The sequence below is a fragment of the Garra rufa genome, chromosome 8, assembly GCF_049309525.1.
Source record: "Garra rufa chromosome 8, GarRuf1.0, whole genome shotgun sequence".
NCBI lineage: Eukaryota > Metazoa > Chordata > Actinopteri > Cypriniformes > Cyprinidae > Garra > Garra rufa.
In genome coordinates this window covers 18,295,181-18,418,491 of record NC_133368.1, presented here as the reverse complement: position 1 = coordinate 18,418,491, position 123,311 = coordinate 18,295,181, and the positions used below count along the sequence as shown (strand labels likewise).

At 43.4% G+C, this 123,311-nt stretch overlaps 1 protein-coding gene across 1 annotated transcript; it reads right to left on the bottom strand.

The window, feature by feature from the left end:
• Positions 1-9,134: 9,134 nt before the first annotated feature.
• On the bottom strand, positions 9,135-116,600 carry galnt13 (polypeptide N-acetylgalactosaminyltransferase 13). Its single transcript, XM_073845698.1, has 13 exons — positions 116,172-116,600; positions 108,712-108,956; positions 68,953-69,121; positions 47,884-48,050; positions 47,403-47,610; positions 44,884-45,054; positions 33,753-33,870; positions 33,369-33,549; positions 20,954-21,093; positions 13,540-13,638; positions 12,834-12,968; positions 10,937-10,966; positions 9,135-9,320 (listed from the first exon to the last, which is right to left on the bottom strand). Exons 2-13 carry the CDS (start codon positions 108,851-108,853, stop codon positions 9,135-9,137), a joined length of 1,746 nt encoding a protein of 581 aa, XP_073701799.1. The 5' UTR covers positions 108,854-108,956; positions 116,172-116,600.
• Between the last annotated feature and the right edge of the window lie 6,711 nt (positions 116,601-123,311).

Below are 123,311 nucleotides of genomic sequence, written 5' to 3'. Positions count from 1 at the left end.
GAAGGGAAGGGTCCAGTACTGCCAGTGGCCACTGGAGGTAGAGAAGGCAGTTTTAGGTTTAGCTGATTCAGTAAGAGGTATAGCCAATAGCCCTTGGTGAGGTCGAGGGTGCTGATATACTGGGCCCTTCCCAGGCGGTCTAAAAGCTTGTTGACCCGAGGCATGGGGTACCCATCGAACTCGGAGACTTCGTTCAGGTGGCGGAAGTCATTACAGAAGCGGAGGGTGCCATCCGGCTTTGGGACCATTACGATGGGGCTGGACCACGGACTCCGGGATGGTTCTATTACCCCCAACTTCAGCATCTGTTGAATTTCCTCCTCAATAGCCTGCCGACGAGCTTCCGGGACTCGGTAGGGCCATTGCCTGACGATCACTCCTGGGGGCGTTTTGATGTCATGTTGTACCACATTGGTCTGCCCGGGCTGAGAAGAGAAAACATCCTGGAACTGACTGACCAGGTGCTGCAGCTCCGCCTTCTGGGCAGCCGAGAGATGGGGGTTGACGTCTACAACCACGGGATCGACGAGACTAAGGGTAGCCACTTGGTCCCGGGTCCCCACCCACTTCTTCAAGAGGTTGATGTGATACAGTTGCTCCGCCTGCCGTCGACCGGGCTGCCTCAACCGGTAGGTGATGGGCCCGATCTTCTCCACAACCGTGTAGGGCCCCTGCCAGGAGGCCAGGAACTTGCAGGCGGAGCTGGGGACCAGGACCATGACGCGGTCTCCAGGCTGGAACTCCCGTGGTTGGGCTGCCCGGTTGTAGTGGCGTTGCTGCGCTTGCTGGGCCTTTCTCAGGTGTTCCCGGACTAACGGCATCACTCGGTCGACCCGTTCCCTCATCTGTCGTACGTGTTCGACGATGGTACGATGAGGAGCAGGCTGCTGCTCCCAAGCTTCCTTGGCGACGTCCAGGAGGCCACTTGGTTGTCGGCCGAAAAGGAGCTCAAAGGGGGTGAAGCCAGTTGAGGCCTGGGGGACCTCGCGGATTCCAAAGAGCACGTAGGGTAGCATGAGATCCCAATCCCGCTTATGCTCCGCTGCGACACGTCTCAGCATTTGCTTGAGGGTTTGGTTGAATCTCTCCACGAGGCCGTCCGTTTGCGGGTGGTAAACTGTGGTCCTCAACTGCTTCACCCGCAGCAGCCTGCAGAGATCCGCCATAAGCCGGGACATGAACGGTGTTCCCTGGTCAGTCAGTATCTCCGCGGGGAGAACGACCCGGCTGGCCAACAGAAACAGCTCCTGGGCGATGGACTTGGTGGTAGGTTTCCTCAGGGGGACTGCCTCTGGGTACTGGGTGGTGTAGTCGACGATGACCAGGATGTGTTCATGGCCACAGGAAGACTTCGGCAACGGCCCCACGATGTCCATTCCAATCCGCTCGAAAGGCACCTCAATGATGGGCAGCGGAATGAGCGGGCTGGGGGGAGGGGTCCTGGGCGACGTGGCCTGGCAGGTCAGGCAGGCTTGGCAAAACCGCTTTACTTCGGCCTCCAGGCCCGGCCAATGAAATCGGTCGCGGATGCGCTGGGTGGTGTTGGCTGCCCCGAGGTGACCTGCCATGGGATGGGAGTGCGCCAGCTCCAGGATGGTTTCGGTCTTTCCTCGTGGTACCACCAATAATTTATTCTCCTCCCCCCTCTGCTGAGCAACACAGTACAGCAGGCCATTCTCAACGACAAAGTGCGGGAGAGAATGGGGCCGTGGGAGGACGTCCTTCCCGTCGACAGCTCGCACTTGGGCCCAACAGTGCTTGAGACGGTCGTCCTCCTGCTGTTCCTTGGCGAAAAAGCCCCCTCCAGCAGCCTGTTGGTACACATCATAGAATAAGTTAGTATTTTGGGAGGGGGACTGCCCATCTCTCCCACTGTCGGAGACGAGCAGGGCTGGGTGGCGACGGGGTCCACGAGGCCGCCTCCGTCTTCGACGGTTCCCCTTTTGGCTGACAGGCTGAGTAGCGGGGGTGAGCAGTCGGTCGAAGCCGGGCCAATCCCTCCCAAGCAGGTAAGTCTTCTGGCCACTTCGGGGTTCGCACAGCCGGGACTGAATGAGGGTGACCGCACTGCCTGAGTCCAGCAGGGCCAGGAACCGTTTCCCCTCCACCGTTACATCTGCTTCGGGGGCTGAACGGTGGTTCAGCGCTAGGCATGGTCTCATCACGCAGCGGGGGAACCGTCGGCCTGCTGACTGGCCGCTGGGTGCCTTCGAGCGGGCGTCGCTCCTGGACCACCCTCCGGGGGAACGGCGACACTCAGTCCCCTGCCTCGCGGTGGTGGACAGCATCCATCAGCTCGATCACCTCCACGAGTTCCAGGGTGGTGGTGGGGTTTCTCATCCCGACGGCTTGCCGGTGGGCGCGGGGGAGAGCGCAGAGGAGGCGATCGACCACCACTCGTTCCGCTACCTGAGCTGCAGTGGGGTTTCCTTCCAGCAACCAGTGTTCTGCGATGTGGCTGAGCTCAGCGGCTTGGGCACGGGCTGGCACCCGGGGCTTGAATTTCCACTCGTGGAATTGCTGGGCAGCGCAGATGGGTGAGAGGCCGAGCCTCGCTAGGTTCTCCCGCTTGACTTCGGTGTAGTCTTCAGCTACGGCCAGGGGAAGCAAAAAATAAGCCCGTTGGGCTTCTCCCATGATGAGGGGTGCCAGCGCGCGTGCCCATTCATCTTCAGGCCAGGCTTCGCGTCGTGCAGTATTTTCAAATACCTGGAGAAAGGCTTCCACATCATCATCTGCAGTCATTTTTGGCAGTAGGCGGGTGGCTTGGGCGCGGGCGTCAGGTAGCAGAACGCGCTGGGCGGCGGAGACACGGATGGCGGTGATTTCTTTCTCCGTCTGGCCCATGCGAGTGGCGAGGTGTTCCACAATTTGCTGCTGGCGGATGCTGACTTCAGCGAGGCACTGCAGAACTTCCTCCATGGCGGGGACGAGCGCGCCGCATTCCAAATCCTGAGGTGCACAAACAACAGAAAAAAAAATTAGGGGCTGGGCGGTGAACTTGCCGGTGGTTCTTCACAAATCTGCCCGCATTCTCCACCACTGTGACGGGGTGAAGAACCACTCGACAAGGCAGGCTTTAGTGAAACAAGGCCCCGGAGGGTGGATTTATTTACAATAAAATAATGTGAGTGAAAGACGGTGAGCCGGTGAGTAGTGCTTGGCGCGGTCGGTGCTTCCAGTGCTCAAATGCTCGATCCAGGTGAGAAGTGGGTGTCCAATTCGTGCTCCAAAAGTGTGGGCTGATCGGTCACTCGCTGCTTTCTGTCGGAGAACAAGAGAGAAAAGTTAGACCAATGCTGCTGTCACACCTGGCCAGCAGAGGGAGCTCTTACCCACACTGACTGTTGCTGCTCCCTCTGCTGCCTCTATGGTAACTTCCTGTTTGTCTGCCATAAAGGCCAGCTCAGCACACTCTCTAACTGCGAAGTATTGATTTGCATTTGTGGACTTTACTGAGCGTTTTCCCTGTTTTATTTTCCTGTTTTCCTAGTCATAGTCTTAGTCAGTTGATTCCTAGTCTTAGTCATAGTTTACCTGGTTTCATTGTTTGTTTCATTTTCACGTTTGGACTGCTCTTTGGATTTTGACCCTTTGCCTGTGTTCTATTGGATTACTCTCTGGATTATCTCTGCTGTTGTTGTTCGCTGGTGATTGACCCTGTCTGTTTTCACCTCGTCTATTAAAGCCTTGCATTTGGATCCCCACTCTCATCGTCCCATTTGTAACAGCTGCACTCGGCTAGAGACCAGAGTCTCTCTGTCTGCTTCAGCGTATGCTGCTTAAATGTGCTGGGACTGATGAGGTGCAGCTGTGACCAATCAGCTGGCGGCGAGTGCGTGCAGGTGCACGTGGTTGGTTGCCAGGGCGATGCTGATTCCTCCGTGGAAGCTCGTCACAATATATATATATATATATATATATATATATATTATTCAATCTATCCCCTCCTTATATCATACTTCTTAAATTTTACTATTAAGATGTGAATACAATGAGTAAACAGTTGCTGTATTCAAAAAGCAATTTAATTTGTATTTATTAAAAAAACAACAAAACTTAATTACAAAAACTCAATTATAACATAATAGCTGGAATATTTTACCCCATTGGAAGGACTCAGATTTAGTTTAGGTCCCTTACCTAATATACCTAACAACCGGAAGCAACAACAACAAACTCTAATAAATAGTGTGATAAAAGAAATGTTGCAAGTCTGTATCATGATCTTGTATTTCTATTTATCAATCCACAGTGAGGGATTTTTTTTTTGATCCCCTGCTGATTTTGTAAGTTTGCCCACTGACAAAGAAATGATCAGTCTATAATTGTAATGGTAGGTTTGTTTTAACAGTGAGAGACAGAATAACAACAACAAAAACGCATTTTAAAAAAGTTATAAATTGATCTGCATTTTAATGAGTGAAATAAGTATTTAATCCCCCATTAATCAGCAAGATTTTTGGCTCCCAGGTGTCTTTTATACAGGTCACTCTCTTAAAAGGAGTGCTCCTAATCTCAGCTTGTTACCTGTATAAAAGACACCTGTCCACAGAAGCAATCAATCAGTCAGATTCCAAACTCTCCACCATGGCCAAGACCGATAGAGCTCTCCAAGGATGTTAGAGATAAAACTGTAGACCTACACAAGGCTGGAATGAGCTACAAGGTAATTTCCAAGCAGCTTGGTGAGAACACATTATGCAATGAAGGACTGAAATCCTGCAGCGCCTGCGATCCCCCTGATCAAGAAAGCACATGTACAGGCCTGTCTGAAGTTTGCCAGTGCACATCTGAATGATTCAGAGGAGAACTGGGTGAAAGTGTTGTGGTTAGATGAGACCAAAATCAAGCTCTTTGACATCAAATCAACTCGCTGTGTTTGGAGGAGGAGGAATGCTGCCTATGACCCCAAGAACACCATCCCCACCGTCAAACATGGAGATGGAAGCATTATGCTTTGGGGGTGTTTTTCTGCTAAGGAGACAGGACAACTGCACCGCATCAAAGGGACGATGTACCGTCAAATCTTGGGTGAGAACCTCCTTCCCTCAGTCAGGGCATTGAAAATGGGTTGTGGATTGGTATTCCAGCATGACAATGAACCAAAACACGGCCAAGGCAACAAAGGAGTGGCTCAAGAAGAAGCACATTAAACTCCTGGAGTGGCCTAGCTAGTCTCCAGACCTTAGAAATAGAAGACCATAGAAAATCTGTGGAGGGAGCTGAAGGTTCAAGTTGCCAAACATCAGTCATTGTCAGTGGGCAAACATACTAAATCAGCAGGGGATCGAATAATTGTTTTCCCTCACTGTAAGAGTATGCTTGAACAATTGTAACTTGAATGTGGCTTCAGGGTCATCTGCTTCCAGCTATTTTGCCTGTACTAAAACATTCTATATGCTGCTTGATATTGCTGCTATAATAAACTGGTGTTTGTTATTATACTATTTTATTTATTATCATAATCATTCACACATTGGTGAAATAAGCAAAATAAGATGGATAGTGACAGTCTAGTGAACTGGACAAATGTTTGGATATGTATTAATGCTGTATGTTTGAGAGTAACACAATATGCTTGGTCACAGTATGGTGGAGAAATGGATGGAGGTGAGGAAAATAATAAGCACTAAGCTATTACATTAGATATGTTTTTGCTACGCTGGCTGTCAAAGGCTATGTGGTTCTCAGTGACCAATGTAGTATCAGTGTTTGGGGGCTTACAGAGATCTCTGGATGAGACACTTTTATCTGTGTGCATCTGAGCAGCAGCGGACACAGAAAGCATCGCCCTAATGACAGCATCAGCTGTGAGCTCCTCACTAAAGTCAATAACACTCATTCAAACTCATTGCTATTTTACCTAGAACATAAAACATACAGCACACTTTTATAATACAGGGATGTTTAAAGAAGAGTTCAATTAAATACTTAAGATGATTACATACACAACAAATAACCATTTAAAAAGTCTAATTTAAAATGTTTTAAGTTATTTGAAATGTAGTCTGTATATTAGTTTCATTTTTGGAAAAGAAAAAAAGCAGTTTTTGTCACTGTCAATAAAAGTGGTGTAAAAATCTTAATTACTCTTTCTAAAAAAATTTCAAACATTTACTAAACGTTAAATGTTTTCATGAGCGTGTATCAGTGCAACATGTGAACTTACATTGCCATCAGCTATTTATTTATTAATTTATCTATTCATTTTTTAAATTAGTTTTTACTTTTTAAGTTTCATTATTTGAAAAAATCTTTATCATTTCATAATGGCTATATAACACGTGTACATATATAAAACAATAAAGTTGATAAAAAAAAAATTAAAATCTAAAATATAACATAAATAATCTAAAACAAAAAATATTACTGCAACAAATATGAACATTGAAAATATGTGCATCATAAAAGAGGTGTTTCCATGATAATTCAATACTATTCCATTTAAATGCTGTATATAGTGTGTGATGTGTGTCTACAGTATCTCACAAAAGTGAGTAAACCCCCTTACATTTAAGCAACCATTTTAGTATATCTTCTCAAGGGACTTCTATCTTCTCAGGTCTGCAGACATACTTGGCCACCCCATCACCTTCAGCTTCCTCAGCAAGGCAGTTGTCATCTTGGTGGTGTGTTTGGGATTGTTATCATGTTGGAAAACTGCTGTTCGGCCTAGTTTCTGGAGGAAAGGCATCATGTTCTGCTTCAGAATGTACAGTACATAATGGAATCCATGTTTCCCTCAATGAACTGCAGCTCCCCAGTACCAGCAGCACTCATGCAGCCCCAGACCATGATGCTACCACCACCATGCTTGACTGTAGGCAAGACACAATTTTCTTGGTACTCCTCACCAGGGCATTGCCACACATGCTGGACACCATCTGAGCCAAACAAGTTTATCTTATAGTCTCATCAGACCACAGGACATGGTTCCAGTAATTCATGCTCTTGGACAGGTTGTCTTCAGCAAACTGTTTGCAGGCTTTCTTGTGAGCCATCTACAGAAAAGGCTTCCTTCTGGGACGATGCCCATGCAAACCAACTTGTTACAGTGTGCAGTGTATGGTCTGAGCACTGACAAGCAGTTTCAGGGTGTTACTGAACCATTAATAGCCTTTGTGTTGCTCTTTGTGGAGAGTTATTTTCAGAGGACAATAAATCTATACTGCTATACAAGCTGCACATTGACTGCTCTAAAATACATCCAAGTTTCATTTCTATAGTATTTTCCTGTAATAAGATATACTAAAATGGTTGCTGAAATGTGAGGGGTGTACTCACTTTTTTTCTGAGATACTACAGTATGTATGTGTAAAAGCATATGTACTGCCATTATTCATTTACTAATGGTTGATGAAACGGAGAAAAAAAAACTATCAGTATAAAACTCATATAAAGACACAAGCATATGCTGGGGGGGAAAAAATGCAGATTAAAAATGCTGGAGTGGCCATTCAAATTCAGGGTTTAGACAATAAAACCCCCTCATTCTGTTTGTGCTGAGCGCAGCTGCCATGTGAGCGTGAGAGTGTGTTAATGCAAAGGGTCCGTCTCTGCAAGCCCGGGCCATGAAAGAAACCTTCACAATGAGATCACTTCAAAAGAGCTTGTAAACAAAGACTGGCCCATTTCAATCCACCACGAACAGATAATTAAGCTTAAATAAAACAGCCTTCTCTGATCTGATGCTAAATAATAGCCGGAATAGGTGGCCATGCCGACTGCCAGTAAATTTTCATTTCAGCATAAAATATTTATGTAATAAAAACACATTTAAAATTAAATTAAATTTGACACAAAGGTGCTCTGAAGGTCCTTGAAATAGCGGTATACATCCAGCAGCTCCTGTGATGTGTGTTATTGCATTTGTGTGTCTTTGAGTTGCTGTCCCCTCCCATTTCTCTCAAAAGGTCAGCAATAATTGCTCCTAAACGCATGGAAACCTGCCTTGAATGTAGACTCACAGCAACAGCCTGAGCTCCATAAACCAATTTCACATCAAAAGGCCTCAAATTCAATAAATACTATAACCACAAAACTATTTCACAATTTAGGATTAAATGTGTGTGTGGTTCATTCTCAGGAAGCCATTTGTGTTCTGTGTGTCTTCTTATGACTTGCAATTTTATTTTTAAATAAAATTATTCACCATTATATTTTCATTATACAGAAATGGAATAAAGAACATATAACTCTGTCCAGTTTTATTTTGTCATCATATTTATTCATCTTTAAAATATGTTTATTTCATCTATATTAACATTTTAGCTTTACTAAACTAACCCTAATTATGCCTAAATTCATTGACATTGTTTTACTGAAATGTATTAAATCATGCTTTTTCTAAATGAATGTGCATGGTACAAATCACACAAATATGCATTGTAAATATGCAAAACATTTTAAATGCAACAGTACTGGCAACATGCAGTAAAAGAGAAGTGCTTTCTTTCTGTTCTAATGTGTGATTTATTACAAAGCACACTGAAACTAGGTAATGAATCAATAATTTATTATGATATCTTTTCAAATTACAAGTATATAAATTCAGTGACAAGGTTAAAATAATGTAATGTGCTATTTATTTACCTATTTAAAATACCATTTCATTATTATTTATTATTATTATTATTATTTTTTTTTTTTACAGTGTATTGCTGAAATAATTTAACAATACTGTGCTGATGTAGGATTTGTACATTCTTTAAACTCACGTATAATGTGTATTTAATTGAATATCTGTTGGGACACATCTCCTTATTGTGGTTCCCAAATGTCTAGAGGAAAAAGGTTTAGCAGTATCCTTTTCAAATGAATTGATACATCATTTCCTGAGAATGTCCCATGTCCAGTCCATGGCACCATTACCATATCCAAAGCTCAAAAACATCAAAGAGAAACTAAAATAAAAGTGACACTAAGCCCAGAATCATGTGAAAAATGCTCTTTCAGATACACTTAATAGTTCCCTCAGCAATTATATGCATGTGGGGGAAAGGATGCTATACATTACAACAGCTCTAATAACTATTAGTTGCCTATCTACACTCTAATCACCTCTACAGGTTGATTTTGGATTGGGAAACTGGTGCTTTCAAAACTGACCTGCCATCAACAGGAAGTTGTAGCTACAGAAAGTAATCAGTTGGGCTGTAGTAGAGCTTCTTAAAAACCTCTTGCCGGGTGAAGTTTCGAAGGATCCAGGCCTGAAGAGGGCTATCATCACAGTACTCCACCGTTGGGCCATATGTTCCATCCTCCAGCCGACTGATGGTCAGACACGACTGGGTGATGATGTGCAGGAAGGTGTGTTTCTGATGGTTCCCATGAAAACATGATGACAACAAACCAGGTATGGGTTTTTTATGATGATGAGGTCAAAATGTGGCCTGGTCTTTTACATTTTAAACCATTGTTTTAATAGAAGTACATATACACAACATGGGTCAAAAAGGACTTGAAAGGTCAACAAATTAGAGTTAATATATATTTAAACTATAATTCATTTTTTATTTAATTGCTGCAATTAACATGCAATTAACTGTCGAAAAGGGAAATAAAAAAGACTGAGACCACAAATGAAAAAAATTCTCTATTGTAATACATACAAAAATCATTCAAAATTAATAAAATCATATTATGTCTTTTACTTTAATGACAGCAGTTGGGCTGACAAGGACAAGACCTGATGATCATGGTTAACTTGTTTATTTCCATGTTTAAATTTAGCTTTTGAATCTCCAATTTTTAATGTGGTCTCAGACTCTGGGATCCAACTGTACATCAATATATACACACAGGGGTTCTAAACAAGGGCACAAACTAATGGGGGTCATGGGAAAAGGTCAGATGTTGAAATGTAAATGTAGGGCTTGAATGTCAGGAAATAATCATGGGTGTGTACAGTAGTTTGTGTTCACTGCTGTCTCATAATGACAGAAAAAAAACTGTAATGGGCTGACTTAGGTGGAGCAATGCTGCATTGAAGTCTCTTTTCCTACTAAAATAGCTATTTAATTGGAAACAGTGCCAGAAACTGAGCAAATGGCTCAATCTCAGTAAACCCAAATCTTCAATTTTCACATGCAGTGTGTAAACCTTGAGAGCTATTTTTTTTAAAACAAAAAACAAATACCTGTCTAACTGGTTGCCAGGTATTGAGTTGCTTATGGATTAATGGAAAAAAAGAATCACAATTTAATGACGGGAAACTCTAGGATGTGAAATTATGTCAGTATCATCTTTCTTCATATTTTGATTAAGTCCTACAGCACAAGTCTCCTAGTGGTGGATTAAATACAATGCCCGGCTATACAGACAACTGAGAGGTAAAAAGCAAACATTGGATTCATGTTTGTGTCCAACATCAAAACCAAAGCCACATAGGGGACGGAGATCTATTTTTAGACAGCTTCTGATTTCTTGAGCTCTTTGTGATTCAACACTAAGGTCCCTTACGGCTCAAGTGTGATGTCCTCATTTAAATCTAATGGCTCATTTATTTAGAAATATAAGCACCAGAATCGACCCGGCTGACAAAGAAGTGTAATCTGTTATATTAACAGAAACATCGATAGCACTAAAGATCTTTAAAGCTTCTTTATTCAGCTATGGTGTGTATGTGATATGTGTTTCTTGATATCTTGAGAATGCTGTAATGAATCTCTGATATTGATTATGTTATAGTCACCGAAAATCAATGCCTGCGGAGGCTTGTGGAAATCTAAGAGGAGATATTATAGGACTGTATAGTAAACAGATATATCCCTCCTTGACATATCTCTACAAGCACAGGCCTACAAATATGTCTGTGTATGAATTTTTTGCAACTGTGTTTCTAAACCACTCACAATGTGACTCAATTACAGTGGGAGTCTAGCTCACAAACACCACTACCAGAATATTCAAAAAACAGTTATGATAATCTTACCTTAAAGTCATACTCCCATTTGCCAACATACTAAGATATGTACAGAAAGAATAGTTAATCAATTTCCAAAGCCAGTAAGTGCACAGCATCTCAAATACACAGTTCTACACCAAGGATTGTGATCAATATCCAGAGAAGGAAGAAATATGAGATATTCCAAAAATAAAGAAGCACATAAGGTGGATAATAATGTGATACACAGCACCATCTGGTGGAAGAGCAGAGATCTTTAACTAGCTGCAGGTCTGACGTGATATGGTTGTGGGCAGCAGAGAAAATCACGCTAAATCTGTAGGAATGAGAAAATGCTTTCTTTGTATAAATACAAAAAATTAATATAAATATCTATTTACATAAATATTTGACCAACGGTATTTAAAGAAGTGTATATGCAAAAGTAATAATGACATTTAAGACCTAAAGTCCACTTGTCAAATGGACTTTTAATTTTTGACTTTTATTCAAAAAAAATTTGTATGTTCAGTTTCCCCCTGTAACAACCTGAGGTTAAACATCTTTGTTGCGCTCAAGCCAACCGCTTTTTACTAGTCCTGGGCTTCAACCCAGGGCATGCCCCAACCATTAATAAAAGAGAAATATAAATAACAAATTTTATAAATAAAAAAGTTATTTTTATTATTTAATAAAATAATATTATTCAGTTGTATTATTATTATCCAAGTAGAGTTACGTATTATACTAAAATCAGTGTAGTAGTAGTAGTATACATTTATGTGCATTTCAATATTTCTTGGAAATAAAGGTGTAATAGTAGTAAAATTTGAATGCACAGCTAGTTTTGTATTTATATAACAACTAGCTGTGGGACTTGATTTGACTAATAAGCAATGTTGGGAAGGTTACTTTGGAAATGTAATAGGTTACAGATTACAAGTTACTTGATTTAAAATGTAATAAGTAGTGTAACTTTTCAATTACTTTATAAAAGTAATGTAACTTATTACTTTTAATTACTTTTTGATTACTTTTCTAAATTTCGAATATTTTCAACTGTTATTCATTTTGAAACATTTAAACCAGGCAGAGTTAATCTTACAGTAGCACTCAACTTTGATTATTGTCAGACTTTCGAAATCCTTCATCACTTGAATTAAGTAAGGGATAATATACATCTTTATTTTGTGGTAACAACTGGCTACATTATCAACAACATTATCCCACTTATTACACAACTGCTTCATAGATTATTTAGATGTTTAGGTCAAAATTATTAGACACGAAACACTGATCTGAGTTGAAATATTTGAACGCAAAGCTTCCATGAAGAAATCAGTTGTTGGCAAACGGCAAGTTCAAAATAGACATTTTAGGTATAGAGTGCAGTCTTACCCGTTTTCTTACACAACATTTCACCACATAAATAATTAAGGAAGTAGTACTAGTTTGTTAGTTATTTTATAATCCATTACAGTGTACAAAAAGTGTATGAATCAATGCAATTTATGAAAGAAGTCAATTAAATCTGTAAGTGGGGGTGAGTGTGTGTGAAAAAATTCAGATGTAACCCCCTTTGTAATCGCTGGCATTTTTCAGAAGTAACTGTAATTTAATTACACATGTTTTCTCAGTAACTGTAACTAATTACAATTACATTTATTTTGTAATTAAATTACGTAATTCCGTTACATGTAACTAGTTACTTCCCAACACTGCTAATAAGTTGTGACAAGACTTAAAATGATTTATGGTAGTTGGTTATTAATAGTTATAAATAGGTTAATAAGTCTTTTGCAATACTGTGTGTTTATAAAATCAGCCAAGTGTTCATCTGTTTCTGTGTTGGTTTATTTTGTGTAATTTGATGTCTATGATCCAGTGACTGAGAGTGCAAGGGTGATGTGGTTGGTGTGTGTAGTATTTTCTGTGTGAAATGTACCTCTGCATCATATTCAAACATCTGGTTTCCTTTCATGTGGTGGCACTTTAGCATAACAACAGGTCCATTAAGCCGCGATGCATCCAGGCACAGATCATCAGTTCGGATCTCTTTGTCCGCCGTATATGAGAACACCTATAAACAGGATAATCAGCTGAAAATTAATTATGTTAACAATTATAAAATTCCTTACTTTATTTACATTTACATCTACAATTACTTACATATATAATCAACATATCAACACTAGTGTTAGACAACCTTTCAGTTCAGCAACAAGGAGTAAAGGATTAGTAAATTAGGCTATCAAGGTTAAAACAAAGATAAAAAGCACCTTAGAAGTATCATAACTTAAGTCATTATTCACTAAATAATCCTAACATCTTCTCTAGCTGTCCTGTCACAAAAAATCATTTTTAGCCATATCTTTTCACAAATCAATTAATCCACACACGCAGTTTCAAAGAATCAATCACAGGTCACACTGATCTACTGTAGTTCTTCAGGCAGTGTAATTGCATGAAAAAAGAGAAACCAGTACATTATTCTAAATGTATCCTTTTGTTTGCAACAGAAAGCAAGAAAGCTACTTTACAGGTTTGGAAGGATATGATTAATTTTGAAATAATTTCCATTATTGGTTGAACTGTTTAGATTACATTTATTTTTTCTGTACATCAAGCCTTTAATTTTAAAACTTTCTTACCTGGTTGCCGCCCATTCCATGACAGTTGAAGAAGCCAACCTTTTCATTCTCTTTACGGCCCATGTTATCCACACACTGATTTGTCTCAACATTTCTGATCTAATAACATAAAAAGGAGAAAGTCTGAAGATTTCAAACAATGCAGTTTTTTTTTAGTCAAGCACTGTGTGTAAGTCGTTTTTTTACAGTTAAACATTGTCCGTGTGCTTTATGAGAAGATATAACTGGTGAAATGCTTCAAATACATTTATTGCAAACATGCCAATACTATCCTCAGTTGGTGATGTCATTGGCATGCATGCACATAAGAGATAATAAATAGATGCGAAACAGACACATGTTTAGGTTTCTTTATCTTCAGCGATCACTTTTTGTATGTGTGTGTGGTCTTGTTTTTCTATCCTGGTGGGGACTTAAATCTGAATGCACATGGACTCATTAAATTGAGGGAAACAAGCTTAAAAATCATACAAAATGTTATATATATATATATATATATATATATATATATATATATATATATATATATGTGTGTGTGTGTGTGTGTGTGTGTGTGTGTATGTGTGTACCTGTTATTCATCACGTTGTGGGGACCAAATGTCCCCACAAGGATAGGAATACCAGTAGATTTTGACCTTGTGGGGACATTTCTTAGGTCCCCATGAGGAAACAGGCTTATAAATCATGCACAATGAGTTTTTTTTGATGAAGTAAAAGTGTGCACAATCTCCTGTGAGGGCTAGGTTTAGGTGTAGGGTAGGTGTAGGGCCATAGAAAATACGGTTTGTACAGTATGAAAACCATTACGCCTATAGAATGTCCCCATAAAACATGTAAACCCAACATGTGTGTGTGTGTGTGTGTGTGTGTGTGTGTGTGTGTGTGTGTGTGTGTGTGTGTGTGTGTGTGTGTGTGTGTAAAATTCCCTTCAGGAATTTGAGCTGTGTCGGAATGCTTTGGGAACTCCTTTTGCGTGACCACAGTGCTTCAGAGAAAGCCCCCACGCTCCGAGGAGGTAGATGTGATGAGTGTCGATACTGAGGAGACTGTGGACTCACCACCACAGTCCCTTGCATATGAGTAGCTGTAGCCAAGTTAAATATAGACTGACCAGTCGAGAAGCAGGACACTCATCCCAAAAGCAAACTGGACGAGCGCTTCCTGTGTGTTAGACTGCAACTTTCATGCAAGGGCCTTTAATTTTTTTCAGATTGTGGGATAAACCATACTTGTCCCGACTCTACAGCCCTGTGGTGGTAAATTACTCTTACATTGTGGGGTTGAATGAGAAAAGATATGGGACAACGCTCTCCCTGTCTTCAGCATCATCCCCGAAGGCCCTGAAGCTTCCCACCAGCCCAGTATGACTGACTTGCAGCCTGGTTGGGAAGCTTATATGTGACCCTGGACCACAAAACCAGTCTTAAGTCGCTGGGGTATATTTGTAGCAATAGCCAAAAATACACTGTATGGGTCAAAATTATTGATTTTTCTTTTATGTCAAAAATCATTAGGAAATTAAGTAAAGATCATGTTCCATGAAGATATTTTGTAAAATTCCTACTGTAAACCTATCAAAATGTAATTTTTTATTAGTAATATGCATTGTTAAGAACTTAATTTGGACAACTTTAAAGGTGATTTTCTCAGTATTTTGATTTTTTTGCACCCTCAGATTCCAGATTTTCAAATATATGTATCTCGGCCAAATATTGTCCTATCCTAACAAACTATATATCAATAGAAAGCTTATATATTGAGATTCCATGTGATGTATACATCTCAGTTTTGTAAAATTTAACCTTATGACTGGTTTTGTGGTCCAGGGTCACATATGGCGGCAGGTCAGGCTGGTGCATGTCTGCACACTATGGTGGTGCTGCAAGCTTAACAGGCTGACCTGCTGAAGGATCTGGAGAAAAAGGAGAAAGGGGAATCTGATGCAGTTGTGGAAATGTGTTGGGCCAGAGATTTGTCCCTCCGGGCCACCAAGAAAATGGCCAGAGCCATCGGCCGTTCAATGGCAGCCCTGGAGGCCATGGAGTGGCATCTGTGGTTGAATCTGTCCAAGCTACAAGACAAGGACAGATTCTTCCTGCTGGATGCCCCGGTATCGCCTTCTGGCCTCTTCAGCACTGCAGTCAACGCTATCATCCAGAGGTTTCAGGAGGCAAGGAAGCAGGCGACGGCATTCCAGCACTTCCTCCCTCGACGCCAAGTCCTCAAAGGCTGCTGAGTGGGAGCAGCCCCAGCCGCCAAGCTCCACATACCGCCAAGCTCAAAAGCAGACCCACACCCCCCGTGGAAGGAAAAGCAGGGGTTGGGGCGACACTCTCGGCTGAGGTCTTCTGGTGAGAAGGCAGATCTGCGGACCGTCATTCTCACTAAGAAGGCCTCGGGCCAAGCAGTCCTAGCACCATGAGCGTCAGGGCCCTGAGGGCAGACCCCCTGAGGAAGAGAGGTACACCTCAGTATACGGTGCCCAATTCTCCTTAGTGCCCTCAGGGAGCTACCCCTCTGCCGTTCCCTGCTGGTCATCCACTTCAGGGCGCCAAAGTGACTCCTCTAGCCTCCTCTAGTGTGTGTGTGCATAGCTGAAAGCAGTTTTATTCAAGAAAAAAAGATACTGAAAGTGAAAATGAAAGGTAAAACAACTAAACAATTAATCAAGTTGAGTGTATCTGCAAAAATGTGTGCCTCTTTGTTCACAGCACATCTCTAAAAAGGACCAGAGGACTGGAGTGTTTGGGGGAAGAGCACACTGCCCTCTTGTTCGAGGGCGGCAAGTGTAACACTACGATTAACTTCCTATCTGTGTGCTTCTCATTAAAAACGTACTTTCTTTTACGAAGAGTCACTATGCCCTCATTAAGTTTGAACGTTGATCTGGCTAAGGCTCGAAAGGGTGGGTCCTTCCCTTTGTGTCGTGTTCTCACCAGATGAGAATGAGACCTGATGAGGTCGTCTCACCTACTTCTGAAGCATGCCACGGCGTTTCTTCGGATTGCACAGATGAAGCAGGATCTCTTGCTCCTGCTTCTGATAAAACATATGAGGAGTTGCTGGAGGTGCTGACTCGTGTAGTGGCCAGATTAAAGTTATACTGGTCACAGGAGCAAGATACCCCCAAACACTCCAGATGACAGGAGTGTCCCCTTCTTTGGTGACCAACATGATGTTCATGGAGTAAGCCATATTTATCCTGTGCTTTTGTACTCTTAGCGTTATACAGAATCCTACCATCTGCTAATGCTGAGGAGGCTAGCAACACTTTGCCTGCCAGCAGGGGCTGAATGTAGGGGCCTTCGTCCAGAGATTTTGGGCAATGTTGAGGGGCCTTAATTACCAGGACCCAGTTTTAAAGGATGTCTTCAATCTCTGCCTGGATGACCCCTTGCCACAGTGGGAGATGGAGCTGCTTGGGAGTTTGGATTTCTGGAACTTCTCCAGATACCTGCATCTTTGCAAAGAGGGGAAGGTAACAAACCATTACCAGAACCTGTCTGCAGGGACCATTCTACCTCCCTCTTCCTTGTAAAGACCAAGATCCTCTTCTGACTCCTACCCAGAAGAGAGGGGCAAGAAGGAAGTGGGCAGCCCAGACCACTGTATCTGCCTCTGAGTAAAGTCCAAGTAAAGTCATTGTCTAGTCATTCCTAAGCCAGTCAACCCAGAGTTTGTCAAGTCTGCTCCAGTTCTTCCAAGACCAGTCAAGTCAATTGTAAGTGCTCCCGAATCAGTCAAGTCAGTTTCAACCATCCATGAGTCAGCATGCAGCAACCACTCTGCCCAACCTCCCTCAAGTCAAGAACAAGATCCTCTTCTGACTCCTACTCAAAAGCGAAGGGCAAGAAGGAGGAGGGCTCTTTGGTCTGCTGCATGCATTTCTGACTATGACACTTTCCTAGTCACCCCTGAGCCTGCTGGGATCGCTCATATTTCCCCTGAGCCAGTCAAATGCTGTAATTCACAGGCATTCAAGTTAAATCCAGTTGTTTCTGAGTCTGTTGGATCAACCTCAGCTTTCCCAGAGATAGCAAAGGGTGCTACTAACATTTCTGTGCCAGTCCAGTCCTTCTTGAGCCAGTCAAGCCTGCTCCACCCCTTCTAGAGCCAGTCAAGCTCACTCCAGTCATTTTCAAGATGGCCAAGTTAGCAGCTATTAGCAGTTAGCAGTTCCAAGTTAGACAATTCTAAGTCTGAGTCAACATCTGTCATCCCTGAATCAGTCCTGTTCACTTGTGTTACCTAGGAGCCAGTTGTGTCAACCACTGTCATCTCTCAGTCAATGAAGTCTGCACAGGCACTTTTGAGTCTGCCAGGTCAATTCCAGTCACCACTAAGATGACTGAGATCACTGCAATTCAGAGTTGGCTGAGTTAGCTGCAGATACCACAGAGGCAGTCAAGCACATAGTATCTACCCGTCAGAAGCTGAAGAAAGGGGCTTGTGCTGTGCAGTCTAATGTCCTTTCTGTTGTGCCCACTAAAACCATGTCAATAAGTTGTGTCATACCCACAGAACAAGTACACATCTGTCATGTGTTCCCCACAGAGGGCATTCCTGCCTGTCATTTTATGTCCACAGAGCCTCTTCCTAAACTGGCTGCTTCTCTCGTCATGGTCAGTTCGTTAATACCTGTCACACTCATTTTGCGCTCGGGTCCTCTCTCATAGATAAACCCTGACGTCTATGCTTACAGGGAAAGTTGTTTAGGCAGCGGGTCAGACTGGTGCTGGTTCTGCAGGCATACCAGGCTGATCTGCTAAAAGATCTAGTGTTTTTACAACTTTGCTGGGCCACAGATCTGTCTCTATGAGCGACTAAGCAGACAGCTTGCTCTATCGGCTCTTCTATGGCTGCTACTGTCGGCATAGAGAGGCACACGTGGCATTAAGGACAGGGTGTTCCTCCTTGATGCCCCGGTGGTCCAGTTCCAGTAGGCAAACAGGCACGTGGAAGCTTTCAACAAGTGTCAGGGCTTCAACAGTCCTGACCTGACCCAGCTCCTCTTGAGAAGCCCAAAAGGAGAGTGTGGCAAGTCATGCGCCCCCTCATAAAGATTGGGGAACAGTCTTGTCGCACTCAATAGCCAAAGAGGAAGCTGGACTTAAGAATGGTCATGACGACTAAAAAGAAGTCCTGTAGTGCCTTCCTGACCATGGATGTGTCCCATAGGGCATACTTGTTTGTCGATTAACACATCAATTGCCTCAGAATGATGCCAAGGCATACTGCGTTTATGCCACCGAAACAGGTAAGCACAGCAGGTTCTGCTTTGGGCACAGGACAAGTTCCTGTCCTTCAGGGCGATTTACATTCTGGGGCATTTGAATGTGGAAGCAGGCCTAATATCTCTCCATCTCGCGCCATGGGTGATTCAGATCAGGAGAGTTCTCTTATCTCTGGCACAGGGGACAATATTTTTAATCCCCGGCCCAATCCCCTTCATGTTTCAAGGGAAATTACTAAATCATGCTGGGCTTCCAGCTGATGTACTACAGACTATCCCTCCCTCTTCTAGAAGAAGTTATTCCCTCAGATGGCGAAAGTTGATAGTTGGTGTATGACACACCATAGAGACCCAGTTCACTGCCAAGTTGTTTCAGTGCTGGAGGTCCTGTAAGGAAAACTGTCCTCTGGTACATTTCCTGGTAATCTCAGGGTCTATGTGGACACCAGTTCAGCTTGCCACACTCTGATTGATGGGGTCTTTGTAAGAAAACACCCTCTTTTCATTTGCTATGGGGGCCGCAACTGGGGTATGGGAATTGCCATTAGGTGAACAATGTTGCTGCCATAGCCTACAAGGCGCGTGGTCAAGCTTTGCCTCCAGGAGTTAAGGCCCATTCAACCAGTGTGCAATGCAGCAGGCTGGTCCTCCCCACAGATGTTCAGATTCTATAGTTTGGATGTCCATGCTATTCTGGGCACTCATGTCTGAGTTAACATCCCAAAGTCATGTCTGAGACCTCTTCAGTATTTGTGTGCACACACTACACAACCTTGAGGGGTCCTGATACTTTCCAGTGCAGCGGTGTTGGTATTCTTATTCCCATCAGTGTCAATGAATTGCAGCACTGAGTGTAGCTTTTGACAGGGAACATCTCAGGTTACTTGACTGTAACCCTGTTCCCTTAAAAAGTGGGAACGAAAGGCTGCTCCTTATTGCTGTGACACCCCTGTCATTATGTCTGTCTTGGTTTCTCCCATATACCCATATTTGGTCTTCCTGTCATTATTGTTATTCCCTGCACCTGTCTTTGTAATTAGCACTTCTTTATTGGGGTTTAGACTAGAAGGGATACAGCTCTGGCTACTGGGCATGCGCACATCAAACGTTATTTTTATCACACTGTACAACAATAGTACTGTTTTTGTATTATAGTAAGGGCTAAGTTTAGGGTTGGGGTAGGTGTAGACATTAATAAAACACAATCTAATGGGTAGAAAATTTAATTTCATTGTAAGGTTAGCTAGTGTGTACCTGGTATTCATCACGTTGTGGGGACCAAATGTCCCCACAAGGATAGGAATACCAGTAGATTTTGACCTTGTGGGGACATTTCTCAGGTCCCCATGAGGACACAGGCTTATAAATCATGCACAATGAGTTTTTTGATGAAGTAAAAGTGTGCACAATCTCCTGTGAGGGCTAGGTTTAGGTGTAGGGTAGGTGTAGGGCGATAGAAAGTACGGTTTGTACAGTATAAAAACCTTTACGCCTATGGAATGTCCCCATAAAACATGTAAACCCAACGTGTGTGTGTGTGTGTGTGTGTGTGTGTGTGTGTGTGTGTGTGTGTGTGTGTGTGTGTGTGTGTGTGTGTGTGTGTGTGTGTGTGTGTGTGTGTGTGTGTGTGTGTGTGTGTGTGTGTGTGTGTGTGTGTTTCTGCCTTGCCTGTTTGTGGATTACCCTTGTGGATTATATTAAAGAACTTTGCATTGAATTCTACTTCATGTTGCACCCTTCCTACGCACAGTGACAATTGTAGACATGTCTTGATGTTTTTTCAGACAAAGGTACAACCTGAATGTGTGTCCATTTCATGTCTATTTATAATGACATCACCGACCAAGGTTATTTAAGCCAGATTTATGGTGTGTTGGACACACATGCTTCACAACCGGTTGAACAAAGAATGTTTTTATCAGCGTTAATAAAACACAGCATCTCGTTCCTGCTTTTTCAGGGAACAGAGTTACAGTCAAGTAACCCGAGACAAGCTGCTACAAGAACACAACAAGAACAACATTGGATGGGCAGGAAGTGAAATAGTTTTGTATTGCAGAGGTCTTGGCATAACTGCACATTTAGTGTGCAAAATGACAAACCAAATGCTGAAATTGAAACAATTTATTAACAACTCTTTTAATGACCATATCAAACAAGAAAACAACTAAAGTCTCTTACCTCCCCAAGTGAGTAGTATCTGCGTGGAATCTGAGAGTCAGGGTAGATGTTCTCCAGGTACCATGAGAAGGGTTTACACTTCAGAGATTCCCTCAAAGTCTTCCGAGCAGAAACATCCCCATAATCCACACGAACCACACCTGGAGAAACATGCATGATCAACGTCCAGAGCATTTATCATATACTGGCTTTTCAAATAAGGGAAATGTGAATGCATAACCCTCATTTGTAAGTCACTTGGGATAAAAGCATATGTTAAATGAATAAATGTAAATAACCCAGCTACAAACATGACCCGAGGGAAAAAATGATGAAATAGAAGAGGACATATGTAGAGATAATGACTTCACAGAAACCACTGGAAGATCTTGATCCATATCCAACCTGAAGTAAACAAGTTTAAATCACTTTTCAGCAATGACTGTAAAAATGAACCACTGCCAATTCGAACACATATTGGATACAGATTGATATGTTTATACAGATAACAAGATTAATACAGCATTAAAGTCTAATCATGGATGCAGTGACACAAAACTGAACACCAGAACACCAGAACAGAGATTCCAAGACGAATATATATACATACATACACTTTAGTGCTGAAATAGCTGATCACTGTCAAATGTGTTTAAGCATCTATATTAAAATTACATACAATTATTAATGCTATTGTCATATATATATATATATATATATATATATATATATATATATATACACACACACACACTAATTGTAAAATCTCAAGTGTCTCAATTTGAAAGCACGGTTTCTTTCACTACAGACACTAGAGGGAGCTTTAACATCACTTTTCTCTAGTAAATGCTCAATTTATATAAACTGTTCTGTTCGCTCACACTAAAATTCCACCTATCCATTCTCCACCGCTCATCCTTTTTAAGGTTGAAAGGATACCAGAGCCCAGTGTCACCAAAAGCTCACAGTAAATTTATTTATTTATTGACACATACAAATCCATCAGCAACCACATTTGAATTCTCTGTTTTTTATTTCAATTCATATTAAACAAACATTTTTTGACATGATATAGACGGGTGGTCACTTCTATGTGACTCTGCAGAGGGGTATGATACATCTGCACGACACACACACACACAGAGCTGACGTCCCAGAGGCCTAGGCGATCAGAGCACACACTGACAGCTCAAGGGTCAGGCGTTTGTGTCTTTCTGCTGAGTGTTGACTTTCTGCATTTTTTCCTCAGTCTAGCGTTTTCTTACTTTACTGTATGTCCGCCTTGATATTTTCTGCTGTGTTTTGTGACCTCTTCTCTCTCTCTGTCTCTCTGTCTCTCTGTCTCTCTTTGTCTGTGGTGCAGATGATAAATGATCTTGTGTGTTTCAGTAGACGCCTTGGGGCAGAGCTGCTCTCAGATGTGCTCACTGGGTCTAAGTTATGTGGTACTGTGTCCTCTGTTATATCTATCCCCTTTGAGCTCAGTCCACATTTACAAGAATAGTTCATGCAAAATTTGTACAATCATTCACTTACTCTTGTTGTTCTCACAAACACATATACCTTTCTTTCTAGCTAAATTAATGTTCCTGCTGCTTGAAACTTCAAAAAGGACATAAAACAAAAAACAAAGAACTTCAAAAATCATAAATGTAGTCCACATTAAAGGAAATTTACAAACTAAAATGCATGTTATTAATCACAGAAAATCTTTGTTGTAGCTCTCAAATCTTATCACATTTTGTTTGGTTTGAAACACACATGAACTAAACTTGTACACCCTGCAAACTGTTTAATGAGATTTGAAATTTATTTAGAGAGAGAGAGATGACTCATACTTCACTCTGTTCTTTATGCAAAGCCACCAGGTTCAGAAAACGTAACAATATCAATATTGTCCATGAATCATAAGGACTATTTCAATACTACAGTGCTGTTTTGTCCTTTCCATTAATTGACCATTTTCATGTGAATTAGAGGTCTTAATGGGTATATTTGTACAAAACACTGAGAGGTGCTTTAGATGCAGGTCAGGTCTGATAGTAGTTTTGGGTCTCTGGTAATTTTAAATATGTGCTTTAGGCCCAAGAAGGTACTCTTATTTTATTTTATTTCTTAAAAAAAAAAAAATAATAACCGTAAATGTACTGTATATTTCTTTGAACAAATCAATTTGTGAAAATCCACAGACAACATATTGACCCATATTTCAGACAAAAAGTATAGGCCACACTATCTAGCAACATGGGGAAAAAATGTAGACATAATGTTAATGTTAGACATAATTTTACATCATTTACATCTTTACATTTTTGCAATTTCTTATTTGTCATCTCCTACTCGGATTGTGTTTTTTCTTTTAAAAAAATTATAATTTTAATTAATTAAACCTTAGAGGATACTGGCGTGCGCAGCAATGATGTGCAGTCAACATAAACTGTTCAATATCCAAGCCATTCGACACAATGAGTGCAGTAATGTGCTTATTAAATTTAATATAAGTATTTTCCTGTCAGTTGAGGAGCAGAAAAACAATGTAGCATACTGTTGCAAGATAACGAATACAGAAAACCATCTAAATAAAAAAAATCAACCATAACTGTTTATTTTCTTAAATTGATGTTATGAAAAAGGATCAAAGAATGAATTTCATCTACAAATAATTTCAGTAAAATGGGTATACTTTTACATTTGTTTACATTAGTGTTTAATTTGTCATCTCTGGTTTTGTTCTGTTTTATACCTGGTTAAAAAAAGTATCTACTTGGCACTGCCATGCAGGGCGGCAGATCACATCAGCAGTGCAAAGTCACTGCTTTTTCTTTCAGATCCAGTCAGGTCGGTCTCGGGTCAGGCTTCTTTTATTAAAAATGCAATTATGCATGTTGGGTTCAGTCAAAAAGTGATGAATCAGGTCAGGTACAGATCTTAGGACTAGGAGATTTTACACAATAGATGTGTGAATATTGTTCTAAACATCTGCTTGTGTATCACATGCACTGAATACAGAAATATTTGAAGTAGCTCTCAAGCAGGTAAATTAAGACAGAACCTTGATTTGTGAGGTGGACTATTACTTAATGCTATTCTTATTATGTCCTATTATGCTTCTTTCACTTTTTTAATTTTAGTCTGTGTGTGGTGCATAAGTTTAGGCATAAAAACATCTACAAAACTACAAATCTTGAACGGCTCCTTTGGACTTTTGTTTTCCAGATGCTATGATGTCACAACGTAAATCCTTCTGGGATGCTTCAGCGAGCCGTAGGGCACCTCATATAAACGCTAGCATTGACTAAAGTGTCTGTAAACTGCTCCGGTAGCCGTGTCGGAGCCGCACCGCAGTGTGCAGAGCCACGGCTGATGTAAACACGAGCATTGACTAGAGTGATGGTCATTGGTGTCCACGTCAGAGCTGCACTGTAGACGTGCAGTGCGTGGTAACCCTGCTGAAAAAAAAAACAGCTAAAACCAGCCTAGGCTGGTTGGCTGGACTTAGCTGGTTTAAGCTGGAAGTAGCTGGTTTTAGCTGGTGATTTCCCAGCCTGAACAGCTAAGACCAGCCTGGCTGGGTTGGAAAAGTGGCCAAAGCCCCTCTAAAACCAGCCTGCTGACCAGCCATGACCAGCTAAAACCAGCCAACCAGCTTAGGCTGGTTCCCTTCCGGGAACTCAACACTGCGTCATCAACGCTTTGGGGAATGCCATTGGCGAACCCGCCTCTGAATCAGTCTGTAGCCAATAGAACGACGGGAGTGACGTCACCGGCGCGGTGACGTCAGCGACCAGGAAGTATATAAGCACGTGTGTTTCAAACCGGCTTCAGCTTTTGTCATTCAGCGAAGCGCTCTATGTTGGTCTGTCTGTCTGGTTATTCATTGCTGTTTTTTGTGCCAGTTTGCACAGCTTTTGTTTGAGCAATGTCTGCCAAAAGGGTAAAAAAGTTTGATATTTCTAAGGCGGTTCAGCAGCCACACAGAATGTGTGTTCCTCCCTGCCAGCGATTCATCGTTGGTGGGGACACACACAGGATGTGTGTGTTATGCTTGGGAGCGGAGCATGCTCAGTCAGCCCTTGAGGGGGTTGGCTGTCCGCAGTGTGAGCGTCTTCCACTGCGGGTGCTTCGTTCCCGGAGGGCTCTCTTCGAGGAGGGAGCCTTCACCAGCGTTCCTCGCGGGTCTGGCCCCGCTTCCGCCGAGACGGAGCGGCAGCTGCACTCGTGGGGTTCGCAGCTCGATCTGCTGGAGGGTATGGAGACGGGTGATCCCCTATCTCCTTCCTCACCCAGCAGATCGGTTGATCTCCTCCTGGATGCGGAAGCTCGCACTGCGGTTTCTTCCCCCCGGGAGGAGGTCTCAACACTTCTCTTATCTTCCTCCGAGGAGGTTGATGTAGAGAGTGTTGATCTCCCTCAACCGCCTGTGAAATCCCCCCAATTTGAGGAGCTCCTGGAGGTGGTAACTTTCTGCGGACACGCAAGCCACCTCCAGTGCGGAGCCTTCCGTTTTTCCCTGATCTCCACAGTGAGCTGTCGAGATCATGGGAAAAACCATTCTCGGCCCGTGTTTTCACCCCCTCCTCCGGTTACTACGGTAACGTGGGAGGCGTCGAGGAGCACGGGTACAAGATGATGCCGGCAGTTGAACAGACGCTCGCGAGCTATCTGTCTCCTGCAGCGGCATCATCTTTGAAGGCTCCGACCTTGCCCACCAAGCCACTTAAATTAACATCCAGCTTATTGGGCAAGGGGTACGCGGCAGCGGGTCAGGCTGGGTCATGTCTGCACACTATGTCTGTGTTGCAGGCATACCAAGCCGACCTGCTAAAGGATTTAGATGACGGCAGGGAGGTGAATGTGTCAGAATTGAGGCGTACAGCAGATCTTGCTCTCCGCGCCACTAAGGAGACCGCCCGTGCTATTGGGCGGTCTATGGCAGCCCTTGTGGTCGCGGAGAGGCACTTGTGGTTGTCCCTGTCCGACATGAAGGAGAAGGACAGGGCCCTCCTGCTGGACGCCCCAATTCAGCCTCCTGGCCTGTTTGGCAACTCGGTCGATGCGGTCGTCAGCAGGTACCAGGAGGCCTGCAGACAAACTGCAGCTTTCCAGCAATACCTCCCTCGCCGTGTCTTTTCCTCTGGGGCTGCTGGACGGGAGCAGCCCCAGCCGCGTACCAGCTCCTCACGCCGCGAGGCGCAGAAAGCGTGCGTTGCTACCCGCACCCCTCCTGACAGATCAAGGGGGCGGGGTAAGCAGCGCCCCAAGTCAGGGGCTTCTAAGACTAGGCCCGACCTGAGGGTCGTGCTTCAGTCGAAGAGGTCCTCGGCTAAACGGCCCTGACTGCTGTGGCTCAGGGCCGTTGAGGGCAGCCCCTCTCGGGGGAAATGGGGTTCACCACATTATATGGTGCCCATTTCTCCTCGGGGCCCTCAGGAGACCAGTCAGCTAACCCTGCCAGTGTTTCAGGGCGCGACAGTCTCTCACAAACCTCTGCTGGTGGTCCCGCCCGGCAACGTAGCGGACCCAGCAAGTTTGTCACCCCCACGGGGGTCCTCAGAGCAGTTAGTTCAGGTGTCGCCTGCCAGTCAGTTGTTACAGGCCACCGAATTAATTCCTCAAAGTTTACCAGAAACCAGCCTCGAGAGGTTGGTTCCCTTAGTACACTTTCTGGCAGCGTGGAAACTACTGCCGAATGTGTCTCCATGGGTCCTGCGTACTGTAGAAAGAGGGTATCAAATCCAGTTCGGCGCCCTGGCGCCGCCCTTCAACGGGGTGTTTCCTACTGTGGTAGGCCCCGAGCAGGTTCTGGTAATGGAACAAGAAGTAGATTCTCTTCTGAGGAAGGAGGCCATCGAGGTGGTCCCTCCTCAGCACAGAGAATCCGGGTTCTACAGCCGGTACTTCATTGTTCCCAAGAAGGATGGAGGGCTGCGGCCCATCTTAGATCTCAGACAACTGAACCGCTCGGTCAGAAAACTGAAGTTCAGTATGTTAACTGTCAAACAGGTCGTGTCTCAAATCAGGTCCGAGGACTGGTTTGTCACGATAGATCTCAAAGATGCGTACTTTCACGTCTCCATCCTTCCTCAGCACAGGAAGTTTCTCAGGTTCGGTTTCAGGGGCAAAGCTTACCAATACAGAGTTCTTCCTTTCGGCCTAGCACTCTCACCCCGAACTTTTACAAAGTGTATGGATGCTGCTCTGGCTCCTCTGCGACTCCAGGGCATCCGTATACTCAACTACATAGACGACTGGCTGATTTTAGCCAGCTCAGAACAGTTAGCGGTTCAACATCGAGATGTTGTTCTCGCTCACATGGAAGCTTTGGGGTTGAGACTCAACACCAAGAAGAGTGTGCTGTCTCCATTACAGAGAACCACTTATCTAGGTGTCGTATGGGATTCGACCACGATGCAGGCACGGTTGTCTCCTGCTCGGATCGAGTCGATCCTTACTGCAGTAAATGCGGTCAAGCTAGGCCTGTCACTCACTGTCAAACAGTTTCAAGTACTGTTAGGTCTTATGGCAGCAGCAGCCAACGTGATACCTTTTGGCCTGCTGCACATGAGGCCGCTACAGTGGTGGCTCAAGACCAAGGGTTTTTCCCCGAGGGGAAATCCTTTCCGCAAGATCAAGGTCACGCGGCGATGCCTTCGTGCCTTGAACATGTGGAAGAAACCTTGGTTTCTGTCTCAGGGCCCGGTTCTGGGAGCTCTGTGTCGCCGCGTCACGCTAGCGACAGATGCATCCCTCTCCGGGTGGGGAGCGGTCATGAGTGGCCGCTCGGCCTCCGGCCAGTGGACCAGTCAGCACCTCTCGTGGCACATAAATTGCCTGGAGATGCTGGCGGTTTTCAAGGCTCTGAGGCATTTCCTCCCAGACCTGAGAAACCGCCATGTGTTGGTCCGCACCGACAACACAGCGGTGGTTTATTATATCAACCACCAGGGAGGTGTGCGGTCACGCCCCTTATTCAAGCTGGCGTCCCATATCCTCCTGTGGTCCCAGGGGAAACTCCTCTCACTGAGTGCAGTTCACATCCCTGGGCATCTCAACGTGGGGGCAGATGTCCTGTCGAGGCAGGGGCAAGCAAGGCCCGGGGAATGGATGCTTCACCCACAGGTGGTGAAGCAGATATGGAGAGTGTTTGGCCAGGCCCAGGTGGACCTCTTTGCGACTCAAGAGACATCGCAGTGTCCCCTCTGGTACTCTCTAGTGCCTCCAGCTCCCCTTGGGCTGGACGCCATGGTACAGACGTGGCCGAGGCTCCGTCTGTACGCCTTTCCCCCGTTCACTCTGCTCCCGGGAGTTCTAGAAAGAGTACGCCGGTACGGAGTCAGTCTACTGTTAGTAGCCCCATACTGGCCGACCCGAGTATGGTTCTCGGACATCATAGCCCTCCTAGACGGCTCTCCGTGGGAGATTCTGATCAGGAGGGATCTCCTTTCTCAGGCTGGGGGCGCAATCTGCCACCCCCACCCAGAGAAGTGGAAACTATGGGTGTGGCCCCTGAGGGGACGCATCTCATAAGTGAGGGTCTCTCAACCGAGGTTGCTGAGACCATCCTTCACTCTAGAGCTCCCTCTACAAGGAAACTTTATGGCCTGAAGTGGAAACTTTTCACTTCATGGTGTAGAGAGCGACACGCTGACCCAGTTCGCTGCCCGGTTGGTACAGTGCTGGAGTTCCTGCAGTCTTGCTTCTCCACCGGGTTAGCCCACTCCACCTTGAAGGTCTACGTGGCGGCTTTATCGGCCTTCGACGCCTCTCTTGGTGGCCCGTCTCTGGGTAAGAACCCCCTGGTCATACGGTTCCTTCGCGGTGCACTCAGGTTGAGGCCTCGGGTGAACCCTAGAATCCCCACGTGGGATCTCGCTGTGGTTCTTGAAGCCCTCTGTAGGCCTCCGTTCGAGCCCTTAGAGGAGATTTCAGATCGCTTCCTTACCATTAACACGGCGCTGATGTTGGCTGTTATTTATCTGAGGAGAGTAGGAGACCTTCAGGCCCTTTCAGTGGCCCCTTCATATATTGACTTTGCGCCTGGGTTGGCCAAAGCATTCCTCTACCCTAGACCCGGGTATGTCCCGAAGGTACCGACAGCAGTACCACAGCCAGTCACCCTGCAGGCCTTTTATCCTCCTCCATTCGTGGAGAGCGACCATCGGAAGTATAATTGTATGTGTCCAGTGCGAGCACTGGACACATACGTCCACAGAGCTGCCCTGTGGCGGAAGTCAGAGCAACTATTGGTCTGTTACGGTCCCCCTAAGAGGGGGCTCCCTGCACAAAAAACCGACTATCAGTAGATGGATCGTAGATGCCATAACTACTGCCTATGAGTCCTCTGGCCTCCCATCACCGATGGGCGTCAAGGCTCACTCTACTCAAGGCATGGCAGCCTCGAAAGCTCTGATGGCAGGTGTCCCTATCCAGGACATCTGCAGTGCGGCGGGTTGGTCTACACCTTTGACCTTTGTTAGGTTCTACGAGCTAGACCTACGAGCCACTCCAGGCTCCTCTGTCCTAAGCTGACAGAAGATATACCTCGTGAGCCTGAGGGCCGAGGTAGAAGTTCCCTCTCCGCTGGGTGCCCCCCAGGCAGAGATGTAATTTTGCTCGCGTCCTGGCAGTTTCCCAGGCGGAGCCCGTGTCAGTGTCCTGGCCAGAGCTTCCAGGCACTATTTGTGTCCCTCTTGTCCGGGTGCGCCCCGACAAAGGACTATTGCCTCCTCATGTGCCCAAGGGCCGAGGTCGACTCCTTCCTCTCGGTCTGGCTGGTCACCAGACAGAGGCCTCCACCTCGTGAGCCTGAGGGCCGAGGTGCTTTACATATCCCTCTTCGCTGGGCGCGTCCCAGGCAGAGATGTAATTCCACTCGCGTCCTGGCAGTTTCCAGGCGGAGCCATCCCAGTGTCCTGGCCAGAAGTTTCCAGGCACTACTTGGGTCCCTCTTGATCCGGGTACGCCCTGACAAAGGACCACCTTTCTCCTCGTGTGCTCGAGGACCGAGGAGAACCCCCTCTCTGGCTGGTGACCAGACTGGGGTGTATGACCAAAATCTCGTGAGCCCGAGGGCCGAGGTTTATCCCTCTTCGCTGGGTACGTCCCAGGCAGAGATGTAATACCGCTTGCGTCCTGGCAGTTTCCCAGGCGAAGCAACCTGGTGTTCTGGTCCCCCCAGACACCTCTTGTCCCTCTACGTCTGGCTGGTCCCCAGACAGAGGTGGACTCTTTTCCTCGTGTGCCCGAGGGCCGAGGCGGATCAGATCCCTCTTCGCTGGGAGTTTCCCAGGCAGAGATGTGATTCCGCTCGCGTCCTGGCAGTTTCCCAGGCGGAGCTCTTCCTTCCTCGTGAGCCCGAGGGCCGAGGTATATACCATCTCCCTCTTGCTCTGGCATTATTCCGGACAGAGGTGTAATACTTCTCGCGTCCTGGCAGTTTCCCAGGCGGAGAACCATCAGTACCCCACAGGTAAGTATCTTCTGGCACTGCCCTCTCACTCTGGGCTGGTCCCCCAGACAGAGGGATATCGTCTCTCTTGTCCTGGTAACCCCAGGCAGAGAGCTCTTCCTGGCCTGATCCACCAGAAGCAACGCTTTCCTTTTCCTTTCCCAGACAAACACCACTGGGCAGGAACTTGGAATTATGGATAGTTGGTATATCGTTCCCCAAAGCGTTGATGACACAGTGTTGAGTTCCCGGAAGGGAACGTCTCGGGTTACGTATGTAACCCTGGTTCCCTGAGGGAACGAGACACTGCGTCTCTGACCATAATTCCCGCATTCCTGCCGCGCTTCCTGGAAGCTGAAGCCGGTTTGAAACGCTCGTGCTTATATACTTCCTGGTCGCTGACGTCACCGCGCCGGTGACGTCACTCCCGTCGTTCTATTGGCTACAGACTGATTCAGAGGCGGGTTCGCCAATGGCATTCCCCAAAGCGTTGATGACGCAGTGTCTCGTTCCCTCAGGGAACCAGGGTTACATACGTAACCCGAGACGTTTTAGCTGTTTTTTTTCACCATGGAAGAGATTTATTCATCATACAGTGTAGACAGTTTCACTAGCCTTATGCTGGAGCTGGTTTCAGGCATGTAAATAATTAAATAAATTAGCACAATAATGATAATATCATGTATCAGTGATCTCGCAGGCTGACGATAGGACCAACACTACTGTAGTGTATTATTTACTCACCCTCCATGCATCCTATGTGTATATAAATTCCTTCTGTCAGACAAATGCAATTGAAGTTATATTAAAAATAATCCTGGCACTCTCAAGGTTTAGGACGACATAGACTCCCTGCTGAAAAAAACAGCTAAAACCAGCCTATGCTGGTTGGGTGGTTTTAGCTGGTCAACCAGCCTGGTTTTAGCTTGCTGGTTTTAGAGGGGTTTTGGCCACGTTCCCAGCCTGGCCAGGCTGGTCAGGCTGGTCTTAGCTGGTCAGGCTGGGAGACCAGCTAAAACCAGCTACTTCCATCTTAAACCAGCTATGACCAGCCAACCAGCCTAGGCTGGTTTTAGCTGTTTTTTTCAGCAGGGCTGAATGGCATAGACAAGTGCTTCTCTCCATCAGTCCAAAACAAGTCGATCCATAATAAAAAAGTGCCTCATGTCTCCCGGGAGGGTCAGTGAAAGCCTCCTTGAGCGATCCAATGTGTCTTTGTAAGAAAAATATCCATATTTAAACATAAGAATCATTTTAATCTAGTTTCTGCAGTTGTACACAGAACTTGCTGCTTTGGGAAGGGGCGTGGCAAGACTGAAACGCCGTCTAAGCTGTTCGCCAATTTCAGCGTAGTGGGACTGCTAACCAATCACAACACATTTGTTTTTCAGAAGGCAGACCTTCATCAAACCTGGAACTAATCAAGCCATTTGTGCCAGCCTGGGGAGAAAGTTATTGTAATAATGTAAATTATGTGAAAAATAATGTAAATTATGTGAAAAATAATGTGTTTTTTGAAACACCAAGCATGAGAGCATATTCTAGTGCACCCCCAAAACAAAATAAAGACTTTTATTACCCCTTTAAACCTGTAAAAACTTTCTGTTGTGCGACAAATCTCTTCATTTAAAAAAACCTCAGTCTTTCTCTCCAGAACAGCTACAGCCCTAGACTCTAGACATACCAGACCACACTATTTATTCATCATACACACTTACACACACTTCAGTCTGCACACCACAACATAGCACCACTGGGACGTCTTTCCAGGAACAATCCCCCTCCTTTGCTCCACATTACCACAGAGTTCCTCCTGAATCTTTCCCTCTCAAGTGAACTGACAGAGGTTTCAGTAAAGGCTAATCTCATTATTGTCCTTGTACAGGATACTGAGGCTTTCTAACCCCACTATAGCACTACATTTCCCAGGTCTCCCTAGGGGCGAGATGCAGATAAGAAAAGCAGAATGTTCATGAATACGTGAGCAGCAGAGCAGAACTCTTAACACTTAACACAATACCAGGCATGAATAAAAGATGGAAAATCTCTCATCAGTGTGAAATATCTTTCCCGCTGATCGGCGCTAGCAGAACCACTTGCGGACTGTCATGAAAACGTCCATATCAGCAAATATGAGCAAGATGGATGTAAAACAGTTTTAGGGGGATGTGGCACAGTAGTGGCTGTTAAAGTTGAATGGGGATAAAATATTGATGTTTCATGGTAGAAATAGGAGGGATAAAATACTGGGAAGGTTGTGGAACAGAATTTGTGAAGGAATGGTCACACTATGTGTGTAACCAGTGTGCAAAAAATGTATGTTTTGCCACAACTTACAAATGTGACATTTAATATAAATTAAAACTATAACACATTTTCAACAAATAAGATGCAATTAGGAGTCTGAAAACATTACATTTACATTTCACTATAGTATGTTTTTTTTTAATTATATTCTTTAAGAAATAACGACTCTTTTTAAAAAGTTAAATTTTATTTTTAACAAGCATCTTTAACTTGAGCTAGTGAAAGAGAGGAAGAAAAGGTATGAGCAAAAAGGAAGACAAACAACTTCCTATTGTCTGCATAAGCCTGAAGAGAACTGGATTTGTGCAGGGATAAAGAAGCAAACGACAGATCACAGCAATGGTCCAGGAGGCCAAACGATAAGATAATTACAGTCTTTCAGAACAACCATGACCACAGATGCAAATCAACACGCTATTTATAGAAAACCCTGCATCTCTGTAAAGACAGCCATACCTCATGGTGACACTAATGAAGACCTCTGAGAACATGGTTACCGCTTTTAAGGGCCATACTCTGCATTCACTAGTTCACTAGAGTTAAAGAACTGTCTATATTTTACATTTAGTTAAAAAAGATTATCTTGAAAGTAGTCATAACCAAAATTAAAGCTCCAAAGATAATGTGATGGCCCATCTCAGTAGGTGAAGTGTTAATTGCACATTTCCTGAAAAATATTACCTGGTGAGATGATGTAGAAGAAATCTTTGAACTCATCCATCCAGACTTCAGCCAATCGTCTGTTGTTCTTGTTGATCACCTGACCGGTTCCACCAGGGAAGCTGTATGGTGTGGCCTTCCTGAACACATGTCCTACATGAGAACATGTGACTATCTCTAGAGATCCTCCACACTGCCAGATCTATTTTCACACATACAAACAAAATCAGAATCAACAAGGACCTTTTAAACTTGGCCACATACAATTACAATAAAAAGAGCATTCCAGAGTGTTTTCATGAATATAATATGGTAGAACATTAACATTATATGATATACATTGCTATTTTTTGTATTGTTTTAAAATACCACTTTTTTATAACTACTATAAAATGAAGCTCTCACCCTAAAAGACATCTCAAGATTTTCTCCTCCCCATATGTCCATGCCTGAATCATAGGTGCCGATCTCTTCAAAATACGTTCTGTCAATAGAGAACAGACCTCCTGCCATTGTGGGAGTTCTGAGGAAAAGATTCAAACAAAACCTCAGCATTAAACAATCCGACAGGGTTTGTATCAACCATCAATAGCTAGGTTAAGTGATGTGAACCACTGTAGTCTCTGTAAGTGAATCCTTTGATCAATAGCCTTCTTATAGGGGTGTAGTGATGCATCGATAAGGGTCGATATATATCAATCAAATGACTACCAATATGATGTATATATGCAATGTGTAAAAAAAAAAAAACCTACAATTTCCTTAATTTCAAGGCCACTGCTTAGTCCTATTTAAAGTTACCTAACCGGAGTAGAAGGTTTTGTTTTTTTCTATTGTGAAGCACAAAAAATAAATGAGATATTTGAAAAAGAACTCTGATCAAAATTATAGAACACTTCAAGTAACTGGTTTTAGTCTGGCACCTGATGCTAATTTCTTTAATTATATGACAAACCCTATTTAACTGGCATCATTTCTCCGATTTTCACGGAGAATGCAAGATGGTGAGTCTCAATGGGGAACACTGCAGCTAAATACTGTATGTTCACCAGTTCAGTGCTGAACAGAGTAAGAATCTGTCTCGGCATGTGTAAGAGAAGTCAAATTAAAAGTGCACTCTGAGTGACCAAGCTTCTCATCAGCTGAAAGAATCTAAAGGCTAGGCTCAACTTTGCTGAGGAGCATGTTGTGTAGAGAGAATAGAACTGGTCCAAAGTTCACTTTAATGATGAGAGCAAGTTTAATTTATTTGGGTCTGATGGAAAACGTCTCGGGTTACGTATGTAACCTTAGTTCCCTGAGGGAACGAGACGCCGCGTCATGGAACGCTATGGGGAACGCCATTGGCGGGCAGCACTCTGAATCATGTCTACAACCAATGAATGACGGGGTGACGTCACAGGCGCGGTGACGTCATCGACCAGGAAGTATAAAGCACGTGCGTTTGACGCCCGCGGCAGCTCTTTAGGAATGAAGCGAGCGCCGCAGGGTGCAGGAATTATGGTCCGAGACGCGGCTCGAGTTCCCGGAAGGGAACGTCTCGGGTTACGTATGTAACCTTAGTTCCCTGAGGGAACGAGACGCCGCGTCTCGGACCATAATGGAACGCTATGAGGAACGAGACTACCAACGCCCCCATAATTTCCAAGCACTGCGCAGTGTCTGTTCAACCAGGGTGGAAAAGAGAGAGCCCTTGTCTAGCATTCCGCAGACAAGAAGGCCCTGTAATCCTCGGCCCTCGGGCACACGAGGAATGGTAGTCTTCCTCTGTCTGGTCGCCAGCCAGAATGAGAGGTACTCCGCGGCCCTCAGGCACACGCAGAGTCTTAGTCCTTTGTCTGGGAGTTAGCCAGAACAAGAGGGACCGAATGACCACTGTCTAGCATTCCGCGGACAGATGGTGTAGGTAGTCCTTGGTCCGTAGACCCACGAGGACAGTGAACTTGACCTCAAGAGTGCTCCTCGGCCCGCAGGCACACGAGGAGAGGGTGATCCTTTGTCTGGGGGTTCAGCCAGAACAAGAGGGATCCAAGGCTCGGCCTGGAGCTACGCCAGGACGCGAGGGAATAAGCCATTGTCTAGCATTACGCGGACAAGAGGGCACTGCAATCCCCGGCCCTCGGGCACACGGGGAAGACAGTAGGGGCCTCTGCCTGGTAGCCAGCCAGTGCATGAGGCACTCCTCGGCCCTCAGGCAGATGAGGAGTCTTAGTCCTTGGTCTGGGAAAGGCCAGAAACCAGAGGGACCGAAATACACTCGGTCTGGTAGCATCCTGCGCCAGAACACGAGGAGAATTAAGCCATTGTCTAGCATTCTGCGGACAAGAGGGCTGTATAGTTCTCGGCCCTCAGGCACACGAGAACAAGTGGACCTCTGCCTGGTTCGCCAGCCAGTGCGAGAGGTACTTCTCGGCCCTCGGGCTCACGAGGAGTCTTAGTCCTTTGTCTGGGGTTCTGCCAGGACAAGAGGGACTGAGAGAGCTTTTGTCTAGTTTTCCACGGACAAAAGGTTGAAGGATGTAGATCTCTTTTTGTGGCGAAAAGTGACTTCTCTTCTTTCCACAGAAAGAATGCGCCTTGAGAAGTCTCCTCCTGGCTAGGGAGGTGGCTGACTCTCCGGACCTAGTCTCGCTAAGTCGAGAGGACAGCGGAGCCTGGAGCGGCTCTGAGGTCAAGTTCATAGTACCTGACGAATGTCAGGGGCGAGGACCAACCCGCAGCATTGCAGATGTCCTGGATAGGGACACCTGCCGTCAGAGCTCTCGAGGCAGACAGACCTCGAGTGGAGTGAGCCTTGAGTCCCAAGGGAGAAGGGAGACCAGAGGACTCATGAGCAGTAGTAATGGCATCGATGATCCATCTACTAATAGTAGGCTTTGAAGCCGGGCCCCCCCTCTTTGGGGGGCCGTAACAGACAAACAGTTGTTCTGTTCTACGCCACGTGGCAGCTCTGTGGACGTAGGCGTCTAAAGCTCTGACTGGGCACATGCAGTTAAGCTTCCTGTGATCCGGCTCCGAAAATGGAGGAGGATAAAACGCTTGTTGCATTATCAGCTGTGGCGCTAGGGAGGGGACCTTCGGGACGTACCCGACTCTAGGGTAAAGAAAGGCTTTGGCCATCCCTGGAGCAAACTCTAAATGAGAAGGGGCCACCGAAAGGGCCTGCAGGTCCCCAACTCTCTTGAGAGAGGTGAGTGCTAACAGAAGCGCTGTCTTGATAGTGAGTATGCGATCTGTAGACTCCTCTATGGGCTCGAATGGAGGCTTGCATAGAGCTTCTAGTACCACAGCCAGGTCCCACGTGGGAACCCTGGGTGTCACTCGAGGCCTCAACCTGAGTGCACCGTGGAGGAAACGGATGACCAAGGGATCTCGGCCCACTGAGAGACCACCTTGAGGGGCGTGGTAGGCACTTATAGTCACCACGTAAACCTTCAGGGTGGAGTGAGCTAGCCCTGCGGAAAGGCGAGATTGTAGAAACTCCAGGACTGTACCAACCGGGCAGTTAACTGGGTCTAAGTGGTGCTCGTGGCACCATCTCACAAACAAGTTCCACTTAAGGCCATACAGTTTCCTCGTAGAGGGAGCTCTGGATTGGAGAAGGGTCTCAACAACCTCGGTTGAGAGACCCGCTCCTATGAGTTGTGCCCCCTCAGGGGCCACACCCATAACCTCCACTTCTCTGGGTGGGGGTGGCAGATTGCGCCCCCGGCCTGAGATAGGAGGTCCCTCCTGACGGGAATCTCCCATGGAGAGCCGTCGAGGAGAGATATTAGGTCCGAAAACCACACTCGGGCCGGCCAGTACGGGGCTACTAGTAACAGCCGTACTTGAAACCGGCGGACCCTTTCCAGAACTCCCGGGAGCAGAGCGATCGGGGGAAAAGCGTACAGACGAAGCCTCGGCCACGTCTGTACCATGACATCCAGCCCCAGTGGAGCTGGAGGAACTAGAGAGTACCAGAGGGGACATTGCGATGTCTCTCGAGTCGCGAAAAGGTCCACCTGTGCCTGGCCAAACACTCTCCAGATCTGCTTCACCACCTCTGGGTGAAGCATCCATTCCCCCGGGCCTCGGCCCCTGCCTCGACAGGACGTCTGCTCCCACATTCAGATGTCCAGGAATATGGACTGCTCTCAGGGAGAGGAGTTTCTCTTGAGACCAAAGGAGTATCCGGTACGCCAGCTTGTATAAGGGGCGTGAGCGGAGTCCTCCTTGATGGTTTATGTAATAAACCACCGCTGTGCTGTCTGTACGGACCAGCACGTGACGGTTTCTTAGGTCTGGGAGAAAACTCTTCAGAGCCTGGAATACAGCCAGCATCTCTAGGCGATTTATGTGCCAGGAGAGATGGTGATCGCTCCACAGGCCTTGGGCTGAGCGGCCACTCATGACCGCCCCCCATCCGGTGAGGGAAGCATCTGTCGCTAGCGTGACACGGCGACAAGGAGCTCCCAGAACCGGACCCTGAGAGAGGAACCAGGGTTTCTTCCACATGGCCAAGGCACGTAGGCAGCGCCGCGTGACCTTGATCTTGCGGAACGGGTTTCCCCTCGGGGAGAACCCCTGGTCCTGAGCCACCACTGTAGTGGTCTCATGTGCAGCAGTCCAAAAGGTATCACGTTGGAAGCGGCCGCCATAAGACCTAACAGTACTTGAAACTGTTTGACAGTGAGTGACTGGCCTAGCTTTACCGCATTTACTGCAGTCAGTATGGAATCGATCCGGGCAGGAGACATACGTGCCTGCATCGAGATCGAATCCCACACCACGCCTAAGTAAGTGGTCCTCTGTAGTGGAGAAAGCACACTTTTCTTGGCGTTGAGTCTCAACCCCAACTCTTTCATGTGAGCGAGAACAACACCTCGATGCTGAACCGCTAACTGCTGCGAACTGGCTAGGATAAGCCAGTCGTCTATGTAGTTGAGTATGCGGATGCCCTGGAGTCGCAGTGGAGTCAGCGCAGCATCCACACACTTCGTGAAAGTTCGGGGAGAGAGAGCTAGGCCGAAAGGAAGTACTCTGTATTGGTAAGCTTCGCCCCTGAAAGCGAACCTGAGAAACTTCCTGTGTTGAAGAAGGATGGAGACGTGGAAATATGCGTCTTTTAGATCTATCGTGACAAACCAGTCCTCGGACCTGATTTGTGACACGACCTGCTTGACTGTAAGCATTCTGAACTTCAGTTTTCTGACTGAGCGGTTTAGAAGCCTGAGATCTAAGATGGGCCGAAGCCCCCCATCCTTCTTCGGAACAATGAAGTACCGGCTGTAGAACCCGGATTCCCTGTCTTGAGGAGGGACCACCTCGATGGCCTCCTTCCTCAGAAGAGTTTCTACTTCCTGTTCCATTACCAGACCCTGCTCGGGGCTTACTAAAGTTGGAAATACCCCGCTGAAAGGTGGCGGCTTGGCGCCGAATTGAATAGCATAACCTTTCTCTACAGTACGCAGGACCCACATAGAAACATTTGGCAGTAGTTTCCACGCTGCCAGAAAGTTTACTAAGGGAACCAGCCTCTCGAGACTGGTGTCTGGATTTATTCGAGGAATTTATAACTCGGAGACCTGTAACAGCGAGCTGGCAGGAAGCTCCTGAACTAGCTCCTCTGAAGACCCCCGCGGGGGCTGCAAACTCTCCAGGGCCGCTACGTTTCCGGGCGGAACAGCTAGAGGATGTTCGCGGGAGATCGCCGCGCCCTGTAACACTGGCAGGGTTAGCTGACAAATCTCCTGAGGGCCCCGAGGGGGTTTGAAACCCGCACCCTTGGGTACGGTGCAAACCCCCTCGAGAGGGGCTGCCCTCAACGACCCTGAGCCAAAACCGTCAGGGCCGTTTAGCCGAGGACTTATTGGAGGACGACCCTCAGGTCTTGCCTCTTTTTCTTGGAAGCCCCCGACTTAGAGCGTTGCTTTCCGGGTCCCCTAGGCATAGCTGGAGGAGCGCGGGCGGCAACGCTGTTTCTGCGCCTCTCTATGGGAGCTCGTGCACGGCTGAGGCTGCCCCCGTGCAGCAGCCTCAGAGGAGAACACGCGGCGAGGGAGGAATGTCCTGAACGCCGCCGCCTGCTTGCGGGCCTCCTGGTGCCTGGCGACAACGGTGTCAACCGAAGCACCAAAGAGGCCAGAAGGTTGCAGGGGGGCGTCCAGGAGCGTGACCCTGTCCTTCTCTTTGACTTCGGAAAGGGTCAGCCAGAGATGCCTCTCCGCGGCCACCAGGGCTGCCATAGACCGCCCCACAGCGCGGGCGGTCTCCTTGGTGGCGCGGAGAGCTTTAACTTTAACTTTAAGGGGCTTGGTGGGCAAGGACGGAGCCTTTAAGGACGACGCCGAGCCGGGTGAGAGATAGCCCGCAAGCGTCTGCTCAACCCGTGGCATCGTCCTGTAGCCGTACTCCTGTGCACCCCCCACATTACCATAATTTTCAGCGGGGGAGAACAGGCGGAAGGAGTACGGCTTCTCCCACGATCTCGCTAGCTCTTTATGGAGATCGGGGAAGAATGGCAGGCTCCGTCTGTGAGGTGCTGACTTGGTCCGCAGGAAGCGATCATCTAGTCGGCTTCTCTGCGGCTCATGATATTCTTCCGCGGGCCAAGAGATGTTTAATTTGGCTACCGCGTTTGTCAGCACCTCAACGAGCTCCTCATAGTGAGGCGACCGTGGTGGCGGTTGTGGCTCATCCAGGCTTTCCATCTCAACCTCCTCGGAGGAAGAGAGGAAAAACTCTGGAGCCTCCTCCCGGGGGGAAGAAACCGCAGTGCGGGCTTCCACATCCAGGAGGAGGTCGCTCGATCCACTGAGTGAGGGCGGAGATAGGGGGTCACCCGTCTCCAATCCCTCCAGCAGATCGAGCTGCGAACCCCACGAGTGCAGCCGCCGCTCCGCCTCGACGGAAGCGGGGCCAGACCCGCGGGGAACGCTGGTGAAAGCCCCCTCCGCAAAGAGGGCTTTCCGGGAGCGAAGCACCCGCACCGGAAGGCGTTCACAGTGCGGACAGCCAGCATTTTCGAGGGCTGACTGTGCGTGCTCCGCTCCCAAGCAGACCACACATAGGCTGTGTGTATCCCCACCAACAATGAAGCGTTGGCAGGGAGGGACACACTGCCTATGCGGGCGCTTAACCACCACCAAACTCTCTTTTTTATTTTGCTTAGGTTGTGATGAAGCCATTGCTCAAATAAAAGTGTACCAAACTGGGCACGAAAAACAGCAATGACTTCGAGACAGACAGACACAGAGCGCTCTCGCTGAATGACAAAAGCTGCCGCGGGCGTCAAACGCACGTGCTTTATACTTCCTGGTCGATGACGTCACCGCGCCTGTGACGTCACCCCCGTCATTCATTGGTTGTAGACATGATTCAGAGTGCTGCCCGCCAATGGCGTTCCCCATAGCGTTCTATGACGCGGCTCGAGTTCCCGGAAGGGAACATTTAGTTTGGCATCAAAATGGGGTGAGACTGAAGCCCAAAGATGTAAAGAAGTTAGTGAAAGGTGGAGAGGAAGTGTCATGGTTTGGGGGATGTGCTGAAGCCTTGTAAACCCTCTAGAATTGTCTATATTTCTGCATAAATATAAATCAAAAGATTATCAGTTTTTTCACAAAAGTTGACAAAGAGAACCAACGCAAACAAATGAGATGAAATCTTTAGGATTATCATATAATTTGAAGGTAAAATTAGAGTCCATCTGTTCAGAGGTGTTTTCAAACAGTGAGATCAGGTGTTAGTGTGTGCCCTGTTTTATTTAAAGAACAGGAATCTATCAAAGTCTGATCATATTTGTGGAAGTAAAGATCTCTGAGGACCTCAGAAAAAGAGTTGTTGCTGCTCATGACTGGAAAAGGTTACAAAACAATCTCTAAAGAGTTTGGACTCCACAAACATACAGTCAGACAGATTGTGTCCAAATGGAGGAAATTCAAGATCACTCTTACCCTCCCCTGGAGTGGTCGCTCAACAAAAAATCACTCCAAAAGCAAGCAAGCTTTCTCACATTGGCTAATGTCAATGTTCATGACTCCACCATCAGGAGAACACTAAACAGTCATAGTGTACATAGCAGAAGAAGAAAGCAGCTGCTCTCCAAAAAGAAAAAAAAAAAAAAGATAACGTGGACAAGCCAGAGGACTATTGGATAAAGGTTTAATGGATGGATAAGACTGATGAAACAATGAATTCTGAATTATATCAGCAAATTCTAAAGAAAAATGTCAAGACATCTGTCCGAGAACTGAATCAAGAGAAAGTGGCTTATGCAGTAAGACAACGACCCCAAGCACAAAAGTCGTTCTACCAAAAAAAAGGGTTAAACAAACAAAGTTATTGTTTTGGAATGGAAGAGTCAAAGTCCAGAACTTAATCAAATTGAAAAGTTGTGGAAAAACTGGAAGCAAGCAGTTCATGGGAGAAAGTGGTACTGAAGCTGAAGTGGTTCTGCACTGAGGAATGAGCTAAAATTTGTAGAGAATGTCATTAGCTCAAAGAATTTCAAATTGATCAACATGTGTGTACAAGTGTTTCTTACTTCACATGTGTTCTCCACCAGGTCTTTTTTGACCAATGAATAGGATGAAATGAGTTATTTAAAACATACATTTCAGTCAGGGAAAGTAGTTTAACTCACAGGAAATTGTGTATAATAATCATCATTAAATATACGCAATTTCCAGCTTCTGATCAGTAACAGTAATGATGATATCGACTTGTTTCTTTGTCCAGCAAATTCTTCAGTGATACCCATTACTCTGACGTTGGCTCGTCGTCACGGCAACGTGTTTTACTAATCAGAAGGGAGTTAAAACAATTGAACAAAATAGGGCTTAAGGTAGCAATATGAGATCGAAACAGTTTAAGTGACTTTTGTAATGTAAGCATTCAGCACAGAGAATCATTATATGTGAATATATGGTTGTTTATTAAACTATTCTACTTACAAACGATCGCACATAGACAAACGTACATAAAACACAAATAGACAAAGAACGCGTGAGAGAGAGAGTATGAGAGAGAAAAGAGAGTGAGAGAGAGTTTCATGGTACAGGAATGAACGGTTCTGAACAACCTGAAATCGTTTTTTATAAAACGCCTTAAACGCTATCTACGTTTGTAGAAAGAAACGGATACTTGCAAGCTCCTTTTATTGTGCATTGGCTCCGTATGTGTTCAGTTTGGAAAGTCCTTTTCCAGTTCCTTGAGAGTTCCTTGAGTTTCCAAGTAACTTAGGCCTCATCTCCTTACCGCCCCCCCCCCTCCCCCATGGATATGGGGGAGGTGGCGGCATGTCGTGTTCAGTCCAGTAGAAAAAAGAAGAGAGAGGGCGGAACTGTGTGTGGGCCCTTTAACATCTTGGCAAGTCACGCCTCTTAGGGTGGGCTTGACCAATGAGAGAGGATGAAATTCCAAGCGGGAGGTTTGGCTATAAAGTGGGCTTTTACGATCCTTTGTCTTGAGAGCAAAGTACTTTCTACTAGGGATTCATGAAACTATAATATGTTAAATGTGTATCGCCATATAATATACATCATCCTTTAGACCATCAAAATACGAATTCAGAGATACCAAACATTACCATGTGGTTACACCGCACAACACATCCATCCATATCTATAGTAACACATGCATAAAAAACATTACACAATATCAAAAGACAAGATACCCAAACCACAATAAAATAGACACTGACTTGAGGGTTGGTTTGTTCATTCCTAGGAAGGTTTGTTAAAGAATTGATGAACAAAGTAAGTTACCATTGCAGTCAATTTTAAGAGAGAGTTGGTTGGGGGAGTTGCGATTCACATACTTTGGCGTCGTAAAGTTTATCTGGTCTGGCGGAGGTGTCCTGGTCACTATAGCAACCGGGGGCCTTATGGGCCATTCTGAGACTTGCCGGAGCCTACAGTTGAGGACTGGGTAAAGGAGGGGTCTGTGATTTTTTTAATACTCTAATGCACAATTGTGTGTTTGATTGGTCCAGACCCTACAAATTCTAATAATAAACTTAGCAGTTACATGAAACATTTAGCTGCAGTTATTGCTGCAAAAGAGGGTCACACTAGATACTGAAAGCAAAGATTCACATACTTTTCCCACTCACAGATATGTAATCTTTTTGTATAGATATATATTTATATATATTTGTCTGCATAAATGTTTTTTTCTTTTTTCAGCAAAAAATAAAAATAAGATATCTCATTTTGTTGCTTATAATCTAATTTATATACTAGATGGATGTGCACATTTTAGAGAAAACTGAAAACTGACAGACTTGACTTCTGTCTTTTCTTGTCCCATTGAAGAAGCCAATGATGAGCTGTCATCAGATGACTGATGATCTCATGGATGACTAAAGGTTTTGTCGTTGTTATTTTGGTTGCATTTGTGAGTTGTGATTAAAAATATAACTGTGTAAAACACAACATATCTGGATGTTTTAAGATCCAATTTACAAGCCTTTTGTTTTTTATACTGACGAATGTTGGCTTTTGCATATCATGTTTGAAAGGCATATGAAAAGTAAAACTAGTTCAGTTTAAAACATTCTTTAATAAAAAATTATCAGGCTAATGAAAGAACTGGTTTAAAGGGGTCAAATTGTTCTCTTTAACAAAGTCTTTATTTTGTTTTAAGGGTTCTATAGAACATTCTCTTATGCTTGGTGATTCGAAAAACACATTATTTTTCACATAATTAACATTACAATAGCTTTCTGCCCAGCCTGGCACAAATGGCTCGATTAGTTCTGGGTTTGATGAAGGCCCGCTTTACGAAAAAAAAAAAAAAAAAGTGTGTTGTGATTGGTTAGCTGTCCCCCTGCGTTGAGATTGGTGAACAGCTTAGATGGCATTTCAGTCCTGTCACACCCTCTTCCCAAAGCAGCAAGTCCCCTGTACAACTGTTAGCGCAAGCTAGACTAAAGGGATTCTTACGTTTTAAATATGGATTTTTTTCTTACAAAAACACATCGGCTCGCCATAGGAGGCTTTTATTGACCCCCACTTTATTGGACTTGTTTTGGACTGATGGAGAGAAACACTTTTCTATGCCGTTCTAAAGCTTGGGAGTGCCAGGATAATTTTTAATACAACTCAGATTGCATAAGGCTAGTGAAGCTATCTACACTGTATGATGAATAAATCCGACACGGCCACCAATGACTTCACTCAATGCTTGTGTTTACATGAAGTGAAAAAGCATAATAGGACCCCTTTAAAGAGTTGACTATATCAGATGTGATATTCACATCTTGTTTAAGGATAATGTAACTGGCAATCCTGCAGTGACAACAACTAAACCATTGTGCCACCTACATCACATGCTGTCTGCTCAATTAACCAAGAAAAATCAGCCAGTATGTGAAGGATTTGAATGATGTGGAATGAAGGCTCTTTGTCTTTACTATTGTAATAAATGGTGTGTGTTTGAAGGAAACAATATAGCACAGATTTCATGGGTCATTCTCAATGCCAGTTGTGAATAATAACCAGAATACTGTACATCATTTACATCAAAAATTTAAATAAAACTCGAATTTTATTACCTAACAGGAAGGGTTCTGTCCCCCTTGCGTCGGTCCATCTCTCTCTGAGGAACTGGATACCATCTGAAGTTGAGTTTCCAGTTGAATCCCCCATAGGTCATATCTGAGCCGGCCATGTACTCGAATGTCTCATCACTGATGACATCAATGATTGGACAGACCACAGCCCTCCTAGAATGACAAACAAAAATAACCCATTCACCTTCACCCAAGTGTTGCAGTGGAAAATAGGGTATTTTGACAATAATTACTTATTTTTCTTTAAATATTAAATTACAGCCATATACAAATGATTATTACAAACAAAACATGAGAAATCTAAGAAAAAAAATGGAGGGAAACAAGAGAATAGTTAAAAACTCTCTGCCAAATAAAATACATGCTCTTTAGTTTACTTTAAGACTCACTTCAGAAGTGAATGGGAGCATGTCTAATGTAATCTATTTTTCCTATTCTATTCTATCGTTCAGGAAAGCAACAGATAATTTTTGGCCGCTTTGAACTCATTGTGACATCTCTGAATGTTGGATATAGCGCATGTCATGTCCAGGTTACATATATTTTATTTTGTCTCTTTGAATTGTAAAGATTTATACATACACATTGTCCAAAGAAAAACACAATGTGAACAAACTTGTACAATAAAAAAGTGAGGGGGTGTTTTTTTCTTACAAATGCAGAGAGCACGTCAAATGGTCACACCACCCTAAGATCCTGGATTCAGGTTAATTTAGGTTTAAACTGGAAGCTTTAGCTAGTTCAAACACTAACACCTCTTTTAACTGTATAACAGTCCAAAATGGCTGTGGATCAGGTCAACCTGTCTGGGTTTATTTTGCAATAACACCCTAGACATTATCCTTTGATACTATCCTGTATCAAAAAATACCTAGACACATTTCCAAATAGAAACAGTCCACAATATAGCTCATGCTTCCAGAATCTTAATTGGATAAACACCTCTAGCTTCAGCACCACTAGACTGATTCTGATCAATGCAAACTCAATACATGGACTGCATAATGCTATACACACCCATATGACCAACATATCCCTTACTGCTCCTTGATTCAGCTAGACGGTGGAATAAAAATCCTTAAAGGATACAGCATAAAGCACATGCTCTCACAGATAGGGTTCCTGTATCAAAGCACAGATGCACCTGAACATGAAGCTGATCGAGACTAAGAACGTGAGTGTGCTTGTAAGAGTAACAAGATATTCTTAGTAATGTAAGTCCCAATCTGTGTTCTGTACCTGAATCTGTGTGAACGTAATAAAGATCCCTTTACAAATGGAGGACACGTCACACTTACTGACGAGTAACAGGATTACACTTTGAGAAACCATGAACCAAAGCAACTGGAAAAGTATTCCAAGCAAGGTAAATAAGCAGTAGAATGTATGCTTGATTACTGGCTTTAATTTAATAGTAAATGTTTCTGTCACGTTTCAACAAAGGTCAGGGTCCAAATGCAGGGGAAGAATTATTTAATAAAACAAAACACAAACAAACAAAACCAAAAGGCCAACACGGCACAACACGACAAGATCACGGGTTCAGAAACACAGAGACAGGCATACGATACCGAAGACAGCATACAGGAAACAATGCAGCCAGGATGAGTAGTGGGAAATGAGTGTTCTTATAGACCAGATAATTGTGGACAGATGTGAGTGTAATCAGTGCTAATGACTAGACAGGAGTGTACAATTAGGGATGTGTAGTGCAGGGAAGGGAAAACAGCGACCTCAGGTGGCTGAGTGGAGCCCCACAGCCCAGATCATGACAGTTTCTGTACAATTTCAAATAAACATCTAAACATTTACCCAAACACTTTCCCAAATTTTGCTACATTAAACCACAGACAACATCACCACTGCATGTGTAAGTATCTTGGTAGTGATGCAGTTGGCTTAAAAAACCAGGATGGCTTAAAATGATTTAAAATGAAGCAAACTTTAAAATAAGATAAAAATAGCTAAAAATCCAGATGCAGGCTGACATAATATTTTTCTTGTAATCCATTCCCTCAACTACTGCCATTTTTATTGAAGAACCAGGGTTTCACAGTTTTGGTAAACTTTATAATTGAATTAAAAAAAAGTCCTATAATCCTGAATAACTGAAAAAGCCAAGTAAATAAAATAAATGATAATAAAAAGTGTAAACTCTGGAATGATGGGATTAAGTTACTTTAACAATTTAATTTTCTATAATTAGGGTAAATGCTAACTAGTGTAAATAAAATCATAATACCAGTCTTAGAATATTGTGTTTGACAATAGGGGACCTTGGATTCAAAAGGCAGAACCATTGCTCTATACAGTATATTCTTTCTGACCATGAATTTATTGTAAACATATTTTGCAGAGTACTATATTTAGTTCTTCTTATGGTAAAAACCATGAGAAAAGTAAAAGCAAAAATAACTTGTCTTGTAAACATTCACAAGTCTATAAAATGTAAAGTTTGGGGCTCAGGAATATACTGTCTACAGACAGTCAAGCACACTCACCTGTCCTCTTTGATGCGGGCCAGCAGTGGCTCTAGCCACCCTATAGTGCACTCACAGTGGGCGTCCAGGAAGGTGATGACCTGTCCTCGCGTAGCTGCCGCCCCTCTTAGCCGTGCTCGAATCAAACCAGATCGCTGTTCCATCCTCAAAATTCGAACTGGAACCTCCAGAGTCACAACATAGTCCTCTAATTTTTTCTTTAGAAAATCTGTAATCCATCAATCAGTCAATAAAAACAGGGGTCATCTACACAGATTAGATAATGGTGGCCAGCTTTATATTACACACATCTTAATGTTTCCCCACTTCACTCTCTAAAAAGGTGAATGTCATTTATGGACTAAAAACTTCAGAGAAAATATACTGCCAACATACACATAAACGATGAGACTGGAGATATTTTGACATTGCAATACTGAAGGAATTAACTTAACATGGAAATAATTAAAATGATTAGTTATTGAAATTATGTGATTAGGACCTCTCTCGCTGGCATCATCCACCAGAAGTATCTCGAGCAGCAGGTGCCTGGGCGAGCGGTTTATTGCACTGTGTACGGTTCTTAGAAGTGTACTCCAGGCTTCATTATGAAACACGATCACAATGCTGGTGTTTGGAAGGTCATCAGGGTATGTCTTCGTTTTACAGCTGAGGAACACATAAGAACAGAGTTTATATCATAAAAATTGTAAAAAAAAAAAAAAAAAAAAAAATGCCAAAACAAATGATTTTTAGACAGAGTCAAATACTTTTCATTTGTATAGCACTTTTCACAATACACAGAAGTGTTTCAAAGCAGCTTTGCAGAGAACCATGATGTTCATGTTTATAATACTGTAATATCTTCATAACATATAGTCACATTTAGTACATTAGAGCAGGACAATAATATAGATTACATTTTGCAACACTTTAAACAATCACAAGATTTTGATATTTACTTTATAAAAATATCTCTAAAGTATATTCCTATTCGTATTTACATTTTTTTAGCACCAGGGTGACTAGGAGCATGAAATTGTGCAGCCATGACTTCCTGTTCCACACGATTATAAATATGAGGAACACAAAGGCCAAATTCCCTTAATCATCCATCACAATGAGTAAAACCAAAGAACATTGTTCTGATGTGCAGAACAAGTTTGTTGACCTTCACAAAATAGAAAGTGGCTGTAAGAAAAGAGCTAAATCGTTGAACATCCCCATTTCCATCATCAGGGCGATAATTAAGAAGTTCCAATCAACTAAAGATGTTACAAGTTTACCTGGAAGACGACATGTGTCTATATCATCCTAATGCACGATAGGAGGAGAGTTTGAGTGGCCAAAGACTCTCCAAGGATCACATCTGGAGAATTGCAGAGATTAGCTGTGTCTTGGGGTCAGAAAGCCTAAAATAAAATTATCAAACAGCCCCTACATTACCACATGTTCGGGAGGGTTTCAAGAAAAATCTTCCTGGCTCATCCAAAAACAAACTCCAGCATATTCAGTTGTCAGACATGATTGGAACTTCAAACAGGACTGGCTTCTATGGTCAGATGAAACTAAAAATGAGCTTTTTGGCAGCTAACAATCCAGATGGTTTTGGTGCAGACAGAGATAAAAAGTACCCCATGCCCATGGTTTTTAATGTTGTAGGCCTAGTTTTCTGCCGGAGGACCTGGACATCTTGTTTAGATACATGGTTTCATGGATTCTAAATACCAGCAGATAAAAAAATCAAAATCTGACTGCCTCTGTTGATAATCTTATAAAGGGCCGTGGTTTGATCTTCCAGCAGGACGATGATCCAAAACAAACATCAAAATCAACACAAAAATGTGTCACTAAGCACAGAATGAAGCTTCTACCATGGCCGTCCCGTCCCGACCCTGTAGAAACTAAAGAGAAGCAGAACCAACATGAAACTAGGAAGAGAGAGATTCTGGAGAATCTAGAGATTCTGTATGAAGGAATGATCTCTGATCTCTTGTCAGGTGTTCTCAAAAAACTCATTAGACATTGTTGGAGACATTGGTGCAGAGCTGTTATCTTGGAAAAAGAATGTTGCAATAATTGGGTGCCAATAATAGTGGCCAAAGTTAACTAAAGAAAAACATTTATTTCATAATGAGTTCTATTTCCTTTCGCTCCAGACTGCCAGAGGCAGTGCTAAAGCACTAATGGAATACTCCTCGCGCTCGCGCTTGACCGAGAATAATAAAGTTGTCACCTCGTGACCAGTGACGTGCCTTGAACTATAATAACCTCTTAGCACGTCACCTCGATCTCTTTCTCATTCTCGCTTGTTGAATTGAACGTGACGATAATTTGTGCAGCTTGCTGCTGAAGAGATCTTCAGGATATATCACGAGCTGTTTCGTCTTGATTACATCACTTATACAATTGTTGGATTTACACGCATCTCGCGGTGCACAGTGTAGCGTATGGACCAATCAGACAGTTATTTGTTACATTTAACAAATCCTTAAAACCAACAAGCCAACTATAGGTTGGCGTTCTGGAAACAACCCCCGAAATGCACCAACAGGCCAAAGGGCTCAGTTGCCAGGGCGACTATCTGATAACACCAGTTTTACGATCCAAAGGTATGCAGCAACTTTAGGAAAGACCTAAAGATGAAGATTTGGCCTGTTGAAATGGACTCTTCCCTAATTCATAGAAAACCCTTCCTATGAATGAACACCCAAATCATTGTGTATAATAGTGCGGTTTATGTATATTGTCTTTTGTATTGTGTAATGTTTTTTATGCACGTGTTACTATAGATATAGATAGAAATATTATGTAGTATAACCACACGGTCATGTTTGGTATCTCTGAATTCGTATTTTGGTGATCTAAAAGATGATGCATTGTCATGACTCTGGACTGTGTTCCCTCAGCCACCTGAGGTCGCTGTTCCCCTTGCACTGCACTCCCCTGATCGTTCACATCTGTCTTGTCATTAGCACTGATTACACCCACATCTGTTCACAATCATCTGGACTATAAGAACTCTCACTTTTCACTCCTGTTTCATGGCTGCATTGTTTTTTGTTTTGTATGATTTGTGTTCCTGATTCCTGGCCTTGTTCCCTGTTTTGTTCAGTTTGTGTTTCAGTTTATGTTTAGTGTTGCCGTGTTGGTCTTTTTGTTTGTTTAGTTTGTTTTCATTTCATTAAAATCACTCACCCTGCATTTGGACCCAGACCTCCCTTATTCCCACGTGACAGAATGCAGCCATCACAGATGGGTCCAGCGGGGAGTATTTTTTTTTTCGAGGAGGCGGCTACCCCCCGTTCTGTTCCCGAGACGGGGGGGATGTCTTTTGAGGCGGCGTCGGCCGCTCGATTTGAGTTCATCTACGCCTGCCTGGCTGAGATGGACGCTCGTAGGGCCGAGACTGCACGGATACGTCCCTGCTTTGCGGTGGGGGCGGAGAGGCTCTTCCGCGGGGAGACGGCGGTGTCCGTTGTCTCCGTTCCTGACGCGCAGGTGACCACGCCCTCTGTTCCTGACGCGGCGGTGTCCGCTATCTCCGTGCCTGATGCGGCGGTGTCCGCTATCTCCGTGCCTGAGGTGGCCGTGACCGTGCTCTCTGTTCCGGACGTGGCGGTGTTGTCCGCTATCTCCGTTCCTGACGCGCAGGTGACCACGCCCTCTGTTACTGACGCGGCGGTGTCCGCTATCTCTGTGCCTGACGCGCCGGAGACCACGATCTCTGTTCCTGACGCGGCGGCGACTGCTGTCTCTGTTCCTGACGCGGAGGCGACCGCTGTTTCTGTTCCGGACGCGGCCCTGACCGCGCTTTCTGTTCCGGACGCGGCCCTGACCGCGCTTTCTGTTCCGGACGCGGCGGTGACCGCTATCTCGGCGCCTGACGCGGAGGCGACTGCGCTCTCTGTTCCTGACGCGGAGGCGACTGCGCTCTCTGTTCCTGACACGGAGGCGACTGCGCTCTCTGTTCCGGAAGCGCCTGTGGCCTCGCTCCCTGTTCCTGACGTGGCGGTGACCGTGCCCTCTGTTCCGGACGCGCCGGTGACCGCGCCCTCTGTTCCTGACGCGACCCTGACCGCGCTTTCTGTTCCTGACGCAGCGGTGACTGCGCTGCACGGGCCTGGCCCGCCATCCCTCCCCCTGATTCACCTTCCCCCGTTCCTCCTCCCTCCAAATTTTTTGTTTGAGGGAAGGTACTGTCATGACTCTGGACTGTGTTCCCTCAGCCACCTGAGGCCGCTGTTCCCCTTGCACTGCACTCCCCTGATCGTTCACATCTGTCTTGTCATTAGCACTGATTACACCCACATCTGTTCACAATCATCTGGACTATAAGAACTCTCACTTTTCACTCCTGTTTCATGGCTGCATTGTCTTTTGTTTTGTATGTATGATTTGTGTTCCTGATTCCTGGCCTTAGACCGTGTTCCCTGTTTTGTTCAGTTTGTGTTTCAGTTTATGTTTAGTGTTGCCGTGTTGGCCTTTTTGTTTGTTTAGTTTGTTTTCATTTCATTAAAATCACTCACCCTGCATTTGGACCCAGACCTCCCTTATTCCCACGTGACATGCATATTATATGTTTATACACATGTAACATATTAGAGTTTCGTGAATCCCTAGTAGATTTACATGAATTTACCCACATGCAAAATACCTTGCTCTCAAACAAAGGGTCGTAAAAGCCCACATCATTTCGAAACCTCCCGCTTGGAATTTCAGCCTCTCTCATTGGTCAAGTCCACTTTGAGAGGTGTGACTCTTCCTAGAATATAAAAGGACCCCGCAGTGTCAGACTAACAGCACTGGAGTTCATTTTCACCCAACCATGGAACTTATCATCATGAGAATGACCACGATCAGACATCTCTCTATCTTCACTCCTGGCCGTCTCTGGATACCCAGCTCTGAAGTGGGGCCTGCAGTTCCTCAGAACTGCTTACACAGGAGAGAGACCTCTCCTAACCTCAACAGAGTCAAGAACAACCTTGGAGTTTCAAGAAATTTCAACTCCGGCCATCAAATGGAACCATCCAGGACTTCTCCAGAGGCTCCACGAGACTCTCGGTCGAATGCAAGTATAGTTTCTTCCACTAAACAGAGGTTATGTGTAAGCTATCACATGCCGCACTTTGCGTTAGAAACTGATGGTTCTTTCAGATGGTCCGCTCAGCCTCACCCCCCTTTTCCTCTACTGTTCTTGCCATCCTCCTAACCTACCCTGTATGAGTGATTGTATGTTTGTTTGTTTAGATTAGTTATATGTTAGTCGTTAGTTAATAAAACTCTTGTGCACAAATGACATGAGTCTCTGATTCTGCCTTGCAAATTAATGTCCCTTTACGATTTCCGATCAAGCTACAGGCTCTAATGCATTAATACTGTAAGAATGTTATTTTTCTGTGGCCAAGAAAATATCATTGCTTGGAGTTGATATGAAATTACCCTGAATGTTCGCTAGACGAACAGATTAATTGATGGTGATTCAATTCCGCTACAGTTACTGGCGGCTGATATAAATAATGGTAATTAATAAAAATTAATTGTAATTATTTATATACATTTCCCTTTTGAGCTAAATTCGCTACAACAGCGATCGTGAGATACGGGTTACATCACGCAAGAGGCTTCAATCTGCTGGATGCCGGCAAGTTTGAATGCCTCTGTGACGATATACACTCGGAAGCCCTGGCTGCCTTGGCTGAGAGCGTATACGCGCCTGATCGCGACGTTACAGTTTTTTCTGATTGCTTAAGCACATTTTTTGTAACAATTGGCTATTTTTGCAAAAATCTACACACAAATAAGAAAATCTTTCACCCAATTATCAAAACATTGTAGTTCTCTTGCAAAAGTGAACACAGCTAGATTAACTCTTCACACCTTCGTAAAAATGGTGTTTTCGTATCAAACAGTAAACACAAGCCATCATCTACTAAGCACACAATGTGCCAACTGCACACTGATGGTATGAATACAAAACACAGCTGGCTTTTTTTGCTTTCTCTGTGTACAGATGTCAATTTGAGGTCATACTTTTGTCATAGTGTCATGTAAACATACAAGGATCCAAACTTCAAGTATTGGTGTTTATTCACACTCATCTAAACCAAGACTAAGTCAGAACACAAAATAGTGTTACTGATAGCCATACATGTGTATAATTTTGCTAGGAGTGTGTTGGAAATTTGGTAATTGAGTGTAAGCAGTGAGTTGTGTTTAAAGTTCTGCAAAGTGTGTGTTACAAAATTGCAAACTGAGTGCAAAGCAGTGTTTGTGCTTTTAGTTTTGCAAACTCAGTGAGTGGTTTTGCTATACGTATTAATAGTTTTAGAAATTGTGCTACAAGAATCACGATTAGCGCTTAAGCATTCAGAAAAAAACTGTAATCACTAACGTGTACCGGATTTATCAACTTTAGGGTGAGTATTGATTTAACATGGATACACTTCAATGTTCTACGTGCCCAAATGTAATGAATATTATGGATGGACATCACCAATGTCCTGCTTGTCTCGGTATGGATCATCTTAGAGTGCCATTGACTGACCCGTGCCCAGAATGCTCCATTATGCCACTCGCCGTGCGTCACGCTCGTCTGGCGGGTCTAGAATCGGCATCGGATAATTTGTTACTTTTATCCAATATCACCACCGTTGATCGTAAGCATAAGCAAACATCTCAAATTGAAAAGAAGGCTAAGAAAACGCCTCGGGTTTCGTATGAAACCCTAGTTCCTCTAGAGAACGAGACGCTGCGTCAATATGCTTTGGGAACGCCTCCAGCGTGACCACACTCTGAATCACGTGTGTAATCAGTACAATAGAGAAGCGCGTGTGACGTCAGGAACCAGGAAGCTATAAAGCACATGCGGTGAATGCAGCCGGCAGCTTCTGCCACCAGGAGCGCTGCAGGGATGCCGGAATTGTGGTAGGCGACGCAGCGTCTCGTTCCCTAGAGGAACTAGGGTTTCATACGAAACCCGAGGCGTTCCCCTTCGAGAACGTCGAGCTGCGTCAATACGCTTTGGGAACAATATACCCACGCCACCAGAATTCCAAAGCCCTGCTCTGTGTGGAGCAGGTGGAACGAAAAGGGCGAAAGTAGCCCGAGTGAAGCGAGCGGCCTCAGCCTACTCGTGGAAGGGCGAAAGAAGCCCAGAGTGATTGCTGTTATTAAGCAGGAGAGTGCGGCCTTAGCCGTCTCATAAGAAGGGCGAAAGTAGCCCGAATGGAACGAGCGGCCTCAGCCTACTCGTGGAAGGGCGAAAGTAGCCCAGATTAATAACTGCTGGTCAGGCAGTAAGAGAGGGGTCTCGGCCCAATAGTAGAGGGCGAAAGTAGCCCGTGGTAAGAGAGGGGGCCTCAGCCCACCAGGGTAGAAGGGCGAAAGTAGCCCAGAGTAGATAATGCCACGCAGGCAGGGACGAGCAGCCTCAGCCAGCTAGTGTAAAGGGCGAAAGTAGCCCGTGGTAAGAGAGGGGGCCTCAGCCCACCAGGGTAGAAGGGCGAAAGTAGCCCAGAGTAGATAATGCCACGCAGGCAGGGACGAGCGGCCTCAGCCAGCTTGTGTAAAGGGTGAAAGTAGCCCGTGCTAAGAGAGGGGGCCTCAGCCCACCTGGGTATAAGGGCGAAAGTAGCCCAAGAGTAGATAATGCTGCACAGGCAGAAACGAGCGGCCTCAGCCAGCTCGTTTAAAGGGCAAAAGTAGCCCGTGGTAAGAGAGGGGGCCTCAGCCCACCTGGGTATGAGGGCGAAAATAGCCCAAGAGTAGATAATGCTGCACAGGCAGGAACGAGCGGCCTCGGCCAGCTCGTGCAAAGGGCGAAAGTAGCCTGCCGAGTAGAAAGAGCGGCCTCAGCCCACTCTTGGAAAGGGCGAAAGTAGCCCGGGTAGATAACTGCTGGTTAGGCAGAATAGAGAGGGGGGCCTCAGCCCACCCGTATAGAAGGGCCAAAGTAGCCCAAGATAAAAAAAGAGGCACAAGGCGCCCAGAAACAAAGGCGTGGATCATTCCCAGCGTTTGAAGTAACCTGCAGAGGTGTCTGTCAGGAGAACTTAGAGCCTTGGGTTCCATCAGTGAGGGAATACAGAGGACTCAGAGAAAGCAAAAATGGCATCCATAATCACCGCTTATAGGCTTACCTAGAAGCTGGAAGACTTTTGTAAGGGGACCAACCTTACAAGAAACTGTCTTCCTCCACAGCAAATCTGTGGTCGTATGCATCCAGTGCTCACACTTGGACACTTATACAAATAACTTATAGTGTTCCGGTTCCTAGAGAGAGGACAGAAGGCCTGGCGTACTACGGGCTGTGGTGCTGTAAAGGGCACCTAGGGTAAGTACCCTAATATTAGGTGCAAACTGTTTGATCAATCAAGGCAAAGAAAAGTTCATGGCCTGTTCGAAACCTCCTCGGAGGCTCGACAAGGATATACAGCACCGTAGCGTGGTGAGTGCACCAAAGGCCCCAGCCTCAGCGCACCATAGAGGAAGCATGACACCGGGGGAAGTCTCCTGAGGGAGATAGTACCGAAGGGAGTATGGAAAGCAACGAAGGACGCCACGTAGCCCTTCGGCAATAAATGTGCTTTACCGGCCGTGAGGCGGGCTTGCAAGAGGTCCAGCACTGAGACTACTGGGCAGTGAACTGGGTGCTGTATGCACTTAAAGAACAAACTAGGTCCACTTCCCGGTGTACACTTTCCTCGTAGAGGGAGCTCTGAGTTGGAGGATGGTCTCAGCAACCTCGGTTGAGAGACCGAAAGCTAGGAATTGTGCCCCCTCAGGGACCAAACCCATGACTTTCAAACTCCAGATGAGGGTGCAGGATGGCACCCTCTACTTGTGAGAGGAGATCCCTCCTGACGGTAATTCCCATAGGAGGGCCGTCTAGGAGAGGCATCAGATCTAAAGGATCCGGCCAGAACGGGGCCTACTAAGAGGAGGCGGATTCCGTCCCGGCGCACTTTCTTCAGAACTCCCAGGAGCAGAGAAATCGGGGAGAGATAGGCATACAGAGAGGGTCTCGACCGTGTCTGCAGCATGGTCCCCAGTCCCAAAGGAGCTGGACGACCAACAAGACCATAGGTCCAAGAATTCCACTACACTGGGTGGAGGTCTCGAATCCCCGGGCCTCAGCCCCTGTCTCAACAGGACGACTGCTCCCATATGAGATGTCCAGGATATGAACTGCTCTCTTTCCAGAGGAGTGTGACCTGGAACCACACAAGGGTCTGGTGTGCCGCTCGTATGAGGGGCGTGACTGCAGAGCTCCTTGAGGGTAGGAGACCGCTCACTGTGATGTGGTGCGCAACAACACACAGCAGTCTATGGGGTCTGGGAGAGAGTGTTTCCAAAGAAGAAACACGGCCTAGAACTCCAGGCGATAGAAATACCAGTAAGATGGTATGTGCTCCATAGACCCAGGGCCACACAATCACTCATGATCGGGCCCCAAACAGGAGTTAAGATCTTTCCACATGTCTAGGGGGCGGGAACAGTGCCTTGAGACCCTGATCATGTGGAGCGGGTTCGCCCCTCAGGGAGAACCACTTAATCCTGTTACCTTCCTAGGGGAAGGATGACACTGGGGGAAGTCTCCTAAGGGAGATAGTACCGAAGGGGGCATGGAAAGCAACGGCGGCCGCCATGTAGCCCTTCAGCGTAAAGTGTGTGTTACCGGCCGTAAGGCGGGCTTGCAAAGATTCCAGCACTGATCCTACTGGGCAGTGAATTGGGTGCAGTTTGCACTAACGAACAAACATGTTCCGCTTCCCGGTGTATGCTTTTCCTGTTAGAGGACCACTACAGGGAACTGCTGTACAGCAGGCCAAAAATATTATGTTGGATGCCGCTGGCAACAGACCCAATAGTGTTTCACCGTAAGTGGGCTTATCGGGTCTAGGGAAATGTTTCACAAGCAGAAACGCGGCCTAGTCTCTAGGCGATGAAAATGCCAATAGGATGGCATGTGTCGCATAGACCCAGGGCCAAAACGGTCACTCATGACCGGGCCCAGAACAGGAACCAAAGTTTTTCTCCACAAGTCTAGGGGGCGGAGCAGCGCCTTGAAACCCTGACCATGTGGAGTGGGTTTGCCCCTCGGGGAGAACCCTTTGGTCCTGAGCCGACGGTGTTTCACTGCTAGCCTAATTTGACTCTCGACTGAGGTGAGGAATGACCGAACCAAGCAGGAGACAGATGTGTCTGCATTGTAGTCAGATCCCCCCTAGGCTGGCATAAGGTACACTTTTGCCCCAAAAGCGAACACTAGAAAGGCGAACTCTCTGAAAAAGAAGAGGAGCCACCTCGATGGCCACCTACTTCAAGAGAGTTTCACTTCTTCTTGCAAAACCACAACCTGCAGGGTTTTTTTTTTTTTTACGCAGGACCCACATAGACAGATTTGACAGAAGTTTCACGCTGCCAAAATGTTCTACTAAGGAGATCAGTCTCTCGAGGTTGACCTCTGATGCAATAAGAAGAGGCGAGCCCCTCCGTGCCTCTACGTAAAACGGGCGGATGTAATGAGAGAGGCTCATGAGAGACTGCTGCGCCCTGAAGCACCGCGGTGGCAGGGCTAGCAGGCCAGTCTCTGGAGGGCACCGGGGTAAATTGAACTGCCCCGGGGGGCCTGCCCACAGAAGCCCTGAATCTGTCAGGGCCTCTTCGTCGAGGACTTCTCGCCTGCGGAACGATCCTCAGGTCGACCTTAGGCTTGGGAGACCCCGACTTCTTCAGGTTCCTGGATCACAGGCTCCAGGATACTAGTCGAAGTGGTCACTCATGACCACCCCTTATGTTGTGATGGAGGCACTCGTCGTTAGCTATGCGACGACCAAGAGTCCTCAACACAGCGTCTTGGACAGGAACCATAGTTTCTTCCACATGTCTAAAGCCCGAAAGGCTCGCCGCGTGACCTTGAGCATGTGAAATAGGTTGCCCCTCGGGGAAAAACCGTTGGACCTGAGTCACCACTGGGAGAGTCTCATATACAGCAGGCCAAAGGGAATACGTTGGACGCAGCTGCCTCCAGACCCAACAGTTTACTAAGAAACTGTATAACCGTGAGTGACTGGCCTTATCTCACTCTCTCGACTGCCATGGGGACCGATTCAAATCGAGCAGGAGACAAATGTGACTGCATCGTGGTCAAATCCCACATTACACCTAGATAAGTGGTCCTCAGTAATGGAGGAAGCACACTTCCCTAGGTATTTATAGTCTTAACCCCAACTTTCCATGTAGACGAAAACAACATCTCGATGCTGAATTGCCACATGCTCAGAAAGAGCATAATAAACGTCATTATAATTATTATAATTAAGTATATGGATGCCCTGGAATCACAAAGGAGCCAGAGAAGCATCCACAAACTTATAGGAAAGTGCAGGGTGAGAATGCAATAAATGGCCAAAGCAGAGGCTGCTCCGCCCAGTAGCCTAAAATAGTTTTAATTCCTCAGAATTAAAACTATGGGAGCAGAGCTACACATTCAACTTCACACATTTAAGGGAAAAAGTTTTTGACATTGCTTTTGAATGAACACATTTGTGAATGAACATATTTATGAATGAACACATTTATGAATGAACGCAGCCGCTCCCTCAAGAACGGCTGTGAGTGCTCAGCTCCCCAGCAAGCTACGCATCAATCGCGTGAATCCCCGCCCTCTATTTTTAAAGGCGAGAGCAGGGAGAAACAAACGATCAATACATAGTCTGCTCATATGCATACAGCGTCAATCTCCTCGGAGAAAGACAGCTGTAGCAGCGCGAATTCTCACTAGAGAGAGAGAGAGCGCGCTTGGGAGCGAAGCTACGCGCTCTGAATCAAGGGACGAAGTACCGCAGTGCGGGCTTCGGAACCCCGAAACAGAACGCGCTATATTTGGGGACGTGTAACCCCCGCGAACACAGCGCCCGTCCTGCCTCGGCAAAACGGGACCGAGCCGCGGGGAAAACACTACAGGCAGTCAGCTCCCTCGAGAACTGACTCCTATGCTTCACTCCCAGACAGACAAAACAGAAATCGTGTGAATCCCTGCTCATAAAGAGACGAGGAACGGGGAACACGCTTTCTAAATTGCCTGCTTATTTTGTTTTGGACATATTCCCTCAAAAGAAAGCCGTGCAAACTGGCACGAAAAACAGGGAATACAAGACACACACAGAGCGCGACTGAAAGACAGAAGCTGCCCGCTGCATTCACCGCCTGTACTTTATAGCTTCCTGGTTCCTGACGTCACCCACCCGTAACGTCACACACGCTTCTCTATTGGACTGATTACACACGTGATTCAGAGCGTGGTCACGCTGGAGGCGTTCCCAAAGCGTATTGACGCAGCTCGACGTTCCCGAAGGGGAACTAGATCTTCTGATTTAGCACGCAAAGTCGATCAGCTGTCTTCTGCAGTTGAGTTGTTATTGCCGCTTCTGGCTAAAACTCAGCCTAAAACGGACGCACGAGAGGAAGTTCAGACTGAGTTATGTATGACATCGCCACCAACCATGCATACAGGACAGGATTTGGAAGTGATGTCAGTGGCTGCCATCAAACCATTCCAGATGTTACTGCAGGTGCTGAGGAGAATCTGCCTGCAGATCAATCACAGCATTCTGGCAGTGAGACCATATCTGAGAAGTCAGGTGGGTCATCTTCAGTTGTTGCATCCCTGGAAGGAACATTAAAAGCTATGCTTGCCCGCATCAATCTAGATCCCTCTCAACCAGCAGTGGGTTCTAATAATATTTTTCTGCATCGTGCACAGAGAACATCATTTACAATGCCTCAGTGCAATGATTTTACATCTGTATTGGTGTCTGCATTACAAAATTCAACGAAGGTTACACGTCCCGATCAGTTAGCCCGCATACTGGCTGTAATGCAAGACCAAGAGACAGTAGGACTTAGTAGCATGCCACCTATAGAATCTAGTGTGGCAGCGCTTATTGTATCTCCCGATGAGGCGCTTCGTGAGAATGTACGTTGCTCCAATGTAGAGTGTAGGCGCACTAATGAATTAGTTGTCTCGTGCATACAATGCTACAGCGAGCCTTGGCCGTGTTTCTAATTCTTTGGCACACATGCTTGTGGCTCTACACTCCTCTCTGAGAGAAACTTCATCTGACCCATTGGTGACAGACTTAACTGAGCTTACATTGCAGACTATGGGAGTTATTGCCAATCACTGTGGAACAGCCTTGGGTACTCTTGTACAAGCACGACGACAAGTTTGGTTGGCCCAGTTTGTGCGGCAGCAACCTGGGCTTTACAGATTGAATGTGACTCCCTTGCCGGCAGCGTGTGCTGCAGTGCTTTCTGCCTGCCCAGATGCTTCGCAGGGGGATCCCTCGTGACTGCGTAGGTATTCGTCTTCCACTAGTGCTTTAGCACTGCCTCTGGCGGTCTGGAGCGAAAGGAAATAGAACGCTGGTTACGAATGTAACTGTGGTTCTATGACTAAGTGGAAGACCGCCAGAGTCTCTGGTCACTCGGTATTGCGAGAATGATCTAAGAGATCGAGGTGACGTGCTAAGGGTTTATTATAGTTCAAGACACGTCACTGGTCACGAGGTGACAACTTTATTATTCGGTTCTCGCAAGGAGTATTCCATTGGTGCCCCCCCCCCCCCAGTTTCCATTGTTTTACCTCAATTACAATGGTTAGAACTTTGTGGATTTTTTTTTATGAAAGATCAAAAGGATAATTGATGCAGATTTATTTTCACATCCTCCTTATCTCATATTTACCAAGGGTGTCAATATTAGTGGAGGGCACTGTATATGGCTAAGCGTGGGTCTACTATATGTATGTGGGTGATCGATTGACATTATGGCCTCATTTTGTGCATAGTTTTCAAGGCACATTTGTCCTAATTTACAAAAATCATCAATACAATATTGAATATCTGTTGATCTCTGATACTGATACAACACCGATTTCTCTCCATTACTTTTAAATATTGATTAAACCATACAAGCATAAAATCAACTTCAGCAATTATATTCTTCTTGATTAAAGCTAGAAGCAGACAGTCTATTTAAAAAAATTCTATTCTAAAAATTCTAAAATCTATTTCCTACTATTAAGAGCCCTACAAATACTTGATATACACAGACAAGTAGACAATTTGGGGACACACACCAGCTCCTACAATAATTCCACAACCATATGATCCATTAAGTTGAAAATTGGTATCCATCTCATTTAGTGGACGTCCTAACATATATATGACTCCTCTACATTAAACAAAAATTTGGCCACGAGCACCAAATTGTAGTGGATAAAAATTGACACATTTGTGCATTGTGTGAAAATTATCATGTATACCCATTTTTGTGGAAATTATTATTTTTTTATCTGTAGCTAGCAGCTGAGTGTCACCAGGAGATCCTAAATAAAGCATGAAGCTGCACTGGAGATCGGGTGAGCTGAAAAGCAGAGAGAACGGCAGAGGGAATGAAAAGAGATAGCGGGATAAATGAGCAGCAGAGAAGGAGGTTTATAGCGCTGCCTCTCTTTGTGTGCATAGACAGGATGGGGGCAAAAGGGCACAAACTGGAGGCAGATTACAGATGACGGCATACAGCATCTATCTATGAATATCACCCAACTGAGAGCCATGGGATATTTCTGCTGTAAGCCAGGAGTGAATGGGACAAACCATTGTGCTGATGGGTTTTTACAGCAATATTACACTAATTCTGTTCCTCTGGGAGACTTTATTTAAGGAAATTTAAGGAAATGTATTTAATCTCAACCCAAATTGTATTATTCATTCATGCATTAATTTATCTAAAATATTCCTTAGTAGTGTTTGCTATGGGGAAACATCACAAATACTATTGCTCATAGCTGTGGTTAGTAATTTGAACAAACCCAAAACCCCGAAGTATTACATTTAAGTATGTAACTGTGATATATGAACATAAATGTTTCCCCAAATCCTGCAGCTTCTAGGCTACTTTTATAACTGACATTTTAAACATTTTGTTTGTCCTTCAGGTCATGTCATGCCATTAATTTTGCCTGGTGGATGATAAAATGGTAAAAATATCCAATAGATTTAAATTAAAAATTAAATATACCATGTGCCATACTGTATGTAAAGACTAGGAAATCTAGACTTGGATGTGGGCTCTTTACTATCTATAACACACAAGCAACACATAATATCAATCTTAAATAATTTGCATAATGCTATAGCAAACTTATTTCGACACGTTAGGTATAACCGCTGACATTTTCAGGAAATATAAAAATCAATTTTTTATTGTGGAGTGAACAGAAGCATTTAACTGTCACACAAACCACACATTTCCTGAAGGATGTAAAACTGCCTCAAACCATTAAGCATTAAAACAAATTAGAAGACATGGAAGGAGATGCCAGATCTTTGGTAAAATGTACAGTAAATGTTTCTTGAAAAGAGAAATATACATCAGTGAATGCAGGGAGGGAAGGAGCAGGTGATGGCCTTCAGTGTGCTGAATGGTGGCATAACTCAAACACACCAGATGAATGTGGCATGTTTTGCTCTAACAGCTCTCTGGGATTTCATTATGTAACTTGAATGTCTCTATATATTCCACAAACAAAGACCTTATTCTCTGCAATGAGACAGATAGAGGGATGAAAACTCTTCCCCAGACAGCGAGTTCTAGCGCTCCACTGCAGAAACACAAAACGCGTTCAGGAACTGCTCACAAATGATGATCTCGGCAACCCGCAACTTATTATCATTCATACAGGTACGAATGACCTCCATAGTTTAAATGAAGGTACAGCCAAGGCAATGCATGAGATGGCAGAGAAAGCCTCACAGACATTCCCCACTTCACGTGTACTGCTCTCAGCCTTGCTCCCACGGCTCGACGTCCCACCCGCTGTGATTGATAAGATCAACGAAGAGGTCCGTCACTCCTGTTCCAGTCTGCCCAATGTGCACCTAGTCCATCATAACTCTATAAGACCATGGGGTCAGGATCTTTGCAAAAACTATCAAAGATGTTGCCCTTGGACGCTTCCCAACTGCTGGCTATAAAGGTGCAAAAAGTAATGTAAGAATGCAGCCGTTCGAGCCATCTGGACCTTCATCTCACTCAAGACCACCACAAGAATTTCACAGACTACCCATGACTTCAGGATGGTCTCACAGACAGCAAGAAAGGCAGCAATACACTGAAAGCCTGTCCCAACGCCGTGGACCATCCCAGCAGACACCCAGCTATGCCCAGGTACTATCACAGCAGACACTGTCAGCAGCAGCTCAGGAACTTTCCAATAGTGATGTTGGAGAGATTAAACGTCTGCTAAGCCTTATCTGCAACAAAATGCTCAACTAAAATTTACAATGACTGATAACAACACAATAATTATTATCAATGTGATTACCTATTATTTTCGATTAATGTTTTTGTTATTACTATATTATTATTGTTATTATTTTAAGTCATTAGAATTAGTTTGACTACCTTTTTTACTTGCTCCACTATTACTATTACTTAATTTAATTTATTTATTTATCTATTTGAATGAATTTATTTTTTTTATTTTTGGTTTGTTTGCTTTTGCCTCCAGATGAACAGCAGTATTGCTTAATTGTTGATCATATCAAAATGTTAAATATTAGCTTTTGGAATATTCAGGGTTTGTGCTCCAAAACATTTGGATTAAAAAGCACAAACACAGATTTTTTAAACAGCATCACAAATGTTGACATCCTAATTCTAACAGAAACATGGTGTAGATCAGATGTGTTCACTCAGTGTCCTGCAAGTTACTCTGAAATCATAGTGCCCTCCTGGAAACTCAACTCAATACATCGTGGTAGAGATTCTGGTGGTTTAGTCATATGGATAAAAAAATACCTTGCTCCTTTTACATCACCAGTAAAGCAAGGCAAAAATCACATTTGGTTAAAATTAGATAAAAGCTTTGGAATTCTAGATAGAGACATTTTTATCTGTGGAATATATATTCCTCCATCAGATTCCCCATACTATGACGATGAAGTATTTTACATATTACAAGAAGAAATTAATCAATATCAAACTCTGGGGAAAATTTTACTATGTGGAGATTTAAATGCTCAAACTGGTTCAGAATTAGACTATATTGATAATTCAGGAGACAAACATGTGTTCACACATATACCCCAAGATCTCTTCAATACTCTACCTAGAAGAAATAACCAGGATACTGGAGTCAATAGGCATGGGAAAGAGGTAGCCCACCTTTGTCAAACTTTAGGTCTTTATATACTCAATGGTAGAATCAAAGGAGATTCCTGTGGACAATTTACCTATAGCTCAAATCTCGGGAACAGTGTTGTAGATTATGCCATATCAAATATAAGCCCCTCCCATTTCAATGCATTTATCGTCAAAGCTCAGTCACCCCTGTCTGATCACAGCCAGATAAATCTTTTCATTAAAGGCGAAAACATCAGATCAAGAGAAATTCATAAAAAGCCAATTCATCTACATAAACTTAAAAAACCGTATAGATGGACTCATAGTGCTGCTGAAACATACTTTAAAGTATTGAAGTCAAATGAAATAGTTAATTCCATAACACTGTTTAACAATTCAACATATGATAATAATTGGAAAGGAATAAATTTAGCAATTAAACATATTAATGAATTTTTTGAAAATATAGCAAAAAAGGCCAATTTAAATGAAACTACTACATATAAACACAAAAATAGAGCTAAACAAAAACCTTCTGAAAAGTGGTTTGACCATGACTGTAAAACAATGAGACAAGAGTTACGATTAATTTCAAATCAAAAACATAGAGATCCAGTCAATTTAGAATTACGCTTAAAGCACTCAGAACTTCTCAAACGATACAAAAACACACTGAGACAAAAGAAATTGGATTATTATAACAACACACTTCAGAAGATTGAAAACACAATTGATCAGGGTCAGTTCTGGAGCACTTGGAACAGTCTAAATAATACAAAGCCACAAGAACTAGCCATACAAGATGGTCAAATTTGTTAAGATTATTTTGAGAAGTTCTATTCACATCAAACTGACCCTCTGACTAATCCCAACCAGTTAAAAGTCCTTGAAAATTTGAATGCTCTTGAATCGTGTATCAAAACCAACCAAAATCCAATAGATTATCCAATAACCCAACAAGAACTTAATGGAAAACTGAAATCCCTCAAATGTAAGAAATCCTGTGGCCCTGACAACATAAAAAATGAGATGCTTAAAAACAGCTCTCCTGAATTTCAGACTGCATTACTCAAACTTTTTAATATGATTTTGAATTCAGGCATTTTCCCTGAGGTCTGGAATACAGGACTCATCTCTCCTATCTTTAAAAGTGGAGACAAAACCGATCCTAATAACTACAGAGGGATATGTGTTACCAGTAATCTGGGAAAAGTATTTTGCTCTATAATCAACTCTCGAATCTCATCTTTCTTAATGCAGCACAATGTCATCAGCAAATCTCAAATTGGCTTCCTTCCTAAACATCGAACCACTGACCATATTCACACACTACACACATTAATAAATGAACATGTACACCAAAAGAAAGATGGAAAAACATATGCATGCTTCGTAGATTTTAAGAAGGCTTTTGACTCCATTTGGCATAATGGACTGTTTTATAAAATCATTCAAAGTGGCATAGGAGGTAAAATATATGACTTAATTAAAAACATGTATAACCAAAATAAATGTGCAGTAAAAATTGGACAGCAAAGGACTGATTATTTTTCTCAACAGCGAGGAGTGAGACAGGGCTGCTGCCTCAGCCCAACTTTATTTAACATATCAATGAACTGGCAGATCTACTGGATCAATCAAACAGTCCTGGAATACAATTATTTGACACAGAAGTCAAATATTTACTATATGCAGATGACTTGCTAATTTTATCTAAAACACCTGAAGGTCTCCAGAACAACCTTGACATTTTGACTAAATTCTGCCATGATTGGACCTTAGAAGTCAACATCCAAAAAACTAAGATTATGATATTTCAGAAAAAAAACAGAAATCTAGAACATAAACATATTTACTTTAAACAACACCACACTACAACATGTTTTACAATATAGCTATCTTGGTCTAGTTTTAACTCCCACAGGAAATTTCAATGTGGCAATAAAAACATTACTTGTAAAAGCCCGCAGAGCACTGCATGCCATATGAACAAAATTATTCAAAATAAATATCCCCATCAGAATTTGGACAAAGATTTTCGATAGTGTCATACTGCCTATTGCCCTGTATGGAAGCGAGATCTGGGGCCCAGCTAGTAACTACAGCCATAAAGATTGGAACAAACACCCTTTAGAAGTTCTGCATGTGGAGTTCTGCAGAAGTATCCTTCATTTCCACAGAAACACACCTAATAACGCCTGCAGAGCTGAGCTAGGCCGTCTTCCCCTAAATCTAATCATTAAAAAAGAGTTTTAAAGTTTTGGATCCACTTAAACTCTAGTTCCGAAGATTCTCTTCATTTTAAAGCACTAAAAACACAAAAAATGTGTGCTCAAAAAAGTCATCTTTGTGTAATGGTGTCCAATCTGACTAACAAGGCACTCAATATCACCAAACTTGAGAAACATGGAGGAATAAAAGAAATTCTAAATGAAGAAAAGGAGACATACATACAACATTGGAAAGAACAGACCAAAGACCAAAGTCGTCTCCAATGTTATGTGAAACTCAACAGAGAGTACAGTCTAGCTGAGTATCTGGTCTCAGTCAGGAATATAACACACAGACATTTACTGACCAAATACAGACTGTGTGACCACCAGCTAGCCATAGACAGAGGACGGCATAAAAGACATGGTTACCTAAAGAAGAGCGAATCTGTAACGAATGTAGATCAGGAGCAGTTTAGGCAGGAACACTTTCTCCTCCACTGTGACAAATACACATCCCTAAGAGACTCACTGTACAGTCAAATACAGCAGATTATTCCTGAGTTCCAGTCACTCCATGAAAATAACAAATTAAAAATACTACTTGGTGAAGGACCTACTTCCTCTTTGGTAGCACAACATATTTACAAATGTCACCAAATAAGAAGTAAAGAGTGAACACATCTGCATTAGTAGAACCATTAATGTGTATATAAATATATATATATGAATGAATTTTTTTTTTTTTTATGGATGTATATTATATGTATTTTTGTTTTGATTTTATTCTGCTGTATACAATGCTTTGGCAATATGTACCCAAGTATGTCATGCCAATAAAGCAATATGAATTGAATTGAATTGAATTGAATTGAATTGAATTGAATTGATGAAAACTGAAGATTTTACACAATAACAATAATTAATAATAATAACAATAATGAACAGTAACTAACAGTATGTTTTAATCTTTACCACCTATTCTTGTGAAATGGTAATCTAAAAAAATCTATTAAAATACATTCACATTTTAACAAAGTCTAAATTCTATTGATGGACAGACAAACAGATGCTTTCAGTATTTTAAAGGTATGTTTTGCCATCTCACAAACTAAACTTGTGCTGTCCTTGTGCATTTGTGGTTAATATTTGTCTATAATAGTTTAGCTCAACTAAAAATAACAACCAACCAAAACCAACACAACTAACAAATTGTCAGTTCATCATCTTGCCCTTCTCCTAGAGAAATTGCTAGCTTTCAAATGTGGCTGTAAAAAACCACAAAACTTGTACCACTGCAGTGACAAATACCATATTGCATTGAGTCAGAAAATACTCTCTCTCTTTTATTAGGGATGAGATGCAAACTAAGTCACTTTCTATATGAAATAGCAGCTTGTAAAAGAATACCTTGCATTTATCATAATGTGTGGAGTTCAGGAAATACTTAGAACAGGCAGAACATTTAATGTTTGGTGTGTGTCAGTGCTACTGAAGTGCAGATTTATGGCTCTGTCTAGGAGAATTTTTAGAATTTAGGAGATTTTAAGAAAACGGCTTTTAAAAATATGTATTGTAATTGAAATCTATTGACACAAATAGATAAAGTGCTATAAAAGAAACACTTAACAGTGTCTTTTGGATGTTTTCTTTCCACTAGTCTGAAAAAACACAAAAAACAAAAAACTCAAAATCTCAAACTTGACAGGTGCATGAAAAAACAATGTTTTTGCCTGCAGTGTCTCCCCTTAAAAAATTACATTAATACTGTGAAAATGTTTCATTGTGTATAGTGTACGTCCTTGAGGCACGCTTATTTCCCATGAGGACAGGGATTCCCATGTGAAAAGTTAAGTTTCTAATTTAAAGAGAGTAATGGGGCTGATGGAAAATTTAACCATTCATTTCTAGGTAACCACACATACTATTAATCCCATAAATACAGAAAATTCAACTAGCCACAGACGTTTTGGTTATGAGGACAACAAATTATTGCTTACAAAAAAAAAAAAACTGCTATTTTTGTTTGTGTTTCTTGTCATTGTCTTTCTAATAAATGCATATTTGTGTTGTTGAGATTGCCATGGCTGCTGATTGGATCATGTGATTAGTGTCATTAATGTGATCATGGAGCACTCGTCTGAACAAAAACACACACTCACCCGTCCAGCCTGACATCTGGTAGACTCCTGTTAAGTGCAATCATGTCACTGGCCATCAGGTTGAACTGATTGATTTTAAAGAGCTCTTTCATCTTCTCCTGCTCTTCTTTGGGAATTGTCACTGCCTTCCCCATTTCACCTGGAGCCTCATGGGTGCGGGACATCACAGCTGAAACACAAAGCATGGCGACAGTCAGTGGGGAATATTTATATAAATTGCATAGCACTCTGTTCAAACCATGTGCCCATATATTTGCTCCACATGTTTTCTCTCATTTTGGTTTGTTAGAAAAAGTGTCAGCTATGACATCTACAAAAGTGTAATGTGCAATTCAATTTCAGTTGACGTTACAAACCCTTCTCCAACCACCTGTCATATAGACATCAATTGTCAGCCTTTCAGTATACATTTAAAAAAAAATCCAATTGTACAAAATTTTCATTATTTCTTGTTTAACATTAGTTTCCCTTAAAAGTTAATATTTGCAATTTACTATTATTTTTATTTTTTAATTTACATATGGAAATAAAACTGATTGCAAAAACTGTTTCATGTTGACTTAAATATAAGATAAAGGGACTACAAATTAAAATAACTATAGTATAAATAGAAATGAATATATAAATGAATATAAATAATAGTAAAGTAAATAATAATAATTACAAATTTAAATGAAGCTCAGAAAAGCACAAAAACATACACTGTCTGTACACTGATATACCTGTATGGTTTGGTTTGAATTAAACACAAAGCAGATTTTCAGCTGCAGCAAAAACCCGTCTAAACTGGCAGCAGTGTTCTGAACCATTGATCCATGTTATAGGATCTGTCAACACAGACACTTTCTGTCCTTGGAATTTGACTTAACACTGTTATCAAACAGAGACTACAAAGACAGCAAGCAAATCAACACGAACACTTTCAGGCAAAAACACAATCAACATTTTTTTTTTTTTTTTTATCATGCGTTATTTACATATAATGCATGTGAATATTAGTAAAATGGTATTTAAATATTTACTTTTTTGATCAAAGCTATGAAGGTTTTTTTTAGCATATGCAATACAATTATGAATGAAAGATGTATACAAATATGCTTTCTCCAAAAGCTTGATGTATTATATTTTATACTCACAACTGATTTTTTTTTTCTTTTTCTAAAAGATTTAAGGATAATCAAGTAAACCTAACTTGCCTCAGGTCAGTAAATGTTCATTTTGAAATATCACTAATAATATAAAAGTAATTTTTATGTTTACTTCAACGTAAAAAAAATAAAAAAAAATAAACCAAACATGAGACAGTTGGCTTTATAGGGTTAAGCCCACATCTGCTCTCTGGTACTGGTATATGATGTTTAGAAGAAAATGTAACTGATTTTGCACTTGCAAAACTTACCGCCACAATTATAAGATGGGATCTAAACAACTTTTATTATACAATATTATTAGAGACTGCTCTCCATCCCCTATATTTATCACCGTGTCCTTCTATAAACCTACAGTCTGAGCTCTCCCAGGGCTATAGATCCATCTGCGGCGGATCAGGTTAAGAGGTTTCAATTGAAACCTCTCACAGCCAATCACAGGCCATATTAATGGCTTGTTTGGTTTGATGGGTTTCTCTGTTAAGAAGTCAGGGTGAACCTGGTGGTCTGCAAAGGCAAGTTTAGGCTTGATTACCCTGCCTAATGCGTACTGACAGAGTACTGCACATGATATAGAGTGCAGCAAAACACGCCAACATATGCGGGAGTGCTGTGACTGCAGTATGACGAAGAGCAACTGATCAAGGTCTCTGAGAATAACGGCAAGAATGAAACTCTGCAACACTACTTCTTAACGTCTCTCTTCAACCTTCACAGTATTTCAAAGCAGAACACCGGGGGATTTGATATACCCTCATACACTGCTGTCTTACTTAGCTGCTTAATCCAAAAATAGCATCCATTTGGGCACAAGGACAGCTCATAATATCATGTCATTGAAATAAATCTGGAAGCATTGTCCCATTATGGACACTATTGCTCTGTTCCAAAACCTATTAAGATGCCCCTGTAAGCAGTATTTTAAGACATCAGAGTCACAATCCCAATGCAAAAGCCACATTTTAGACAAATTCCAAGACAGCAATGCTTGTAGCCTTTGTGCATTGAGTTAATTAAAAAATGTAAAAATAATAATTTAAGATATCAGAGATAGTGGAAGAAAGTTAGTTTTAAAACAATAAGTTATTAAGGTTACGGTTAAGTTAAGGCTAGAAAACACTAGATGAATGGAAATTCAGATTTTAAACACTAGTAATTTACTGGTATTTGCACCACCATTTAACACCCCAAAAACGCATTTCTTAAAGGAATAGTTCACCTGGAAAAAAACTAATTGTCATTAATTACTCACCATCATGTTGTTGCATTCATGAGAGTGTCACGATGGAATGTGCATGTGGTTGAACCACTAATGTCATATGAGGGCCTTACGGACTTGGAATGACATGGGGTCTGGGACTTTACCCATCATACATTACACGGTTTTCTGTGAAGTCTGTCAACTCAGACTGTACAAAATCTGCAAACTCACTCTGACTTTCAGCAACTAACATTCACTTGTCCACTTGTCCTCAGTAAGGCTACATCTACATTAATCCGGAGTTTTTGTTTTAAAATGCTCTCCGTCCATACTAGCGTTTCCGGGCGTTTTCCAAAAGTTTCTTGTCCACACTGAAACATGTGGAAACGTTAAATTCGCCTTACTGCGCATACGTAAAGCCTCCAAAAGATCATACAGACGGAACAGACATAATAAGTTTTAACGCAATTCTTCTGGCAGGATCATTTTATTTAAAGAAATATCTCATCATTCACTGACGCTTCAATGTTGCATCATATTTTGTCTGAAAAGCAGCTGTCATCATGTTTTGCAGGACAAAACATGATGACAGCAACTGTGAGTAAATTTTCTGCCATCATTTTAGGACTGTAATATGAAGAGTGTACAAGGTAAATCTCTTAAGCAGCAGCATGACAGTGAATAGCACATAACAGGTACAATTACTGGTATAAACATAGATATCTATTGGTACGATATGCGTCACATGACGTATTACAGTTTTTCTTGTTTGCTTTGATGCAGCCGTCAACTCAAACTCCACATTTTCAAAACACTTAACACACAGGCCTAAACAGTGGCACTCATGGTCAGAATGACACATTTTGTTTGCAAAAGGCTCTAACCGCGCCAAAACATTTAAAATATGCAACAAAAGCTAATTTTACCTTCAAACAACACAACTGGCAAACAAGTATATGAGCTCTTTCAGTCAATCATTACACAATGGACAACAAAATACAAAATACAGAACTCAGTGTGAATCAGTGCACCATTGCTTGTCATTGTAGCCTATTGCCAGTGCCATTTGTTGCCTTTCTATATAGGCTGTGTCAAATTTGCCTTTTTGCAAAGAAATGGATCCAGAATAAGAAATGCTTTGATGCATTTTTTCTTGATTCCATGACATTCAATTTTTTCAAACCGTGTCTGTAAACCGAAATACTGTAAATATTACAGAGAATACATGTAAACCAAAATACAGTAAAATCTATTAGAGTATAAGAAATTAAGAAAATAAAAATAAAATCTATTACAGTAAAGTACAAGCAATCACTGCTTCCCTGATTTCAAGCAGCCTTATGGCATTTTTTGCCACAACCATGTTTACAACGGCCGCCTCCTGCTCAGCACTACAGTTTTTCTTGATTGCTTTGACATGGTTAAAGAAACTAGGATCCACTCAGTTTTCATCATCACTATCTCAGCAGAGCAGAAGACTTGGTGTAATTGTAGGACTCCTGTCCTGTGGGTGTCGCTGTTTCGCTGTTTCCCTGCTTCCTGTTTGCCTTGCTGCAGAGTGGTCTGTGTTTGTTGCTCCCTGCAGCTTCGTTTTTCTGTTGGATTCTCTATCTTATTGTTAATTCTGCCGTTTTAAATTGATAGATTTAGCTTAACTTAATTTCTGATCTTATCCATCAAACTAATCTGACTAATTTGATCGTTCGCCTTATTCTATAATCACGAGTGCAGCACGTTAGCATTCCATTAGCCAGTTAACTTGCCACTCGCACTCCATTCAGGCTTTTAACTCTTGTTTACTATATTTAGCATTGCGTTAGCCGGTTAGCTTGTCATCTGCGTTCCATTCACGTTTTTTCTCTCGTGTTTAATACCGTTAGTACTCCTTTAGCCGGTTCCGTTCTGTTTTTTTTTTTTTTCTTCAGGAATTCAAACAACAACAGTGGTAAGTTGGAATCATTCCACAATCACGGTGAGTAATGGCTTCTTCTCCTACAATTGTTGTCTGCACTGCTTGCCACATGTATAGCTTATCTATCTCTGTCAGCAGTGAGCCTTATACATGTGATAAATGCAGGAATATAGTCAGGCTGACAGAGAAGATTTCAGAACTGGAATCACGCATTCAAACTTTAATAGAAGATAGTAAGAATGTGAGAGCCTTAGATACGGTTTTGGATGCGACTAGCTCAGAAAGCCCTGTACATTGTTCGGTTCCGGTAGTTACAGCGCCCGTGCAGCAGGGCAACTGGGTGACTGTGAGACGGCATAGTCGCGGGTCAAAACACCGCTCTTCCGTTCCGATCAGAACATCAAACAGGTTCTCCCCACTCAGTGAAGCACCCACTGAGAAACCTGATGAAAGTGCTCTAGTAATTGGCGATTCTATTGTACGGAACGTGAAAATAGAGACTCCAGCCACCATAGTCCAGTGTTTACCGGGAGCCAGAGCACCTGACATCTTGGCAAATTTAAAAGTGCTGGCTAATGCTAAACGTAAATTTAGTAAGATTGTTATTCACGTCGGCACTAATGATGTTCGACTTCGCCAGTCGGAGATCACTAAAAATAATGTTAAAGAGGTGTGTGAACTTGCAAGTACGATGTCAGACACTGTAATAAGCTCTGGTCCCCTCCCTGCTTACCGTGGTGACGAGATACACAGTAGATTGTCATCATTAAACGGCTGGATGTCAAAGTGGTGCCCACGAAATAACATAGGTTTCATAGACAATTGGACGAGTTTCTGGGGCAGACCAGACCTGTTGAAAAGAGATGGTCTTCATCCCTCCGGATGTGGAGCATCTCTCCTATCTAGAAATATGGCACATAGTCTTAGTGTTTGCACTTGACTAACTGGGGCCCAGGTCAGGAAGCAGACAGACTGGCTAAACCGACCGTCTGCTAGCCGCCTCACGTCACAGAAATCAGTTAATTCTCAGCACATAGAGACCCTTTCACCTAGATATCACACTATAGAGACTGTGTCTGTTCCCCGAGCAAGAAAATACAAAAAACGCCTGAATCAAATCAAGACTAACAATTTAATTGATGTTCAACAAATAAAAAATATATATAATACAGAGAAACAATTGATAAAGCTTGGCTTATTGAATATCAGGTCCCTTTCTACGAAAGCACTTTTTGTAAATGATATGATCACTGATCATAAGCTAGATGTGCTCTGTTTGACAGAAACCTGGCTAAAACCAGACGATTACATTATTTTAAACGAGTCCACCCCCCAAGATTACTGTTATAAACATGAACCGCGTCTAAAAGGTAAAGGGGGAGGTGTTTCTACTATTTATAGCAATATTCTCAATGTCTCTCAGAGAAAGGGCTTCAAATATAACTCGTTTGAAGTAATGGTGCTTCATATAGCATTATCCAGAGAAACAAGTGCTAATGATAAATCCGCAGTGACGTTTGTACTAGCTACTGTTTACAGGCCACCAGGGCACCATACAGACTTTATTAAAGAATTTGCTGATTTTATATCCGAGTTGGTGTTGGCCGCAGATAAAGTCTTAATAGTGGGTGATTTTAACATCCATGTTGATAATGAAAAAGATGCATTAGGAACAGCATTTATAAATATTTTGAACTCTATTGGGGTTAGACAACACGTGTCAGGTCCTACTCATTGCCGAAATCATACTCTAGATTTAATACTCACATGGAATTGATGTTAATGGTGTTGAAATTCTGCAGCAAAGCGATGATATGTCAGATCATTATCTAGTCTCTTGTATACTCCGGATAGCTAAAACTGTAAATTCAACTCCTTGCTACAAGTACGGTAGAATCATCACTTCTACTACAAAAGACTGCTTTGTAAGTAATCTTCCTGAATTATCTGAATTCCTCAGCATATCCAATAGCTCAGAAAAACTTGATGATGTAATAGAAACTATGGAATCTCTCTTTTCTAGCACTTTAGATACAGTTGCTCCAGTGCGCTTAAAAAGCTTAAGAAAAACAGTGTAACACCATGGTATAACGATCACACTCGCGCCCTAAAGAGAAAAGCACGAAAAATGGAACGCAGCTGGAGGAAAACAAAACTAGAGGTTTTTCGTACTGCTTGGCGTGAATGTAACTTATCTTATAGAAAAGCATTAAAAACTGCCAGATCGGATTACTTTTCGTCTCTCTTAGAAGAAACCAAACATAACCCTAGGTATTTGTTCAATACTGTGGTTAAATTAACAAAAAATATAGCAGAAACAGGTGCAGACATTTCCCAACAGCACAGCAGTAATGACTTTATGAAGTACTTTACCTCCAAGATAGACACTATTAGAGATAAAATTGTAACCATACAGCCGCCCGCTACAGTATCGCATCAGATAATGCGTTGTAGATCTCCTGAGGAACAATTCCACTCATTCTCTATTATAGGAGAGGAAGAATTGTATAAAATTGTTAAATCATCTAAACCTACAACATGCATGTTAGACCCTATTCCATCTAAGCTACTAAAGGAGGTACTTCCAGAAGTCATAGATCCTCTTCCGAATATTATTAATTCGTCACTATCATTAGGATATGTCCCCAAAACCTTCAAACTGGCTGTTATTAAGCCACTCATTAAAAAACCACAACTTGACCCCACTGAATTAATTAACTACAGACCAATTTCGAATCTCCCTTTTCTGTCAAAGATACTAGAAAAGGTAGAAAAGTATCCTCACAATTATGCTCCTTCTTAGAGAAAAATGGTATCTGTGAGGATTTCCAGTCAGGTTTTAGACCATATCATAGTACTGAGACTGCTCTTATTAGAGTTACAAATGACCTGCTCTTGTCAACCGATCGTGGTTGCATCTCTCTATTAGTGCTACTGGATCTTAGTGCTGCATTTGATACTATTGACCACAACATTCTTTTAAATAGACTTGAAAATTATGTAGGCATTAATGGTAGTGCACTGGCTTGGTTTGAATCGTACTTATCAGACCGTCATCAGTTTGTGGCAAGAAATGAAGAGGTATCATTTAAATCGCAAGTGCAGTATGGAGTACATCAAGGCTCAGTACTAGGGCCATTACTTTTTACACTTTACATGTTACCCTTGGGAGATATCATCAGGAAACATGGTGTTAGCTTTCATTGTTACGCTGATGATACTCAGCTCTATATTTCTTCGCAGCCTGGCAAAACATATCAATTCGAAAAACTAACAGAATGCATAGCTGATATTAAAAACTGGATGGCGAATAATTTCTTACTGTTAAATCCTGAAAAAACAGAGGTGTTGATTATTGGACCTAAAACCTCCACAAGTAATGACCTAAAACACAGTCTAATACTAGATGGCTGCTCTGTAAATTCGTCGTCATCAGTTAGGAACCTAGGCGACCTATTCGATAGAAATCTCTCCTTTGAAAGCCACATTTCTAGCATTTGAAAACCGCATTTTTCCATCTTAAAAATATATCGAAATTACGACCTATGCTATCAATGTCAAATGCTGAAACATTAATTCATGCGTTCATGACCTCAAGGGTAGATTATTGTAATGCTTTATTGGGTGGCTGTTCTGCACGCTTAATAAACAAACTCCAGCTGGTCCAAAATGCAGCAGCTAGAGTTCTTACTAGAACTAGAAAGTATGACCATATTAGCCCGGTTCTGTCAGCACTGCATTGGCTCCCTATAAAACATTGTATAGATTTTAAAATCTTGCTAATTACTTATAAAGCCCTCAATGGTTTAGCTCCTCAGTACTTGAGCGAGCTTCTATCGCATTATAGTCCCTCATGTCCGCTGCGTTCTCAAAATTCTGGCAATTTGATAATACCTAGAATATCAAAATCAACTGCCGGTGGCAGATCATTTTCTTATCTAGCGCCTAAACTCTGGAACAATCTACCTAACACTGTTCGGGAGGCAGACACACTCTGTCAGTTTAAATCTAGATTAAAGACACATCTCTTTAACCTGGCTTACACATAAAATATTAACACATTCCTATAATTCAAATCCGTTAAAGGATTGTTAGGCTGCATTAATTAGGTCAGCCGGAACCGAAAACACCTCCCATAACATCTGATGCAGTCGTTGCATCGTAAAAAGAATGGCATCTACGCTAATATTAGTCTGTTTCATTCTTATTCCGAGGTCACCGTAGCCACCAGACCCAGCCTGTATCCGGATCAGATGGTCACTGCAGTCCCCCGGATCCAGTCCGCACCCAGCTTAGATCATGGATCACCACCTGGAGATGACTTCAATAGCCATGGATGTCAACCAGATGAGCTCCAGAGACGGATCATCACTAAAGACCTCGCCAACCTAGATGGCCATCGGCGCTACACCACAGGATCCTGATGAGTTCTCTACAATCAGACATTGGTACAAACTGCTGGTTTCGTCTGGCCAGAGGAGAACTGGTCCCCCGACTGAGCCTGGTTTCTCCCAAGGTTTTTTTTCTCCATTTCTGTCACCTGTGGAGTTTTGGTTCCTTGCCGCTGTCGCCTCTGGCTTGCTTAGTTGGGGACACTTTCCAGCGATATCGTATACTATTTGAACTGAACTGACGATGATATCACTGAATTCATTGATGAACTGCCTTTAACTGAAAATTGATTGTTTACAATAATGCGTTACTTACACACTATTGTTCTGTTTAAATACTGTGCAGTTGCTTTGACACAATCTGTATTGTTAAAAGCGCTATATAAATAAAGGTGACTTGACTTGACTTGATATGTCTTGCAAATGTGTTAACCCTTTCTCATTGGATTGACACATTTTCCCCACCCTTTTGCAAAACAGTTAACACGGATGTCATTCAAGCAGTCCAAACTCCATTGTTTTAGCTATGGTAACCAAACAGAAACCATCTATTCCTAACTATTAGAAACTACCTAGATTACAGTTTTTTACAGACGCTAGGACACATTTCTCAATACTTAGGTCACTTTTGCAAAACTCTTCACACAATTTTCCTAACTGACTTTCAGTTTGGCAAAGCAGTTCATTTCACATTCAAAATGCACTACAACTACCAAAACACTTTATTCAGGTCTCAAATAAACTCATTCTTCCAGAACACTAGCAAAGGTTGACAGCCGACAAACACACTTTGTCACCCACAAAACAATGACCTAAAAAACAGTAACAACATGTAGCATTACACAGTGTTTTCTTGTGTAAAACAAGGACACATCTTTGTTTATAATTGAAATATGTATATTGTTTATAACTGCAATATATGTTACTGGAATGAATCAGACATGATGCAGAATTCGTCAATATTTTATGTCGTTTATTTATTTTTATTTTTTGCACTAAGTAATTCCAAAATACAAGAATTTGTATACACACCATCCACTGATACAGATACAATAGTAATGCTAATCTACTCACATTTTTAGATTTGAAATATGTTTCAATAAAATATTGCTGTTAAATTTTGCTGTCTTATTCAGTTTTGCATTATGTTATTGTTTTGAACATAAGTTTAACAGTTTTGAAAACAGTATGTAAGCACGTGCAAAATGTCCTGTACGTACAAAGATTTTTGGCAGTTGTTGTGTCTGAGTGAGAAAAGAATTCATGAAATTTGAGAGATGTAGTCATTGAATGCATTTTGTGCCAAAACAATGATAACTGATCCTTAGTTTAGCCCACATAGACTTAGAGTTTTGCAAAAGTGACCTAAGTATTGAGAAATGTGTCCTAGTGTCTGTAAAAAACTGTAGTATGAAATCAATAAAGCACCCGTTTGACACCCCTTCACACAAATCTTCAATTAGCAATCAGGCTGCAGGCCTTATAAAAAGGTGCCACATCTATGTTGTTCTTTGCCAGCATGGATGGAGGAGGTCTAACGCAGATGAGAGTGAGAGTAAGAGGTAGAGGGGTCCGAGGAAGATGAGTCCATGTGCGAGGTGGAGGTGTAGTTGGAAGGGCTCAAGTTTCAGATGAAATTCATGCAACTGTTACTGATCACATTATCAATCATGGCTTTTCTCTTAGAGAGGCTGGACAAAGAGTCCAACCTGTTCTAAACAGAAACACTGTTGCATCCATTGTCAGAATTTTTCGACAGGAGAACAGGTAATGTTGCTGTACAGTAGATGCAGGAATATCTTCAGTGATATACTTTATGTAACTGTTTCCTCATTCCAATAACATGTATTGTTTATAGAATCCAAGGGCTACCATTCTCTGGTGGTAGAGGGAAAATTGTTAGTGCTGAGCAGGAGGCAGCCGTTGTAAACATGGTTGTGGCAAACAATGCCATAAGGCTGTGTGAAATCAGGGAAGCAGTGATTGCTTATACTTTACGGTAATAGATTTTATTTTTTTCTTAATTTCTTTTACTCCAATAAATTTTACTGTATTTTGGTTTACATGTATTCTCTGTAATATTTACAGTACTTCAGGTTTCAGACACGGTTTGAAAAAATTGAATGTAATGGAATCAAGAAAAAATGCATCGAAGCATTTCTTATTCCGGACCCAATTCTTTGCAAAAAGGCAAATTTGACACAGCCTATATAGAAAGACAACAAATGGCACTGGCAATAGGCTACAATGACAAGCAATGGTGCGCTGATTCACACTGAGTTCTGTATTTTGCATTTTGTTGTCCATTGTGTAATGATTGACTGAAAGAGCTCATATACTTGTTTGCAAGTTGTGTTGTTTGAAGCTAAAATTTGCTTTTGTTACATATTTTAAATGTTTTGGTGCGGTTAGAGCCTTTTGCAAATAAAAATGTGTCATTTTGACCATGAGTGCCACTGTTTAGGCCTATGTGTTAAGTGTTTTGAAAATGTGGAGTCTGAGTTGACGGCTGCATCAAAGCAATCAAGAAAAACTGTAAAAAATTTTCCCTCTACCACCAGAGAATGTTAGCCTTTGGATTCTATAAAGAATACATGTAATGGGAATGAGGAAACAGTTACATAAAGTATATCACTGAAGATATTTATGTATCTACTATACAGCAACATTACCTGTTCTCCTGTCGAAAAATTCTGACAGTGGATGCAACAGTGTTGCTGTTTAGTATAGGCTGGACTCTTTGTCCAGCCTCTCTAAGAGAAAAGCCATGATTGATAATGTGATCAGTAACAGTTGCCTGAATTTCATCTGAAACTTGAGCCCTTCCAACTACACCTCTACCTCACACACGGACTCATCTTCCTCGGAGCTAATCGATGTGTCTCACTCTCATCTGTGTTAGACCTCCTCCATCCATGCTGGCAAAGAACAACACAGATGTGGCACTTTTTTTTATAAGGCCAGCAGACTGATTGCTAATTGAAGATTTGTGTGAAGGAGTGTCAAATGGGTGCTTCAGTGATTTCATACTGATCTAGGTAGTTTCTAATAGTTAGTAATAGATGGTTTCTGTTTGGTTACCATAGCTAAAACAATGGAGTTTGGACTGCTTGAATGACATCCGTGTTACCTGTTTTGCAAAAGGGTGGGGAAAATGTGTCAATCCAATGAGAAAGGGTTAACGCATTTGCAAGACGTGTCTTCTGCTCTGCTGAGATAGTGATGATGAAAACTGAGCGGATCCTAGTTTCTTTAACCATGTCAAAGCAATCAAGAAAAACTGTAGTGTGAATGGGCTCTAAAAGTCTTGGTAAAAATTGCGTAGTGTATTCCAGCCTTTAGGAGGCTGTCTTAGAAAGGAACTGCAGATGTAGGCAGCTTATTACATTTTGGAACTGTGTCTATCTGACCTTTTTAAAGAGATTCCCTGCAGTTATTCAAAAAGATGTATAAAAGAGCCTTAAAAAATTGATGTCCACCAAGAACAATTTCTTTTGTTTTATTAGAATGTAAAGCTGTGTTGCATTATCAGTTTAAAATGCAGTCTGGGAAGAGGGTGATGTATACTTAATGATGTGGCAATTAAGATGGAGAAACAAGAATTCTCCATTGCATTACTGCATTGATCCCAGTACGGTATTTATTTAGCAATACACTCCATATTGGAAGTAGCCTCTTTGCTTTCTTTAAGGTGGCTGTTTAAGTGATTCATCTACCACAGCAATTCAAAGAGAGATCAACAGAACAATTGGCTGCCTAGTAAAGCTAAAAATAACCAAAAGGCCATCATCAGAATAAAAGCCAAATTACCTTCCCTGGATAGAATATTTGAAGATCTGTCACCAGTAGATAGAATTCTGCACATGCAAGAAGTGTGGTGCTGCACAGCATGAGTGCAGATCCAAGTAGATTGAATCTATTTTTGCTACATAAAGCAAAACATTGCCAGATTCACATTCATCTATTTTTGATAAAACTAAACACACTTTTATCTCCACTTACTTGGATGTTAAACTTTGAAAGTGTCGCACAATGTGCCAAAATAATGCCACAGGCACACACTCCCAATGAACTTAGGTTGCTGTTTTTTCTTTGCAACCAACTAGAATATCCAAACAACCAGCTGAAAACACTCAAGTCATCTTAGCAGCCTCATATTTTGTAGGGATGATGGAGGCGTGTCCTTACTGATACCCAGTGATTACTGTCACAGTACGCTGTCTGGAGAAACATGCAGGAGCATGAATAATAGTCTTTTAATCACAAAACACAAAGGTATCATCCACAAGCAAGGCTTGAAAACACACACATAACAACGAGTAGACCCGACAAAACACAAATGAACAAACAGGAACTAAACACACGGGGTAACGGAGACAGGAGGGATTTGGAGCAGGAGAAGCCAGGTGGGACCCATTCCACAGCCATGATGACGACCCACGGTGGAGCCGACAGAGGGAGGAGCCATGGAGGTTGATGGCCTGACGACTCCAGGGGGCTGACCGGTGGTGGAGGAGCCCTAGGCGGAGATGGAGAGTCAATGAGTCAGGGTGACGAGGAGGATCCAGAGGAACGCAGGATGGACGACGACAGCACAAGGCGGAGCCGGAGGGACAAGGGAGCCCGGTGGAGCCAATGGACTGCCGAGCCACAGTGGAGAGGAGGGAGTTAGGAGCCATGATGGAGCCGCTGGGTCTACGGGCCGAGGTGGAGTCCTGGACTCTGAGGCTGGAAGCGGAGACGAGAGCAGCGACAGCGGAGAAAAAGGCAGGAGTGGGTGGGAGGCTGGTCAATTGTTAGCCTCATCAGGGCTGAGCTCAGGCAGGGGAGCCCACTCAGGGCTGAGCGCAGGCATGAGAGTTTCAGTCCATTTTGATGAAGGTGGGAGGAGAGGGGTAGGTCAGCTCACAAGTTTATAAGGTTCTTGACAAATAACCCCTCAGCCTCGATCAGTCCCAGATCTTCAGCCAGCTCACCCTCAGCCATGTTGCAGTGGGCAGAGCTCCACGGCAATACGTGGCTCTGTCACTCTGTGCCGCGATGGCTCATCAGTCGTGGCGAGCTCTGGCTCTCCGTCAGTGGTGGGCTCGGGCATGCACTCAGCGCAGCAAGGAGATGGTGCGCTGGACGCTGGATCCAGAGTGGGACCGGCGAGATCATCCTCAGGTCCGATAGTGAAGGGAGATCCGCCAGTACCCATGCCACAAAGGCGTCAAAACTCTCCCATAGACCATCTATGGACGACGGCGTTGTCGCCCAGGTAGCTAGTGTAGTTAGCTACCTCGAGGAAGAGTCTTGTATGGTCCTCGAGAGATCTCTCCCCCTGCTCCAGCAGGAATAGTGATTTGGGATGGGAGAGGGGTCCATGACACATAAAAAACTGTGTGAAAACGAGAAATAAAAACCCAGGGTAGACACAGGGGTCGGGTCTTCTGTCACAGTACGCTGTCTGGAGAAACCCGCAGAAGCACGAATAAATGTCAAAAGTCTTTTAATCATGAAACACAAAGGGATTATCCACAATCAAGACTTGAAAAGACACACGTAACAATGAGTAGACCAGACAAAACATAAATGAACAGACAGGAACTAAATACACAGGGTAATTACACAGGTGCATTGGATTATCAATTAAACTAAACAAAGATAGGAACCTGACCAAATAAGGCAAAACAGGAAACGAAACCGTGGCAACACAAGATGAAACAGGTCCATAGTCCTGACAACTACTGACTTTACTACTTTATTACTGTCCCCAGCAATAATTTCAAACAAACAAATAAATATACAGTGCCTATAGAAAATCATCATACCTTGTAAAAACCTTTACCCCTGGAAAATAAAATAAATTAAGTCTAACTTTTTTGAGCTGCATTTACACATTATATCCCTCATCATTAAAGTAAAAATATCATTAAAAAATCTGGATTATTAAAAATAAATTAGTGAAATGCCTGGTTTGTTAAAGTGATCAGCCCCTTAAGAGTATACCATTATAAACTTGCTCAGGTGCATGCAATCAACTTCCAGATTAAACACCAGGCTAATTGCCCCACCTGACATCAATAGTAGTGGTGTTGATTACTTATGAATAAAATGAACTGTTTCTTAAAGATTCCACTGTTAGTAGTGCATGGTACGTCAAAGAATTCACCATGGTTGGCAAGTGCTTTCAAAAGACCTCCAGGAAAGTTGTAATACGGCACAAGTTAGGAGAAAGCTACAAAAACATTTTAAAGGCTTTAGCTATCTCTTGGATTACTGTTCAGAGAAGTGGAAAGTGTATGGCACCACCATCACATTGCTTATATCAGGCCGTTCTTCTAAAGTGGATGACAGAGCCAGGAGGAGATTGATAAGAGAAGCTACTGTACCAGGAGGCCAAGGGCAACTTTAAAGGACTTACAAGGCCTTATGGCTGGGTCTGGATCTCTCAAGCTTTACACAAAGCTGACCTGTATGGCAGGGTGGCACAAAAGAAGTCTTTCTCATATGCAAAAACACATTTGGAAGAATCTAATACCTTCTGGCAAAAGGTGCTATGGTCTGATGACACCAAAATTCACCTTTATGGACTGAACTCCAAACGCTATGTTTGGCGAAAAGCAAACACAGCACACCACCCAAAACACATCATGTGAAGCATGGTGGTGGTAGCATTGAGTTGTGGGGGTGTTTCTCTTCAGCTGGGATTGGGTGATTGGTCAGGATTTAAGGGAAAATGGATGCTGCCAAATACATCCAAATTCTTGAGGAAAACATGTGTCCCTCTGCTAGACAGCTGTAGATGGGCAAGTCATTCACTTTCCAACTCGACAATGACCCTAAACATACTGCCAAAACAACAACGAAATGGCTTAAGGATAAGAAGGTGAATGTCCTTGAGTGGCCAAGTCAGAGCCCTGACTTAAATCCAATCGAAAATCTGAAGAGAGCAGTCCATTGACACACACCACAGAGACTGACTGTACTTGAGCAATTCTGCAAGGAAGAATGGGCAAACATTCCCCAATCAAGGTGTGCAAAGCTAGTACAGACATATCCAAAAAGAATGATGGCTGTAATTAAAGCAAAAGGTGGCTCTATGAAGTATTAAATCAAGGGACTGGTTACTTTCCCAACCCTGTTATTCAGAAAATTTGCAGAACTGTTGTTTTATACTGTTGTTTAAATAGGTCATACCACTGATACTACCTAACAAGTTAAAGTAAATATGCTAAAAAAAAACCTGCCCTCTTTTGAAGATGTGCATTGTTGAACTGAATGTATGAAGTAAGCTGGTAGCTGAAATATCCACAAATTTAAAGTGCATAGTTTATCTAGAACATCAAAGTTGAGTAGGGTCCTGGGAGTGTTTTCTTTGAGAATCTTCATGGGTCCAATACATGTTTAATATTAAAATGAATTGATGTACAACATCATTAAGAAGCTCCCACTCCAAACGTTCTGTCTGTAAATGATCATTATACATTATGCACTGTACATGTACTCTGATGTTGATGTGTGAGAGATTTTGACAATTGCACTGGACAGAATTAAATTCAAGTTAAATCTCTTTTAAACTGCCTTCTTGTCATCATTAGTCACCTTGGTAGCACTTTATACAGTCTTGTTCCATGGTACATGCTATGTAAATATTATAACTATTACAATACCTGGGGAATAACTAGGCACTAATCTTGAACCTAGCCCATAACCTAACTTTAACCCATGTAGTTACCTTTTATTATCCAGTAATAAGTACACTGTAAGCACAGTTTATTGATTAATTATTTATTAAAAGCCAGAGGAAGTGGAATTCAAGTGGAACCCCTCGTCACTTCCTGTTTTGCTGAGCTGCCATGTGGTTTGTGTTTTTAGCTCTCTGTGATTGTAGCTTTCTGGAGCTTGTTTTTCTTTAGAAATCTCTATCTTATTATTACTCTCTGCTGTTTAAAGTAATTATATAATAATTATAATAGCTTTACTCCCAACAGACTTGTGAAATTATCTGTCACACTAATCTGACCGCTCACTTTACCCGTTAACCGCGACTGCAGTGGGTTAGCTATTTAGCTATTTAGCTTGCCACTGGAGACTTGCATTTACATTCACGTTCTCTACTCGCGCCTACTACCGCTCTCCTTTCTCTCTCGCGAACCGTTTCGCTTTTATTCCACAACCACGATTTGCAACAAGTTAGCATTCAGTTAGCCAATTAGCTTGCGAAATCGCGATTCCTTTTACATCCTATTCACTCCGTTGTTCCTCCTCCCATCCCTCTCTTCAAGAGTTCATCAAAACAACAGTGGTAAGTTGGAACCATTCTACAAAAACGGTGAGTAATGGCTTCTTCTCTTGCTATTGTTGTCTGCACCACCTGCCACATGTATAGCTTATCTATCTCTGTCGGCAGTGAGCCTTATACATATGATAAATGCAAGGAAATAGCTAGGCTGACAAAGAAGATTTCAGAACTAGAGACACATATCCAAACTTTAATGGAGGATAGTGAGAATGTGAGGGACTTAGATACGGCTTTGGATGTGACTAGCTTAGGGAGACATGCAAATTGTTCGGTTCCGGTAGTTACAGCGCCCGTGCAGCAGGGCAACTGGGTGACTGTGAGACGGCATAGTCGCGGGTCAAAACACCGCTCTTCCGTTCCGATCAGAACATCAAACAGGTTCTCCCCACTCAGTGACGCACCCACTGAGAAACCTGATGAAAGTGCTCTAGTAATTGGCGATTCTATTGTACGGAACGTGAAAATAGAGACTCCAGCCACCATAGTCCAGTGTTTACCGGGAGCCAGAGCGCCTGACATCTTGGCAAATTTAAAAGTGCTGGCTAATGCTAAACGTAAATTCAGTAAGATTGTTATTCACGTCGGCACTAATGATGTTCGACTTCGCCATGTCAGAGATCACTAAAAATAATGTTAAAGAGGTGTGTGAACTTGCAAGTACGATGTCAGACACTGTAATATGCTCTGGTCCCCTCCCTGCTTACCGTGGTGACGAGATACACAGTAGATTGTCATCATTAAATGGCTGCATGTCAAAGTGGTGCCCGCGAAATAACATAGGTTTCATAGACAATTGGACGAGTTTCTGGGGCAGACCTGACCTGTTGAAAAGAGATGGTCTTCATCCCTCCGGATGTGGAGCATCTCTCCTATCTAGAAATATGGCACATAGTCTTAGCGTTTGCACTTGACTAACTGGGGCCCAGGTCAGGAAGCAGACAGACTGGCTAAACCAACCGTCTGCTAGCCGCCGCACGTCACAGAAATCAGTTAATTCTCAGCACATAGAGACCCTTTCACCTAGATATCACACTATAGAGACTGTGTCTGTTCCCCGAGCTAGAAAATACAATAAACGTCCAAAACAATGTAAGAGTAACAATTTAATTGATGTTCAACAAATAAAAAATGTATATAATACTGAGAAACAAATGATAAAGCTTGGCTTATTAAATATCAGGTCACTTTCTACGAAAGCACTTTTTGTAAATGATATGATCACTTATCATAAGCTAGATGTGCTCTGTTTGACAGAAACCTGGCTAAAACCAGATGAGTACATTATTTTAAATGAGGCTACCCCCCAAAATTACTGTCACAAACATGTGCCACGTGTAAAAGGTAAGGGGGAAGGTGTTTGCACATTTTATAGCAATATGTTCAGTGTTTCTCAGAGAACAGGCTTTAAGTATAACTCGTTTGAAGTAATGGTGCTCCTGTCACACCCCCGGACTTTCATGTTGGTTTCTCCCTCATTGTTGTCACCTGGATGTTGTAATCAGTCTGTCTATTTAAGGTGTGTGTTTTCCCCTGTATTCTTGTCGGTCTTTAATGTTACCACTCCGTGTTCCTGTGTCTGCCTGTTTCCCTTTGGATTTATTAAATGTACGTCTTTTATTTACGTCGTTGTTCGTGTGTTCCTGCCTGATCTGTGAGAGAAAGACCGACCAATACAGTTTATTTTCTTGGCGTGTTCACCTCCGTTTTGTTTCCCGTTCGTTTTTCCCAGTCTTTTTGTTTCCGTAGTGTTTTCCCCATGGAGTCCTTCCTCCGTCCAGAATTCATCCTCCTCCGGCTGAAGCAGGGGGATTTACCGCTCGAGGGTTACACTTTGATGTTCCAGCTCGTAGCTCATACCACCAGCTACCCGGACGACGCGCTCTGTATGTTCTATGATGCAAGCCTCAACGCATCATGCAGAGCGCCGTCGTCCGAGGACGGCCCTCGAGCGGACTTCGCCGCATTTGTGAAGTGGACACTGGCGAGAAACAAACCCTCGTTTCCCACCCGTTTTCAGGAGAACCTCGTCAGTGCCACTCCAGACCCAGAGCCCAGCCAGCCACCCCGACCTGCTGATTATGAGCCCATCGTAGACGGGAAGCCCGAGCCCGGAGCAACAGAGTTATGGAGCGCCGATGGGGTCAAAACTTCCGACTAGGTGCGAGAGCCGGCTACTACATCAGCGACGGTGGAGTGCTTCATGGAGCAAGAGAGGGCTGTAGAGAGCCCCGTCCACTGCACCACCACTGGGGGTGAGCAAGAGCACAACTCTGGGGACTTAATTGACTGTTTCACGGAAATACCCATCTGCCTGGATTTCTCACCCACCCTCCCTCTTCTGCCTAAGCCTGAATCTCCGCTGGTTCCGCCCAGCCATCCAGAGTCACCGCTGGTTCCGCCCAGCCTTCATGAATCCCCGCTGTCATCTGTCAGTCCCCTTGCTCACCCTCAGCCCACCATCTGTGCGGTGGGTTCGCCGCGGGTCTGCCAGTCTCCATCGGTGTCATGGCTGGAGGATCCCTCACCATCGCCTCCAGCCTCAGAGTCTTGGACTCTGCCTCGGCCCTCCGACCCTGCGGCTCCACCCCGGCTCTCTGCTCCCTCGTCTCCGCCGTCGCCCGACGGTCCACCAGCTCCACCGGGCTCTATCGTCCCTCCGGCTCCGCCCTGGTCAGTCGTCGCCCCACCTTCGCCTCTGGACTATACTCCTCCGGCGGTGCCTCGTCGCTCCGTCCCACCGGCTCGGTGGACCTCCTCCCTCCCGCGGGCACAGCCTCGGCCCTCTGTCGCTCCGGCTCCGCCGCGGATCTCCATCTCCACCTTGGTCGCCAGAGCCTTGGGTTCCGCCTTGGCCCTCCGGATCCGCGGTGTCACCCAAGATCTTCGGCTTTCCGTCTCCGCCTCGGGCTCTCCCACCACCTGCTCCGCCTCCGTCGGTCGGACCCATGGAGTCGTCAGCCTCTCCTCCACCATGGCTCCTCCCTCCATCGGCTCCACCGTGGGATTACATCTTGGCTGCGGCCTGGGTCCCACCTGGCTCCTCCTGCTCCAGCCCCTTCCTGTCACCTCCTTGGCTCCTCCCACCGTCATCACCTCCATGGACTATTCAGTCACCACCCTGGACTCCATCTTTTGCCCTCCTCCCGGGAGTCCGTCCTCCGCCGAAACCCCCTCCTGAGACTGTTTGCTGTTTCCCATTTGTCGGCGCGAGGACACGCCTTCCGGGAGGGGGAGGTAATGTCACACCCCCGGACTTTCATGTTGGTTTCTCCCTCATTGTTGTCACCTGGATGTTGTAATCAGTCTGTCTATTTAAGGTGTGTGTTTTCCCCTGTATTCTTGTCGGTCTTTAATGTTACCACTCCGTGTTCCTGTGTCTGCCTGTTTCCCTTTGGATTTATTAAATGTACGTCTTTTATTTACGTCGTTGTTCGTGTGTTCCTGCCTGATCTGTGACAGCTCCATATAACATTATCCAAAGAATCAAGTATTAATGATAAATCTCCTGTGACGCTTGTACTGTCATGATCTGGGCTGTGGGGTTTTCCCTCAGCCACCTGAGGTCGCTGTTCCCCTTGCACTGCACTTCCCTGATTGTTCACTCCTGTCTTGTCATTAGCACTGATTACACTCACACCTGCTCACTATTATCCGGACTATAAGAACTCTCAATTCCCACTCATCATTCTGGCTGCATTGTCTTCGTGTGTCTTCAAGTCTGTCTGTGTGTTCCTGGATCCTGTTCTTGATCGTGTTTCAGTTCTGTTTATTTTGTATTATATTCAAGTTGTGTTGTGCCGTGTTGGCCTTTTGTTTGTGTTTTGTTTGTTTATTTATATTAAAACTCCTTCCCTGCATTTGGACCCAGATCTCCCTCTATCTCACCGTGACAGAATGCAGCCAGCAAGGATGGGTCCAGCGGGGAGTTTTTTTTTCCGTTGAGGCAGCTGTGCCCGAGCGGATGACGAACATCTCCGCTCGTCTGGTGGCGATGCCAGTTCACGTTGAGGCGGCTGTGCCCGAGTGGATGGCAGTCATCTACGCTCGTTGAGCGGCGGAGGACGCTCGCTTGGCGGCGGCGTCCGCTCATTCTGCGTCCAACGCGGCGGCGTCCGCTATCTCCGTTCCTGACGCGGCAGTGACCGCTCACTCTGTGCCCGAGGCGGCAGCGTCCGCTATCTCGGCTCCCGAGGTGGCGACGTCCACTATCTCGGCTCTCGAAGCGGCGGCGACCGCTATCTCCGTTCCTGATGCGGCGGCGACCGCTATCTCTGCTCCTGACGCGGCGGCGACCGCTATCTCCGTTCCTGACGTGGCAGTGACCGCCATCTCTGTTCCCGATGCGGCGCCGACCGCTATCTCTGCTTCTGATGCGGCAGCGACCGCTATCTCTGTTCCTGATGCGTTGGCGACCGCTATCTCCGTTCCTGACGTGGCAGTGACCGCCATCTCTGTTCCCGATGCGGCGCCGACCGCTATCTCTGCTTCTGATGCGGCAGCGACCGCTATCTCTGTTCCTGATGTGGCGGCGACCGCTATCTCCGTTCCTGACGCGGCCGTTGAGGCGGCTGTGCCCGAGTGGATGGCGGCCATCTACGCTCGTTGGGCAGCGGAGGACGCTCGTCTGGCGGCGGCGACTGCTATCTCTATTCCTGACGTGGCGGTGACCGCGCTCTCTGTTCCGGACGCGGTGGTGGCCGTTTTCTCTGTTCTCTCTGGGCTGTGGGCTTTTCCCTCAGCCACCTGAGGTCGCTGTTCCCCTTGCACTGCACTTCCCTGATTGTTCACTCCTGTCTTGTCATTAGCACTGATTACACTCACACCTGCTCACTATTATCCGGACTATAAGAACTCTCAATTCCCACTCATCATTCTGGCTGCATTGTCTTCGTGTGTCTTCAAGTCTGTCTGTGTGTTCCTGGATCCTGTTCTTGATCGTGTTTCAGTTCTGTTTATTTTGTATTAAATTCAAGTTGTGTTGTGCCGTGTTGGCCTTTTGTTTGTGTTTTGTTTGTTTATTTATATTAAAACTCCTTCCCTGCATTTGGACCCAGATCTCCCCCTTCTTACCCGTGACATGTACTAGCTACTGTATACAGGCCACCAGGGCACCATACAGACTTTATCAAAGAATTTGCTGATTTTCTATCCGAATTAGTGTTGGCCGCAGATAAAGTCTTAATAGTGGGTGATTTTAACATCCATGTTGATAATGAAAAAGATGCATTGGGATCAGCATTTATAGACATTCTGAACTCAATTGGGGTTAGACAACATGTGTCAGGACCTACTCATTGCCGAAATCATACTTTAGATTTAATATTGTCACACGGAATTGATGTTAATGGCGTTGAAATTCTGAATCAAAGTGATGATATCTTAGATCATTATCTAGTCTCGTGTATACTCCAGATAACTAAAACTGTAAAACTAACTCCTCGCTATAAGTATGGCAGAACCATCACTTCTACCACAAGAGACTGCTTTGTAAGTAACCTTCCTGATTTATCTGAATTCCTCAGCATATCCGATAGCTCAGCGGTTAAGAAAGATTAAGGAAAACAGTCCGACGCCGTGGTATACTGAACACACTCGTGCACTGAAGAGAGCACGACGAAAAATGGAACGCAGCTGGAAGAAAACAAAGCTAAAGGTTTTCCGTACAGCCTGGTGTGAATGTAACATATCCTATAGAAAAGCATTAAAAACTGCTAGATCAGATTATTTTTCATCTTTCTTAGAAGAAAACGTCTCAGGTTACGTAGGTAACCCTAGTTCCCTGAGGACAGGGAACGAGACGCTGCGTCCTGGTTAGGACACTTTGGGAACTGCCTTCAGCGTGACCGGTACTGAAGCTCTTATAAAACAACGGCAATGAACTTGACATTGACCGGCGCCAGCCCATGACGTCATTAACAAGGCGCCTACTAGTATAAAAGGGCGCTTGTGAATACAGCAACCATCTTTTTGTCTGATGGAAAGTGGGGGCCCGATGCATGGCTACGAGACGCAGCGTCTCGTTCCCTGTCCTCAGGGAACTAGGGTTACCTACGTAACCTGAGACGTTCCCTTCCGGAGGGAACTCTACGCTGCGTCCTGGTTAGGACACTTTGGGAACGATATACCAACGCCGCCATGCTGAGGAGTAAGTGAACAACTGACTGATTGAGGAGTCAAGAAGGAACATCACTCCCCACTACCAGCGAGAATCGCTTGGGCCGACGTCACAGCTGGCTCGGCCACCCAAGCACGGAACTCCTAGGAGTGGAGGCCTGATACTTCTAAGCGAGAGTAGGCCTACCTACACTCACCGCTAGTGGTGAAGCTTACCCTTAAGCTTTCATACTAGGCGGGGGTTCTGGAGAGCGGAGGCTCTAAGGAGATTCTCTAATCGAGAGGAAGCCTAGCAACACTCTGTGCTTGCGGGGAACTCTGGGAGTGGAGGTCAGAGACCTAAATACACTCAACACTGGAGGTGATCCATGAGGCTCCAGGAGCCTAAGCAATAGAACCACTTAAGTGGAGTTCTCAGGAGAGTGGAGGCTTCTGCAAGAAGACTCTCTAGATGAGAGGAAGCCTAGCGACACTCGATCCTATAAGTAGTGCTGTCTGTAGTGGAGTTGGAAAAACCCAGGGGTTTTTAGAACCAACCGTAGAATGGGAACGGAGAAATACTGCGTGACCCATACCATATAGGATTTTAGAAAAGAACCCAACCTTCGGGGGGAATCTTTACCACTCATGTGGATTTCAGAAAGTGCCCAAGGACTTGCGTGTGCACTTACCACTTCACGTGGGTTTTAAGGAGTGCTCAAAGCTTCGCGTGAGTACTCACCACTATTGTGGATTTGAGGAGGTGCCCAGAGCGTAGCGAGGGAATCACCATATAATTATCACAGGCGACAGCAAAGCCTGGAGCTTCGGAGCTCTGTAAGAGTGGAGGTCTCAAACATAAACCCTTGTGTGAGGGGAGACCTGACTACACTCATGCTTGTAAGTACAGAGGCGGAGCTTCTGGAAAACGGAGGCTTCACAGAAGACTCTCTAAGGAGAGGAAACCTTGACAACGTTCAAACCACTAGCTCTTAGGAGTGGAGATCTCAGTAACCCTTCGTGAGGGGAGACCTGACTACACTCACACCTGGAGGGAAAGACTGGAAGCGGAGCTTCTGGAGAACGGGGGCCTCACCGGAGGGGAAGCCCCAACACGCTCAATCCGCCAGCTCTTTACGAGTGGAGGCCTCAACGCTCTAAGTGAGGAGAGACCTGGCTACACTCACGCCCAAACTTATTTTCCCTTTAGGGAGAGTGGAGGTTTCTGCAGGAAGACTCTCTAGATGAGAGGAAGCCTAGCGGCACTCAAACCTATAGGTAGTGCTATCTGCAGTGGAGTTGTAACCACCCAGGGGTGTTTAGAACCAACTCTAGAATGGGAACGGAGAAATACTGCGTAACCCATACCATACAGGATTTTAGAAAAGAACCCAACCTTCGGGGGGAGTCTTTACCACTCATGTGGATTTCAAAAAGTGCCCAAGGACTTGCGTGTGCACTTACCACTTCATGTGGGTTTAAAGGAGTGCTCAAAGCTTCGCGTGAGTACTCACCACTATTGTGGATTTGAGGAGGTGCCCAGAGCGTAGCGAGGGAATCACCATATCACAGGCGACAGCAAAGCCTGGTAGCGGAGCTTCGGAGCTCTGAAAGAGTGGAGGTCTCTAGCAAAAAACCTCTTGGTGAGGGGAGACCTGGCTACACTCACGCTTTGAAATACTGGAAGCGGAGCTTCTGGAGAATGGAGGCTTCCCAGAAGACTCTCTAAAAAGAGAGGACACCTGACCACATTCAATCCACTAGCTCTTTGGGAGTGGAGGTCTCAAAATAACCCTTGAGTGAGGGGAGACCTGGCTACACTCACGCCTGAATGTACTAAAAGCGGAGCTTCTGGAGGACGGAGGCTTCATAAAGGACTCTCTAAAAGAGAGGAAACCTAACAACATTCCATCCACTAGCTCTTAGGAGTGGAGGTCTCAAATAACCCTTCAGTGAGGGGAGACCTGGCTACACTCACGCCTAGAAGTACTGGAGGCGGAGCTTCTGGAGAACGGAGGCTTCACAGAAGACTCTCTAAAAAGAGAGGAAACCTGACGACATTCCATCCACTAGCTCTTAGGAGTGGAGGTCTCAAATAACCCTTCAGTGAGGGGAGACCTGACTACACTCACGCCTGGAAGGGGAAAGACTGGAAGCGGAGCTTCTGGAGAACGGGGGCCTCACCAAAAGGGGAAGCCCGACCATGCTCGATCCGCCAGCTCTTTACGAGTGGAGGTCACAACACTCTGAGTGAGGGGAGACCTGACTACACTCACGCTTGGAGGTACTAAGGGCGGAGCTTCTGAGGAACGGAGGCCTTCAGAGAGACTCTCAGAAAGAGAGGAACACCTGACAACGCTTAACCTCAGCTCTAAAGAGTGGAGATCTCACACTCAAAAATCAGTGAGGGGAGATCTAGCTACACTCACGTCTAAAAGTACCAGAGCGGAGCTTCAGGGGAACGGAGGCTTCACAGAAGCCCTCGAGTGAGAGGAAGCCTAGCAACGCTCAATCTCCTAGCTCTATAGAGTGGAGATCTCATCCAATATTTTAGTGAGGGGAGACCTAGCTACACTCAGCGCTTTAGAGAATACCAGGACTCACAGCAGGGCCTAAATGCAGAAAGCAGGGGCCCCGTAGAGTGGAGGCTTTGAAGCGAATCTTACAGAGAGAAAAAAGCCTGACAACACTCGGTCTTGGTGAGCGGTATTCTAGTAGTCTAGTAGTCTCTAGCGAGAGAGATGCTCAAAAGTGGAGGTCTCAGTGAAACCCCACTGAGGGGAGACCTGGCTACACTCAACGCTACAAGTACATGAACCCACCTCACAGGATACTGTGGAGAGGAGGCTTCAAGTCTGAACGAAAAGAGCCTTACAATACTGGGCTTTGGCAAAGAGCACAAAGCACATAGCCGGCAGTTAGCGAGGCCTAGCAGGCCTACCAGTTAAAAACCACGAGTATGTACTTGTCAGCGGAGCACTGAGGGGAGCGAAGGCTGCAACTGGATGGTTCTCAAAACAGGGGAACGCGTCTAACCATTCTAAGTCTAAACCGTGGGGGAAGACCAATGGCCCGACCTACATCATGACGCCACTAGGCGAAAGGAGGTCTTGAACAGCAGCAGCGAAGAGCGGAGGCTCAATACAGAAGAACTCTCGATCGAGAGGAAGCCTGCAACACCCTGACAACGCTCACCGTGGCAGGACAGTCTGGGAGAGGGGGTGCTAACCAACAGAACTCAGCTTGTGAGAAATCAGCCTAAACAAGAGCCTCCATGGAGGGGAATCTTGTCGGCACAACTCTCAGGGAGAGGAGGCCTGAAAATCCCTACACTTAGGGCTTCACCTTCTTAGGGGGGTTCCTAAACTGCCCTCTCTCACTAAAGAAACTTCTTTCTTTCCCTTTTGACAGGGCCCTGGGGAGCGGGGCCTACAGTGCACTGACTCACCAAGAGAGGCAGCCCATGCGCTCAACCCTGGGTTGCACCTATCTTCTAAGGGTGGGGAACCTACCCAACCTCCCGGTCTTCACACTCAGACGAGCGGAGTCTGGAGAGACTCTTACCACGGGACGGGGTAGACTGCTGCCCCAGTGGATGGGTGAACATGCGTATGCAGGTTTGCCACATTGAGCTCCAACGGCGGAGGCTCCGGGCGAGAAACACTCGGTGGTGCTTGCTTAGGGGAGCCTAACAACGCTTCTAACCCCACAGGAGTTAACAGAAGTGGAGGTCCAGACACTACCTCAGGAAGAGGGGAGACCTAACTACACTTGGCATTCGGGGACCAGGGGGCTCAGATTAAGGAGCCCAAACTAAGTCTCACCCAAGCGGAGCTGGAAGACAAACATGTACACACACATATAACACCCAGATATGTCAGTTCGTATACCGGGCCTGTCAGAATGCGTTAGTAACTTCATCATAGGCCCGGCCTCGGAGTCTAGGAGTAGGACAGGAAGGCAGGCGGCCAAGCGGGCGCAAGGGGCGAAAGGGAGGGACCTCAGGTACCCGACTCCTGCCTGCTTTGACGCCGGCGCTGGATCGTCTCCCTGAGATCCGGCTTCCTACGCCGCGCATCGCGCCTCCTCTGAGACCTGCTCCGTGGAGGTGGAGGGCCTCGAGCGGCCACACTAGCCACCTGGCCCTGTCTCCGGCCCTGGGGCCAGGGAGGGGCAGGCTGTCTATGCTGGTCGGGTGCCGGCGCGGACCGGCGAGGGATGAAGGACTTAAAAGCCGCTGAGCGCACCTTCGCCTCCCTGAACTTCTCCACCACCGTTTGTACAGACGTGCCGAAAAGTTCGGAAGGCGAAACCGGGGCATCGAGGAGAAAACGCTTCTCTTTCTCCCCGATGCCCGTCAGGTTCACCCACAGATGTCTCTCTGTGGCCACCAAAGCAGACATAGCGCGACCAACAGCGGTCGCTGTCTGTCTGGTGGCCCTCAGAGAGAGATCAGTGGTGCGGCGCAGCTCAGTCATCTCCTCCGGGGAAAGCCCCAGGCCCTGGTCCAGATCTTTTAGTAGGTCGGCCTGGTACGCCTGCAACACCGCTACAGTGTGCAGGGCGGCACCAGCCTGACCTACTGCCGCGTATGCCCTGCCGTTCAGCCGCGATGTCTCCTTGAGCGGCTTATTCGGCAGGGTTGGAGCCGTGAGTGTCGATGTCCCTCCCGAGGAAAGATACGCAGCCAGGGTATCTTCCACCGGGGGCATCGACACATACCCGTGCTCGCGCATTCCCTGGACATCAGCATAATTGACATGCTGATGTCTGGCAATGCGGGCCGAGTAAGGTTTATCCCATGCCTTCTCGACCTCAGCATGGAGGTCGGGAAGGAATGGGAGGCTCAAAGGAGGTGGCCTGACATGGCCAGGAAGATATCTCTCACCAAGCCTGCCGTGAGAGACCTCTTCCTGCGCGCGCCGCCACGGCAGATCTAACCTCGCGGCGGCGCGCCCCATGACGTCCATCAGCTCCTCATACGCGGGGCAGGAGGGCTGGATGGGCTCAAAAGACTCATCTTCGCCCATCTCAGCCTCTTCCTGCTCGCCCTGGCTAGCAGCCAACAGCACACTCGCCGCTGGATCTGAGGATGTGAGAGACAACACATCCTCATCCAGCAGCGCGCCCTCGTCTCCCGCTGACGAGCGCGAGAGAGACACGCCTCTCTGAAACTCGTCAGCGAGCTCCACCTGCGAACCCCACGATCTCAGCCGCCGGGCAGCCTCAGCTGCCGTGGGACCAGAGCCGCGTGGGGGAGGCGGATGTCCTGATCCCCTCGAGAATAAGGACAAACGAGAGCGGAGCTTTTTGATAGAAAAGCTCTCACAGTGTACGCACTCCGCCCCCTCAAGGACGGAGCGCGCGTGCTGCTCACCCAAACATATCACGCATAAATCGTGCGAATCATCCGGTGTCAGACTCCGCGGACACCGATCAGCACACTTCCTAAATTGCTTACCTCCGGACATTGCCATCAAACTCACGCTTAGAACAAGGTGATCTGAAGAACAAAAAGATGGTTGCTGTATTCACAAGCGCCCTTTTATACTAGTAGGCGCCTTGTTAATGACGTCATGGGCTGGCGCCGGTCAATGTCAAGTTCATTGCCGTTGTTTTATAAGAGCTTCAGAACCGGTCACGCTGAAGGCAGTTCCCAAAGTGTCCTAACCAGGACGCAGCGTAGAGTTCCCTCCGGAAGGGAACAAACAAAACCCTAGGTATTTATTCAACACAGTGGCTAAATTAACAAAGAATAAAGCACCAACAGGCGCTGAATTTTCCCAACAGCACAGCAGTAATGACTTCATGAACTATTTTACTACCAAGATAGATACTATTAGAGATAAAATTGTAACTATGCAGCCATCTGCTACAGTATCACATCAGATATGCTATAAATCTCCTGAGGAACAATTCCATGCATTTTCAACTATAGGAGAGGAAGAGTTGTACAAACTTATTAAATCATCTAAACCGACAACATGTATGTTAGACCCTATTCCATCTAAGCTACTAAAAGAGGTGCTTCCAGAAGTCATAGATCCTCTTCTGAATATTATTAATTCGTCACTATCGTTAGGATATGTCCCCAAAACTTTCAAACTGGCTGTTATTAAGCCTCTAATTAAAAAACCTCAACTTGATCCCAATGAATTAAACAATTACAGACCAATTTCAAATCTCCCTTTTCTGCCAAAGATACTAGAAAAGGTCGTGTCCTCATAATTGTGTTCTTTCTTGGAGAAAAATGGTATCTGTGAGGATTTCCAGTCAGGTTTTAGACCGTATCATAGTACTGAGACTGCTCTTATTAGAGTTACAAATGATCTTCTCCTGTCATCCGATCGTGGATGCATCTCTCTATTAGGACTACTGGATCTTAGTGCTGCATTTGATACTATTGACCACAATATTCTTTTACAGTTTTTTTCAGTCGCTAACAAGCATTTGTCCAAACAGTTGTCACATTTTCAAAACACAATTAGCACAGCATCGGTCATTTGTGGCCATACCATTTACACATTTCATGTCGTTTTCACCCAATATGCAGTCAGTGAACACATTTCCACAATGCTTACATTTTCTTAACAGACAAGCTATACCTCCCAATAAAATTATGGATTGTTTTTGTAGTATTTACGAATGTTAACACACAACATCCCACAATAGCAAAAACAATATTCCAAACCTTAGATACAGTATAAAAACCTCTGCTTCTGCAATGATATCAGTTCAAAAACAATATCAATATCAAAAATATATCTCAGCTGATAATAAACAAACAATTGAATAATTGACACACAGCTGATTTATGTTGGGTAAATTAGGCCAACCACAGCTGATTCCAGTCTGGCTTACACTCAGATGCAGTGGTTATTTTTTTCTATTACATTTACACTTATTCAGTAAAATGAGGACTTTGAGGAGTGATGTTTTGGAAACAGGGTTGGAGTCAATTCAGGAATGAACTCAACAATTACAATTCAAAGAAGGACTTGGAATTGGAATTAGAATTCAACAACAATTACAGGAAACAGAGTTGGAATTGAATTGGAATTACAGGAAGTGGAATTCAATTCAGAGAAATTCCAATAAATTCCATTTATTGCTGTTTCTGAGCATCTATCTGTGATTGCATTTAGAGACATACATTTTAACTTTATTTATGATGCTTTACAAATACCAAGTAATGTATGAAATAGAGTTGATCAAATGCAAGTAAATAAAATGAATGACAGTGGTGATAAGTTTCTGTATGTACTATACATTCAATATATGATTACCACATAATATGTCTCAACTCACAAAAAAATGAGTCATGTTCATTCATGTATTTCATTCACTTTTTATTGCATAGAATTATCATAATTTCCTGAAATTTGGCATGTGAAATGATCATGCTTAATCAACTAAACATACAGTACTTTGTATTTCTTTTATATGTTTGTTGTTTATGTGATTTACAATATTTAATGTATTATAAACTAGCAACTCAAGTGGAATTTTTTGGAATTTGATTTCAATTCTGTTTCCTGACATTCCAATTCCAAATCCAATTCCATTCCATTCCCCCCCCCCCCCCCCCCCCCTTTTTGGGCTTTTTGCTGTTGTTATTTTTATTTATTTATTTATTTATTTATTGTTCAGAATGCTCTTGTGTGTTTCATGGATATTTTGTTCACTGTAAGCAATACAGTGAAACTTTTTCTGTTCTATCATACCATGTTTCTACTGTAGCTCCTGTAATAAACAGAAAAAGAAACTTATTTGCTTTTTACTGGAAATGCTTTTGAATGTAAACATTACTGTACATGTGGACAGACAGTTCCCAACCAAGAAATTTAGTGTCAAAATTGTGGATTGCATGTTTTGCAAGCAAATACCTGTAAAACTGAAACATAAAAAGTCTATGCAGTTTTTGTAATGTCAACAATAGCCAGTATTTTGAAACCTGGTGTACTTTGATTGACTGCATGTACCTTGTGAAGTGAAAACAAGTGTTATTCTTTGACAGAATAATTTCATTTTGAGTCAGATTTCCAGTGTTTTGGTAAAGTTAGTGTGTGCAGAGAAAGATGTGTTCTATTTTGAAATGAAGAGTTAGTATATATTTAACAAAATTTATTTTTGAGAAGAAAATTATCCATTTGGCCAATTGTGTTTTGTAGGTGTGAGTCTGTGTTAAGAGTTTAGAAAAAGTATCTGAAGTATGGGTAAACGCTTGTTAGCGATTGAAAAAAACTGTAAATAGACTTGACAATTATTTTGGCATTAGGGGTAGTGCACTGGCTTGGTTCGAATCATACTTACCTGACCGGCATCAATTCGTAGCAGTGAATGACGAGGTATCATATCAATCACAAGTGCAGTATGGAGTACCTCAAGGCTCAGTACTAGGGCCATTACTTTTTACACTTTATATGTTACCCTTGGGAGATATCATCAAGAAACATGGTGTTAGCTTTCACTGTTATGCTGATGATACGCAGCTCTATATTTCTTCACAGCCGGCGAAACATACCAATTTGAAAAACTAACAGAATGCATAGTTGAAATAAAAAATTGGATGGCAAGAAATTTTTTACTGCTAAATTCTGATAAAACAGAGGTGTTAATTATTGGACCTAAAACCTCCACATGTAATAACCTAAAACACAGTCTAATACTCAATGACTGCTCTGTCAATTCGTTGTCATCAGTCAGGAACCTAGGTGTGCTATTCAATAGCAATCTTTCCTTCGAAAGCCACATTTCTAGCATTTGCAAAACCGCATTTTTTCATCTAAAAAATATATCGAAATTACGACCTATGCTCAGGATGTCAAATGCAGAAACGTTAATCCATGCGTTCATGACCTCAAGGATAGATTATTGTAATGCTTTATTGGGTGGTTGTTCTGCACGCTTAATAAACAAACTCCAGCTGGTCCAAAATGCAGCAGCTAGAGTTCTTACTAGAACCAGAAAGTATGAGCATATTAGCCCGGTTCTGTCAACACTGCACTGGCTCCCTATTAAACATCGTATAGATTTCAAAATCTTGCTAATTACTTATAAAGCCCTCAATGGTTTAGCTCCTCAGTACTTGAGCGAGCTCTTATCATATTATAGTCCCACACATCCGCTGCGTTCTCAAAATTCCAGCAATTTGATAGTACCTAGAATATCAAAATCAACTGCGGGCAGCAGATCTTTTTCACATTTAGCGCCCAAACTCTGGAATAATCTACCTAACACTGTTAGGATACCGTGTCAACTAGTTGAGCCCCAGAGACAGATCATCAAGAAGGAACTCCTACCCTAAACGGCCACCGGCACAAGGCCATGGGAACCAGATAAGTCCTCCCCAATTTGACTTTGTTGCAATATGGAACTCTTGCATTATTATTGACATTTTACTTTATTATTTTAATACTGTAAGGTTGCTTTGACACAACTTGTATTGTAAAAAGCGCTGTATAAATAATCTTGACTTGACTTGACTTGACATTTATAATACTAATCAAAATAATGACAGATTCACATCAGAAGATCAGAACTGTGCCAATTACATTTTATATCTAAAATATTTGCTAGCCAATAAAGTCAAACTCCATAATTAACTTGCTAATCACTAGAATTAATATGTAATAAGAAATCAGGCAAAGACATAAAGGTAATAATTAACAAGCAATTATGAATGCAAAATCATTATAGTGCACTTTGGTACATGCACTGTATATGTGCCTTGCTGAAATGTATAAATTCCCTGCTTGAAACTGAACTTTCATGTTTTGTGTTAGATCCTTAACCTTTAGATAACCACCTCTCGTCATCAGGGCTGAGCTAATCACTGGCAATAACCCCAATAAGAGAAGATCTGCAAACTGATTCGACCTTATAAAAAACGGTCTATCGTAAATAGCCGACAGACTGCAGTGCTTCTAAGCCCTGCTCTTTCAGCACTGTGGCTGCTTAGACCTCATCTGACTGTTTAATACCCTAATAGCTTTCCTACCATTATTAAATCCTGAATGCATGGATACAGATTGTATTTCAGACAGACATAGGCTTCCTGTTTGTCCACTTTATTAGAGGCAAAAAGCAGACCACAGAATCAGAATCAGAAGCCATTTGATGTACTTGTGCTCTAAAGATTTAGAGAAAGACTGTGATTATGGATGTTGGTCAACCACATCTAAATCTGAAAGCAGCTTACAGTGTGAGTTAAACCTGTTTATCAGGCAAAGCGTTGAAGTGAGGACAAGGATCTGATAGTGCTGGGATTAAACAGTAAGAAATGAGCAGCTGGTGAGCACACTTCAAGAGACAAGGGAGACAATAGCCCAGGAAACAATGACAACTCACTTTATTCTAATATATGACCTAATATAGGCTTAATTTAACATTTATATTTACATATTGTTTGACCTATTAAAGAATGATTACCCTTGTGTTGTGTAAAACATTTTTTTTTTTTTTTTGCTAAACAGAAGAAGAATATAAAGTACTCAATCAATGAAAGTGTTGTGAACCACTGTTGTTTAATACCTAACATTCTTCAAAATGTAAGGAAATTGACTTAAAAATGTATCTTTTTTCAGTTTTGAGTCAGTTTTGAGATTTTGCTTTGTTCTTTCTTTACTCTGTTCTTTTAGACTATTGGAAAAGAAAATATCTAAAATGACTATTTAAGCATTTATTATATTAAACTTCATAGATTTAAATTACAATACATATATTAAACAGCGTTTTCTGTTGTTGTTGTTTTTTTTGTATGTGAAATAGTGCATATTTAATTAGATCATGCATCATTTCCCTATTTAAATATAACATTTCACAAAACTTGCAAACTATACTAAACAATAATAGTTATAATGTACTGTTATTTACTGGGGAACTGTGGTGACATGTGTTAGATTACATTTTATACCGTTAGCCTGTCACTGTAAAATCCAATAGTTTACCTTACTTAGATATAGCTAGTTATCTTTACTCAGTTGCTATACTTACTAGGTTTTATGTTACAGCTACTTTAAGGCAAATAAAACAATTTACTTACTGCTTTGAGTAACACTTACTTAAAATATTCAAGTAGCCACAAAGGAACCAACAACATTAATATTAACATATATCAATTAACCAGTGAGAGGCAGCTGTGCACTAATATGTTGGTAACGTGCCAAATAACAAAATAACAACAGAAGAAGAAGAACAAGTTCTTATAACTTTCTTCCTATTGATGCAGCAGCAATGCATCATGAAATCAGATTTATTTGAGTGAAGAAAAATAATAAGTAGAAGCTTAAGAAGCTTTTAATTGGGTTGATACAGTCCTTTAATATTTGCGATAATATGCTCGAGTCACACACAGAATTTAACATTCAGAATGCGAATCACAACAATGGCAACAATTCAATTGTTTACTTATATTAATTGTTACAATAACCATTTTATTTGCTCTTTTTGTTGTGCTACTACTGACACAAGACAGGAAATAAAATTGGCAAATAAAAACAACAACAGTAAAACAAAGCAATTGCATAATTTATTTATGCCACAATGCACCCTGGCAGTCAGTGAGTGGCAATACTAAGTCAAGAGTAAACCTAAAGTAAAGGATCAAGTACCCCCTACAGTTCTTTTTTAGTTACTAGAACTCTTGTGTAAGTAAACTAACTAAACATTTGTCAGTACAACATACTATTCCTATTTCACTTCACTTAATTTTTTTAGTGCAATCGGTTTCCTCACTTTTTCTAAGTAAAGTCAACTTATTATATTTGACAGTGTACTTAAATCATTATTTACTGAAAACGTTGTTATAGCTCTCAAACGTTATTTGTGTTTGGCACATTCAAACTTGATGATGCACTGCAAGGTGGGCATTTGCCCTCACAGACATTAGTTGTATAAAAGAGCAATTGGAATTAATCTGCAAAACATGGCACGGGTTTAGAGGGACAGGAAGATGAGTAAATTAGACAGAATTAATCACCCAATATTTTGGGTTGAATTATTCCTTTCAAATACTGGTTATATGACTACCACTGTACTTGCAAAGTAAGCATCCAAGTACACATCTGCACAGGTGCACAACAGGTAGCAGGTAAGGTAAGGGAAAGTGGTAAGGGAAAGGGAAAGTGAGTTCAGTCCTCAGACGAGAAAGAACGACGGCGCGTAAGTGTCTACTTTAATACTATTTCGCTAGGCGGTCGTTACTTAGAGTTGCTGCTAAAAGCACTTTGTCGTTTCTGTTTAATTACTTATTCCTAAGTATTAATTTTAAGCCGCTGTTCTCTTAAGCACTCTGTAGTTTCTATTCACTTATTTGTTAATATTAAATTTGAGCTGCTTCTAAAACGCACTCTGTAGTTTCTATTTACTTATTGGTTAATATTAAATTTGAGCTGCTTCTAAAACGCACTCTGTAGTTTCTATTTACTTATTGGTTAATATTAAATTTGAACTGCTTCTAAAACGCACTTTGAGCTGCTTCTAAAACGCACTCTGTAGTTTCTATTTACTTATTGGTTAATATTAAATTTGAGCTGCTTCTAAAACGCACTCTGTAGTTTCTATTTACTTATTGGTTAATATTAAATTTGAGCTGCTTCTAAAACGCACTCTGTAGTTTCTATTTACTTATTGGTTAATATTAAATTTGAACTGCTTCTAAAACGCACTTTGAGCTGCTTCTAAAAGGCACTCTGTAGTTTCTATTTACTTATTGGTTAATATTAAATTTGAGCTGCTTCTAAAACGCACTCTGTAGTTTCTATTTACTTATTGGTTAATATTAAATTTGAACTGCTTCTAAAACGCACTTTGAGCTGCTTCTAAAAGGCACTCTGTAGTTTCTATTTACTTATTGGTTAATATTAAATTTGAGCTGCTTCTAAAACGCACTCTGTAGTTTCTATTTACTTATTGGTTAATATTAAATTTGAGCTGCTTCTAAAACGCACTCTGTAGTTTCTATTCACTTATTCGTTAATATTAATTTTGAGCTGCTTCTTAAAGTACTCTGTTGTTCTAATTAATTATTCGTTTGTTTTATTTACATCTATTCACTGTTAGAAAAGGAGTGTTCTTCTGTTATTTGTCCTGCGATTGTTTTTGCTTTAAATTCTAGTTTTTATTGCAATCATTAAAATTGATAACTGAGCGTACGGCCAAGGGAAGCTTTTGTTTTTGTCATATCGTTCCCTTCTGGAGCTATTACAAGTGCGAAGCTGTTGCTTTTTGAGTTTCGATTGAGCCATTTTGCGTGCGGGCGAGACATTTGCGGCTCACTGAGCCTAGGAGGCGTCCCTAGCTTTTATCATTGAAGCACTGTTTGGTTGTCTATTTAACTGCGTCAGAACAGCTGACGCTGAAGCGTCAGCGGAAGCGTTCAGCCTCCTCGCGTGAAGACCGACGAGAGTAAAGACTTGCGACTTTTCCTGCGCGACTTAGCCGAGCAACGACACCGACAACGCACTTAAGTACTCCTCTCCTTTATTTCACTCTTCTTTCTGTCCTCCTCTATCATGTGTTTCCAACTCATTCCGGTGGTCTCTTCACACCGCACTAATATCACACGCACACGTCGACGCAATATTTCTAACCTGCGTCCTATCGACACTTCTTCCACTGAACATTTCTCTTTCACGGTTGGACTCTGGAACTGTCAATCAGCTGTCAACAAAACTGACTTCATTTCAGCATTTTCTGTGCAATCTGGTTTGAGCATTCTAGGTTTGACTGAGACCTGGATTCGTCCAGAAGACTCTGCAACCCCAGCTGCTCTTTCTAATAACTTTTCCTTCTCTCACACCCCTCGTCACACTGGAAGGGGCGGGGGGACGGGACTTCTTATTTCTAACAACTGGAAATACTCAACCCATTCTCCTCTATGCAATTATAGTTCATTTGAATCTCATACAATCACTGTAACATCTCCTATCGAACTCCACATTGTGGTAATCTACCGCCCTCCTACTCAACTTGGCATCTTCTTAGAAGAGCTGGATGGGCTGCTGTCCTCATTTCCAGAGGATGGCAGCCCACTTCTAGTCTTTGGGGACCTCAACATTCACCTTGACAAACCCTATGCTGCTGACTTCAATTCACTTCTAGCTTCATTTGATCTACAACGTGTTATCACTACATGCACTCATAAATCTGGCAACCAACTTGATCTCATTTACATGCGAAATTGTATTTCAGACAATATTGTGGTCAAACCCCAACACATCTCTGACCACTTCTTCATTACATTTGAGCTACATCTTGCTACTTGTGCACTCCCAACCCCTCTACCTGTTACTTTTAGAAGAAACCTACGCTCTCTCTCACACTCCCATCTTTCTTCTTTAGTATCCTCCTCCCTTCCCTCTCCTACTCACTTCTCATCCCTGGACACTAATGCAGCAACTGACACCTTATGCTCCACTCTTACCTCCTGTCTAGATGCTATATGCCCTCTCTCCTCCAGGCCAGCACGATCTGCTCCGACAACCCCTTGGTTATCCGATGTTCTTCGTGAGCATCGTTCCAAACTTAGGGCAGCCGAGAGAAAATGGCACAAATCTAAGGATCCATCCGACCTCAGTATGTATCGGTCTATGCTCTCATCTTTCGCTACCCAAGTACATACAGCCAAATCTTCATACTTCCACAACAGGATCAACAATTCCCCGGACGCACGCAACCTTTTCAAAACATTTAATACACTGCTTTGTCCCCCTCCACCACCTCCCACAACTTCTATAACAGCTGATGATTTCGCCACATTTTTTACAGACAAAACTACATCGATCAATAATAAGTTCTCAGCTCCACACATACAGGAACTAAAATTGACCACAATCACGGCTGGAACCCCCCACTTCTCCTTCTGTCCTTGCTCGGAGGCAGAAGTAACCAAACTTTTCCTCTCCAGCCATCCGACGACATGTCCTTTAGATCCTATCCCCTCACACCTTCTCCAAGCAATCTCCCCTACAATCCTACCGGCGCTCACACACATCATCAACACATCTCTTCTCACAGGCACTTTTCCCACTACATTTAAGCAGGCCCGGGTAACCCCACTGCTCAAAAAACCTACACTTAACTCTTCACTCATAGACAACTACAGACCTGTCTCCCTCCTTCCATTCATAGCAAAAACACTGGAACGGGCTGTTTTCAACCAGCTATCCTTATTCCTCTCACAGAACAATCTACTGGACTCTAACCAATCAGGGTTCAGAAGCGGCCATTCAACTGAGACTGCGCTACTGTCTGTCACTGAAGCCTTGCGGAGTCCAAATCATCGGTACTCATCTTGCTGGACCTATCTGCAGCTTTTGACACTGTGAATCACCAGATCCTCCTGTCCACCCTCTCAATGCTGGGTATTACAGGGACTTCACTTCGCTGGTTCAAATCCTACCTCTCTGGTAGGTCTTTCAGAGTGGCCTGGGGAGGCAAGGTATCCAAAACTCATCAACTGGTCACTGGGGTTCCTCAGGGTTCAGTTCTTGGACCTCTCCTCTTCTCCATATACACTACATCTCTGGGCCCCATCATACAGACACATGGCTTCTCCTACCATTGCTATGCTGATGACACACAGCTCTATCTTTCTTTCAAACCAGACGATCCATCGGTAGCTGCACGGATCTCAGGTTGCCTGGCGGATATCTCTGCATGGATGAAGGAACACCATCTACAGCTCAATCTAGCAAAGACGGAACTCCTTATCTTTCCTGCCACTCCATCTCTACAGCATGACTTCTCCATCCAGTTAGGTTCATCAACAATTACCCCATCAACTTCAGCCAGAAATCTGGGTGTTATCTTTGACAACCAACTGACTTTTAAAGACCACATAGCTAAGACCGCTCGATCTTGCAGGTTTGCATTGTACAACATCAGAAAGATCAGGCCCTTCCTAACAGAGCATGCTACACAACTCCTCGTCCAGGCCCTGGTCATTTCCAGGCTGGACTTCTGCAATGCTCTTTTAGCTGGTCTTCCAGCATGTACAACCAAGCCTCTACAAATGATTCAGAATGCAGCAGCACGACTGGTCTTCAACGAGCCCAAAAAGGCCCATGTTACACCTCTCTTCATATCCCTGCACTGGCTACCGGTTACAGCACGCATCAAATTCAAGACACTGATGCTGGCATATAGGACAGCCACCGGATCATCACCTGCCTACCTCCATTCACTACTACACATCTACACTCCTTCCAGAAGACTGAGATCCTCTAGTGAAAGACGCCTCATTGTACCACCACAGAGAGGTATTAAATCACTGTCCAGAACATTCTCGTTCAATGTCCCTGCCTGGTGGAATGATCTTCCCACCCCTATCCGGAATGCAGACTCCTTAACAGCTTTCAAACGACTGCTGAAAACCCATCTTTTTCGACACTATCTGACTCAATAAAAAAAAAAAAAAAAAAAAAAAAAAAATCCTCCCTTCTAGCCTGTTTTTCCTCTCTTTCTTGATCTTCTCCTTCTAGCCTGCACTCTTCTAACAACGCCTGATATATGGTATTTTTGAACACTTCCTATGTTGATCTGCCTCCTTAGGATGAATCACTTGTTGTACTCCCAATTGTAAGTCGCTTTGGATAAAAGCGTCGGCTAAATGAATAAATGTAAATGTAAATGTAAATGTAGGTAGCAAGTCTGAAGAGTAAACACCTGCATCTCTGCAGGAAAAAAAAATAAAACTTTGTGTTCTGTTAAATGGTCAAACTCACCTCTGAGTGCAGGCAGAAGTGAGTGGTCCTTTTTGTTGTCACATTTGTTGCACTCACTAAAGTACAGGAGCAGGAAGACGTCCACTAGCACCCAGACCAGAGAGGTGGTCAGCACCACCTTACAGTACACAAAGCGTCTCATGAGCCCCTGCTAGCGTCAGGACCCCACAGATGGACAGATGAGAGGGACACAGGAGATGGGGCAGGGGGCGATGTGACAGGACAAGCGCTGAGACGTCATCCCACTGAAGGATAACAAGAAAGACATAAGTATTAGTTGGATCCTTCTTTGCGAAACTCAGATTACATAGTGCTGATACACTATTAATTCAGCCTTTAGAAAAGATTCAAACCAAAACATCAAATTGAGTTAAGACCAAGTCTGGTCAGTATAACAGGTAAGCCGGTAACACTTTACAATACGTGTGCACAAATAAGCATTAATTCATGTTTAGTTAATGCACAGATAATCACGAGTTAATGTATAATTAATGAAGAACTAAACAATTTATTAATGATTACTACATCAGCAACTAATGAACATTCTGTATGATTCGTAGATTAAGTAATCAATAAATTGTTATCAGTTAATTGTGCCATAATGTATTAATTCCATAATAACTTATTTTATTAACTAATAGTGTAAATTCATGTGTTAGTTACCACAGTGGTCAAAGCTATGTACTTCAACTTCCAGTTGTCTGCTTTAATTACTCATTAGCTAATGATTTGCAAAGATATCATTATGTTATGACTTTACTTATTGAGGCACAAAACTATTAACTAATTGTTATATAATATGTCATTGTGGTTATGATATAGAATTAGTCAGTCATGTGCCTTAATGAGTTGAAGCCATGCATTTAAACTTCCATTTGTCTGCTTTAATTAATCATTAGCTAATGATTTGCAAAGATATCATCATGTTATGACTTCACTTATTGAGGCACAGAACTATTAACTAATTGTTAAGTAATATAGTTATAGTTAATGATTAATTAAAGCAGACAACTGCAAGTTGAAATACATGGCTTGAACCCATTTTGGTAATTAATACATTAATTTACACTTTTAGTTAATAAAAGGGGTTATTAGAGAATTAATACATTATGACACATTTAACTAATAACAATTTATTGATTACTTAATCTGTGAATCATATAGAATGTTCATTAGTTGCTGATGTAGTAATCATTAATAAATTGTTTAGTTCTTCATTAATTATACATTAACTCGTGATTATCTGTGCATTAATTAAACATGAATTAATGCACATGTGTGCACACGTATTGTAAAGTGTTACCGGTAAGTCTGTCTATAAACCCTTATTCTTTGTGCAGTTTATGAATGCAATTGTTTGCAGCCCTGCAAGTTCAGTGTCACATGCTGTGTTCAGATATTTAGACTTTTTGTTATGTTGTTATGACCTCAAAACTATGTTATCATAGTGTGTGATCTGTACATTTTGAAATTTGCAACACACAGCTAGCTCAATATGTGCTGCTTTTCTGATGTAGCAAACTTGCTCGGTAGCTCACCTGGTACAGAAATGCATTTGCTATGTGAAGTGCCCGGGTTTAAGTTCAGTGAAATACTAATTATGATAAAAGAGCTTGACGACTTGTAGAAGCAAGTTATATTAGCATGGTTGTTTCAGCAAATCCATTTTTATCTCACATTTGCGATTGTTAACATTATAAGTTCGATTTAGAGGTGATATATGATATATATGAGCATAAACTTTTTAGTGCCACTCATGGGATGTTTCATTTCCAAAGTGCCAGAACATTTACAACAACTAACATTATAAAAACTTACCAGATTCACATGCATCTGTTTTAAATAAAATAGAACACACTTGCTGGATATTTCACTTTGAAAGCATCTAGCCTAGCTAATCTAATAAAAAAAAACATTCTGATTCAATAAAGTTGCACATGGATAAAACAGAATTGTCAAAATGTTGTATTCAAAAGTTATATTTGAATATTTCCTCAGGTAGCTCAGCTGTAAAGTTGCAAACCCTTGTTTAACTGCAATAGCATTTAGTTATGCTACACTACTTGAAGGAGTGGTACACTTCTAGAACAAAAATTTACAGATAATGTACTCACCCCCATGTCATCCCCATTCATGTCTTTCTTTCTTCAGTCATAAAGAAGTTATGTCTTTTGAGGAAAACATTTCAGGATTTCTCTCTATATAATGGACTTCTATGGTGCCCTTGAGTTTGAACTTTGCAGTTTCAAAGGGCTCTAAAGGATCCCAGCTGATGAAGAAGGGTCTTATCTAGCGAAACGATTATTTCCTTTAAAAAAAAATTACAATTTATATACTTTTTAATCTCAAATGCTTGTCTTGTGTAGCTCTGCGTGTACTCTGTGTATTCCGGTTCATAAAAGTTAGGGTATGTTGAAGAACTCTCATCTCATTTTCTCCTCCAACTTAAAATCGTCCTACATTGCTGTATCCCTTTTTTTTTTTTTTTTTTTTGGAAAGGGCATTTGACCTTCTTTGCATGTTCACTTTGTAAACACTATACTTCTACTTATACAGATACTTCTGCAGCGATGTAGGATGATTTTGAAGTTGGAGAAGAAAATGAGATGGGAGAATTTCGACCTACCCTAACTGTCATGAACTGGAATACACGCAGAGTTCACGCAGAACTAAACAAGATGAGCATTTGAAGTTAAAAGGTATATAAATTGTAATTTTTTTAGAAGTTAACTGTTGTTTCACACCTTCTTCCTCGGCTGGGATTATTTAGAGCCCTTTTGAATCTGCATTTAAACTACATTTTGAAAGTTCAAACTCGGGGGCACCATAGAAGTCCACTATATGGAGAGAAATTCTGAAATGTTTTCCTCAAAAAACATAATTTCTTTATGACTGAAGAAAGAAAGACATGAACATCTTGGATGACTAGAGGGTGAGTACATTATCTGTACATTTTGTGTACCATAAGTAAACTACTCCTTTAATGGAAAAAAGCTGCTCAACGGTAGAAATTAAACTTACTTGAAGACAGCTCTGCTACTATTCAAAATAAGTAATTATATTTAATTATTTTGAATTAGTTACTTTTCAACTTTAATGTCTATGCAGCAAGCGAGAGAAGTGACACAAGAAGATCACTTCTGTACGTATTGCTTCTCTTGTTCTCTTTGTTCCTCCCTCGCCCTTTTCTAGGCTCTATCCTGCAGTCTGGAAACAGTACACTCGCTCCAGACTGTCTGTCCTTTTCCTCCAGGGAATGCCTGGACAGCACACAGTGAACACAAACTCCAGAATCCATTCTATATATACTCAAAAGCACAAGCTGACAATGAACACTGGAAAGAGTAAAAGTAAAAGCTATCAGACAAACACAGACAGATGATTTCATAGCATTAAGACATTATGAATAAGAAGTAAAAGAAGAATTTGTATTTATCCCTCAGTTTGTAAATATAAACAACAACCATGTTTTCAGTACTACACTAAAACAGATGTTTACTGGACATACAGTAGATATTCCAGATGGTTTAAAATGGAAATGTGCAGCTAGTATTTTGTTAAAAATGGCTTGCATAAATTATTTAGTGTAGCAGAAAAGTCCAGTGGCTGTACTTTTGAAACAATGTGCACATGTTCACATCCTGTTCAACATCTTTCCCCATAGACTTCCAATTCAAGTCCATTACTGTACACATGACTTTTGCTTTTTCGACTGTGGTAATAGTAAGCGTGTGAACTTTTGTTGAACTGGAAATACGTATATCTTTAAAAAGGTAACACTTTACAATAAAATTATTTCTTAACATTAGTTAACTGCATTAGTTAATGTGAACTAACAACGTCTAAAACGTCTAAAAACATTTACAAATCTTAATATTAATTTCAACATTTAGTAACACATTATTAAAATCTGTCTGTTAATATTATTTAACCTGAGATAACATGAAGTAACATTTAAAAAGCTGAATGAATACTGTATCAAATGTATTGCTTGTTGTTAGTTACCCTATAAAAAAATAACACTATAAAGACTCTCTCATACCTTGTGTAAAGGGGATAAGAAATTCCCTGGCAATATAAAAACCAGCATGGCAATAAAATGCGGCTAGTACTGAAAAGAATCAGTCATCTGACTCATATAATTGAATCAAAAGACTCACAGCACAAGCAAACGGGCTGTAATCTCAGATTTGATCACAAATGTTGTTGACCATCTGCTCAGCTGTCTAGGACTGCAGTGGCACCAGGCAGAACTTCCCTTAGGAATAGTATTTCCAGTTAACCGGTCTCAACAAACTGCTGAAAAGCACCAATCATGATGCATATCAAATAGATTGCATGGTCAACTGTCCTTGGCCTGTTTAAGCACTGCTTAAGATCTGTACAAATTATAAATAAATGATGAAAGATTGTCTTTTTGAATGAAGCAAGCATGTCTTTGCTAAAAATCTCTGAGTATATTTTAATTTAAATTTAGAGACATAACGCAGATAATAAAAAAACACACAGACAGCCAAAGTCTACTTCATACTTAGGGTTAAAGATCTCAACAAACAAAGTTTGACATATAACTCATCCAGCAATGTTTGTGTTTGTACATACATGAGGAGTGTATGGTAAAATTATAAATATGGGTAAAATCCCTGTGAAAAAACAATAAGGAAAATTCCTGTACATTTTCAGCTGAACTTTTCTTATAGTGTTAGAAAACAATCGCAACTAAATGTTATCACCTGGCAAAAATTCTATAGATTTGAACCTGTGTCATCAGATTCAAAAAGTTGAAAAATATCAAATGTCAAAGGGCATCTGTGTCAGTTCTAATTTGGTGCATGCAGTATTTCCAGCAAGGTATTCATAATACAAACCTGCATATCTACAGTGCTTTTAAAAATGTAAGGTCAGTAAAATGTTTGAATGCTTTTGAAAGAAGTCTCTGCATCTGAATAAAAATACAGTAAAAATGAAAAATGTCTGAAAATACACAATTCCAGATGCAGAAACGTATGACTTGGGCCAGGAAGCAACTGCAATTTATCATCAGATACATACAGTCGTGGCCAAAAGTTTTGAGAATGACACAAATATTAGTTTTCACAAAGTTTGCTGCTAAACTGCTTTTAGATCTTTGTTTCAGTTGTTTCTGTGATGTACTGAAATATAATTACAAGCACTTCATATGTTTCAAAGGCTTTTATTGACAATTACATGACATTTATGCAAAGAGTCAGTATTTGCAGTGTTGGCCCTTCTTTTTCAGGACCTCTGCAATTCGACTGGGCATGCTCTCAATCAACTTCTGGGCCAAATCCTGACTGATAGCAACCCATTATTTCATAATCACTTATTGGAGTTTGTCAGAATTAGTGGGTTTTTGTTTTTCCACCCGCCTCTTGAGGATTGACCACAAGTTCTCAATGGGATTAAGATCTGGGGAGTTTCCAGGCCATGGACCCAAAATTTCAACGTTTTGGTCCCCGAGCCACTTAGTTATCACTTTTGCCTTATGGCACGGTGCTCCATCGTGCTGGAAAATGCATTGTTCTTCACCAAACTGTTGTTGGATTGTTGGAAGAAGTTGCTGTTGGAGGGTGTTTTGGGTACCATTCTTTATTCATGGCTGTTTTTGGGCAAAATTGTGAGTGAGCCCACTCCTTTGGATGAGAAGCAACCCCACACATGAATGGTCTCAGGATGCTTTACTGTTGGCATGACACAGGACTGATGGTAGCGCTCACCTTTTCTTGGACGCCCTGAAGCCTTCTTAACAAGAATTGAACCTCTTTCCTTGAAGTTCTTGATGGTCCTATAAATTGTTGATTTAGGTGCAATCTTAGTAGCCACAATACCCTTGCCTGTGAAGCCATTTTTATGCAATGCAATGATGGCTGCACACGTTTCTTTGCAGGTCACCATGGTTAACAATGGAACAACAATGATTTCAAGCATCACCCTCCTTTTAACATGTCAAGTCTGCCATTCTAACCCAATCAGCCTTACATAATGATCTCCAGCCTTGTCCTCGTCAACATTCTCACCTGAGTTAACAAGACGACTACTGAAATGATTTCAGCAGGTCATTTAATGACAGCAATGAAATGCAGTGGAAAGTTAATTAAGTTAAGTTAATTTTCATGGCAAAGAAGGACTATGCAATTCATCTGATCACTCTTCATAACATTCTGGAGTATATGCAAATTGCTATTATAAAAACTTAAGCAGCAACTTTTCCAATTTCCAATATTTATGTAATTCTCAAAACTTTTGGCCATGACTGTACATAGTTACATAGTTATTACCAGGCGTCCATTTAAGCAATGCCAACCAGTGTCTTAAGGCTGGATGGATGCATAAGTGCTAAAATCTATTTGTCCTGTTGTCGGATGTAGCAGTGTAGAAGGATGTAGTCCTTAACAGAGCGGGGCATCTGTTTTCTGACTCCAGTATAGACAACTTCATTGATAATGATGATGATGGTGCTCTCATCTGGTGTAGACTTGGTAAAAGTTAGTCACATTTTCTTTGAGAAGTTTAACAATTAATAATAAAAAAGTGTTGTTTAATTATTATTATTGAATTCTCTGAAATATTCAAGGCTCCTTTGCTTTTAAATGTCTGCATTGTTTGATTCCCTTTAGAGATTCAATTAACCAGTCTAAAAACTCAGTCCTTTAGCCTGGGGTGTACAGTTACCTCAAAGCTATTATCATTAGTCTCCTGAAACTCAAAACCCAAAGAAAGCATTGATTGGGTCTTAATTAAGAGGCTTTCACTTAACATTGGACCTTTACGACATCTGCTATTTACAGTTTTGAGACTGATGAGATCTTGTTCATTTGAAGCCATAATTATTTTCCATGTTTGCTAACAGTGTTTATTTTAGCTATGCAGAAATTTAAGACATTGTCTCAATGTCAATTATAAAGAATTGAAATTAGAAACAAGACAAAGAAGCAGCTCATGGCATACCCTAATGCCCCACAGTCTATATATCTATAAAATCATTTGATTTCAATTTAAGAACAGCATCTTTTGTCTGCTTAGGTGACTTCAGGCAAACCAGGCCAGTTTTTGGCACTGAGATGACTAAGAAAAAAGTCCCAATTATCCTGAATCCCAATTATCCTGAATTAATCTCTATTTTTAGCATTTCCACTCTCACCACTTCATTTACCATACCACTGTAATCTGTCACGTGCTAAAGATCAACACTATTACCTTCTCAGTCATTATACAAAAACACGAGATTCGTTAAAATGTCAGTTATTCTAAGGTGATTTGCATACGTATATTTGCAAATTGTACAAGCCCAAAGGCGCAAGTTAACCCCCAAAGATTTTTTTTTTAACTGTCTGTAGCCTGGATGTTTTTGGTTTGGGATCGTGCAGGACAGATGCTGACATGTGCACTTAATATTTAAGGAAGTGTTTTACATGTCAGGCAATGACACTTATACTTACTGAATGAAGACTGAATGACACCTTGAGTCCCTGATGACCAGCCAACAACGTGTTGCGTCTGTTTCCTCTTATTTATAATTCCAGTACGATTTCATTCGTATCTCTTCTTACGAGTATGAACACCGCAGAACGACATAGTCCCAGTAAAACATAAATGAATAAATAAATACATACAAATAACAGGCCGAATTTATTTAGCCCAAAAAATCTCGAGCTGTCCCTTTCAGCACTGTCTCTGTGACAAATGATGCTGCATGCATTCTGCCCACTGCATCACTGGCCAGATGTCATCCCTGCAACCGGATGATAATGGTGGAGCCGTGTGTCGTATGCCAGCTAGGTCTCAGGTTATGTCTTCGTATGAATAAACATTTGTCTGTTCTTTGAAATGCTTTCTTAGGATGTCGGTATCGTTCCGTTTGGGCTATTGGATTTAGGATGACTGGAGACAAGAGGCGTGTCCATCTGAAGACACCAATGCGCAAGTGCGCGGAGGACATCTGGTACATGTAGGCTATTTCTAATGACAGCTCTCTCGCTGGGAAAAAGACAATGATTGTACTTGTGATGCATAGCGTTATTATTACCAACCATTCAGAATAATAATAAGTCACATTGTGGATAATGTTGTCTTTTACTGCTACAAAACTTCTTTCAATGATTAAACGTATTAAAAAAATTGAAATATTATAATTAAAAAATATTTGGCTGTTCATTTTGTATTCAATTAGAATCTAGATCACTCAATCCATAAAATCCATTCCCATTTATTATTCACAAAAATAATACGTATAATATACATGGTGCATTTGCTGTCCAGAGTAAGTTTAGAGGCACAGCGGCGACACCTGCTGTATGCACGAGAAATGAGACACTGGTATTAAAAATAACCAATTTAACCTGTTATAAAGGTTGAACCAAGTAGGGCTCGCTGCAGCCTGCGGTGGACATCCAACCCCGCCCACATCCACGGGTGATGTCAGAAGTCACACCCATCCCCGATACACCTCCGCCCACGTCCGAGCGTGACGTTGAAAGCCACGCCCACTGAAAAATACGTGATTCCCCAATCCCTTGTACCGGGGAAACCCGGAAGTATGTCGAAGCAATTTATGGCGGGGATCTGTAGTTATTGTCCTTCATTTTACTAATACACGTTTTCTTGTTTTTGTAAAGCATGTCTAGGCTAAAATGGCACAATTTAAATCTAATATATTTAATGTGTCTAATATACGGAGCTGATTTCGTATTTTAATATATTTTAAAATGTAATTTATTTGTGTGATGCAAAGCTGAATTTTCAGCAGTCTTAAATGTTACGTGATCCTTCAGAAATCATTCTAATATGATGATTTGCTGCTCAAGAAATTTTTTAATTGTTATTATTCATAATATTATCAATATTTAAAGAAGTGCATGTTTTTCAGGATTCTTTGATGAATAGAAAGATCCAGAGATCTGCATTTATCTGAAATAAAAATGAGCTTTTGTAACATTATACACTATACCATAGAAAGAAATTATAGAAATTAATGTTTATTTAGCAATGCTTTAAATTGACATGTATGTTACAAAAGATTTAAATTTCAGATAAATGCTGTTCTTCTGATCTTTCATTTATTAGAAATATAGAAAACAGTTTCAAATAGAAAAATATACTTTATACTTTGCTATACATATATATATATATATATATATATATATATATATATAAAGTCACCTTTTAAATCACAGGAATAAATTGCATTTTATTAGAAATATAGAAAACAGTTTCAAATAGAAAACTATACTTTTAAAAAATACTTTAAAAATACTTTTAAAATTGTACTGTTTTTGCTGTACACTGGATCAAATAAATGCAAACTTGGTGAGCAGAACAGACTTCTTTAAAAAAAAAGGGAAAAAAAAGAATATTTGACTGGTAGTGTTTAACAAAAGATATGTTTCAACTATCATAAAGTCTGTACAGTTGAACGAACAGTTGAATGATCAGAAAAAAAAAAGAATATTTGACTGGTTGTGTTTAACAAAAGATATGTTTCAACTATCATAAAGTCTGTACAGTTGAACGAACAGTTGAGTGATCAGAAAAAAAAAGAATATTTGACTGGTAGTGTTTAACAAAAGATATGTTTCAACTATCATAAAGTCTGTACAGTTGAACGAACAGTTGAATGATCAGGAAAAAAAAGAATATTTGACTGGTAGTGTTCAACAAAAGATATGTTTCAACTATCATAAAGTCTGTACAGTTGAACGAACAGTTGAATGATCAGAAAAAAAAAGAATATTTGACTGGTTGTGTTTAACAAAAGATATGTTTCAACTATCATAAAGTCTGTACAGTTGAACGAACAGTTGAATGATCAGATAGACAGTTCCTGATATGCAGTACACATACATACATACACACATAGGCTACAATGAGAGATTTCTTGCTCTGATAGATTATTCACGGAACATGGCATGGACCTTCAGGCCTTGTTCATCAAGATTGTTTATTGATATGAATGTGTCCATATCCTCCAGATACTCAAAGATAAATAAAAAGACATCTCTTGCTTCATCCAATTCTCTACCCAGGTAGTCGTTGATGGCATTCTGTTGATTTTTACTGTCTATTTGGAGAAAGGCAGGCCCTTTCACCTCCCCACAGAATAACTCATGGTGACTCTTTACGACCCTGGACCACTGTCCCTTGCAAACGTCCACGTCTTGTTGGTGCTCCTGTTAAAAATAGAGAATACATACATGTTGGGGGTGTATTTGTCCACGAAAAAAGTATTAACTCATCATTTACCTCATAATTCCACATACAAATATATTTATTTATGAAAAACCACAATAATATATAGAGAAATGCTCTCACCATACCTCCATGCACCACTGCATGGCTTATGTGGTCCTCCAAGTGAATTGTATTGAGTCATTTTCTTTACTGGTGAAACTGCAGCAGGGAGGGACCCCTCAACCCACGAGAACTGCATCAGGCTCGGACTGAATGCTGTAAAACATTATGCTTGTCATTAATACAGAAGAATACAATGATAATTTGTGACATACACAGAGTTATCTAGCAAGATGTAGTGAAATGATGTAGTGAATGTTGCTCAGCTGAGTTACTGTGTATGGGTACTGTACTGTGGTCAATGATGTCATATGTACAGTATGTAAGTGTTTTCTATCTGCACATTCATTCAACATTCATGTTATGTCATAAGACTGCACTGTCTATATATCTATCTATCTATACATACATGTATGCATATATGTATTTGTGTTTGTGTACACACATGTACGTATGTACACACACACAGACACACACACAAACACACAGAGTGCACTGATTCTTCTGGTATATTTGTTGCTATCTGAGTAATACACACATGAACTGTTGTTTATGAACATGCACACATGACTCACATTCCTGAAGTTGTCAACGTTTTAAGACAGGCTAATCTTGTTTTTACTTACCGACGCGGCAAACAACAACTTTTTAGCGGTTGGCAAACAATACGAACGATCTTCTTATGGATGCTTCTTCCTGTTTCAAAATAAATTAGAATGTGACGTATTTGGACGTAGGCGTGGCTTGTGACGTTACACTTGGATGTGGGCGGAGTTGGATGTCCACCGCAGGCTGGGCTGAGGCAGACCTGGTGAGACTGCGGCAGGGTGGTCGGAGTTTGGAACGGTATGTGGCGGATTTTGTCGAGCTCTCACATCAGGTGGGTTGGCCCGATGCCTCTCTCGGTGCCGTGTTTCTGATGGGGCTGAATGATGAGACGATTCGTTGTGATTCTCCTGCCTGTAATTTCTCCCTGATCGAACTGATCAATCTCATTCTTTATTTAAATTGCTCTGATTTTGAACTTGAAGAAGTAAAGAGTATCCGGTCTCATCGTTCAGTCCCCTCTGAAACACGTCACGTCGGGTCAGCCTATCCCAAGCCGAGAATCCCCACATACCGTGCCAACGGATCGGACCACCAGCCCAGTCTCCAATCTCCAGTCATCCACCAAAGCTCCGCTGCTGTCCTCAGCCCGATGCGGCCGGCCTCCTCCCCGCACTCTAGTCTGCCAGCCGCCGCCCAGCGCTCAAGCCCGTCGGCTTCCTCTCCGCGCTCAAGCCCATCAGCTGCCAAGCCAGCGCCAGCTCACAAGATGGCCGCCACGCCAGCTCACAAGATGGCCGCCAAGCCTGAGTTCCCGGCCAAGATGGCCGCCAAACCTGAGTTCCTGGTCAAGATGGCCGCCGTTCCTGAGTTCCTGGCCAAGATGGCCGCCAAGCCTGAGTCCCCGGCTGAGATGGCCACCAAGCCTGAGTCTGCACCCAAGATGGCTACCGCCAAGTCAGAGTCTCCGCTGGTTCCGCCCAGCCTTCCAGAGTCTCCGCTGGTTCCGCCCAGCCTTCCAGAGTCTCCGCTGGTTCCGCCCAGCCTTCCAGAGTCTCCGCTGGTTCCGCCCAGTCTCCCAGAGTCTTCGCTGGTTCCGCCCAGTCCTCCAGTGACTGCGCCGCCAGAGCGCCCTCCAGTGACTGCGCCGCCAGAGCGCCCTCCAGTGACTGCGCCGCCAGAGCGCTCTCCAGTGACTGCGCCGCCAGAGCGCTCTCCAGTGACTGCGCCGCCAGAGCGTCCTCCAGAGCCCGCTCCATGGCCACCTGGACTGTATACTCGGCCATGGCCACCTGGACTGTATACTCAAGCCCATCAGCTGCCAAGCCAGCGCCAGCTCACAAGATGGCCGCCATGCCAGCTCACAAGATGGCCGCCACGCCAGCTCACAAGATGGCCGCCACGCCAGCTCACAAGATGGCCGCCAAGCCTGAATCCCTGGCCAAGATGGCCGTTGTTCCTGAGTCCCTGGCCAAGATGGCCGCCAAGCCTGAGTCCCTGGCCAAGATGGCCGCCAAGCCTGAGTCCCTGGCCAAGATGGCCGCCGTTGCTGAGTTCCCGGCCAAGACGGCCGCCGTTCCTGAGTTCCCGGCCAAGATGGCCGCCAAGCCTGAGTTCCCGGCCAAGATGGCCGCCAAACCTGAGTTCCTGGTCAAGATGGCCGCCGTTCCTGAGTTCCTGGCCAAGATGACCGCCAAGCCTGAGTCCCCGGCTGAGATGGCCACCAAGCCTGAGTCTGCACCCAAGATGGCTACCGCCAAGTCAGAGTCTCCGCTGGTTCCGCCCAGCCTTCCAGAGTCTCCGCTGGTTCCGCCCAGCCTTCCAGAGTCTCCGCTGGTTCCGCCCAGCCTTCCAGAGTCTCCGCTGGTTCCGCCCAGTCTCCCAGAGTCTTCGCTGGTTCCGCCCAGTCCTCCAGTGACTGCGCCGCCAGAGCGCCCTCCAGTGACTGCGCCGCCAGAGCGCCCTCCAGTGACTGCGCCGCCAGAGCGCTCTCCAGTGACTGCGCCGCCAGAGCGCTCTCCAGTGACTGCGCCGCCAGAGCGCCCTCCAGTGACTGCGCCGCCAGAGCGTCCTCCAGAGCCCGCTCCATGGCCACCTGGACTGTATACTCGGCCATGGCCACCTGGACTGTATACTCAAGCCCATCAGCTGCCAAGCCAGCGCCAGCTCACAAGATGGCCGCCATGCCAGCTCACAAGATGGCCGCCACGCCAGCTCACAAGATGGCCGCCACGCCAGCTCACAAGATGGCCGCCACGCCAGCTCACAAGATGGCCGCCAAGCCTGAATCCCTGGCCAAGATGGCCGTTGTTCCTGAGTCCCTGGCCAAGATGGCCGCCAAGCCTGAGTCCCTGGCCAAGATGGCCGCCAAGCCTGAGTCCCTGGCCAAGATGGCCGCCGTTGCTGAGTTCCCGGCCAAGACGGCCGCCGTTCCTGAGTTCCCGGCCAAGATGGCCGCCAAGCCTGAGTTCCCGGCCAAGATGGCCGCCAAACCTGAGTTCCTGGTCAAGATGGCCGCCGTTCCTGAGTTCCTGGCCAAGATGACCGCCAAGCCTGAGTCCCCGGCTGAGATGGCCACCAAGCCTGAGTCTGCACCCAAGATGGCTACCGCCAAGTCAGAGTCTCCGCTGGTTCCGCCCAGCCTTCCAGAGTCTCCGCTGGTTCCGCCCAGCCTTCCAGAGTCTCCGCTGGTTCCGCCCAGCCTTCCAGAGTCTCCGCTGGTTCCGCCCAGTCTCCCAGAGTCTTCGCTGGTTCCGCCCAGTCCTCCAGTGACTGCGCCGCCAGAGCGCCCTCCAGTGACTGCGCCGCCAGAGCGCCCTCCAGTGACTGCGCCGCCAGAGCGCTCTCCAGTGACTGCGCCGCCAGAGCGCTCTCCAGTGACTGCGCCGCCAGAGCGCCCTCCAGTGACTGCGCCGCCAGAGCGTCCTCCAGAGCCCGCTCCATGGCCACCTGGACTGTATACTCGGCCATGGCCACCTGGACTGTATACTCGGCCATGGCCACCTGGACTGTATACTCGGCCATGGCCTCCTGGACTGTATACTCGGCCATGGCTTCCTGGACTGTATACTCGGCCCTGGCTTCCTGAGCCCCCAGATCTGCCATGGCCACCTGGACTGTTTACTCGACCATGGCTTCCTGAGCCCCCAGATCCGCCATGGCCTCCCGGACTGTTTATCGGGCCATGGCCCCCTGAGCTTCCTGACCCACCATGGCCACCTGAGCTCCCTGATCCGCCCTGGAGACCACCTCTGTATCCTGTGTCCCCTGTGTCCCTACCTAGCGGTCTCCAGGGCGCCCACCCTCCCTCCCCTTTGGATGTTATTAGGCGCGAGATGCGCCTTCGGGGGAGGGGGGGGTGGGTAATGTCAGGAATATGTCTGTGTTTTGTCCTGTTCTGTCATGTTTTCCAAGTGTTTTTCCCCCCATGTTTCTAGTTCATTTGGTTTAGTCCTTGTTCTCCCCCTTTTTGGTTTAATCTTGCCCATATTTGTATTTCCCCCTCATCATCTCATTATCTTGTTTGTGACCATGCCCATGTTTCTGTGTATAAAGTCTGTGTCTGCTCACTCCCCAGTGTCCGTCAATGTATTGTTACATGCGTTCATTGCTTGCTCCCGGTTTTTGTTTGTTTGTATTTAGTTTCAGTGTTTTGTTTAAATAAACTGTTTATATTCAATTAATCCGGTTCTCCTGCTTCATCTCCACTCCTCCACTCAGCCAGATTGTGACAGATCATGTATTTA

Coding starts and splice junctions, on each gene's coding strand:
- galnt13 (XM_073845698.1), bottom strand. CDS start 108,853: ATGAGACGCTTTGTGTACTGTAAGGTGGTGCTGACCACCTCTCTGGTC. Junction 45,055..47,402: donor GCCCGCATCAAAGAGGACAG/GTGAGTGTGCTT, acceptor TTGTCATTCTAG/GAGGGCTGTGGTCTGTCCAA. Junction 9,321..10,936: donor AATGGGAGTATGACTTTAAG/GTAAGATTATCA, acceptor GGGAACCATCAG/AAACACACCTTCCTGCACAT.